The sequence below is a fragment of the Vulpes lagopus genome, chromosome 6 (genome assembly GCF_018345385.1).
Source record: "Vulpes lagopus strain Blue_001 chromosome 6, ASM1834538v1, whole genome shotgun sequence".
Classification (NCBI taxonomy): Eukaryota; Metazoa; Chordata; class Mammalia; order Carnivora; family Canidae; genus Vulpes; species Vulpes lagopus.
In genome coordinates, this window is record NC_054829.1 from 29014920 (window position 1) to 29159098 (window position 144179).

General features: G+C 40.8%; 4 protein-coding genes and 1 long non-coding RNA gene across 6 annotated transcripts in view; 4 read left to right on the forward strand and 1 right to left on the reverse strand.

The window, feature by feature from the left end:
- Positions 1–1131: 1131 nt before the first annotated feature.
- On the reverse strand, positions 1132–32193 carry TTC9 (tetratricopeptide repeat domain 9). The gene is made up of 3 exons (XM_041758448.1): positions 31615–32193; positions 5128–5310; positions 1132–2735 (listed from the first exon to the last, which is right to left on the reverse strand). The coding sequence occupies exons 1-3, from the start codon at positions 32000–32002 to the stop codon at positions 2656–2658; spliced, it is 651 nt and encodes a 216-aa protein (XP_041614382.1). The 5' UTR covers positions 32003–32193; the 3' UTR covers positions 1132–2655.
- On the forward strand, positions 30834–89336 carry MED6 (mediator complex subunit 6). 2 transcript variants are annotated; one of them, XM_041758447.1, is made up of 8 exons: positions 30834–31142; positions 70264–70423; positions 71681–71772; positions 73834–73916; positions 74447–74555; positions 75758–75873; positions 88296–88323; positions 88927–89336. In XM_041758447.1, exons 1-8 carry the CDS (start codon positions 31133–31135, stop codon positions 89055–89057), a joined length of 729 nt encoding a protein of 242 aa, XP_041614381.1. In that variant the 5' UTR covers positions 30834–31132; the 3' UTR covers positions 89058–89336. The 2 variants fall into 2 exon arrangements, with proteins under 2 accessions (XP_041614381.1, XP_041614380.1); XM_041758446.1 differs by lacking the exon at positions 30834–31142 and adding an exon at positions 67868–68041.
- On the forward strand, positions 31160–34011 carry LOC121493015. The gene is made up of 2 exons (XR_005988364.1): positions 31160–31341; positions 33193–34011. It is a non-coding gene; the product is annotated as an uncharacterized LOC121493015 (long non-coding RNA).
- A 31644-nt stretch (positions 89337–120980) lies between the features above and the next one.
- ADAM20 (ADAM metallopeptidase domain 20) lies at positions 120981–123296 on the forward strand. The gene has a single exon (XM_041757783.1). It carries the CDS (start codon positions 121014–121016, stop codon positions 123294–123296), a length of 2283 nt encoding a protein of 760 aa, XP_041613717.1. The 5' UTR covers positions 120981–121013.
- A 20859-nt stretch (positions 123297–144155) lies between these two features.
- ADAM21 (ADAM metallopeptidase domain 21) overlaps positions 144156–144179 on the forward strand; it is a 2326-nt gene continuing 2302 nt past the window's right edge. Inside the window, 1 exon segment of the mRNA XM_041757716.1 lies at positions 144156–144179. This exon segment is cut by the window's right edge and continues 2100 nt beyond it. Coding sequence (XP_041613650.1) covers positions 144171–144179 — 9 coding nt within the window. The 5' untranslated portion in view covers positions 144156–144170.

The following is a 144179-nucleotide window of genomic DNA, read 5'->3' on the forward strand; positions in this document are numbered from 1 at the left end:
CCACCTTTCTCTGTAGAGGGATGGTGACAAACTTATCCCCATCTGTCCAGCTCTGCCTCAATTTACTAGCTGAGGCAAGACCTCTCTCTTGCTCCATCTTGGGAATAGCCTGATCTTTCCTGATGGTATGAAGACCAAAGGAAACCCTACTACTCTGAACTGGTTCTGCAGTCCACCTCTGACCTCATCCTCATCCTTCAGATCCTGACAAGCAGTTTGCCAACTCACAAGCTTTCTGGGCTGGAGGCTTGGGAGTGGGGGGGGAGGGGAAGTTTGCACATCTGCCTATGCTATGTATGCTGCAGGAGTGTTCTGAGTGGGGGACGTGTGGAACCATTCTGGAAGAAGAGAGCAGAGGGAAGGATATGGTAGGGGTGGGGAGAATGTGGCAGCTATAACAGCATTTTCCTTTTCCTCTTCCCCAGAAGTGAGCTATAGGCAAGCAACTGTGGGCCCCTGGATATTTCTAGCACCTTCTTGAAGCCCCGTTGGAAGCCTTTCAGGAGCTATGTGAATATAACCTGGACTGCTGGCTTCTGGGCCCCTCAGCAGTGATTGACTCCTGCAGAGGTAGAGCCTCTGATTACACAAAGAACCCATAATTAACTTTGTGTTTCTTTTCAATCTCTACCTATAATTGTGAACCTTGCCCAATGCTGGGGGTGGTGGGGACCTCTAGATGGGTTTGGATAGGCGCTGACATCAGAAAGTAGAATGAATAATACACAGAAATAACTTCTAGGTCTCAGTTGTCTTTTTCCTGGCCTGTCACTGCCCTGACCACTAGCGAATCTGGTGTTAGGGACCTTTTTTAACCTTGGGCTAAATACAGAGGCAGCCCACGTATCATCATTCCCATAGTCAAGGCTCTTCAACTTAATATGCACTGTCCTGCTCTCCAGTGATTGTAACGGCTCAATATAATACTTTGTAGAGCAGCAGCTAACTTTAGCGTAGTTAGTAGCTAGAGCTCTGGAGTCAGACAGACCTGGTTCAAACCCTGGCTATGTCACTTAAGGCCATATAACCTTGGGAGAGTTAATGTTTCTGGTTTTCAGTTTCCTTATCCACCTGATGGGAATACCCTCACAGGGTAATAGCAGGAAAGAAATGAGATTATACATGTAAGGGTCTGAGGATAGTGCATTTAATAAATGCTAACTATTAACATTATTGCATCTGTATAGATTTTAATTTGTACAATATTGTCTCACTAATCACACAAAAAAATACACGAAAGTGCTTTGAAAAATTTAAAGCATCATATAAATTAAAGGTGTCATTGGTGATAATCTCATATGAGTATTTCTCAACTGTTCCATCTCCTTAAAGACCGGGACTACATCCTATGTCCCACGGCGTATTGCACAATGATAGGCAAACAATAAGCCCTCAGTAAATGTTTCGTATTTGACTGAAGCAACATGGCAGAGCGTAAAGAGCATAGATATCAGGAGACTAGGCTGGGATAAAATTAGTTTAAGGCAGGAGAGCCAGTCTGCAGTCATAACTTATTCATTCAACAAATATTTGTTGAACACATTCTATGTGCGAGATATTGAGTCCAGATAATTTCATCAAAGGGAGGCTGTACCAGTTCCCACAAAGCCAAGTGCCTGGGCAGTCTCCACAACGCCACCCACTCTAATGCACAAAGGCGGCAGCCAACATTGTTTACCACTGGACAAATGGCCCCTTGCTTTGGGGGAAGCCCCGTCCTGCCTGGCTGTAAGTAGCTCTGACTCAGAGTTGGGGGAGGGAGTGACAGTGAGGGAGTGGGCTGCTTCCCACAGAAATGACAGGAATTGCTGCCTGTTAATTTATTTTTATTTACACTCACTCAGTCCACAGTTCAAAGCCCCAGGCTATACAATGCTCCTTCCCCTAGACGTCCTCTCCCCTCCCCTCTGTCACCTATGTACGCGCTCAGGCCTTGGCCCGCTTCACCCTGCCCCTCTGCTGTCACAGCTGCCTGCTGGGCGGGAGCATGGGAGGATGGTATGTGTGGTCACCAGAGGGCACTGGGAGTGGGCTTCAATGGCATGTGAATCCTGGCAGTCTCAGATCCCCGAGGGGGGGAGAAGCCAGCGGGGGCGAGACAACAAGTGGAGGGAGGGAGGCAGGGGGCGAGGTTACCGGGGCTGGGCGTGGGGAATCCAGTGTACAAATTCACAAACACCAATGCTTCTGGTGTTTGTCTCATCCCTGGATTTGTCACGGCTGCCTTGAGATGCTCTGGTGCGTCCGGAAGGTGTGGAGGGATCCGGCCCGTGGGCTGCAGCCTTTGGGGTGGTTGCACCTGTCGGGCTCTGCCTCTGTCGGAAGCACTGGCCAAAGTCAAAGCTGCAACAGCATGCTCAGCCCGAGTAAGAGTCCTCTCCAGCTGTCCCTGAAGGAGTTAGGTCCCCCTCTGCAGCTGCCTCCCTACCAGAGAGGGGGAGCCTCCATGGCAGGCCACCCGCCAGACCCCAAATCTGCACGTCTCCTTTTCACACAGGGAGCGGACAGATTGTTGAGGGCAGCAGGAGGAAGGAGGAGGAGCCGGAAGAAATGGGGAGAAGGGAACAAACCCCAGGAGAGGCCCCTCACCGGGGCCTGGAGGTCCCCGGCCTGGCGCCCGGCTGCCGCTCCAGCTCCAGCTCCAGGGAGGTGCTGTTACATGGCTTCCTTCTCTCTCTGGGAGCATCTGCTGAGCTTCATCTCCGTCAGCTGGATGTACCGAATCACGTTGGTGTCTGCGAGGAGAGAGACACACCTTAGGGAACACCCGGTGGGGGCAACTGTTGGGTCTACACAGAATCGGGTCAGAGGTATGTCTGCAGATGGTGGCCCGCTGAGGTCCAGGGCACGGGAGGGGGCCGCCAGGACCCCAGCCCTCTCCTCCACGGCCCCCTACCAGCTGCAGTCGCTGGGTCCCAGGGGGCAGACAGGAAGGAGAGGAGGGCGGGACTCTCGGCTTCTGTCGCTGTAGCAGCCTATACCCCAGTGGTGCTCCATGTGCGCAGCCGGTGGGGACCCTGCTTGAGCGTTCGACCTCAGGCACGTCACCCACTTCTCCGAGCCTCCCGTCTCCTTGGCAGGAAACAACCTCCATTTCCGAACACCCACTTTGTGCCTGTTACCTTCATCACCTACTTAACCTCATCACAATCCTGCAAGTACGGAGCCTCATCCTGGCCGGGACAGAAGGGAGAACTAGGCCTTGGGGAGATTGAGATGCCAGGGAGACGCATGCTTAAGTGGTGCAGCTGACTCTGCAGCCTGCCTCTCCTGGGGAGCATAGCACCTTCTTCATAAAACTGCTGTGAGGATCAGACCAGAAAAGTCTAAAAGGGCTTCATGCCATGAGCAATAAATATTAATTGAATGTAAATTTTTTTTAGTTGAAGAGTTTAAAATGACTTTGCTTCCTTGTCTTAGTTTTGTCCTTATCAGTAAGGTCAGGCAACCACCTCACCAGAAACGGAGGTGTTTCCTCCAACTCTAGGCATTAAATTAGTGAGTAGGGCATGGCGTGGGTCACACACCCACCCACAGACACACCCGAATATGAGGGTTACGGGGCTGCCTGGCACGTTATACTTTGGGAAGCAGAAATGAATGCTGGCTAATACTCAAAAATGCCAGGTGTAGCATCCAGAACAGTGCTGGCATATATAGGAGGTGTTCAAGAAAATTCTGTTAAATGAGTCCAGTTCTCAGTCCTCAGGTTGCTTATAGTATAGAACATAGAACAAATCGATGACACATAAAAATAAAGATATGGGCATTCTTTAAGGATATAGAAATGAGTAGACATTCAGATATTTGCAAACTGATCCTGAAGTTCTTAAATTCTTCTTGGAAGGATAATTACATTTTTAAAAAAATCACCTCTGTGAACAACAATGGTAACACCAAGTCACACTCGTTTAAATATTACCTCCTCCGAGGGCAGCCCGAGTGGCTCAGCGGTTTAGTGCCACCTTCAGCCCAGGGCATGATCCTGGAGTCTCGGGATCGAGTCCCACATCGGGCTCCCTGCATGGAGCCTGCTTCTCCCTCTGCCTGTGTCTCTGCCTCTCTCTCTATGTGTGTCTCTCATGAATAAATAAATAAAAATCTTTATAATTAATTAATTAATTAATATTAAATAAATAAATAAATATTACCTCTTCCGAGAAGCTGTTCCTGACCACCTGGGCCTAAAACAGCAGCCCCTTTACTCCTGATTCTTTTACTCGGCTTTATTTTCTTCCTAGCACTTACCACAGCTAACTGTAACATTATCTATCTCTCTGTTTGTTTACTGCCCATCTGCCTCCGATATAACATAAACTTCTCGAAGGTGGGAGCTTCCTTTAGTTCACTGCTATCTACCCAGCCCCTAGAATAGTTCCTGACCCATGGTACCTGCTCATAAATGTCTGTGGAATGAATGAATGGCTGAGCTGGTGGATATGACTTTGAGTGAATGGTCCAGGTAATGCAGACTCTAAGAAACAGGACCTGACCAGAGAAGTCAGAGCATGCCTTCTAGGAGATGCTGAGCTTAGCACCAAGAGTAGCCATTCCTATTCTGTCCTGCCAACTGGAGTGTGAGATCCTTACAAGTTAGGGGCTTCATCTTCTCATCTATGTCCTTGGCGCCCAGCACAAATCACGGCACCTAACTAAGAATTCAATATGTAGGGGATCCCTGGGTGGCGCAGCGGTTTGGCGCCTGCCTTTGGCCCAGGGCGCGATCCTGGAGACCCGGGATCGAATCCCACGTCGGGCTCCCGGTGCATGGAGCCTGCTTCTCCCTCTGCCTATGTCTCTGCCTCTCTCTCTCTCTCTCTCTCACTGTGTGCCTATCATAAATAAAAAAAAAAAAAAAAAAAAGAATTCAATATGTAGTTATGAAGTGGAGAGAGCTGGATTCTGGATTGGAAAAAAACACAAAGAATTCCACATTCTCTCTGAAAAGGGGTACGCAAGCCCCCCGGGACCCAGACCCCAGACAGATGCATGGACTGTTGACTCTCCTCATTTCAGGTCCCGGCCCACGCCTGGCCCTGCCGGCCATGACAGCATGCACCACAACGGGAAGGCCTTTGGAGCTGCCAGAGGAGACTGGTGGTACAAAAACAGCAGTTGCCACCTTACCTGTTGGCTGTCGAGTCCTCGCTTCTTTCAGGTAGTAGAGTGCTTTGTCATAGTCTCCCAGGTGGTAGAAGGCCACACCGGACCGGTAAAGGGCCTTAAAGTTCTCTCCTTCCTTCTTCAGGACTTTGAGGCAATACTCCTTGACTCGCTCGTAATTCACCAGCTCAGCCTGGAGCAGGCAGGCTATGGACGCAGGGAGAGAGAAGGGAAAATGCTATCAGCACGCCAGACTCTCATTGTCTTTCTGTGGGTCTTTCTCCCTGCCCAGAAAAGATTTAGTAGTGTTGGGGCTTTATGCTGGGTGTACATGCCATGGGATCTGTCATCAAATAAACCAGGGTCTGGGACCCACCTTCAAGCTGTGTGACCTTGAGTGAATTATTTAGCCTTGTATTATAGGTTGAATTGTGTCCTCTCCAAAAAGATGTGTTGGATGCTAACTCCCAGTAAATCAGAATGTGACCTTATTTGGAAACGGGATCTTTATAAAAAGATAATCAAGTTAAAGTAAGGTTGTTGGAATGGGTCCGAATACAGTATGAGTGGCATCTTCACTATAGGGGCGCCTGGGTGGCTCAGTCGGTTAAGCGTCTGCCTTTGGCTCAGGTCATGGTCTCAGGGTCCTGGGATGGGGCCTGCAACCTGGAATGGGGCCTGTGACCTGGGATGGGGCCTGTGTCATTGGGCTCTGCACTCAGCAGGAAGTCTGCTTCTCCCCACCACTCTCACGGTGAGTAGGTCATGAGGGCTGAACTGTCATGATTGGGATTAGCGCTCTCTTAAGAAAGATCTTAGTGAGCTCCCTTTCCCTTGCGCCATGAGAGGACACAGTACGAAGTCGACTGTCTATGAACCAGGAAGCAGATTCCCCCCAGACTCCGAATCTACTACCTTGATCTTGGACTTTCCAGCCTTCAGAACTGTGAGAAATAAATTGTTTCGTTTGAGCCTCCTAAGTCTCTGCTACTGTCATAGCAGCCCAAACAGACTAAGATAAGGGAGAAGTTTGAACAGAAGACGGAAGTACACAGGGGTGACATGATGGGAAGAAACACAGGAAAAAGATGGCCAGCTGAGGCTGGCAGGGGCCCGTGGTGGGGACCCTTCCTATTTTCTATCAGCCGTCTTGGAGTAAACCATCTCTTGTTGAAGCTTTCTCTCACCAGCAATCAGCTACAGGGCCAGGAAGCTCGCGAGACCCTGGAGAGTGATGCCCTCTTCCCTGTGTGCCCAGTGGCCTCCCCTACTTCCCCCAGCTCCCCGCCCTGAGCTACGTACCCCTCCATGTGATCACACACATGGTTAGTAGGGATTGAGCAAAGATTGTGTTATACACATTGGAGGGATTACTAGAAAGGAGGAGGGGGAAAGGCAGGGAAAGGCACTTGTCTGCTTCTTTGAAGTGAATAAAAAGAGACATAGGTGGCAGGGGTGCCGGTGTGTCTCAGTTGGTTGAGGTTAAGTGTCTGTCTGCCTTAGGCTCAGGTCATGATTCTGGGGTCCTGGGATCGAACCCTGCGTCAGGCTCCCTGCTCAGTGGAGAGTGTGCTTCTCCCTCTGCTCCTTCACCTGCTCATGCTCACTCTCTCTCTCAAATAAATAAAATCCTTTTTAAAAGAGAGAGAGAGAGAGAGAGAGAGAGAGAGAGAGAGAGAGAGAGAGACACGTAGGAGGCAAAAGTGCTCTTCCCGCCAAGACCAGACTGGGTGGTGGGAGAGAAGGCTGATGCCCGCTCCCTGTGCTCAGATTCCTCCCACGTCGAAGGAGCCGTTCTCTCTTTGGGATAGAGGCAAGTCACTGATTTAAATCTTCAGAGGTCTAACTTCAGCTGTTTTGATCCTTTAAATAACTCCCAGAGATAAGAATTGCTGATTAGGAGATCAGACCTTTCATTGGACATTTTGGGCAAGAAAAAAATACCCACCCACATCCTTTATGCCGACTGAGGGGGAGGTGAACCACACAGTCTGAAGTTGAAGGTGTGAGAACCAGGAAGTGCAAGAGAATCAGCCCAGATCTAGAAACTGACCCATCAGGTTTCACAGGCCCCAAGGGAGAAAACCAAATAAATAGACAGAAGTGATAGGCTGCTACCTTCCTTGGGCGTGGGCATCTGTGGTCACAGAAAACCCAGATGGGCTGGCAGCCGAGAGTCCATCCCTCTGAGCCGATGCCACCAGTTCCCTTTCTTTCCTCTCTTCTCCTCCCTCCGCTGTGGGGACCCCTCCCACCCCCAAGCCCCTGGAGCCCGCCCTGGGGCTCCACACAGCTCTGCGGATGGGAAGGGGTTTCTGTCAAGGGGTTCTTGTGCAGGAATCTCACTGCTACCTGTGTGGGACTCAGCTCTAACACCTGATCCCAGAACTAAAGGATTTCCTGTCTGGGTTTCCATGTGCCGCATCTGGTGTCCTCTCTGCCCAGGCAGGGCAAACCTCTTCCTGCCCATCTTCAGACAGACACTTCTGTTTGCTGACCTGAGCAGTATAGGAAATGGGCCTTCGTTTCTTTTAAAAACAGCTTTCAATTGCCTAAAATGAGGGTGGGGTGGTGGGGGAAAGGAAGCAAAGAGGCCTGGAAATGGAAAAGATCTTCCTCTCCCAGGGGAAAAGAAAGGCTAGCCATCAAATTCTGGGAATCCTTCATTGAAAATGTTTTGAATTCCCCTGTAGATCCAGATCCCGTGGGAACTGTGATACCTGGAGGTGGACCAGGTTTCAGATCTCGTGGGAGGTGGGGCCAGGCAGGTTGCAGGATGTGGGGCCCCTGCTGACACCACAGGCAGAGCCCAGGAAGATGGACAAATCTAGAGTCAGCCTGGGTCCAAATGGGCTGCCGTCCTGAAAGCTGGGCCGGGGATGGAATCCAGGCAAGACACCTGTGGTGCCAGCCAGGGCTCTTAAGAGGGTCTGAGATGGAGAGGGTAAGAAACAATCTGGAAAGCTACCCTCAGCCCTACCTATAGGTGATTTTTAGATGCCCCTATAGTTTGGGTGGGGAACTATTTGGGGTTCATGTAACAAGCCCAAGGGAGAGGTAAGATGGGATGTGTATAGGCACATCCTTAGAGTGGAGAAAGTTCAGGAGAGGTTGACTGGCAGTCTCCTGATGTTCCTTCTGCATCCCTATGTCCACTCCCCAGGGCCCATGGGCTGTGATCACATAATCCCCTTGCCCTTGCTTCCCCTCACTGGTTAATCCCTTAGCCTATGTCAGAGGTGGTGCTCATTACCTTACTTGTACTATGTCTTTGCATCTTCACGGCAACTATGAAACAGGTTCTATTTTGATGCTTCTTTTGTAGATGATGAAACCCATTCCAGAGAATTTAAGTAACCTGCTCAAAGTCACTCAAGTAGGGTGGAAGAATTATGATATCTATCCCTTTCTGCCAGGATCTCCAGACTATGCTCTTGACCATGGGTATCTGTGGATCTGCGCCTGATGCCTTCCAAAAGCCATGTAACCCCTGGTGAAAGCCACATCACCTGCATAAACTACCTTTCTCTGTGTTCCAGGGTCAACAAGGTGAAAAAGCAATAGCTAATTTCACTGGGACCCTGTACAGGGTGCTGGAGTCAGTGTTGAACCAAAGGCTCCGTTCTGTCCTGGAGCTAACAGGCTGGTGGGGAAGGTAGATGTTCTATTAACTCGAATATTCCCATGTGCCAAGACTGAGAAGGAGAAGGGAAGAGAGGGAGTACACTGAGGGAGGGGCCCTCAACCAACATAAAGTATCATGGGAGGGCTTCATAGAAGAAGCAGTATTTAAGCAGGGCTCTGAAGACTGAATGTTTCTTAACCTTAGCACTCTAAACATTTTAGGCTGGGGAACTTTTTGTCATAGGGGGATGCCCCATGACATCCCTGGCTTCTATCTACTAGATGCCAGTTGTGACAACCAAAAATATGTGTCTAGATATTGCAAAATGTCCTGTGGGGGGACAGTGATCTAGTTGGAAAGGAGCAAAAGATTTCTAGGCAGAACCAACAGAGAAAGAGGTTGGAGCAGGGGGCAGGGGGTGGAATGACTTATTCAAGGAGTTTTGAGGAACCATGCCTGACTGGAGCAGAGAGACTGAAGGGAAGGGTAAAAGGGAGGGAAGTTGGAAAAACAAGAGGAGACCAGGACACCCAGACCCCTCTGGTCCATGGTGACGATCTAGGACTTTATTCTTAGTCACTCTGAGATGATGAAATGGTTTCTCTAGGTTGATTCAAGTGGAGGCAGAAAGACGGGAGAGAGGGATAGGTTTAAGAGGCATCTAGGAGACAGAACTGACTAGCATTAGGGAACCTCTGAAATATTTTCTCTCCACTGTTACATTCATGTGGTTAGAGCCCTTCATCCAAGAGGGCTTACTTAGACTGCCATTTTGGATTCACTGATGATTCAGAAATTTATTCCACGTTGTTGTAACCTAGTCTATATTTGAATTAAGGTTTATGTACGCAGTCTATGTGCTCTGCTATATAGAATGGATCAATATTTTATTTTTATTTTTTTAAATTTTTATTTATTTATGATAGTCATACAGAGAGAGAGAGAGAGGCAGAGACACAGGCAGAGGGAGAAGCAGGCTCCATGCACCGGGAGCCTGATGTGGGATTCGATCCCGGGTCTCTAGGATCGCGCCCTGGGCCAAAGGCAGGCGCTAAACTGCTGCGCCACCCAGGGATCCCCTAGAATGGATCAATATTTTAAAGAGTACTAGGCTGGGAATCAGATGAGCTAAATTCTAGCCCCACCTTTGCCACTAGCCAACAGTATGAAAATCACTTTCCCTTTCTGGGCCTCAGTTTCCTAGTTGTAAAAGGGGGGACCTTCACTTGGCTGAATAATCTCTACTCTCCATTTCAATCTAACAGCCTATAAATACAAATGCTGGCCACATAATAGAAGGACGACATTGTTTCACTGGTTCCCTTTCAAAAGGAATTCTGTTCTCCCTACTACTTATGGTGAGGCATCTTCTGTTGGGGATGACACTCAGAACTTGTAGGGCAGTGATCAAAAGGGTTTCTGTAAGACAATTTTCCCTCTACATGGAGCCTGTTTTTGGTATTGGTTTTGGTTTTGGTTTCGCATAGAGATTCCCAAGGCCAGGCTCTGGGGCAAGATCTTCCCAGAAGGAAGTAAGCTCTGCCTCTGTCAGTGTCTCAGCAGAGGAGGCTATGAATTTGGGAAGGCAGGTCTCATGCTGGATGGAGAGGGAGCCTGTTCTCACCTATGGCCTCAACTTTGGGTATATATATTTGGATTCAAAGATGTAGTCATTCGGTGGCAGAAGGGGTACAAAATGGGGAGACATGTCCACAGCGGACATGTGAAGATGGGCCTGGGCTCCCAGACAACCATATTTGGAAGCCCTTTTGAGAGAAATGTTATTAACCTTCTGGTCTCTGGGTCTTTCAATGTGTTTAAATAAATGCTACAGCTTGGAACCAGCCAAGCTATGAAGAATTTAGAGAAGCTTACAGTCATGGGTGAGAAAAGGTCCTAGAAGAGAAAAGCCTTCCCCAAGCTTGCAATGGGAACAGACGTGGTGGACGGTGAAAGTTAAATTTGGGGGCAAGAATTGGGCTGTAAATGTCTAACGATCCTTTGTACATGGAGAATCTTCTACTGTGAATCTTGGTTGGTTAGGGTATGGTTTTATGAAACCAGCTGGCGGTCTTCCTTAGCTCCACAAAGGGAATCCATGGCAGGAAAGGCTAGAGAATCAGCAACTGAGAACCCTGCTGCAGAGTCATGTACTCAGGACAGTGGAAATCATATGTTTGACGTTCCCCAAAGTAGCCACACTGAGACCTCAGGCTAAAACATGTCAGGTTCTACTGGCTCTGGCACCTGCTTTGTTTTTGTTTTTCCTGGTACACACAAGGCATAGTGACTGCCTGGGCAAAATGCCACTCACTGGCATGAGATGAAGGGAAGCTGGATGAGAGGAGGAAGAACAAGTTCATGCAGCCATTGGTTTTCTTCTTACAACTGATTCGCTATAGTTGCCCCGCTGCCCAGAAGGGAAAAATGAGCTGGATGGGTGGGAAGGAAAGACAAGACTGGGGCCAGGAGAAGGAGGTTGCCTCATTTTGCGGGTTGAATTGTGTCCTCCCCAAAAGAGATGTTGAAGTCCTCATTCTCAGTATCTTAGAATATGATCCTATTTGGAGTAAAGGTCTTTACAGAGATAACGAAGTCAACATGAGGTCACTAGAATGGGCCTTAATTCAATACAGTTGGCTTCTTTATACAAAGGAGAAATTTGGACAGAGACAGACACACATATAGGAAAGACGATGTGAAAAGACATAGGTAAAAGGTGGCCATCTATAAGCCAAGGAACACTAGGCTACCAGAAGCTAGGAGAAAGGCATGGAACAGACTCCCTCACAGCTCTCAGAAAGAACCAACCTACATACCTTGACCTTGAACTCCTAGCCTCCAAAACTGTTAACAACAGCCTTCTGTTATTTTAAGCCAGTTTGTGGTGCTTTATTATGGCAACCTTAGGAAACTAATACACTGTGCTGGTTATTCCTTCGAGAGGTGGGCTCAGGAAGTGGCTATCACATTACTTGGGGGAAAATTTCTCAAAAGTGGGCAAAATCTTTGGTTTTCAGTTTTATTTTAAGGAGCAATGGCATAGTAGTAAAGTGGATGGAATTTGAATCTGGATGTAGGTAACACTCAGAGTATTTAACAACTGGAACAGGTCATAGCCAAACCAAAGAGGCATATAATATTGTGCCAGTTCTGGGGTGTCCTGGCTGAACATCAATTGTGGATCTGGAGATACAGTCCTGGGCTGTGGTCCAAGCTCTGCCACCTACTAGCCCAGGCCGTTGGGCATGTTACTTAATCTCCCTTGGCCTCATTCTTCTCATGTATTAAATAGAGATAATAATACCTATTTTCTGGGAACTCTTGTGAGGATAAAATGAGATAATTCATGTATGTTATATGCTTCACACAGTGCTGGGCACAGAAACGGATTCTGATAAATGCTAGCTCTTTAGGAAACCATTTGTCAAACATGGTTTCCCCAGCAACAATGTACATTCGCAGGAGAGAATCTCCATTTTGAGTCCTACATGCAGTGTGTGATACATACACAGAGCTAAAGCATGATTTAAAAGCAAATTTTCAAGAATAGGTCAGAGACATTGTGGTGGGTGATTTAGAGGGTCTTCCTATGGCAGAGCAATGGGAATTTGGCCTGTGCGGTGAAATGACAGAAATTATACTTGTGAGGCTCCAAATCCAGGACTGCAATGACCCAGCCATGAAAGTGCTGGTTTTCCCCTCTACACACATAAATGCTTGCATTCAGGGTTCTGAAAATAACTCTCTTCTTTTGATTTCTCATTTTTGTTTCATGATGGGGGGTGTACATAAACTCACATTTGCTCCAAGTGTTACCCAAACCTAGGTTTGATGCTTGGCATTACCTATCAGTTTTCTTTTCAAAGGTGTATTTTCTCCATTGGGAGCATGTGGGTACATGCAGAGAATATGACAAAAGTAGCTTTGCAGCCAGAAAAGTGGACTTCAAGGAAGGCATAAAGTGGGGCTCGGGTCTATTCTCACACATGAAACAGCCCTGAGTTAACAGGTGGTTCTACCCTCAGCTCTCTACACCCCGCAACAGCAAAGAGTAGTGCTGCTGCCCACACCTGCACCTGCTCCCTCACTGCAAACAGATGAATGGGCTCCATGGTCAGTAACTGGCTGACAGCTTTATGGATGGGGAGGGGATGGACCCAAAGTAGCTGAGCTCCTCTGGGGTCCTAATAATTCAGGAGAGGTAGGAGCTCTAAACACCAGCAATGGCAGGACAATTAATAGGCCTAGATCTTGACTCTATAGGGCATTAGAGAGTCTGGGAGGGAAGAGGAAAGTATTTTTAGCAGAGAAATTGCTGGCCAGTTTCAGAGCCTCTGAGCTAGCTGATTCAAGACAATGTCCCTGGCACTGGCATTCATGCGAGTGTCCTTGGGTTAAGACACCTCACCTCTCAGGACTGAACTTGCAAGTGCATAAACATAAAGATCATTATGGTTGCTATCCACCTTTTCCTTGAAGGCTTGCTAGCAGGATGAAAAAAGTCTGACATCTGATGAGAACCCTCGAGACAAATGTTTCACATTAAATCATCTGTGGAAACTTGTTTAACACGGAGATCCTGGACCATATGCCCAGTCATGCAGGTTTCCAAAGGAATAGGGTGGAGCTCACTAATACACATTTTTCATTAAGTCCTCAGTGGGCACCTGCAGGGGCCCTTTACCTCCTGAGCTGGTAGTTTCCATTCTAGCATTTTGGATATTAGTTTCTTAAGGACCATGTAGTTGGTTAAACCTTGAGAACCCAGCACAGCCGTGAGGAGTTCGAGGATTACCCACGGGGCCAGACAGGTCCCCGATGGCCAAGTCCTAGAGCTAGAAAAAATCTGCACATGTGGGAAAACAATTGTTCTCAGACAGATGATCAGCTGGTGACATTTTGGTTTTTTCTCTTCCTAGTGATTAGAGATTTCTGACTGGAGGACAGAAGCCCAGGCCAAGGAAATGGGGAAACACAGCAGAAGGCTAAGATGCTCCATGATGAGCTCAAGAGAATCTAGCCTTGTACCAGTGGGCAGTGTTCCTCAATCCTTCTAGAAAGATAATAAGAGTAAGAGCAGAAAACTTTTATTAAGCATGAATGGGCCAGGCACCATTCTAAGCATTAACTCATTTCTTCTTGATAACAATCTAAGAGGTAGGTTCTAGTATCTTGTCCATTTTCTAGATTGGGAACCTGAAGTCCAAGGAAGTTCAGTCACTTGCTCAAGGTCACAAAGTGACTATGTGTCAGGGCCAAGGTTTGAACCTAAGCCATCTGGCACCTGAGACTGTGCTCCTGAGCATTACACACACTGCCCTCCTAGTATGCTCAGCTGCCTGTAATGAATTTTAACTCATCTCCTTCATTGGACAGATTTACGGCATGAGTTTTGCTTCTCATGAGACATAACTGTGAGGCCTTGACAGCGCCAAACTGTGCTCACTTGATATGTCTACTTCTCATCTGGAATCTTCCTATATAACTCTCTAGATCTAGAACCCTCTACACTACTTGTTTCTCTGTATCAAAAGGGAAAACAAACAAACAAAACCAAGTGCAGAGTTTCCACCAAGGCTTTTTTTTTTTTTTTTTTAAGTTCTAAAACCACCAGCATCTCCAATTCCATCGAGAGTCTACTGTTATCTTAATACGGTTGACATGACAGGTCTCTGGTTTCTTCCTGAAACAACCCCTACCTTAGCTGGTGTTTGTAAAACTAATCCCCACAGTATTATCTTTTAATTGAAATTTTTTGTGGAGAGAACTGTAGATTCACATACAGTTGAAAAAAATAATACAAAGAGCTCCCCTGTACACTTTACCCAGTCTTTCCCAAATGGTAACATCTTATAAAACTATAGTGTAATATATTAACATAACATTAACACTGATACAATCCACAGGTTGATTTTTACAGCTTTATTTGTATGATTTTTACAGCTTTCCTTGTATTCGTGTGTGTGTGTTTAGTTATATACCATTTTATCATAAATGTAGATTCCTCTATATACCTCCAAAGTTATGAAGCAGTTCCATTACCTCAAGCATCTCTCCTACTGCCCTTTTAGAACCACATCCATGTCCCTTCTGTATCCCCAACTCCTCTTTAACCCCTGACAACCACTAGTCTATTCTCCATCTCGAAAATTTTGTCATTTCAAAGTATTACATAAAGGGAATCATACAGTGTGAAGCCTTTGAGAACCAGCTTTTTTTTTTTTCACTCTACATAATCCCCTTGAGATACATCCAAGTTGTTGCAAGGATCAATAGTTCATTCCTTTTACTGCTGAGTAGTATTCCACACTGTGGGTGTAACCATCGTCTGACCATTCACCTGATGAAGGACATCTGGACTGTTCCTGGTTTTTTTTTGGCTAATGTGAATAATGCTGCTATGACAGCTTTCATTTCCCTGGGACAAATGCACAAGATAGCAGTTCCTGGGTCATGAGGGAAAGCATTCAATCTGTCATCATTTAGTATGGTGTTAGCTTTAGTTGTTTTGTAGATGCTCTTTATCAAGATCAGGTAATTTCCTTCTATTTCTAACTTGCTGGGAAATTACTGTTTTCCTAGTACCTGATGATAGTGGTTTAATGGTGGGTAGTCTTTTTCCAATGAGGTCAGATCTACAGGTACAATCATCAAATTAAGCCTTTAGTTTTCCAAAGAATATAATTATTTTTCATAGTCACAAACTCAGATCATGCCTATCATTGCAGTTATTCATGAAATTTGTCTTCTTTGCCCTTCCAGACAAGCATCTGTAGGGCATCTTTTTGGGTTTTTTTTGTTTGTTTGTTTTTTTAAGTAGACTCCATCATGGAGCCTAATATGGGGCTCGAACCCATGATCTTGAGATCAAGACTTGAGCCAAGATCAAGAGTCAGACATTTCACCAACTGAGCCACCCAGGCACTCCTCGTAGGGCATCTTTAAATCACCACATCTAGCCTTGGTACATCTAGCCTTGTACCAGTGGGCACACTGGTGTAAATAGCAACACCTAACATTTGTATATTGTTTTCCAACTCACTTGACCTTCATGATGACTATGGGAAATAGATATTATTAGCTCTGCTTCTAGAAGCTGAGGCTTAAGGAAGTTTAGTGACCTGCTAAGACCATCTAACTTGTAACGAAAGAGCCAGTGTTATCTAAACCCAAGTCCCATGTTGGTTCCACTCCAGCTGAGCTGGTGATAAAGAATGGAAACCTGGACTCCATGATTTCTAAGGGTCTTTTCTGAGTCCAGTGCCCTGAGAAGCTCTAAGAGCAGGAAGACGGCAGTATCCATTCATACCAGACTTGCCCAGCCTGGTGCCCAGGCAAGAGTTCTCCCCCTACTGATGCCTCAGCTCCCCCTTCCAGGAGTCATGTGGCTCTGTCTAGTGGGCTAAACCTCCTCCGATTCCATTCACATTCACTTCTGACCTTCTGTTTTTCCAGTCCATCACATGCTTATTTGATTCAAACAAACACTGCCAATGATTTCTTTTGTTTTCCTTGTTTTAGCAACACTGTTTTTGGAGATGTCTACTTTGCCCACCCTTTGAGTTCATCACATGGATGTCGCCAGCGTTCAAGAACCAGGGATGCTGCATCCTTCTGACCATCACCACACAATGTTGGGCAGAGGCTCTTAGTAAACTTATTTGATAAAGAGTCATTCATCATGGCCTATGCCTGGGGCTTCATAAGGAAAACAGAGAACGTTGAAAAGATACTGATATTTTTAAGGAACTAATATTCTTCCTTTTCACCCTCTTTTGGCCAGCACTGAGGTGGCAAAGTGGCAAGTGAGAGAGTTAAAGTGAAAAACCCACTGAAGATCCTATATGTTGAAGGCTCATGTTGACAGTCCTTTTGGAGATATCAGAGTCTGCTCAACAGAGTTGTAAAGCCAGAGCCTGAGGTCCCCTCCTGTTGTTGGTGCCCATCAGATGCCACTGTTCATGAAAGAAACACCTGGGTGCTATGGCAGTGTGCTTACAATTCTTCCCCCCTGGCCCCAAGCTCTCACTCTTGACCTCATTGTGATACACATAGAGACAAGGACGTAGAAGGAAGAAGGTAGGACAGGATTACTGCATATTGGAGTCTTCATTAATGCCCTTTTGTTGGGTTAGAATTGGAATGGGAGATGGCCAGCTGGGCCATTTGTAATGTGATGATGAATAAATACGCAGCAACAGAAGAAACCCATTGCCCAAAATTATCTTTATGTGGCTGGCTCTGGCCAAGATACATGTTATGCTTACTGGCAGGAATTCTCAGACAGGATGAGGGGAAATCTTAGAAGCCAAAATCCCATCCTGTTCTCCTCTGGACTTTACAGGACTCTTTTCCTGGTCTAATCACCTCTCCAGACACCCCTTTGTGACCCAGCAATATCTCTCCTATTCCTATTGCTTTTCCCAACATCCTCCATTGACACCAGTGTAAACATCACATCACTAGGTACTTTGGGGGTAAGTTAGTTAACAGGCACATATGTAATAGAAAGAGCACCTCTGTGGCCTCTCTGTGGCAGCACCACATGTAACAGCAAAGTGTGGGAAATAACCAAAATATCCACCAGTAGGAGATTGGTTAATCTCCTTGGCCAATGGACCATGACACAGACATTAAAATCATACTGAAGAAAAATACTTTATGACACCAAAAAAATGTTTTTAGTGGAAAATATTGGTGGAAAAATAAAGATCGTAAACATTTGTGAAGCACAAATAAATTTTGTGAAAAATAAATGTGTGTTTATATCAGGGTGAGGAATTTTAATAGCAGGCATCAGAGTTCCTCTTAGGGAATAAATTATTATTTTTTTAAGAATATTCTCATCAACTGCTGTAGTGGGTAAGGTGAAACTTCGAGATCAGGGAGAAGCAAATAAGGTAGCAAAAGATGCAAAAACTGCTCTGCTTTTGAAATGACTTGCATTTGAGAGTGGAAGATCCTAAGAAACAGAGAAGAGCTAGAGAGGGGGTAAAGAAAAGAGCCTGAGAAGCATGGTAGGTTGTTGCAACCTGCCAAAAATGTTCAGCAGTCACTAAGAAACTCCTGGTAGTCCAACAGCCAGGTGAGTTTTAAGAAAAAGAATTCTGAATATTCAGTTTTTGAGATGTAAACTCCTCTGTATCTTGTAACCGTCAGGAACTCTGCAGCCTGAAGTGGTGGTACCATGGCATGTGAAAGGGAAGAAGCAACAGAAGGAAGCAGATCTGCCCCTCAGCTGACACTCAGGGAGAGTGAATGGCATCCTGAGGGATGGGGAAAGGAGACTAGGGATTCCTGGCGGTGGCCCCAACACATGTCACAAACTCCTTGTTTCCTAAATAAACTGGAAAAATGTAGACCTCAAAGGGATCTAGCTGATACATGTTTATATGGACACAGAAGAAAGACTGGAAGGAAATAAACCCAAACAGGAAAGAGTTGGCTGGATGACAAGTGAGTTTTACTTTCTTCTTTGAATTTCTTTGCAATACTTCCTACAATTACAATGTCTTATTTTTGTAATAAGAAAACAATGTTAACCCTCCCCTCCCTGCTGCCCATTATGTCTTCAAAGAGAGCAAGGGTGGAACTCTGAAGAGATGCAGAAAAGGCTGAAGGGTTTCCTGAGCAGAAAGCACCGCCTGTTCCCTGGGGCCCTGCCTTGGGAAGACCTGGGGACATAAGAGGGCTCCGGACATCACGGACATCACGGCAGAGGTGCACCTCCAAGAGCAGGATCACAAGGAGGGGCCAAAGGACATACCTTCTAGTGCTTTCACTCTTGGATGCCTGAGCAAGCCAAGGGCTTTCCTCATCCAACACCAGGGCAGAAGCTCAGGAAGCCGGCCCCGGCATGTGACACAACAGGGCAGACAAAGCAAGCATGAGGCTGCCACAGATATCTCCCTCTCAGAGAGGTCTTGCTTTCCTCCATTTCCCCTCCCCACCAGTAAGCTTTCTTGCTCGTTAAGCTCCTGAAGGAACTCAACTGATCACCACACATATCTTCTCTTCCGGCAAATCCTGTACTCGGCTCTCAGATTCTGAACTGGTCTTGCTTGTGAGAGACCCCAGGTTCTTTAGCTACTCAATTGGTTCAAACAGAGGGCCAGAGGATCCTGAGGCAGAGGATGGAAAGTGGCAGAGAATAGACTCTAATTGAGGCTTATTCGCTTGCACAACCTCAGGCCAGAGACATGTCTGCCTAGAACCTAGCAGTTTCTAAACATCTCCTGGACCAACTTGTATTCTAAGAAGCTGGAAGTAGGCACAGACTCCATGGCCCAAGGGCCCATGGTTGTGCTGGAGTTCTGCTGTGCTTCAAAGGAAGCCCGATGGGTTACCGGTTCACTCAGCCTCCTGGGCCCAGGAACACACCAGGTAGGCAACACCCACACAGAAGGCTGTTAGTTTACACCTTCTCACCTCCCCTGCCTGGAGCCACTGACCTCTCTTTTGTCCTCTTCTGTTTGCTCCCTTGCTTCCCAGATTCCAGAATAACCTCCTTTGCGGAGTCCTTTTTTTCCTACCATCTCACATGCTTTCCTGTCTTAGTGCCCCCTGGAGTGGGAGTTAGATTCACATAAGCCATCACTTATTAAGTGTCTGTCGTGTACCAGTCCCTGTGCTAGGCATGTGTGCATGTATCGCTTCATGTCAATCACCGTCACAATCCTGTGTGGTGCATATTATTGCTCTTATCCTATAATGGGAACAAGCTCAGAGAGGTCGGGACCTGTCCAAGGTTAATGATGGGGTCAATAGGAAGTCAGAACTCAAACCTAGCTCTGTTTATGCTAAGTAAATTTCTCTCCCATTAGGCCACATTGCCCTGCTAGTTTTCTGCCTGTGTGTTCCTCCGTGTTCTCTTCCCTCCCTCCCATACTCAGTGGCAAACACAGACGGCAAGCCCTTCTCCCTACATAGGTGTCAGGGAAGAGTCCACACATGTTCCCAATGACCCGATGGCCTCCACAACCTGAGGGTGGAGGCCCATTCGAGCAATGAGCTCAGTTCTGACTCAGGGTGAGCAATAGGCCCAGAATCAAATTCCAAAATGCTTGGATCTGGCCCAGACTCCAGAGGGATCTTTAGCTTTGCGGCAAGAGTGGCAACTATCTGAGACACTATAACTTAGCCACCTGTTGCATCTTTCTCTCTTTCTCTCTTTTTTTTTTTAAAGATTTATTTATTTTTAGAGAGAGAGAGTGGGGGGGGGCAGAGGGAGAGAGAATCTTCAAGCAGACTCCACACTGAGCACAGAGCCCAACTCGGGGCTCAATCTCTCGACCCTGAGCCGAAACCAAGAGTGGGATGTTTAACCGACTGAGCTCCTCAGGTGCCCTGACAGTCTGTTTCTTAAAACTTTTTATTTTTCTTGCCACCAGGACTTCCTAACCTAGTATGACCAGCATTGCTAGGTTTCTGATGGTGAATGACTGCCTGCTCAGAATCCAAGTCTGAATTTTGGAATAATCTGGAAAGATCTAGCAGTAATAGGTAATATTTGGTGACATTGTTTTAGATTCCAGAGCCCAGATATTATTTGAAATAGGCTTCACCCCTTACCCTGGTTTTTTTTCAGAGACCCTCTTTTGGACTCTATCATCCTGGGAGGCTGTGAGGTGCCTTATTTTGGTTTACCCCATATTTGCAAGGGTTGCCTTGGAAATCTTAGTTGGGATGTTTTAATGATTATTTGTCAGCACATACCAGTAAACTAGAATAAAAGAGAGCTTGTTTCTTGTCTCTTTCCTAATCTGGCTGCTCCCAGAAAGAGAGGCTGGGGGAGGCGGGTAGCTAGACGGCCTTCAAAATCCTAGACGGTTCAGCACTCGTGAAAGGACACTTAGAATGCACTGACCCAACCCCGCTGTTTACATTTGGGGAAACTGAAGCTCAGAGTGATATGATTCGTCCAAACTCAACAGAACAAGTTAGCGGTAGACTCTGGACTAGAACCCCAGTTCCCACCACCCCCATGCCGTAACGAAGGCTTAGATTTGGGCTGTAAGGAGCCATGGCAAGTGTACAGTAAAAATTCAGTGAATAAGTGAGTTCCCTTCCAATGTTGGGGCTGCTGTGTCTGAGGTACTGACAGTCACGATTTCTGAAATTCAGGTGCCAATCAGAATCTTGGACACTGGGTACACATGCTGTTCCTCAACACCAGAGGCACATTACTAATGTTCAGGATCAACTTACATCACAAGCTCTAACTGAACTCTCTTTCCTGCCTCACTGGCAGATTCAAACAGTCACCAACATGCTGAGTCCAGAGGGACAGGCATCCTTCTACTGGGGGTTCCACACTGTCAGGATCTAGTTCTGTGTGTGGATAGGGGTGGTAGGCACTGCAGAAAGGGGGATGAATCCTACTGTGGAATATTAAGAGAAGTTTGGGGGCTTGGGATTATTTTGCTTGACATCTTTGGTGTTACTGTCTGACAAGGCTAGACAAGACATAGATAATATCCAGAATGGCACTAAAAATTATGTTTATAAGGTGGGTTTTCTTCAGGAAAATAAAAAGAAGAAAGCAAAACGACCCATGATTTCTCTAACAGATAACCCTGTCATCATTTTTCTTAAATAAAAGCAATCATGCCTATAGTTAGGAAAGTCCAATACTATAGAAAGATTTAAAATAAAAAGTTAAAAAAGACATGGAGGAACTTTAAGTGTGTATTGCTAAGTGAAAGAAGCCAATCTGAAAAGGCCACATACTGTATGATTCCAACTCTGTGACATTCTGGAAAAGGCAAAATTATGGAGGCAGTAAAAGACAAGGGGTTGCGAGGGTTGTGGGGTAGGGTGTAAGAGATGAACAGGCAAAGAATAGATGATGTTTAGGGCAGTGAAAACATTCTGCATGATACCCTAATGACAGATACCTGTCATTACATATTTGTCTAAAGCCATAGAATACACAACACCATCAGTGGACTCTAATATAAACTGCGGACTTTGGGTGATTACGATGTGTCAACATAGGTTCATCGTTTGTAACAAATGTCCCACTCTGGTAGGGGATGCTGATAATGGGCAAAACTGTGCAGGTGTGCAGGCAGGGCTGTATGAGAAATCTCTATACTTTCCCCTCCATTTTGCTGTGAAAACTGCCCTAAAAACAATGAACTCTTAATAATTAAAAAAAGAAAAAGTTAAAGTCTCTACAACTCCTCTGCCCAGTCCCCTTTTCTTTCTTTTTTTTTTTTTTAAGATTTTATTTATTTATTCATGAGAATACACAGAGAAGAGAGAGAGAGAGAGGCAGAGACACAGGCAGAGGGAGAAGCAGGCTCCATGCAGGGAGCCTGACGTGGGACTCGATCCCAGGTCTCTAGGATCACGCCCTGAGCTGTAGGAGATGCTAAACCGCTGAGCCACCGGGGCTGCCCCAGGTCCCCTTTTCAAGTGAGGTTAACAGCTTCACTCCAGGGGCACCTGGGTGGCTCAATCAGTCAGTTAAGCGTCTGCCTTCTGCTCAGGTCATGATGTTGGAGTCCTGGGATGGAGCCCCACATCACGCTCCCTGCTCAGTGGAGAGTCTGCTCCTCCCCCTGCTCATGCTCTCTCTCACTCACCCTCTCTCTGAAATAAATAAGTAAAATCTTAAAAACAAAACAAAACAACAGCTTCACTGGAATGATTTCAGATAATCTTCTTGACACCGATACATTTATGCCAGTTTATCTTTTATTACACAGGGAATCATATAAAACACTGTTCTGCACTCTACCTTTTTATGTAGTAACAGCTTCTGGAGACTGGTCTGTATTTGCTCCACAGAACTATCCCATTCTGTATAAAGGCCACACAGTTCAGAAGGAATGGCATGAAGACAATCTTTCTTAAGAGCTGGAAAAGACCTTGGAGACCTTGAAATCCAACCATGGTCTTTATAAGTAAGAAAACTGCAGAAGAGAAGACTCCTTGAGCCAAGGAACCAGCATGTAGAGAACTTGGAGTCCAACTCCTTGTTCACCAAGTCATGCTTTCATTGTGTTCTCAAAGGTAGGGATGTCAGAAGAGAAGCAGGGAAATGCTTTGAGAAAACACCCTTCCCATTCTCTATCATTAGATGATTTTTTTTAAAGCAAGTGTTTTTGTGTGTGTGAACTATGAAGCAACCAGCATTTGGGGGACTGTTTTAGTATATGTGTGCTTGAAACAATATGGGAGAGTCAGTGTGGATAGATATTTAATACAGAAACCAGGAATCAAGAGAGTTTTCCTCATGGATTCTATTCAAGTATCCCTGTTATCTTAAAATTGTTAAAGTTGGAGGTGAGCATTTTCCTTCATTGGGTAGGTCCCACTTCTTCTTTCTATTTTTTTCCCCTCCTACATATCCCTATCCATTTACAATGCTAATTTACACTTCTAATACTTTATAGTTTAGGAAATACATTCACATACATTATCTTCTTGTTCCTCGCCTTTATCCTGTGAGTCAAGCTAGCATGATTATACCCATTTAATAAGAGAAGAAAACCAAGGTCAGGGATCTTGTGAACAGATTAAGTTCACGTATGGTGAATGAGCCACCAGCTGTCATATAAGTCTACATCAGTTAGTGTTCCAATACACACAGGGCCAGCTGATCTCTTTAGCACTGGCTTTGGACATTCTTTGTTTTTGATTCTTGAGAGATGAAGTCTTTGCCCACAAAGCCAGAACCTAGTATCAGCCAGTCATAAAAACACAAACTAAAAAGTAAATATTACTTTCCAGGATGTTAGGAGAGCAAATGTTCCACACCACACGGAATAATATGTGTCCAACTTCACTTGGCACTAAAACTGAATAATATTTTTAAATGATGGTATATCACTCTTACGACATTAAAACAGACTAGGTCTAGGGTAATGTATTTGGGGTATTCTAGATTTTATCATCTAGTGGGTCATTTCTCTTCATTGAGTCTGCGATGATTGAGACAGTAGTGGCTGAAGTGAATTCTCACTCTCAACACTTCCACTCAAATTTCTCAGGACCTCTTAACTGGAATTTGCATGAGCTGAAGCAAGGGGGACAGAAAAGAGGAGGAAGTAGGGTGGAGCTACTGCAGCCTCTTAGGCTCACTGGAAATTGTGACTCACCAGCTACTCACACCTCTCTGTCCATACAAATTCAGGTCACCTTCCTAGTGACAAAAGGGAAATTCTGACCTGGTTACAGAATGCAGGACACTTTCCTCTTAACCACCCAGGATGGTCATGGAATGGGACTCCTAATCATACAAGGCACAATCACAGTGAAAGGACCTGCAGAACATAAGATGGGAGGAACTGCAAGCGAGTTGCCCTAGAAATGCCAAGGCTTGTCCTTGTTACAAGGCTGATGAGATGAGGTCTATGAGATGAGATGTAGTCTATGCTGCTGCAAAGGGTATAACTGAGTGGCCTTTGATTTCAGCTCAGGTCATGATCTCAGGGTTGTGAGATGGAATGGAGCCCTACATCAGGCTTCTGGCTCAGTGCAGAGTCTGCTTGTCTCTCTCCCTCCTTCTCTGCCCTGCACCTCCTCCCTGCCCCACCCCTGCACATGTGTGCTCTCTCTCTCTCAAATAAATAAACAAATAAATAAGTAAATAAATAAATAAGTAAATAAATAAAATCTTAAATAAAAAAGATTGATCCATATAGATGGATCAATAAAAATTTCAGGGCGGCAAATTTTAGTATTTTAAGGAAGAAACTCCTAAAAGTGGAGGTCGCGAGGTGACTGGTTAAGACGACAGGCTTTGGAATTATAGAGTGGCAGATGAGAAATCCCAGCTTGCCACATACTGCTTTGTGACCATGGGTGAGTGACTTAAGTGTTCCAAGCTTAAGTTTTCTGTCTCACAAGGTGAGATCAAATGAAGTTATATATATTAAGTATATATATTTATAATATATTATAAATTAAATATATATTATAATTTAAATTATAAATTATATATAATTTATATATAATTTTTATATGCTTATATACATATATGTAGTATATGTGTATGTATGTGTATATATATTCATTAAAGGCAGTGACCTTGTCCTTCATAGTCAGGCTTCATGCCCAGGGTCTACCACTTATTAAATGCGTAATTAATATTCATGGAATGATAGAATTTACTGGATTCTTAATATGAGACAGCTGTTGGAATAAACATTTTCATTCATTTCTAACACATTCATGAAACATTGGGTGCTAGGAACTGGGTTTGTCATGGTAGACTTTACTGCCATTATTGCTACTATGATCATTATTATTATAGTTGTTGTTTTGTGGTGGTGGCTGTTAAACGGGTCACTTTAGGTGGTGGTGAGTACCTCTATTGTTGGACATGCCTAAGCTTATGCTAGATGCCAAACTGGTAATGTTAACAAGGAAATTCACACACCTGTGTAAGGTTTGGGGTCACATCAAGTCTGAAATTGCAATTCTGATTTTACATAACTCTTGAGACAGCTAGTTAGCACCACTTCTCACTTTTGTTCTTTATACACAGAAACATGATGGGAGGGAAGCATTTGTCCCTTGAGCCTCCTCCATGTAAACCTTGTCTATAATTTCAATGCTCTTTTAAAGTCCTTTTGGCAGAATGGAAAGGGAAGATCTGCTTGGATACATTTCAATCTGAGATTCTTCTAGTTAAAGTCAACCTTCTTTGGCACTACATATCCTGCTTTCTTTTCAAAAATATCTAGGAACTGCTGGTTTCGGTCCTACTAGTTATGGCATCATTTTATTGCTGATATGAAAATATATATGTACAAAAGAAATATAATGAGTTTTACATTGCTAATGAATGATTTTGAGGCCACATGAATACCACCAGGATGGCTAAACTCCTTTAATCTTCAATAGCTTTATATTTGGTTCTTTTAGGTCTGATACCATGGTCAGTGCTAGAGGTTTTTGCTGTGTGGTTGGGGCAGGACTAATTATCTTGGTGAAAATGGAAAACTGTCTCCAACATGAATATCTGACTTCCTAAAGTCACTTGGGAATTAGGAACTTGATGACTGGTTGGTTGAAACATTTGGTTTTGATCTTAGCTATCTGGAGTGGGCATAATCTGGTGGTAAAAGAGAAGAGCTGTAAGAAGAGAATGTCCCATCTGGAGGTCACTCCCAACTTGCAAAGCTCTGGGACCAGCCTTTAGCTGCTCCAGATCTTGGCCTTCCTGTCCTCACTGCAGCTGAGTCCCCTGGCCTTTGACACTCCCATGTATTTTGGCTGTAGGGACTCTGACTGTAAAGCATCCCAAAGAGTTTCTGGCTAAGAGCCACCCAACTCATTTCCCTTGCAGGTAGACGAAGGACCTTCAGAATCTACTTTAGAAACTCAGCCCAAAGTCTACATTCAGAATGTTCTTTCCTTGAAAGCACCCTACAAGTTTCAATTCTCACATCATTTCTTGGAAAATTATCTTAGAAGCCACATTTACAGGCAGAGATTAATTGGCAAAGGTGCTGCCCAAGGAACAGCCTCAAAGCAACAACGGCTTGGCCAGTCAAGCTCTCTCACCCAGATGGCAAGCTCTTGGCTGAGCATCTCAGCATGAAGCCTCTCTTCTTTCCCTTTCCTTTGATCAAGTCTTACTCTCCAAACTTATCTTCTGGCTACTGGGCTACCAGTTGTCTCTAGGTATTCATGTCCTTTTTACCACTGAGCTCTTGCATTTGTAATTCATTGATCTTTATGCTTGGTTCTCTGGTTCCACATCCATTTCTGTTGAGTACCCTTTGTTTTAGAACCTGCCTCAGAGTCTATATCTAATTTTGTCCACCTTAGATGTATCTACACAGTCATCTTCTGGTACCCCATTGAGGGTGACTTCAAGAGTGGGTGGCTTATGTAGTCAGAAGGGTCCTGTATTTGGTTTAATGTTCTGTTGTTGCTCCCTTGAAATTCCTAACAATTTTATCTTTGGAATAGTGTTTTGTAAGTGAAGTTCGATGGAACAATGGAGCATGAACATGAGCAGAGGAGACAGGCACAACCTTTCTTTGCAGCCCCTCTTGCATACAGCATTCATGATGCTCCATGAGCACAAATTTTTGGTGGACTCACAATGCGTGAGAATTCAGCAAGACCCAGCTTGAGGATAAGATAAGATCGTCAGGTCTATAACTACGTAGGCAGACATGCTGATAGCCCCAAGAGGCAGTCTTCCCATTCAACCTAGAAATTGCTTCAAATACAGAAGAAAAGCAAAAAGAAGCATGAATGACCTAGAGCCCCATCATATCCTTTCTTACTTATGTTACCATGCTGTACTAGCCAACCACTTATGCTGAAAATGATGACATGGAAGGAAAGAATAGGGTAAAAGTAGGGAATAGTTTCTTTTCCTTCCCTTCCTCACTAAAAAGCCAAACTTGGTGGAAAGTGCACGCAGACAGAATGCAGATAAGGAAATGAAATAAAAATAGTTGAGTTTGTTTTGTCAGCATTTTCACTGTTTTAGTAAGAATAAACTACATATGCCTGTATAAGCTACAAAATGTGAATTGTGTAATTTACGTGATTTCACATACAAGGTAAGTACTTTCACATTTCCATTTAAAATTAGCATGGTGCAACATGAGGATGAACAGTAAAATTCTTGCCAATAATTTAAATTTTTAATTTTCTTGTAATGACATTAAATAGCAAATAAAAGCACCATGTCAAATCAAGAGAGAGAGAGAAATCATGAAAGAAAGGAAAAAAGCTTTATCTTCTAACACCTTTAATGATATTCCACCTCCACCCCCACTTTTTGAATAAGGAGCTCCACATTTTCATTTTCCACCAGGCCCCACAAATCATATAGCCAGCCCTGGTCCCATGGCTTTAACACATGTCCATTCCAGGCCTTTTCCCAGTGTGACCTCTCTAGGCCTTGTCATACCTCTGTCCTGGGGCTTCAAATAAGATCAGTGGATATTATCTGCCCCTTTGGTAACATAAACAACCACAACAAAAATCTCTTAAACACAGCTCTAAATGGATGGGAAAATGGGTAAGTGACGTGGTAGGGTCTTGACCAAAGTCACAGGGTATGCCAAGAATAGAGGCACAAGCTGACTCTCATCTAGCCTTCAGATCCAATGCCACGGCCTCTTGGCACTTATCTTCACTCCTGGCATTTGAGTCTTGACTGTCATTTGAAAATACCAACAAAGTCATTACATGTTGCAACCTTTTGATCACAACCAGCTGGGACTACCACAGCCCCATAGAAACCATGTGGAGCAAAAGGCTCTGCCTTTCAAGAGATTCTGCATGAAACATTCCAGGGCCCCCGGGGAGTCCTGTGTCTTGTTCAAGGTCAACAACAGTCTATCAACAGGGCAATACAAGCTTCCTTTGCAGCTTTGGTAGGGATTAGAGTCCTACATTGCCCCAGGCAGGTCAGAATATCTTTACAATAACTATAAAAGTCATATGAAATTCTGAAAGAATAGAATACCTCACATCTTTTGTTTGTTTGTTTGCTTGTCTTAATTCCTTAAAGAATGAGGCAGGTAAAATCAAGTCTAGGGGTCTTGCAGTACTGGCCAGATCCCTCCTAATCAGGAGGAACTCCAAGCCAGAACAGACCACAACCATGGGCACTTTGACAACTGCCTGCACACCCTTCATGTGAGCCTCTCAAGTCATCCAAATGGATTTTCAGACTAACATCTTTCGGCATGATGCACATTCTAGCTGCCCCCTTGTTATTCATTTGGAGCCTTCGTGAAGAGTACCAGACCTAGGTTTTCTCCAGAAGCCTCACAACAGCCTTTTGTTTGGTGCTGAGATGCCCTTAGTAGCATAGCCTAATCCTCTGGCTCCTTCTGAACTAGTCCAAGTTCCTTCCAAACCCCAAACATCTCTCTCTATGGACAGCTGTGCAGAAGGACAGATCTTTGGGAGCACAAACGTCTTCAGATTGCTTCCACCAGGAGCTGGCTGGGCTGCTCAGCTGGCACTGCAGCCGGGATGGAAGGGTCAGTTGCCTTTCTGCCAGAAAGAATGTGCAGCTGCTGTCTCCTTCCTATCAGCAGGCACCAGGGGAACAGGGTATCTCAGGGACTACACTGCACTGTTCTGGCTCTGACAACAATAATAGTTTTTCTTCCCTTTCTATCAAACGATAATCATAAAAACACACTTAAAAAATTTTGTGTCGCCATTTCAAATAATCTTCACTAAAATATTTTAATAGGATGTAAAAATGCTTCTGATATAATGGTAAGTGGGAATAAAAGTAGGATACAAGAGGTCCTTGCTTTGTGAACAGTTTACATTTATGCACAAAAAAATATACAAGGAGGAAATACATCTTTAGTGGGATTTAAAGTAATTTTGAAAAAAAAAAGTAATTTTGCATTTCTTCCTTAAACTTTTTGATATTTTCTAAAAGAAAATACATTTTAAAGGCATGTATTACTTTTGTAATCCAACAAGAAAGGATATTATTTCTATTAGCTAGGATTTCTGAGACAGTAGTAACAGATTTTCTGCATTATCCCAAAGGAAACCAACATCAAGCTTCTACTTCCTCTCCAGGTGACTTCCAGGATCCCTTCTCCCAATTGAATTTTGCATACAGGATACAGATTTTGGCTTTGACACGACAGCTCAGCTTGTAATTACTCTTCTTTTCTCTTTCATTGAAACTTGAAAATATTGAGAAAGAGCCCTATCAGAGTTTTGAACTAAGGTAATGTATTTCTTTCTCCTGGTTACCAGGGCTCAGAGCCCCAAACAGAATTTTCCAAGTGTAGAGCTTTGGAGCCTGCTTGAAACTGGATTCAGGGAGAGAGAGGCCTAGAGACAGTGACTTTGTGCTCAAAGTGTGATGCGCAAGAACCTTGATTTTGGAATCGAAAGGCTCTGGAACCTTGGGTTTTTTGTTTTGTTTTTTTTTCTTTGCCATCTTTTAGCCAGTTGTTTTAAAGATGAAAAAGTGCATTGTACGTAGAGTGCCTAGCACCATGCTCACAACAAATTATTAATACGAAGAAGGGGAGAGTGCTGGAGAAGATAGCAGAGGGGAAATGTACTACTACTCTCCATTCTCTCCCCACCGAAGTTTCCCAAAGTGCCTCTGGGGTGGGGGTGGAGGTGGAGGAGTTGGCTGGATCCTAGCCCCACCCTGACTGGGCTTGCCTGACCAAGGACACATCTTTGGTTTCACCATGGAAATGTAACCACTCCTCGGGTAGGAGATAGGCAGTGCTAGCCACAGGCCAGCAGCCAAAAGCCTAGGGTGAAGAGCAACCCTAGAATGCCCATGGACAGTACTAAATATAAGACTCCGTTACCACTCTGAAATCACCGCATTAGTGATCCAGAGTGCCTCTTCCTCCACCCATGGCCACTCTCCCTTTAACTATGCATCAGGCAGAAGCAAGTTGCCAGAGGCTTACAGGAAATAAGGAGAATCAAGCTGTACATTATGATGGATTGAGGTAGTCCCCCTTTGCTATACTACTGCTTTACCTACTGCCGTTATTACTAGCACTGCTCTCGGCACCACCATTTTTACAACAACTACTACTAGTCTATTAATCCCTTACATTTGTAAACTACAATTGATAAAGTGGATGGGTTTTGCCCAATTAAAGATGATACTGGGCATGGCATTATGGGAACGGAGAGGCAGGCTGGCACTAAAAACCTCGAAGGTAACAGAGCAGAATTACTGATATATATTTTTTCCATCCCCCAACTTCCTGTGCCCAAAACACACTCACCATCCCCGGCCACACCCAGTCACTCTCCTGAAGCTACTCCGCTCCAACTGTCCAGAGCTAGTTTAGGCAACTTCAAGGGTTAGGGACACTAGGGGTAATGGCCTTTTATTGGGCCAGAGGAGCTGGAGCATGCCCCCAAGCCCCCAAATCCCAGCAAACGAGGTGAGAGAAGAGTACAGAATGCCTTTCAAATCTAAGGCCACTGCACCTGCCAACATCTCCCACCTTCTCACAGGAAGGCCCTGGAAAGAACCAGGCTCTTCCTGCCTTTTTTTTTTTTTTTAAAGACACTTTACATTTCCTGTGCCAAAGTTAATTTTTAAAAAAATGCTTGACTTTAACCTCAATCCCCGAAGTGAACTGTGGAATGTACACCTCACTTTCTCGTCCCCACATTGGGTCCCCTGCCCTTCCCGCAGGCCCGGGAGCCAGCTGCGGGGAGAGGACCAGGGCTTCACCGGGCGGGCGAGGATGTTGCACGCAGCTCAAGCCCAACCAGCGAGGTTCCCTCTGAGGTCGCCCTTCACCTGGCAACCGGGGGCCCCAGCAAAGCTCGGGGACAGGAAAGTGGCGTTCTGGAATCCATCTTGCTCAAGATGCTGAGGGCATCGCAGCAAACTGCCCCTTGCCACCGAGGCCGAAGGAACGCGGGGAAGGGAGGACCGTACCCGCTGGGATGCGGTCAGGTGAGGGCAAGGTGAGGGCGAGCCCTGGTGCCAGTGATCCCGGAGGACAGCGGCCACTGGGCACGCGGCGGGTGGGGGTGCGCCCCGGGGGCTCCTTCCCGCCTGCGGACCCAGGTTCGCCGGTGAGCAGGGGCAGCGGGGGCAGCGGCAGGCGCCGCCAGCCAGCTGGGGCTCCGTCGGTCTGTCCAGTTATTTTTAGGTGAGATTTACGCCGGATGAGGGGGGGACAACGGCGTGACAACCGAGTTTGGGGAGCTATGGCCGTGAAAGTCACTTTTCCCGAAGCGCCCCCCGCCCGGGCCTCGCTCCCGGAGCGGCTCGGGGTCGGCGGGGTCGGCGGGGCGGGGGCGGGGGCCGGGGCCGGGGCGGGGGCCGGGGCGGGGGCCGGGGCCGGGGCGGGGGCCGGGGCGGGGGCCGGGGCGGGGGCCGGGGCCGGGGCCGGGGCCGGGGCGGGGGCCGGGGCGCCGCTCACCTGCCAGGCTGTTGTAGCAGTCGACCTCGATGGCTTCCACCGTCTTGCTCTGCTCCTCCGAGAGGCGGCCGGGCTGGGGGGCCGCGGGCGAGTCCCGCTCCTGCTCGCCGGGCGCCGGCAGCAGCCCCTTCAGCTCCAGCAACGCCCGGTGGTATTTGCCGATGGCTTCGCGGAATTTCTTGTCCTTGTAGCACTGCGCCCCTTGGCTCTTGAACTCGTGCGCCCGCCGGATGAACTCGGCCGGCTCGGCCGCCGCCCCAGCCTGGCCGCGCGCCGGGACCCCGCCGCCGCCGCCCGGGGCGCACATTGGCGGCGGCCGCTGCGCCTCGCCGGCCGCGGGCGGGCTCGGGTTCCCCTTGGCCGCGGCCGCCGAGCCCTTCCTCTCCATCCGGCCGCCGCCCGGCGCCCCGCGAGCGCCGCGATCCGCCCGCCGCAGCCGCCGCGCCCTCCCGGGTTTAAAAGCGGCGGGCGCCGGCCGTGACACCCCGCGGCGATCCGGCGCCCCGCACTCCCATTCTCCGCGCCGGCGGCGGGAGGCTGCTCCCTCCCCCTCCTCCCCCTCCTCCCCCTCCTCCCCCACCCCTCCTCCTCCCCCTCCTCCCCCTCCTCCTCCTCCTTCACCAAGCCTCCTCCTCCTCCTCTCCCCCTCCTCTCCCTCCTCCTCCCCCACCCCTCCTCTCCCTCCTCCTCCCCTTCCCCTCCTCCCCCTCCCCCTCCTCCCCCTCCTTCCCCACCACCCCTCCTCCTCCCCTTCTCCTCTTCCCCCTCCTCCCCTCCTCCTCCTTCACCAAGCCTCCTCCTCCTCCTCTCCCCCTCCTCTCCCTCTTCCCCCTCCTCCCCCTCCTCCCCCACCCCTCCTCTCCCTCCTCCTCCCCTTCTCCTCTTCCCCCTCCTCCCCTCCTCCTCCTTCACCAAGCCTCCTCCTCCTCCTCTCCCCCTCCTCTCCCTCCTCCCCCTCCTCCTCCTCCCCCACCCTCCCTCCTCCTCCTTCCCTCCTCCCTCTCCTCCTCCCCCCCCCCCCCTCGGATGGCCGTCCCCTCCCTCCCTCTCTCCCCGCCCCTGTCGCGCGCCGCCCGCCCTTCTCTCCCTCCTCCCCTCCGGCAACCTGCGGGCGGTGGCGACCTGGTCCGCGCGCGGGGCCGGCGGGATGGGGGACCGCGGGCCCGACTGGGGTGGCGGCGACTGTCGCTGACCCGGAAGGAGCTGGGCTCGCCCGAAGGAGGGGAGGATCAATGACAAAGACGGCCCGGTTCTTGCCCATTCAACCCAACCCTCGGAGACGCGCCTGGTGTGAAAGAGACGTAGGGGGGAGGGTGCGCGTGTGCGCGCGCGTGCTGGGGAGGGGGTCCAGCAGCGAGCAGACGCAGGCAGACTCACGCCCGATACTGCTTGAAAACTGGAAAGAAAGGTGCGGCTGGGAGCAGGGGCCGTAGGCACAAGCCCTGGCTGCTTGCTCGTGGCGGTCGGGCACTAACACGTGTAAGGGGGCAGAGGCTCTGCCAGGTCGTCGCCGCCCAGGTGTGTCTCCCAGGCGTCCGGGACACCGTGCGCAGGAGGGTGTGGGGCGTTGTCTTCTAGGAGCCGCGGACACCTCTGTATGCGGGCAGCTGGGCAGAATGAATCACAGATACTGGAGATGGAAAACACCTGTTACCGTGGGTCATCAGGCTGGGCTGCAGGCGATCCGGTTTCCACGTACAGGACCGTTCCGTGCCCTTCCTCCGGAGGGTCCATTCTTTCATTCACTCTTGCAGGCAGCCTGAGTGCCCGCTGTCACATGCTGGGAACTGGCTGAGGTCAAGGGGCAAAGATACCTGAGAGACACCTAACTCTGGGAAACGACCAAGGGGTGGTGGAAAGGGAGGTGGGCGGGGGGGGGGGGGGATGGGGTGACTGGGTGACCGGCACTGAGGGGGGCACTTGACGGGATGAGCACTGGGTGATATGCTATATGTTGGCAAGTTGAGCTCCAATAAAAAATAAAAATAAAATTTAAAAAGGGGCAAAGATGTTAGAGGGTTAGAAGCATTGCCCTAGGTTTGCAAAGTCCAGGAACCAAGGGGAGAAACCCCCAATCCTACCCCATCACCCAGATATATTCTTTGCCGCTATTTTGCTGTAATTCCCACCCCTTGTTTTCTCCACATCCTTATTTGTACAGTGTTTTTTTTTTTTTTAACAAACATGAGTGGTATGGGGTGATATATACAGTTTCCCGCTTTTTACTTTCTATGTGATTAAATAGTCTTTTAAAGCCTCGTTTTTAATGACTTTGTAATATTCATTTTATGTGTGTGTCATGGTATTCTTAGCTGTTTTTCTATGGTCAGATAGATTGATTCCAACTGTTTGTTATTATAAATAATGCAAAGATAATAAAAATAATAGACCCACTTATATATAGTGCTTTCTTTGTGCCGGGCACTGGGTTAAGTACTTTACATATAATAATTCATTTAATTCTCATAACAACCCAGTGAAATAGGCACTATTATTACCCCCATTTTGGACACCAGGAGACAGAGACTTTCCCAAGGTCACACTGCCAGTAAGTAGTGGAGGTGGGATTTAAATCCAAGCAATCTGGCTTCAGAATCTATGCTCTCAATTATTTTTATACTTAAAATTTTGTCCTAATTTATTTCTCCTTACAAGAAATTATGTTGATTTTTTTAAAATGTCTCAAGCCAGGGCGCCTGAGTGGCTCAGTGGTTTAGCGCCACTTTCAGCTCAGGTTGTGATCCTGGAGACCTGGGATCGAGTCCCATGTCGGGCTCCCTGCATGGAGCCTGCTTCTCCCTCTGCCTGTGCCTCAGCCTCTCTCTTTGTGTCTCTCATTAATAAATAAAATATTAAAAATAAAATAAAATGTCTCAAGCTCCCACCAGCAAGGTAGTAGTTTCACAACATCATTGCCAACACTGAGGGTTAAACTTTTTTTTTTTTTTTTTTTAGGGTTAAACTTTAAAAAGTATTTTCTAATTTGATGAATGAGAACTGTACATTGAACGACCTGGAGTAACTTTAGTTACAAGGGTGAACATTTTTTACATGTATAGTTGCCATTTGTATAGTACCAAGGGCTTTGATTTGGACATGATCTTAACATACTAAATTACACCTTTTATGTTACAGTATCTTACTTTTCTAGGTGCGTTAACATCTTTAATCCCATTTAATCCTTACATTAGCCCCAGAGAAGGAAAATGATTCTTTACCCACACAGGGAGTTCGCAGTGTTTTTTGACAACTGAAACATTTTATTATTGTAGTGGTTGAGAGGCTTTGCACTTAAGATGTACGCGGGGTTTTTATCTTTGCTGCTTCCTCGGTAAGTTATTCAATTTCTGAAAACTTCAAATTCCCTCACTTGTTATATGGGGATACTACTTACTTCATAAGGTTGTGGTCAAGTACATTGTAAGTGCTCAGCAGATGGTAATTTAATCATTATTCATTAAATCCTGTCATTATTGGATCCCCTAATAATATGATGACAGACTTGTTAATCCATAAATGTTTGTCAGCCTGTGGCGCTTTTTACTATAAGGTATTATATCAGGTAGAGCAAAGAGAGGAAATTGGGGGTTGAATGCTCTTCCTACTCAGGCAAATGTTGGACAAAGATCCAGGCCTGGGATTTTGGTACTGTTGGAACTAAGGTATGCGTTGGGTTTGTGACAGTCACAACTATTTAAAGGTGACAAATACTGCTGTGCCAAATTGCTTTTTGTTATCCTACCATATCCTGGCTGAGTGGTGCAGTATCTCATTCTTAGATTTTGGGTTTGAGGACTGGGCTGCAAGAGACATGTGATGCATGTGGTTCTATACTGTGTGTGAGACAGAGCCCAACACAAAAGCTTCTTAGTAGCTTGGATGAAGGAGAGCATGAGTGAGGAAGGGAGAAAATATTATGGGTGGAGGGATGGAGTGACAGGAAATTTACTATGCCCATCTGTCCTACTCTGCGGAGCTGTGTGTGTGTCTACAACTGTTTTGTTTGCTTGTCTTCAGTGTGCTTCTGTCTCTAAGCCACTCACTGGTGAACGTGTGCTGGTTTCGCAGAAATGATCTTCTCCCTTCACATGGAATTAAATGGGTGCCAAAGAGAATTTCTCAAACATCCTTTCATTAACTCTTGACCATATGCGGAGCAATACTTTTGGAAGCAAGCAAAGATCAAGATGACAATTTGGGCATGGATTTAGGATTCAGAAACTCAATACTTCTCAAGCTTTAATGTGCATGTGAATCCCTTGGAGATTTTATTAAAATGCGATTCCCAGATTCCGTTCATCTAGGGCGAGGCCCAAGACTGTGCATTTCTAACAAGCTAGATGATGCTGATACCGCTGGTCCAGGGCCCACACTTTGAGGAGCAAGTATTTAGAGAAAAGAGCACTTTCATCTCTCCCCTTCTCTCCTGACCTTTGTCTTCTCCCAGGGAGGACTTGTTCATTAGATTGGTCAGATTCCAGGAAATTAATTGGGCCATATTGAACAAGGGTAGGGCTGGGAACCTCCATGCAGCTTTTCCTTCAACTTCCTGCAGCAGGAATAGGTATGCTAAACCAAGGCCTGCTCTTGGGGATCTGGCCATCTTGTTTTCTCTTCTTCAGTTGCATAGCTGAGCATACTTTTTATTGCTTCCATTTCTGATCCAATATGGCAGGACAAAGTGTGAGAAGATTTTGGTGTGTAGTGGGGAAGGAGAGGCTTGGGCAGGCCTTTACTGTCAGCTGCTTGCTCTGACTTTGTTTTCACAAGAGAGCTCTGCACTAAGAAATTCAGCATCTATTCAGGTGAAAATAAAGTAGTATTTTGACTTCTCATCTGTCGATGGCTCTTGAACGTACTGTGTGCTGGTGAACCTCACAGGGGAGAAAGGTAACTGACCCCACAGTAGGTTTCTACTACTTGAGGTCCTTTGGCTCAATGTCATCAAAACCTCCCCTTTCATCCCTAACAGGTAAGCTCTGGGCGAGAGCCAGTGAATCCTATGGATGACCTTACCACTAATGGAATAGCTCATTACTGCTGAGATACGTAGGGAGGTTTCTTAGAGAAGATGTATGTGGAGCTATTTTGGTGGCAAGCACTTGGTATGGTACACAGCAGAAGGCATGGTGCTCCTGCTGGCTTTATGGGCCTCAGATTCTGTCCTGGGTTCTGACCTTGTTTCTGCTTCTCTGAGCCTATGCCTTTCTCACTGCCTACTGGTCTTCAGAGACTAAAGCCCCTTTCCTGCTTTCACCATTTCAGGCTCTGAAGCTTACATAGCTCCTAAACAGATGGCATGTGCTGCTTCCCTCTCCTTTCAGCTCAGTTTCCTAAGCATATGCGAAAGACATATATTTGAATCTCTTTTATACTAATCTAAGCTGTTCAGGGTTTGGTCACATGCCAACCAAACCAAAGCTATTTTGGGGATGTTTTTCTAATTGCATTCAACTTCACAATTTACCTGAGAAAATTACAGCATTTCCATCACCAGAATTTATCCATATTCAATCTTCAATCATCCCCCTATGGAAAAGTGGGAGATATTTAACCACTTCATGCCCAAATGTAGCATTAGCCATAGGAGGCTAATATGAGCTTCGTATTTTCATTCTTCCCACATCTGTCCACTCACCCCCAACCAAACAACAAATTTCTCCAGTCTAGCCTTTAATAATTAATAATTAATTTAATAATTCCAATCTAGCCTTATTTAGAAAAATAAGGCCTCTCTACCTATCCCTACCTTTTCCTACTGCTCAATCCACTCAGCATGCCACAACCTTCTCATACCCAATATCAATTTTGGCCCTCTGTGGGAGCCAATATGTCAGCTTTTTGGATCCACTAGCATCCCTTCCTTAGGGGACCCTTCCTTCCCCTATTCCATATGGTCCTGGTGGAGCTATCAATCATGGTGTCTGAGGTTTGCCCCCCCCCCCCCAACTTGCTACCACTTATTCCAGGCTTGGCCAATCATATTATTCCATCTCCCTATCCCACAGTGATTGGTTAAGGAAGGGGAATCAGATCCAAATAGAGACAATCAGTGATTTCCGGGGGATTTACATCCAGTCCTTAGAAGAGAAAAGTTCTTTAAGTTGGGAGGATTTGAGGTGGAAGCTATCAATGGCTATCTCTCCCACCACCTGGAGGAGTATCTGAAAAATGAACAGAGGCAAAAGGATATGAGGGTAGACAGAGCTCTGGTGGTATCAACAGAGTTCTTTGATCCAGTAGTTTTTAAGGCCAGGTACACCCTGTGCTCCCTAGTATGTGAACCAATGAATTCCTTTTTTTTTTTTTTTCGTGTGAATTCCTTTTCATATTTGAGCTAGTTTGAGTTGTCATTTAGTTAGAAGACTGTTGATCTATATATTCCTTCTCAGGTATTTACCTCTATCTCTCACCACCTATTGCCACCCCAGTTTGGCTGCTGCTACATGTGGCTGGTAAATATAGCCATGACCCCTGCTTACAGCACATACATTTTAAAAATTCTTTTATACTCATTAAAAAGAGTTTAGTTATTCATTGACTCTTAACTTCATGTTATGGAAAATTTTAACATAAAGGAAGAACAGTATAACATATCCTCAAGAACCCATCACCCAGCCAACATAAACAACTACCAGCAACCAATATTTATGGCCATATGTTTGATTTTGCATATGTACCATTCTCTCTTATATCTCTGTGCCTTGGGAGTTGACTTTCCTGTGTGTTTCTCTGTATTTATCTCTCTGTATTTCTTATTTGCTTGATCTTAAAATATTAGGTCTTTCAGTCAAAGGCACTAGACTTGCTTCAAGATTTGTCATCTCTCCTGTGAAGCCTTGCTGACCTCCATATACAAGTTCAGTGTTTTTTTTTTTTAAGATTTTATTTATTTATTCATGAGAGACACAGAGATATAAGGCAGAGACACAGGCAGAGAGAGAGAAGCAGGCTCCCTGTGGGGAACCCAATGAGAACTCAATCCCAGGACCCTGGGATCACAACCTGAGCCAGAAGCAGACACTCAACCACTGAGTCACCCAGTTGTCCCAAGTTCAGTGTTCCTTATGCTTTGCTCTGGTAGTTCCTTTTTCATGCTCTTATGTTACATAGCAATTATTCTTTCAACAAACATTTAATGAAAAATTTCACCATTTTAGGCATTGGAGATCTACCAATGAACAGAACAGGCAAAAATTCTCATCTTCGTGGAGTGGAGGGAGTCTGACAATAAACACCACAAATGAACAAGTTATGTAGGATGTTAGAGTGTGATAGATGCAACCAAAGAGGGGGTAGTTTAAGTGTGTGTGTGTGTGTGTGTGTGTCTTTAAATTTTAAATAAACACTTAACTACTCTGCATGATGATTATCTGCCTGCTTTTTTGTCCCTGTAACTGAACTGTGGCCACTTGAAAGCAGGGGTGGTATTTTAATTTTTTGGAACCCTACACCTACTATAGTAGTAAGCATTTTAGTAAGTAATAGTTGTGGAATAAATGGAATAAGCAGCAGAATACGAGACACAGACTAGGAAGATTGTTGGTGTCAAGGGAGGTTTTTGTTTTTTTTTTTAAGATAGTACATATATATGGAAAAAATTCCAACAGTACTTTCCATAAAAGAGCAGCGGTTTAGCGCCTGCCTTTGGCCCAGGGCGCGATCCTGGAGACCCGGGATCGAATCCCACGTCGGGCTCCCGGTGCATGGAGCCTGCTTCTCCCTCTGCCTATGTCTCTGCCCCTCTCTCTCTCTCTCTCTGTGTGTGTGTGACTATCATAAATAAATAAAAATTTAAAAAAAAAAAAAAAAAGAGCATATAATAAAAATTAAATTTTCCTTCTTTTTTTTTTAAAGATTTATTTATGATAGACACAGAGAGAGAGAGAGAGAGAGAGAGAGAGAGAGAGAGGCAGAGACATAGGAGGAGGGAGAAGCAGGCTCCATTCCGGGAGCCCGACACAGGACTGGATCCCAGGACTCAATCCCGGGACTCCAAGATCGCGCCCTGGGCCAAAGTCAGGCGTCAAACCGCTGAGCCACCAGGGACCCCCTTAAAATCTCCTTCTACCCTAGACTCATTCCTCCAAAATTCTTCCCAATGGGCATTCACTGTTACTTGTTTCTCATGCATCACTCCCCAGTTTGTCTACCTACCTATGTATATTAAATTATAAGTATTATAAATCTCCTCACCTCTCTGGATATTATTTAATTTTACCATAACCCTATTAGATTATCATGATGCTCATGTTACAAAAAGAGAAAACTGAGATTTTCAAAGGTGAGGTAATTTGCCCAAGATCACATGGTTTGGAAAGCTGGCTGGACTCCAAAAGCCATGCTTTTTGCCACCTTTGGAATTTTTGGACTTCTGCTCTAGGGACGAAGCTAAGAGAATTTACACAGGCTGGTGGACTGGCTTAGAAGATTTTTAAGATTCTTTAAGAGTCTGAAAATGCTCTGCTGCTGTGTTACCCCACCATCCATTCTCTGCTGTTTTTCTGTCTGGCTTTTTCCCTGGGAGACTGACCTCATGTACCAAGTGGGCTCCTTTGTCCTCTTGCTTCCAGTCAGCTTTGCCCAAAGGAAAGCACCCACATGATGAGACTGGAGGATGAGAGTAGAGAGAGATGAATACATTTCTTTCCCATTTCCTTCCTGCCTTGACACCATGGTTCTGGGGTGGCTATGTCCTCTTATTACAATAGTTATGAGTGGTCGCCCCCCTACTTCTGGGTCCACCTGTCAGTGGACTCTCCTAACACAATTTCTTGCCTTTTGCCCAAATACCTTCCATAGCTGGCTAATCTCTGGAAGCTTCAACATTCTTTCTTGGTTTCTATAACCATGCCCACACTTTTGTAAATAGTCTCCATGTTATAAATCTCTTCAGATGAATCATTAGTTAGCTTTTATTCCCTGTCATGACCTTATGGTGAATGCTATTTTAAGATGTTATGCTTTCCAGAAGACTCTCAAAGACCTGATACTATAAGACCCAGTGAAATTTATCTCTACTGGTAAAATTTCAGGTTAGTAGGGTAAGCTATTTGGAACTAATCTGGACCTTTTTACTCTAAAAAATCTACCTATTTGGCAGCAGCCTATTTGATCAAATGCTGAGAAGGGCTCTGCTTTTGGTATGTGAGATTATGAGTATGCATTTTTTGGTCATTGTTCCATTTCTCATAATTTTACATGTGTCAGCAAGCATTTAACATTTTAACAGCTTTTTCTGAAACACACACACACACACGCACGCACATTTCCCTTACAGAATTGCTGGAGAGATGTACTGGCTATGTACAGCTGCATAACAAATTATCCCAAAACTCAGCAGCTTAAAATACCATTTATTATTTTTAAACAATTCCACAGTTTCAGTGGGAGCATCTTAGTTGGGTATTTCTGACTCAAGGTGTTTCAGAAAGTTGCAGTCAAGCTGTTGGCTGGCACTGAAGTCATTATCTGAAGGCTCTACTGGAGAAGTTTTCAGTTCCAAGCTTACTCACATCCATGTTGGCAGGCCTACATTCTTTGCTATCTGTTGGCTGAACATCTTCATTCCTTACCAGGTAGGTCTCTCAATAGGATTCTTGAGTATCCTCATGGTATGACACCTGGCTTCCCCCAGAGTGAGAGATCTAAGAGAGCCATAGTCTTTTAAAATCTAATCTCAAAGGTGACATACCATCATGTCTGCCATATTCTGTTGGTCACACAGACTAACCCTGGTACAAGGTGGTAGGGACTACACATGGGTGTATATATTAAAGGAACATTTTGAGGGCTAGCTACCTCAAGAGAGAAGTAGGTATTATGTTTTTTTTTTTTATTGTAGCTACTTGCTAGAACTTCAGAGGGTGTTTATATTATGTTAAAAATGAGTTAAGCTAACTATTGATTATGATATGTATAAAAGCGTGCATTTTTATCATAAAGGTCAGGTGAAATTCAGGTAATTGAAAGGAATTTGAAACTCAAAGCTCTTTAGGTTTTTGGGTTTTTTTTTTCTGTAAATTTAACCTCCTCATTGTAAAAATGAAAAATATTATCAATGCATGTTTAAGGTGTTACAATATCATTAGTTCCTAGAACATTGCTTTGAAGCTAATATGCTAATAAAATTATTTTGTTGATTGCTACTTTATGGTTCATTTGGTTCCCAGTCTTATGGGGGGACAAGGTGTGGACTGCTTTTGACAAGTGTTGCCAATGACAGAATCTAGTGGTAGGGGTCAGGTGGCAGTATCCAGTGCCTTGTGCTGCCAATATTGTTCATTTATTTCATGGCATGAGTTGGGGACATTGTTCTTGCCTGTGTAGCCCTGAATCTAGCCCTGGTGATTCTGTAATCTACCCAATAGCAGTTTTTTGGGCAGTATTTCATTCATTTCTATTGGCAAATCTTTGGGAATATTATGTAATGGATTGTGAATGTGCTATCCCAGGGAAAGTGGAACACAATTTAGGTTGAAGTGTATTCATTGATATAATCACACTCATTGGTTATTTTGGACTTAGTGCATTTTTTAATATTGTGGTAAAATACACAAAACATAAAATTTGCCATCTTAACTATTTTTATGTATACATTTCAGTGGCATTAGATACATGCACATTATTATACAACCATCACCACCATCCATCTCCCAAATCTTTTCATCTTGCAAAACTGAAACTCTATTCCCAATAAACACTAACTCTCCCCTCACCTCCTATAGTCTTTTTTTTCTATTGTGGTAAAAAGCATAAAATATACCCTCTTAATCATTTTAAAGTCTATTTTCAATTGTGTTAAGTATATTCACATTGCTGTGAGACAGATCTCCAGAACTTGCTCATCGTGCAAATCTGAAACTCTATACCTATTAAAAAAAACTCACCTCCCCCTCCTCCCAGCCCCTGGTAATTACCTTTCCATTTTTAGTTTTATGAATTTGACTAGATATCTCACAGAATATTTTATTTGTGGCCTCAGCAATTACATAAAACATCTTAAAGTTATAGCATTCTATTTTAAACTCATAACAACTTAACTTCAATTGCATATAAAAATTCCACTCCTTTACAACACCACCCCTCCACTTTTACTTTGTCACAACTTCTATTTTTATTACTGTATATGAGTTCACATAAATTTATAGTTATTTTTAAATATTTTTGTCATTTAAATTCCATGTACAATATTATAATAGTACAGGTTTCTATATTTGTCCATGCATTTACCTTTACCAGAGAATCTTACATATTTCATTGCAGTCTACTCTCCTTTGATTTCAACTCAAACTCTTTTTAATAATTCTTGTAGAGCAGGTCTAGTGGTAAAAATCCTCTCAGTTTTTGTTTATCTGAGAAAGTTTTAATTTCTCCCTAATTTTTGAAGGACAGTTTTTTTTTAATACAGTATTTTTGGCTGACAATTTTGTGTTTGTTTGTTTTCCTTTCAGAATTCTGAGTATAATGCCACTCTGTTCTGACCTATAAACTGTCTGCAGAGAAATCCATTGATAATCTTTTTTTTAATTTTTTTAATTTTTATTTATTTATGATAGTCACAGAGGGAGAGAGAGAGAGAGAGGCAGAGACATAGGCAGAGGGAGAAGCAGGCTCCACGCACCGGGAGCCTGATGTGGGATTCGATCCCGGGTCTCCAGGATCGCGCCCTGGGCCAAAGGCAAGCGCCAAACCACTGCGCCACCCAGGGATCCCCATTGATAATCTTATAGAAGGTCCCTTGTAGGTTACAAATTACTTTTCTGTTGCTGCTTTCAAGATTCTGTCTTTGATTTTAAACAGCTTGATTGTAATGTGTCTTAGTGTGGTTCTCTTTGGATTTATCATAGTTCACTTAAAAAAAAAGATTTATTTATTGAGAGAGAGAGAGCATGAGCTGGGGGAGGAGCAGAGGGAGAGAGAATCTCAAGTAGGCTTCACGCCATCTGGAGCCTGATGTAGGGCTTGATCTCACAACCCTGAGATCATGACCTGAGCTGAAATCAAGAGTCGGACACTTAACTGACTGAACCACCCAGGTGCCTGTTCATAGCAGGATTCTTTAAGCTACTTGAATCTGTGTGTCCATTTCTTTCCTCATATTTGAGAAATTGGGGCCATTATCTCTTCAAGTAAGCTCTCAACTCCCTTCTCTCTTCTTCTGGATTCCCTAATATGTGTATTAGTTCTCTTGATAGTGTCCCATAAGCACCTTATGTTTTCTTTGCTTTTCCTCATTCTTTTTACCCCTCTGACTCAATGATTTCAAATGACTTGTCTTCAAATTCACTGATTCTTTCTTCTGCTTTATGGAGTCTGCTATTGAGCTCCCCTCAATGAATTTCTAAGCTCCATCTTTTCTGTTTGGTTATTTTTTAGAGTTTACATCTCTTTGTTGATATTCTCATTTTATCCATTTCCCTGATATTTAGTTGTCTGTGTTCTCCTTTGGCTGATTGAGCATCTTCATGACAGTTATTTTAAATTCATTGTCGGACAGCTCATAGATTTTTTTTTAAGGGGTCAGTTTCTGGGGTTTTATTTTTGTTTCTTGTTTGCCTTATAATCTTTCCTTGGGATTTGGGCATTTAAAGAAGCAGCCACTTCTCCCAGCAGTGCTGGTCTTTGTCTACTCATTTTGTGCAGGAGAAGACTTTCACCAATCAGCTCAGCTGCAGGTTCTAGGACACCTCGAACCTTTTCTAATCTATTGCTCTCTGTGGTGTCTACCCATGGTTCTGCAGCTCTGGCATGCTCTCATCTCTGTTTTCAGTGGCTTCTAAAGGAGTACCAGCTTCTTAAATGGTCCAAGTCAGGCAAGATAGAAACCAGTCACTCAGGCAAACCCTGGACAAATTAGAATGTTGGGCACATGGTCCACTCTTTTGTTTCTATCCTGATGGTCTGAGGGATTTCCTCCCAGTTGCTCAGCACTATTCTGCATGAGGGAAGGGCGAGTCAAATACTGCAAATTTCCATACCCTTTATGTTGGAACTCTTTCTTGGTTTTACAATGCTTTGAGTGCTGTAGCTTTTTATCTGGTCTCTAGAGTTGTCATAAAAGTATTGTCAGTATATTGTTAATACGGTATCTCTCTGGGGAAGGATGGCCTGTAGCCTCTTAGTTCATTATCCTGCTGTTGTCTTTCTCTCCATCCATAGCCTTTAATGAACTCTTTTTACTCAAACCAGTTGAATTTGAGTACCTGACTCATACGATATTATTCCCTTGGCATCATAATGTTAGAACCAAGGAACTATCAGTTTTTGATGAATGAGTTGGGAATTTCAGGCTAAGAACTTTTTTTGACCTTTTCATGCACTTCAGATCACACCTTTGACCACCACAAATGTTTGGAGTGGGACTGTGCTAGTTTCCTTATGATAACTGTGAAGTGTGGGTTTTATAATTATGGAGCTGCTGAAGACAGCCAGAGTTTCTTTCCCTTCTCTTGTACTGAAGAGCTCTTCAGATCTGCAGAATTGCATTTAAACTCCTGCAGATTCTGCTGCTGTTGCAACTATATGTCACCAGCCAAACTTATCATCCATTATTTATTTCCTTTCTTTACATTCTGCCCCAGCCCTCCCACTCACAGGCTGCAGAGGTTTTGTCAGTAAATTCAGGGCTTAAGTGAGAGCCTGGGAGGAAGGTATTTTAACACAGGGTGGGTAGTGTGGAGAAAAAGAATGAAGATGAACATACAGCTTCATATACACTTGTTTCCCAGATAATCTTGTAATGGGAGTATAATATATCTAGCTCATCAAGACCAAAGATTCAGGGCTCTGAACTTTCTCAGCAGAGCTCAGGCTAACTGGTGGGGACTAAGGCTTCTTAAGCCTAATATTAAGAGAGTAACAGATGAAAGCACGTATCACACCACATAGAGGAATTTACTTTCCTTTTTCTCTCTTTCCTCTTCCTTTATTTCTATTTTCCAGCCACTAAATTGCACTATAGTTGATACATTTGTTCCACAGCCAAGTACCTTTTTTGCTGAGAAGGTAAGGTATTACATTGTTTCAAGTTGGCTATTACTGGCAAAGTGCTAGCATTAACAGGGGTACCTTGGCAGAAGGCAGAAGACAGGGAAGGTCTGGAGAAGAGTACAGAATCAAAATAGATAGGCCTGAATTGGGGTGAGGGAGGGGATGGAAGGGCAGGACAAAAGTATTGTCGAAATGGAGGATGATCAGATAGCTAGAGTACAAGTACAAAAAAAGCATGCCAAATGTACATTTCCAAGTTTAGTGTATTAGCTTGGAGACTTGGGGGGCACCATACTCAGGATCTATCTTAAAAATTTTTTGGAATTATAGTTGCCTGTTACTAATCCTTTCTAAGTTAAAAAAAAAAAAAAAAAAAAGCCAGGGGCAGCCCTAGTGGCTCAGTGGTTTAGCTCCACCTTCAGCCCAGGGCCTGATCCTGGAGACCCAGAATCGAGTCCCACGTCAGGTTCCCAGCATGGAGCCTGCTTCTCCTTCTGCCTGTGTCTCTGCCTCTCTCTCTCTCTCTCTCTCTCTGTGTGTGTGTGTCTCTCATGAATAAATAAATAAAATCTTAAAAAAAAAAGCCAGAGAAAGGTAAAATATTGTCTCATTTTATTTGTTTGTGCTTTTTTTTTTTTTTGTCCTGGTGAATCTGGGTTCTCGAGTTCCTCCTGAGCACTGAGAATAAAATCCAGCCAGTCTCCTGTTTCTGGATCTAAAAGAAGAGCCAATAGGATATTGTTTTGTGAAGCAGAGACCCCTGCTGGCAAAGGTGGCTTCTACTATATGGTGAGGCACCAGGCTGTCTCCCAAGCTGTGGAGTGGGAAGCCCTATCTCTGCACCTTCAGGGTTGAAAAATCTCACTACCTCAACTTGGCCCTGGGCCAGCCTATTTCTGACTCTATCTTCTTCTTCCTTAACTACTTCCAATGCTTAAGCTAGACAAAAACTTGTTAAACCAGAAAACTCAACACAACCATTCAAAACCATACTTTTAATGGTGTAACTTATGTGAAATAAAATGTGATAAGGCTCCATGGCACAGAAACAAGTCACTGACTCTTTGAACAGGTGGCAGCAGGGGGTTGGGTGGTGGGAGAGGAACCTGAGAGGTTACCCCAACCAGAGTGGAGTGATCACAGCGAGGATTCTGAGGTCAGGCTTTTGTGTTCAAATCCTGGTTACCCGTGTGCATTCAGCAGGTGATAACTTCTCTGAGCTTCAGAATCCCCCTCTCAACAGTGGAGACAACAGTGCTTTGTAAAACTGTTGTGGAGATTAAATGCCAAATCTTTGCAAGATATTTTGAGTTTTAGGGGCATAATAAATGTTCAATACATGTTAGTTATTTTTTGTGGTAATTATTGTCACCATCAAGATTAAGATATTAGACAGAAAACGGGAGCCAATATAGCACTGTGGGCTAAAGAATGTGGGCTCTGTGACCTTGGGAAAGCTATTTAACTTCTCTCATCCCCAGTGTCCTCTCATAGGATTATTGTGAGGTTTACATACTAAAAAAAATAAAAAATAAAAAATAAAAAAAATAAAAAAGTCTCTCCTTAGCTCAATCTCTGACCAATTGAGTTAGATACAGAGACATTTGTTGCCAAACTAGAAAATCACTTCAGTAATCTAAAAAGGAGTGGGGGATGTAGAAGAGGTTGGGGTTTCAAGAAGCTCAGCAAGCTTTGAATTCAAAGGTCTAATATGTTTCAAAAGCCATACACGTCAACCTAACTTATGTTTCTGCAAGAGCTACCATCATTCTAGTCTAGGCTGGACCTTCCCGGGAGAACACCTAAGTTTGCAGGGATGAGTTAGGGTTCCAGGAGGCACTTATGGAACTGTTTGTGTGCCTGCAGCAGCTATACAGGACATTAGGCATCACCCTTTCCTAAATACTTAAACAGTTAGTTGTCATTGTTTGTATTGTTTTCAACAAGCATTGTGACTTCCATTACTACTGTCTTCCAGTTTCCTCTGAAATGTAGCCCAGGGAGATGCCTAGAAAGAAAAGGATCTGGATTTTAGCAGTTGTAATCTGCTTCATGACAAACACCAGGTTTTGATGTTCAGCAAGTATGGCCAGGAAGCCAGGACAGAAGATTAAATCAATGTAAGCCCATGATGGGACCATAAAAAATATCTACCAAATCCATTTCCTCTAATATTTTTAACACAGCCCCAATATTCTACTATAAACTCAGGGGCTGCGAGGGTACCTAACTTTACATATGAGTTAGGGTTCCAGGTTTTTCCTTAGTTTTATAGATTTTCCTTAGTTTTATCTGCCCTGTACACTTCTTCACTTGTATAATTCACCAGCACTTCAAACACAACTAAAACAAAACCCAACTAGTCTACCCCCTTCCCCAAACTGCTCTTCCATATGTTTTCTATCTCCGTAAATCATTCCACCCAACTGCCAAACTAGCTTTCTTAAATTCTCCTTCTTCTCACCCTGGGCTCTTCACCAATTCCTATCAATTGCACCTCCTAAATATAGTTCATTTCTTTCTATCATTTGCTTAGCATAGGTCATCATCTTTTCAGGCTTAGATTATGATAACATATCTAAATCCACATCTGACTTTGTCACTTGCCTCCTTAGAATCTTCCTCTAGTATCCCACAGCTCTCAACCCCTTGATGTAGTTTTTCAATAATCTTGCTCCTGATTTCCACTCTTGCCTTATCTCTCCCAACCAATCATTCTGAACATTTTTCAATTTCTTATTCTCTCTTGCCACTTGGCATTTGTTCATGCTCTTCCTTCTGCCTTGCATTTTCTTACCTCTCTTGTTCATATGGTAAACTCCTACTTCTCTTTCCTGTCTCTGCTTAAATATCTCTTCCTCCAGGAAGCCTTCCCCCATTTCCATCATGTGTTTTATATGCTCTTTTCATGCTCTTAGACCACTTTGTTTCCTCCATCATGGCTCTGACTCAATTACCACATTCTAATTATCAGGTTCACACTAGACCAAAATGTTGAGACTATCTTTATCTTATTCAGTGTTATTTCTCTGTCACCTCACACAGTGATTGGCACAGGATGTTACATTCTAAATATTTTTAATGAACTATGAATAATAAGACAAAAATGTCATTTTTGTATACTGTAGCTGTCTTAAGTTAAAATCACCTATATTTGGTGAAATCAACATGTAATCAAAAATTGAAAGATCCTGAAGTTCTCTCTTGATCTGCATCTTTGGCAAGTCCATCTTTGGGACTTTTCAACCCATCACACGCTCAGGCCAGTGCATGTAGTCTAGAGAAAAGAGTGAGCCAGGTGCTCGATTTAGGAGTGTTGAAATGCTGACTATAGTAACAGTCAAAAGCTTTCATGCCTTACAGATTCAAGAACCTATAAAGCCACTGGACTTCTCATTGAAATATTTAGGAATGACATTTGACACACAAAGCTTACACTGAACAATCAACAAATATTTACTGAACACTTACTATATGCTGGACTCTGTTCTGAACATCAGACAAAAATGCTTTCAGAATCTCTCATTCTTGAGGCTTACTTAATCCTCTAACAAACTAAACCTACTTAGCCCTCATTACTAATCCTAGAGTAGCATCTGTGAGAAACACTTGGTTAAACTTGTGTGTTTGGTTGGCATGTGGATTGGATTTCTTATAACCTGGAAAAAGGAAAATTATTCCTGTATCTGGGACATTTGTGCAGCACAGCTAAACTGACAGAGGATATCTTTCCAGGAAATTTCCATTATTATTCTTTTTTTTTTTTCCTGTTCCTTCTATGAGTTCCACTGAATTGGTTTCTGATAAAGAATTCAGTGGTGCTTTCTTTTCCAAGAGACAGAATATAAGTAGAAAAAGGAAATGTGGCTGAAAAATAGAAGTTCAATAACCAAAGCAGCTCCAGTATACCTGTGTAAGGTAGAATGGTAGGCAGCTGAAAAGACTTGAGATTCTTCCCCAAAGAAGACAAGGAACAAAACTGCACTCTATCTTTTAAACAAACCTTATTATGGGAAACAATGGAAATCTCATTCTGTGCAGGTGGGAGTGTAGAGTAATAAGTTACTTTGATAACAATTTGGTATTTTCTTCCAAAGTTGAATACATGTATACCCCATGACTCAGAAATCCCACTTGGAGGTTTATACACTACAGGACTGCGTACACATGTGCACCAGGACACAGGTTTAAGAGTAATGCATAGGAGCATTACTCAAAATAGCCTCAAAATGAAAACAATCCAAATGTTTACCAAGAACAGAAAGAATAAATTATGTAATATTAATACAACTGAACACTATTCAGGAATAAAAATGAACAAAATACAACTATAAGCATTTAGATCAACTTAAAACATAAGGTTAAGCAAATACTCAACATGTAAAAAGAGTTATTATATGATCTCATTTATATAACACCCCCAACTACCAAAAAAGGCAGATCTAATCAATTATGTTTAGGAATGCATTGTTAGGTGGCAAAAATAAAGACAACCAAGGAAGCCATTACCATAAATGTCAAGATTGTGGTTACCTTCAATGCAGAGAAGGAAGTTGGGATAAGAAGAAACACAAGGGTAGCCACATTCTATCCTTTCACCTAGGTGGTGGTTAAATGACATTCACTCTGTAATCATTAAGCTTTGTAACTTTTTTTATACACACATATGCAAATACACACACACACACACACACACATATATATTCCTCCTCTCCAATAAACAAGGTTAGGAAGGCAGTCTTCCGTGGTTTGGGGCAGTCAATAGTAGTGTATCCGTTTTATAAAGAATGTAAGCCTTCGGGGATCCCTGGGTGGCGCAGTGGTTTGGCGCCTGCCTTTGGCCCAGGGCACGATCCTGGAGACCCAGGACCAAATCCCACGTCGGGCTCCCGGTGCATGGAGCCTGCTTCTCCCTCTGCCTGTGTCTCTGCCTCTCTCTCTCTCTGTGTGACTATCATAAATAAATAAAGAAAAAAAATTTAAAGAAAAAGAATGTAAGCCTTCCTAACCTTGGATTATTGTGAACTTGACTATGAAAATCATCTCAAAAGTCCTTATTTACAAGACTATTTGATCCAGACATACGACGACAGCTGGTACTATTCTGATAAGTTGGGGATGGCTGTTTTTTTTTTTTTTTTTTTTTTTTTTTTAAATTTATTTATGATAGTCATACAGAGAGAGAGAGAGAGAGGGGCAGAGACACAGGCAGAGGGAGAAGCAGGCTCCATGCACCGGGAGCCTGACGTGGGATTCGATCCCGGGTCTCCAGGATCGCGCCCTGGGCCAAAGGCAGGCGCCAAACCGCTGCGCCACCCAGGGATCCCGGGATGGCTGTTTTTAAATGACTTTTCCAAGGACTGATAGTTAGGAAAGAAACCCTGGTCAGGGGGTTAGACTGATATTAATCAGGAGTTTTGAGTTCCATTTTCAAATGAATGAAAAAAGGTACATTCCTTTCTTCCTCTTAAACTGTGCTTCTCAATCCCGGTTATATGTTGGAATCACCTGGGGGAGCTTTAAAATGCTGATGCTCAGGATCCATCCTCAGAGATTCTAATTTAATTGGTTGGGGTTTTAGCCTGGGCATCAGGATTTTTAGCCTAATTACCTTAAAATCTCCAGGTGATTGTAGTGTGCAACTAGAGCTAATAATCAGTGCATAAAGCCTAATTTCATTTTGAGCACATAAGTCAAAGTACACAGTATTCCTCATTGATGAATCCTGGAGTGAGAAATCCTGGATATTATTTCTTTTTTTAAAGATTTTGTTTATTTATTCATAGAGACAGAGAGAGAGAGAGAGAGAGGCAGAGACACAGGCAGAGGGAGAAACGGGCCCCATACAGGAAGGTGGACTTGGGACTCAGTCCTGGGTCTCCAGGATCACACCCCAGGCTACAGGTGGCACTAAACCGCTGTGCCACCAGTGCTGCCCCCTGGATTTTATTTCCAGACTTGCTCCTAACTAGCTCTGCAAGTTCTTCCCTTTCCTGTGCCCTAATTTACTTATCTGCAGATCAGGGAAAATGGGCCTCATGACATCTAAGGCTTTTTTCTATCCTGACTTTCCTTAGTTAATACTAATGGTTTCTTCCTATTTTAAAGCTACAAATGACCCTTGAAACCTTTGTAGGATTTTGTATGTTAGATAAATAAAATGAAATAATAGTGCCACCATTCTTCTTTGGCCACTTAATTTTCACTGAACAACTTTAGAAAAAATATATTTATCAACTAAGTAATAGTGTCAGGCACTGAACAAAATTAATATTTTTTCCCTCTTAGAGTCTGTTGGAGATAACACAGGGGGAAGAAAATGGTGAACAAATGGAAATATTTGTAATCACTGATAGATGCCATGCAAACAAACAAACAAGCCCAGGAGGAAGCTCATCTAGAATTAAAGGGGGGAGGGAGGCTGCCCTCAGATAGTGTGATCATGGGGATCACAATGAAATGTTGACAGGATAGGAAGTGTTAATTCACTCACATTAACAAATACCTATTGACCTCTTCCTACAGGCCAAGCACTACTCTTGGTCTTAGAAATAGAGCAGTGGGAAAAACAAAAACAGAAACAAAAAAACAAAGTCTGGGCCTCAAGGAGCTTGCATTTTGGAGGTGACAAGGAGGCAGAGAAAATTTGAAGTCTGTATGTGTATACAGGAGTAGTGAGTGGGATGGGTACGCATTTCAGGTCAAGGAACTATCTACTGTAAAGGTCCTGCAGATGGCAGCTGGGTATTTCAGGAACCTAAAGCAGGCTAGTGTGCCTGGAGCACAGAAAGGGCAGTGAGACCTGTTTGGAGAGGCAGGAAGGCCTCATTTCCCAGGCCAGGAAATGAGTTAAGCAAATATGGTTTATGCAAAGCACCTAGACTGAATTTGAATGGAGTCTGCTGAATGTAGGTTTAAAATCACTGTTCTGGGTTAGTATCTTAGCTGATGATTGAGCCCCACATCCATTCCTTCATCAGCTATATTCTGGAATCTGAAAATGCAAGAACTACTGCAATGTCTGCATATTACCCATGGGGCTGTTATGTTACCAGTTACTTGGTAGGGTCATGGAGTGGTGAGTACATGTGCATCCCTGGGAGGGAGGATAGGGCTGTAGCCTGTCTGGATCCTTAAAAGTCAAAGATCTGTGACCCATAAAAGAAGAGGCTTCATGAAAAGATTTGGGCCAAAGAGATCTACAAAAACACCAAGAATATATTGGTCATATATTCATTTCTTAATTCCACAATGGACATTTATTGAAAGCTTATGACCACAGGAGTTACCCCAAAGAAGAGAGACAGACAATCTGATTATTATAATATAATGTGGAAAGTGTTGCAGAGATGGGAACATGGAAGAGAGCTACTGTTATAACTCACAGTGGTGATGGGAAGGGTCTGGGAAGAATTCCAACTCAACTAACTTGAGTTGCTTCAACTAAATTTTGAAGGGTTTTTAGGAGTTGGCTGGATAAAAAAAACAGAAGGGTATTCTAGGTAAAGAGAACTCCTAGGGCAGAGGGATCAAGATGAAAGAGATTAAAGTGCCTTGCTAGAGACAAAAGGTAGAGAGATGGGGTTGGAGAGGAAAACAGAGGCCAGGTCATAAAGGGCGTTGTAATCCATGTCAAAGAATCTAGAATTCATCCTGAGGTCATTGGAAAACCATTCCATAACTTTAAGGAAGGGAGTGACCCATGATAACTTTAAAAATGAATCATAATAATTAACAATGATTGATTCCTTATTGTGTGCCATGCAGTCTTTTGAGGCCTGTCATGTACAATGACTCACTTAATCTTCTCTAAATTCCTTTGAGTTGAGGACTATTATTAGCATCATTTTGTAAATGAGGAAGCTGAGGCACACTTAATGCAGGAACTTCTCTCAGGGCGGCTCAACTAATAAGCGGTTGTACCAGAATCCAGAACCAGGCTGTTGGCTCCAAAGAGAAGCACATATAAGTACTATGCTACCTACTTAATTCCTTGTCACCAAAGTAGGGTTCCTGGACCAGGGGTATTAGCATTACCTGAGAACAAATCCTGGGCCTCACTCCAGAACTACTGAATCAAAATCTGAATTTTAGTAACATTTACCAGGTGATTTGTATGCACATTAATGATTGAGAAGCATCAGCTTAACCCACATGAGGCACCTGGGCCAGAGATGATGAATTAGAAGCCAAATACCCCATCTAAAGAGAAATACTGTTCTAGATCCTGTTGATTGGTGAATGCTGAAATGTACTGAGCACCCCCACTCCTACTGCAAATTCATTTTTCACATTTTGATGGTAGGGAGGGGATATGGATTTTTTAGAAAAGCCATTTTGTGGGGGCATCACTGTATTGGCTGGCAAAAGATGTTTGCAAGTAGAATTTGGCCTAGCAGCTGACAGTGTAAAATCTCTGGCTCACAGTTTAGAGATTTAGGGGCAGGGAGAAGCTTCTGTCCCCTTGGGTCACTTTTAGTAATTTCTTTGTCTCTAAGCTGACAAATATTTGAGTGTAATTACTAGAGAATAAGTCTAGGAGTAAGGAACCAAAGAAGCCCCTTCATCTGTGTTTCGCCTAAAGTTTTGAGAGCTGCCTGTTCTAGGTGGTGTTTATGTTGGTTTGGGACCAAATCCATAGTTGGTAAGAAAAAGCAATTATTTTCTTGGTGTGTCTTATGGTGACAGAGGAAGACAACTTGTCAAGAATATAGGGTTGGGGATTTTGACTGTCTGTCATTGTCTTTCCAGAGACTAATCAAAATGTGTATGGGTTTGGGAACCCAGGTACCTTGGGAACTCGGATGAGCTTCTAAGTCAATGGGGTGGCCATGGGTGAGGGGGGTCCTCTGTGTCTGAAGCTGGGTACCAGAGGGGGACCTGTGGTCTGCTTGCCTGCCACAGGAAGCCCAAGCGGCAGGTTCTAACCTGCAGTTCTCCCCCAGGTTAGACCCTCCCTCTGCATCCAGCTGCCGCTCCCCAGAGGTGGGCCTGCACCCTCCTGGCCCCATGTCTGTGATGCAGGCACAGTGGCTTCAACTGGGGACAGGGGGCATGGAAAAACAAAAAGTACCTTTGGAATAATTGTACAATAGGTACAATAATGTACCTTTTATGATGTATGCTATAAAAAACAGGTGTTTTTTAGTGAGATTGCACTGTTCTCTGCCAAGAAACCTAAAGTAAGCAGCACAGATTTTCTTTTGCAGACTTGTAGGTAGCAACTAGAAGTTTTAAGTGATACGATATATATAAATTTTATTTTAGAAGTATCATGGGAATATGGAGAATAAGCTGGAAAGGATAAAGACTGATGACCAATAAGGAGGCTATTTGAATGGTCCAAGAGAGGAGTGAATGATATCCATGCATTCACTCAAGTCAAATAACTGGGAGTCACCTTGGACTTCCTCTTTCCCACAGCCATTCAGTCACTGAGTCCTTCAAATTCTACTTTCTTGATGCCCGTCACATTCATTCCTTCCTCTTACTTCCATTGTTATTTTCCCTATTCAGGTCCATGTTCTTTTTTTACTTAGACTATAGGCAGAAGTGTCTCCAGTCACTCTACTTTACAACCTGTCTTTCATGTAACTACCAGAATGGGCTTTCTAAGACAAAAATCTGACTTTTTCATTACTCTAAGTAAAAAAATTCTCCAGGGGCACCCAGATGGCTCAATCAGTTAAGCATCCAACTCTTGATTTCTGCTCAGGTCATGATCTCAGTCGGGGTGGTGAGACTGAGCCCCACATTGCAGCAGCCTTGGCACTCAGCTGGGAGTCTGCTTCTTTCTCTTTCTCCCTCTCTCTCTCTCCCTCCTTCTGCCCCTCCCCCACGCATACACACTCACCCTCTCTCTCTTTCTCTCTAAAATAAAAAAATAAAAAAAATTTTAAAAAAAGTTCTCAGGTCGTCTGGGTGGCTCAGTCGGTTAAGCATCTGTCTTTGGCTCAGGTCATGATCTGGGGGGGAGGGGTTCCTGGGATTAGCAGGTCTAAGGCTCCCTGCTGAGCTCCCTGCTTCTCTTTCTCCCTCTGCCCTTTGTCAAGAATATAGGGTTGACATATTCACTCATGCTCTCTCTGTCTCTCTCTCAAATAAATGAGTAAATATTTTAAAAAATAAATAAAAATTAAAATTAAAACATCACAAATTAAAAATAAATTTCTCCAGTGGAATATAAACGCTTCAGGGACTGGGCTACAATTTGCTTCTTTGCTGTATCTTCTACTCATTCATCTTACTCATTATCCACTTAACCCCCAACATCCAGATATTAGAGAAATGTCTGCAAAACTTTGAATATGCCAGGATGCTTCATGTTTACATTTTTCCATTTCCTTTCTTTTTCCTACCTTCTCCCATTTTTTCTCCCCTTTCTGCCCCATTTGGAAAAACATGTTCATCTTGCCAATCAGCCTTTGCTGAAAACTCCATCCCAATGCCTTCATTATTTCCTGGGAAGAATTTCCTAACCCCTAGTGTGTAGCAACAGCATAATAATAAATATTCTTAATAATTATTTATTGAACAAATGAAAAGATGGGTGTGTGCTCTTTTCCTAATTCATTAGTGGAAGAGTTTGGTGGTTTTTTCCTAATCCCACATCACTGTTTAGGAGAGCTTGTTCATTCCCATGGGCTTCAATTATCACCTCTACAGAAGTAACTTCCAAAGAGGCTTAAATTCTGTGTCCCTTATTGCTTCCTAGATATTCTAGTGGGAAAAATAAGCCCCAAGCAGGTAAGTGACCAGAAGTCTATTACAATAGTCTAAGTGAGAGGCAGTGAGAATGGAAATTAGGCAACAAATTGAAGAGACATCTGAGATGTAAGTTGCATCCAGGCCAGATGGGGAGACTCTTGCTAGTGTTCTGTAATGACACAATATGTGCTGTTGTCTGCTTTTCCTGTGATGAAGGCTGACACAGGGAGTGCTTGCAGGACTGAGGAAGGACAGACATCATCAGAGCACCCCTCCTTTTTCCTTCTCTTTTCTTCTCAAAGTCGGATTTACAGATGAGTGAGAAACCAATGGAGTTGGTTACCAAGAAGGGAAAATTCTAGTTTCTCCTCTAAGCTCTAGGTCTAATCTTTGGTCTCATGATTCCCAGGTCTATAAAGTCAAGACTGCCAAGTACTTTTAGTAATTGCATGACATTAGACCAAAAAATGTCCTTTATGCCCTTTATTCACAATTTATGGCTTTGGCAGATTGGTGTGGTAGACAGCTGAATCTACCTCAATTGACTACCAGATCTGCTGTCTCCTGGATTCACCTAGAGGACTGTAGCTCCAGGACAAAAATCCAGGCAATTACAAGGCTTAGCCTGGCAGGCCTCCTGGGGGAAGCTGCTCTTCCCACACCAGACTTGGTATGCCGCCAGTGCATCTGGAAGAAGTTGCAGTCAAGGACTCAAGCCATTTTTGAGCCAACCATACTCATGTGCCTATCTGCATTCCCAGTCTAGGAACCTCTGTTTGGAGGCCCCTTTATGGTGAGGCTTTTGTTTGTACACTGTTCAAGCACCTCCACCAAGACCTTGGCCAAGGCAGTTTTCTCCACTTGGACTCAGTACCTTTTCACACCATGCTCTTTCCCCTCTTCTTTCCTGTGGTCCCATAAGTCCACAAAAAAGCAGGAGCTTTTTTTTTGTTGTTGTTGTTCAGAATTCCTTGGCAGTGAGATGATATCCCCATTCGTGCTTTCGTTTGATATATGCCTCATGCCATTCCATGGGGAGAAATAGAACACTAGTGAGTTAGTGTCTTCCTCCTTTCCCTCTTGCCTGCACTGTTGTAGAAAGCAAATAAAAAGGTTTGCTTGTTATTTTCATTTTTGGCCTGTTTTCCTAATGAACCACCTTAACACCTGGCAGCTTGGCCCACATCTGTTTGGGAGCCCTGTTGTTTAAATAGGTGTAAGAATATTCCATCCCAACTCCCTTCTGATAGGGCTCTGGGCTCTTGAAACAAGAGCTTCTTATTATACATGCTATAGATTCTGTTTTTCCTTGCACTATAGCAAGATTCAAACATGTTGAGAAAAGGAGAATGGATAATCCAGATGCACATTAGATTGCATTAGAAAAAATATTGAAACTTCTGAAACAAAACCAGCATTTTTGCTTGGCCTACAGAATAATGTGACTAATTTTGGCCAGATGGAGCATGATTATGAATTAGCTACATGTAGACTGGATTTGAGACACTAAACAATGACCCACTACATTGCTTTAAATTACACAGATGAGGCTCTTTGCCCATGGTAGTTTAATTATTTTCTTGGAAGACATTACAATTCTTTATCCAGGAAGCCTAATGAATTTTATAATTACCTTTTCCTCTGAAGTCCACAAATGATGATTCCCCATTTGGATTGGTAAAGAAGAACCCACAGTGGGAAGCATTACTGATGTGTAAAAAACTCAGGACAGCATTCCTTTGCTGACCATTCCCATTTTTTGCACATATCCAAGAGTCAATTGAAGTGTGTGCACCTCTGGGCCTGGGGGAGGAGCAGAGCAAATTTCTTTTACCCTGCCAAGGCTCATATCTTTATTACTTTCATAGCTCCTGCCTTGGATTAGTCCAGCACTTTTGTCTGGATTGTTAGGAGCTATTGCTTAGTAGGCATCCAATTCGCCCTCCACATTGACATCTGAGTTCCCATTATCAAATACAAGCCTTTATTGACTAGCCAATGCCTTTAGGATCAAGTCAAAACTCCTAAGCAGAAAACAAACAAAAAACACCTAAGCAAATAAGATCTGGAACACCAGTCTCATTTTCCAGCATCATCACATTGTATGCTCAAGGCATCATATCCCTGCTCTCTTTGAACAAAATCCTTCTACTTCTGTGTCTTTGTACCAATTATTCCCCTGGCTAGAGCAAAGTGCCCATTCTCATTCCTCTTCTAGGAGCCATCATACTCACCTTTTGATACCAGTTTGAATTTTAGTTGTTATGTTCAATACGTTAAAGATGGAAGAGCAAAATGGGAGAGAGTAAGGGTACCTGAAGCTTGGACTGCACCACCCATTGCTGTGAATTTGAGTGACTTGTTTATCTTCCCCAAGCTTCTGTTCTCTCAAAAGTAAGTTGGCAACTTTTTCCTCCCAGCTTCACTGAAGTAAAATAGACAAATAACTATATATATTTATATTGTAAAATGTAATGGTTTGATATATGTATAGATAGTGAGGTATTTACACAATCAAGTTAACACATCCATTACCTCAGTTACCTTTGTGTGTGTGTGTATAGTGAAGACATGTAAGATCTACTCTCTTAGCAAATTCCAAGTATATAATACAAACTATTAGCTATAAACCATCATGCTGTACGTTAGATCCCCAGAACTTATTCATCTTACAATTGAAAGTTTATACCCTTTGACCAACATCTCCCTATTTCCTTCAGCTCCTGGAGACTACCATTCTACCCTCTGGTTCTGTGAGTTGGAGATTTAATAGTCACTATGTATGAGACTGTTGGGAGAGCTAATTGCAACAACCTTTTAAAACTGCCAAAAAAAAAAAAAACAAAAACCCAACTGCTTAACACTGTGCCTGACATATTGTAAGTACTTCATATGTAAACGCTATTATGTCTATTTGCTGACATTTTCTCCAATTCATTTGTATTTTGCGTATTTGCTTCAGTTATGCTTTAGCTTAACTAGCTTTTATGCTTAGACTTGTATTAGTTTGCATGAATTAAATGACCAAGGTAATAGTCATTATCACTTCCAGTTTATTTAGGCCTTAACATTTACCACAGCTGTATCTTATGGAGTATGGTTGAAGAAATTGTATGGAACTACCATGTGATAGTGATATTGTAAATTTAATTCTATCAAGAACTATTAAGCCAGGATCAAGTTTTTGTATATTGGGGATTCTTAGAGTCCAGTCAGGTATATTTAGTACTTTGCATTAATAACAAGCAACGTTTACATAATCAAATAACTTAAAGACTCTACCTTTGTAAATTCTTTCTATTTATGTTCGCTATGCTTATATAAAGAAAAGTATTTTTACTGAGTTTATACACACGAGTGTTATTTTGAATACCATTTTGGACTTATTCATTCTAATTTCAAATTTGACTTATTTCAATTGTACAGCAAGGTCGAATTTATTTCCATTCTATATCAAATGCCCCAGATTTAATAGTGGTTTCTTTAAAAAAAAAAAAGATTTTTTTTATTTATTTGATAGAGCCAGAGAGCACAAGCAGGGAGAGCAGCAGGAGAGGGAGAAGCAGACTTGCTGCTGAGTGGGAGCCCTTTGAGGGGCTCGATCCCAGGACTCTGGAATCATGACCTGAGCCAAAGGCAGATGCTTAACTGACTGAGCCACTCAGGTGCCCCTTATTGTGATTTCTAAACTAGCTTTTGAGATCTGATCAACTTTTATATATAAATAACAGTTTTCTGCCAAGAGGGGTAATATAATTTGCAGTAAAAATTATTTTTGAATGACTAGCTTCATTTTTGAGTGTATACATGTGTACAACTATGTTTCACTCATCTAAAATTACAAATTTAAATGTGTTAAGAATAGAAACTCTCCCCCATTATTCCACAGCTCCACAGGAGCTTTACAGTTACTGACTTTTCTTCTACAAACCTATAATAACTTGTAGTGCCTCACTTTTCACTTTGTATCACAATATTGGTTCACAAGGCCATTCTCTGCCCATCCACAACTGACAACTGAATGAATAAATAAAAATGAATAGATGAATGAATACTTAAAAGCCAAATTGTTTCTTTGAGTGATCTATCCATGAATCAGACAGATGTTCTCAGGTTAGGCTATGGCATATTAAAATACAAAGTCCTGTTTGACCATTGTACCTGATCCCCTGCCCGATATCCTTCACCCAGCTGAATATGAGAAATTTTGGGAAACTATGGAAGGGCACAAAGCCAAAGTTGGCCTAAGATCCCCAACTTAAACAGTAGTACCTGCTCTGGCACAACGACCCCAGCCACCAAGGGCTCAGTGAAGATCCTGTCTTGATCAATACCTACACTAATTTCAGACCCACTTCCGAGACCTCATTCTTAGGAGTTCAGTTTGGAATCTGGTCCCTCTTCTCCTGGTATGTTTTCAAAACTGACAGAGATAGAAAAGAAAAACTTACACAGGAAAGAAAATTGGATCAAATATTTAACACTGCACATTAAGCCTGGTAATAATGACTAGATGTATCACTGTCCAAATAAATTTTATATTAATCATTAAAAAATAGCAAAATAAAAAAAAATAGCAAAATAAAATAAAATAAAATACAAAGCAAAATAAAATTAAAAAATACAAAATACAATAAAATAGCAAAATAAAATACAAATGTGAGCACATGTATAATATGGTTTCACATTTTACATGGATATACTGTATATCCACATGGTATATGCATTGGTACTCTTCAAGTGCGTGTAATTTGGGAATGACTCATATCAGGAACTGGTGACAAGAACAGGCACTGTATTATAAAGTCTGGCATTTCAAACATTTTTGCTGTTTTGATTTTTTAAAAATTTAAAAATATTTTATTTATGTATTTGAGAGAGAGAGAATGAGAGGGAGTGTGAGAGGCACTCTCCCTGCTGAGCAGGAAGCCCAATGTGGCAACTCAATTGCAAGACCCTGGGACTATGACCTGAGAGCCAAGGCATCTGCCTGAGCCACCCAGGTGCCCCATTTTTTCTATTTTTCAAGTCAATTTTTAATCTTTTAAAAATCTGGATCTGTGAAATGACATTGAATCTTACGTTTGAGCACGGGAAAGTAAAGGATTAACTCACATTATATGTCAGGTTCACATAAATCCATACTCACAAGGACAGAGCTCTGTTAAGGAATGGGTCATTTTATCTGGCAGGAGATGGAAAATGAACCCAGAAATTTTCTTTCTGCCAATAAGTGTTTGGTAACGGTAACATAAATATATTCCATATGTAGTGCTAAGAAAATAAAATTACTTTTTTTTGTCCATGTATTTTAGATTTAGAAATAAAATGCAAACCGCAGGAAAACTCGGCAGGAGATAGTTACTGGAGAATACAAAGAGCATGATTATTAGGAAGGCAAGCCTGGTATCAAAGTTACCAGGCAGCCAATCCCAAGAGAAAGTAACATGAAAGTGGATTGGGAGGGTCATCCAATCATCTAATCCGACCTCGCTGTGTAATTAAAATTGCCTGGGCAATTAGGTGTTTGGGGAGAAGTGGAAATGAAACTCTTATCATTTCATGGGGACTTAAGAAAATTTCCTAACAAGTCAGCAGAGAGCAAATGAAGAGAAGGGGACTATTTGCCAATATAGGTACTATTAACCATAGCCTGCCTTCTCCCAACTCACCTGCTGTCCTCCAACTAAAGTCACATTAGTCCTAAATTGGCAACATCTGCAGAACAATAAACTTAAAAATACTTTCTCCTTCATCCTGATATTGCTTACAAAGGGGTAGGCCTTTCCAGAGGGTGTGTGTGTGTGTGTGTGTGTGTGTGTGCGTGTGCATGTGCATGAGCATGCATATACATTTGCTCTCCTAGATATGGAGCTTAGGGTGTGAGTGGGGGAGGAAGAAAATAGCATGCAAAGTTTTCATGTGGAACCACTTCCAAGGGCTCAAAGACATAACATCCTGTGCAGTTCCAGAATCCATGAGAAGCTCAGTGTTGTAGGGGTTCAGTGTGTGGGGTTCTGGTTCGGGGTTGAGACATAAAGCTGAAAAGAAAGCTGGGTCCCACTTATGCCCTGTGGGCAAAAAATAAGGAGTCAGTAGAAATTTCAGAACAACAAAACATTTCTTTTAAGATTTTATTTATTTATCAATGAGAGATACAGAGAGAGAGAGAGGCAGAGGGAGAAGCAAGCAGGTTTCATGCAGGGAGCCTGACATGGGACTCAATCCCAGGTCTCCAGGATAACATCCTGAGCTGAAAGCAGCACTAAACCGCTGAGCCACCCGGGCTTCCCAGAAGGCACCTTTAAAAGCAAAGCTCCCCTAGCAGCAATGTTGAGGCGAGACAGAATGGATGTTGGGATTAGAAGAGCAGCAGTGGCAATGCCAAGGAGGAGCCTCATAGGAGCTTGGGGAGAATGGACAGGACTTGATGCTACACTGGATGCAGGCAGTAAGGAAGAGGGATGGCAAGTCTTAGCTAAGAGCAAGAAAACAGGCAAGAGTGAAAGTCTTGCAATCCAGGGCATAGAACAGCCAGTTGGAGCTGTCTAGTTGGCCATTGTAAATATGTTTCTGGAACTCAGAAGAGAGGTCTGGATGAGGCTACTTTGTAAACCATGATAACACAGATGGAAACTGAAGACCCAGGATGAATTAGATCATCTAAAGAGGAGAGTAAAAACCAGAAAGATAGAAAAGATGAGGCATGGAACTAAGGATTAGAGAATCTGTGGGTAAAACAAAGGAAGAGAAGCTGCTGTAAGAGATAGAAAAGGAATGGTCTGTGCGGCTGCTGCTTCTAGCACAATAGAGAACAGGAAACACAATTTTGAGAAGCTGGGGTGTCTCATGCTTCCAGATTCTGTATTCAACACTTAATGGATACATATCCTTCTTAAGCACAGGTGATCATATAAGAGATAAAATAAATCTAAACAGGGCAGCCCCGGTGGCCCAGCGGTTTAGCACTGCCTTCAGCCCAGGGTGTGATCCTGGAGACCTGGGATCGAGTCCCATGTCAGGCTCCCTGCATGAAACCTGCTTGCTTCTCCCTCTGCCTGTGTCTCTGCCTCTCTTTCTCTCTGTGTCTCTCATGAATAAATAAATAAAATCTAGAAAAAAAATAAATCTAAACAAATATTAAAGAATAGGCATTATGTAGAATACGTTCTCTGAGAACAATGTAATTAAATTAGAAGTTAATCACAAGAAGATAGGTTTAAAATTCTACATGTTTGGAAGTTAAAAACACACTTATAAGTAATTTTTCAAAGAAGAAACTGAATTAGAACTTAATGAACACTTAGAGCAAATGATAATGAAAACACTGTACATCAAATCTTGAGGTTTACAATGGAAATGTTCCTCCAAGGAAAATTTATAGCCTTGCATGCTTATTTAAGAAATGGACAGAGGCTGAAAATTAATGAGCTAAATATTTATCTCAATAAATTAGGAGAAGATTTACAGAATAAAATCAAAGAAAATAGAAGGAAAAATAAAAATACAAGCAGAAATAAGTGAAATACAAAAAGATACCATAGAGTGAGTTGATAAAACAAAGTTTTTCTTAAAAAAAAAAAACAAATTAAAAAAATAAAAAATACAAATTAGACAAACCTTTGGTGACATTAATCATGAAAAAAGAGAAGAAAAAATTATTGGCTAGAAATGAGGATATATGGACAGAAATAGACTAGATTAAAAAGACTATATGAGAATACTATGAACAATTTTGTTACTAATAAGATCTAGGAATTACTATTTTCTTCTTCCCTGTTATCTTATTTAGGAAGCCATCTAATCCTCCATTTGAAGAGCCTTAAGAATAAAGCAAGGTCTGCCAGCAGATGTCCAAGCTATTGCCACAACCACCCCCCTCCCAAAATTTGCTGGGGTTGCCACTTGAGATTTAGCAATTTGACTTTCAGCATCACCGTTGGGGCCCTACTTGCCGTATCAGTAGTCAGTCAAGGATCTTCCTTGGGACACTTCCTTTGCTTCACTCTGGAATTAGCCAAGCATCCAGGGGCATACACAACCCAAAGGGTGTGAGGATTGTTAACTGTCTTTGAATGCCATATGGGAATCTGATCAATCTAGCCCACCTTTGCTATTGCTTTTTGATGCATCATGGAGTCTTACGAGGTTTAGTGCTACACAATCTCATGAATACATGGTTACTGTCCTGCAATGAGAATAAAAATCCAATGAGAGGTTCTTGGAAGGATTCTGTGTCCCTCTGTGTTAAGTTTATCTATGTTTGGGATTCTAGGATTGAATTCTTAGTAATTAGATTTTTTGAACTGCTGGCTTCAGAGGTACTAACCCAGGTCAGCTTTTGGTATTTGCCATGAAGGGTGGTATAGATTTTCTCACAATCCTTAAACTATAAAATATTTGGTACCATGTCTCTCCCTGGACCATCAAGGCCATTCTCAGGGGTTCCTGGGTAACTTTTCAAAGATACCCCCTAAGTAATTCTGAGGTAATTTTCTGCCCTGGTCTACATTATAAAGTAGCTGGCTTTTTCCTCATTAAATAAGAGAGAGAGAGAGAGAGAGAGAGAATTCACATATTTAATACTTGCTAAAACATGTTTCTGGTAGGATACCACACAAAACATAGTCATGTGTTTATCTTTTTAGTCTATGGATTTCCAGCACATTAGCATACAAAAAGAAGCAGTTGGTCTACATTGTTCTAAGATCAAGAGAGATTTTAAGGAGTTTTCTTGTCGTTTCTCATAAATCCATTTCCATTTCACAATCATGCCCAGGAGCTTGTGAGACACAATGTCAGGATGTCAGCTCCGATGCCCAGTCCCAAGAGATAAACCAAATCATATCATCCCACCCTCTCTCTGCCCAAAGGCTGTCCTTTTACATAAATAGAACAGCCCCAACATTGTTACAGAGATACATGTGTGGAAAAATATTACAGCCCAGATCTTCTTCCAACCCCTTTGTTTTAAGCTTCTAAGAGATCCTGAAGAACCAGGAAAAAAACTAGAAGATAAAGATGCTGCTAAATATCCTACATGGCAAAGGACAGCTCTCCATATTGCCAGTAAAGAATTGTCTGGCCCAAAATGTCAACAGTACAAAAGCTGGGAAACCCTAGTGTACAGAATATCTTGCAGAGACTTCATGTACAACATTGTTATGGACATGCTCAAAAATGAATCGTTATTCCTTTTTTTCACCTACTCACTTTTGTCACTTGTCATTCCTAATCTGATTAATGGTATCTAGTCTTATGAATGCGTATCTTGAAAATAATTTTTATTTTCTCTCTCTCCCTCATCTTGCTTATGTTAGTTCCCTTTCCATTTTATCTCCTAAATATCTGCAATCCTTCCTCCTCCCTCCGCTACCAATCCTTTGTGTGAGTGTAGACATCCTTTAGTTTGCAACTGTCTCCTAAATGGACTCCCTGCTCTGAGTCTTATAAATGCCTCCAACTCATACTCCTTGAGTATTCTAAAATGGAAGCTTAACTGCATTTCTCTCACTGTCTACAAGATAAAGACTGAGCTCTAAGGTCTGGCTTACCATGATTACCATGTGTTTTATTCTCTGCAGATCCATGTTCTAGTGCTCTTTATCCCAATCTCCTTCTTTTCTAGTAAAACCCAAGAAAACAAAACCAACAAAACAAAAACCTTCACACTTCTGTTTATTGGACATGATGTTCCCCTTTTTTTTGGAATGCCCTCTCCACTAGCCCCTCCCCCCCAGCCCCTCCTGAAAGTTTCCTCCTGGAAAAATGTGTCTTTTTTAAAACTCTGCTCTGTGCATGTGCATACTTCTATTGGGACACATGCCACCTCAGGTATAAAATCCTGGTTCAAAAGTTGAAATGTGACAAAGCAACATGGTCTATTTTTATTCCACTCAGATTTTAAAATTTTGAATTTCCATGATATAAGGTGAAACAGTCACAGTAAATTCATGGTCCTCTCCCTTTGCTCCTCAGTTGTGGTTAAATTCTGGGGGAGCCCTCATAGTATCTAAGTTTTGGAGGTGTAGGCACTCACACCTCATCCCTGTACATAGAGCCCCTTCAGATTTGGAGGTTCTTTTCTTAAGTCAGTGTCTTGCTTGTAGGTAACCTCATCATTTTGCTTTGAGAATTTTTCTGAGGCTTTCTATGGCTTCCTTATACCACACAACTATTCCCTTCACAGGACTGCTTCCTACCCCAGATTACCTGGACATTAAATCCTTAATCAGAGACCTAGAGGTATTCCTTTTCTTATAATCTTGTTAAAAATCTTACTTCAAAAATATTTCCTGTCTTGTGAATTTTTTGTCTTAGAGGCATCAAATACTTTCTTTCATGGGTTTAGACTTTTAATAGGTTTAGTCCCTTAAACGCTAATGACTCTCAAGTTGTTTCTGCTTAGTTCTGTAGCATCCCATATTTGAGGCAGGACGAAAAACAGAACAGAGTAGCTCCTAAATCTAACAGCCCTTTGGATACACCCAGGGGACCTTTTAAAATTGAAGATGCGGGCAGCCCGGGTGGCTCAGTGGTTTAGCGCCGCCTTCAGCCCAGGCCTGATCCTGAAGTCCCGTGATCGAGTCCCGCATCGGGCTCCCTGCATGGAGCCTGCTTCTCCCTCTGCCTATGTCTCTGCTTCTCTCTCTCTCTTTCTCAAGAATAAATAAATAAAATCTTTATTTAAAAAAATAAAATTGAAGATGCTCCCCTGCAACCCTGCATCAGAATGGTTTTTTGTTTTTTTTTTTTTTTTTTTTTTTTTTCTTAAAGATCACAAAATCTCTCATTGGTGGGAGTGGGGCAGGACTCCGCTCAATTCCTTTTTCCTTAAAGTCTCCAATTATTTATTTTATTATTATTATTTTTTACCTACAATGCTTACTCCCTGCGGGTTCCCCAACCTCCAAGTCGCGGCTCCACTCCCTCCTCCTCGCCCCGCCCCTCACCTCTGCGCTTCCAGTTCACCTTCCAGCCCCGCCCCGCCCCTTCCCAACCCCGCCTCCCCTCCCGGCTCCGCCCCTCCCACTACCAGCCCCTCCCCTCCCTTTCCACAGCTCCGCCTCCCTCCCGGCCCCGCCCCCAGTCCCGCCCCCAGCCCCTCCACTCCCATTCCCTGCCCCTCCCCTCCCTCTCCCGGCCCCGCCCCCTTTCCTAGCCCCGCCCCTCCCGGCTCCGCCCCTCCCCCGGCCCCGCCTCTCCCCTCCATCTCTCGGCCCCGCCCCTCCCCTCCCTCTCCCGGCCCCGCCCCTACCTGTCCTAGCCCCGCCTCCCTCCCGGCCCCGCCCCTCCCTCTCCCGGCCCCGCCTCTCCCTCTCCAGGCCCCGCCTCTCCCTCTCCAGGCCCCGCCCCTCCCTCTCCCGGCCCCGCCTCCCCTCCCGGCTCCGCCCCTCCCTCTCCCAGCCCCGCCCCTCCCTCTTCCAGCCCCGCCTCCCGGCCGGGCCCCGCCCCTCCCGCTCCCAGCCCCGCCTCCTCTCCCGGCCCCGCCCCTCCATCTCCCGGCCCCGCCCCTCCCACTCCCAGCCCCGCCTCCCCGGCCGGCCCCGCCCCCTTCTCCTTCTCAGGCCTCTCTCCAGGCGGCGCAGTCTCCGCCCCTCCTTACGTTCCTGCCGGTCCCTGCGGTCCGCAGCGCGACGCTTCCGTCGTCTGAGCTGTTACGTTCACGGGGCGCCGGAAGGAGGAGCCGTGAGCGCTTTTGGAATTATGGCGGCGGTGGATATCCGAGGTAACCTGCGCGGTTACCCGTTGTTTCCTGATTGGCTGGGGGCCTGGGCTGGGGGTTTATAGCTCTCGGGGGCAGGATCCAGGTTCCTTTGTGGTGACTCCCAAGCGCGCATGAGTGGTTTCTGCAGACGACCCAAGGCTCCAATCTGGCGAAAAATCGTTTTCCCCGGCTCCTCAGGGGTCTCTTACAAGCTTCAAAACCGAGGAGTTGGAAGCAGCTCTGGGTCCCGAGCCGTCAGGCCTGCAGTATTGTTGCAGACATCTCTCTACGACGATACTGGGGTGGTTCTGCCTGGGTGGAGGGACGGCCTTTGGGTAGAGTGGGCTGTGATGACGTGATTGGTTCATCTCCGGGGACTGGGCGTGGGGGCCGCCTTACTCCTGACCCTGCGCCCCCCGCGTCCTTGGGCAGGAATCCCTAAGATTTTCTTCTGTAAGCTTTATTTTTGAGTCTGTAATACCTTCCATCGAACCCCCACTATTGAGGGCAGGGATCCTTTTTCGCAGCTGAATTGGAAAGGTACTCAGTTATTTGTTTAATCAGTAAAAAAAAGAAAAAAAAAAATACAGAGAGGGCAGCCCCGGTGGCTCAGCGGTTTGGCGCCGCCTTCAGCCCAGGGCCTAATCCTGGAGACGGAGGATCGAGTCCTGCATCGGGCTCCCTGCATGGGGCCTGCTTCTCCCTCTGCCTGTGTCTCTGCCTCTCTGTGTGTGTGTCATGAATAAATAAATACAATCGTAAAAAAAAAAAAAAATGCCTCTACAGAGAGGCACAACCCGTTAATTGCTACTCGGTTTCCGTATCAGGCCATACGTGCACACGCATCTTTTTCAGTGAATTCGTAAAAACAACAACAAACCATAGGAATTGTGCTCTGTGATTTCAAAGAGTGAACGAAAGGGTATTTAAAATATAGCTTGAAGCGTGAGAACTTAGTTTCAAATAGTCCAGGTTCCTCCAGGTTGGGAGGAGGTATCGTGAAAGTGACCTGTTACCGAGAGTGAGAAAAATTATGAGACTGAGAGAGCGCCTGTGAATATCTTTATTTTTTTACTGTTGTGGTGGCTCCCACAAAGCTTATTAAACTTGTATCAAGACTCTTAACCTGTATTTGTTTCTATTTTAATTCTTATTATTTCTAAAAAGTCGGAACACATTTGTATTTCTGGGTTATAATATGATGAGTATTAATAAAAGCATAAAAATTGCTGTGAGAACTTAGAGAAAGAAGCCATTATTTTTGTCTTGCAAAGTAGAGAAAGGCTTTGTAGATGTATTGACATTTGAAATAAGTTCAACCTAGCATGACTAAATTTTCTGCTAAACTTACACCTTTTTGAGAATGAAAGGGTTCTCTACTTTTTTTTTTTTTTAAAAAAAGGCATAAACTGTACTAGTGGGATTTAGTACTGTCAGTAATATGAAACATTATTGCAGTCAGTAGCCAATAAAAGCTCATGAATTAAAGCTCTCTAGTTCTATTTACCATGTCTTTTTTTCCTTTTTGCATTTTGAAAAATTGGAAGAGTTAATTCTATTCTGAAGTATGAAATTGTATGGCTGAAATTAAGGGCATTCTACTTCTCATTTGCTTTATAACTTTTACACCATTATCTCCTCTGTATAAGCTTCCTAACTGATTTCTGTCCCTAATTGGGAGGTCTCAAACTGGTGGCTCTGACTGTGTTTCCTTTGGGATACATGTTTGAAAATTTTTGAACATATGAAAACTCAGGATTTTCTTTTCTTTTCTTTTTTTTTTTTTTTTTTTGAGATCTTTCTAGGTTTCAAGTCCTCTCACTTCACCTAATCAAACTATTCTCTAACCAGATACATCTGTGTTTCTCTACCTTTGTATGTGCATTCTCTCTGCTTGGAATGACTTTGCCCCCTTTTGGTACATGATGAGCTTCTATTTATTTTTTAGTATGTAGTGCCAAAACCTGCCTCCTCCTTACCCTGTGAAAAATCACTCCTATTCCCTCAGGTAAGGTGTTCTCCCTCCATTATGTCCTGATAACACATTTATTCATGCCTTTGTTATAGCACTTGTCGCGTCATCTTGTCATTGCTTTCTTGCACACTTAGGTCTTCTGTGAGAGTATGTAGGTTAAGATCTATGTCATTTTTATATTCATAGTGCCTCCTGCATTAGATGCATAAGTAATGTTGGATTGGCTTTCTTTTTTCTCATCCCTTATCATTTTGTTTCTTTCCTATAGATAATCTGCTGGGAATCTCTTGGGTTGACAGTTCCTGGATCCCCATTTTGAACAGTGGAAGTGTCCTGGATTACTTTTCAGAAAGAAGTAATCCTTTTTATGACAGGACGTGTAATAATGAGGTGGTCAAAATGCAGAGGCTGACATTAGAACACTTAAAGTAAGTTATTGTAAGAAGGTAGCAAGCATCTTTGCCAATTAGAGGTTTGGAAATGAATGGTTCTTTCAAGCTACGGATAGTGAAGTACAGAGCAGAAGTTTTGGAAGAAATGGAGTTTTGGGGGAGGTTTGTACAAATTTGACATTCAAAGAAGTTAATCGTAAGCACTGATAACCTGGGAAGGTTTTTCTGATAATTTCATATATTACTGTCCAGTTAAAATATACCTATGAGGTTTAGATGTGGATCCAGTTAGTGATCTTAGCAATGCAACTGGTCTCTACCAGATGACCATACTTATTGTCTCTCTCTTTTTTTTCCCCAAAGATTTTAGTCATTCATTAGAGAGTGCGCACAAGCAGGGGGAGCGGCAGGCAGAGGGAGAGGGAGAAGCATGCTCCCTGTGGAGTAGGTGTCTGGTGTGAGGCTCAATCCCAGGACGCTGAGATCACTACCTGAACCGAAGGCAGACCCCCAACCTAAACCACCCAGGCACTCCCTTATTGTCTCTTACATCAAATTTAATGTCTTAAACCATAGTCTGACTTACAGTAGATTTGTCTTTGTATGACAAAGTTTTAGCTTGACGATTGCAAAGTAAGAGTCTTCAGACTTCAGATGCTAAATAATTAAGAATTTATTGCTATCACAAAAGTTTCTGAAGCAATTGTACAATAGTTTTTCATTTGTCACCTAATATCAGGGAGGGGTTCTTGATAAATTTCTGAGGTATTTTAAATAGCTTTTCTTAGGAGGCAGATATTTATGACTATTAGGACAACTTGCTTTTAAATAATACATCAGGTCAAAAAATTTGTCGGAGGCAAGGGTAAGGTTTTTGATGTTTTCTAGTTGAGTATGTATAGTTGAAATATATGGTCAAAGCATGTATAGTCTTCATGTACTATGTATTTTTAAATTTTACATATATTTATATGTCTCAGGAAACATTGCAGTATTTTGGTTGTCTTTTTTGAAAGGTACACTCTTCAACGTACTTTCATGAGTGAATACTCAGATTTAAGTTTATTGTGAATTTTTGTAGAGAAATTTTGTTGTTTAAAAATCAAATCTTACTTTATCTATATTCCACCTACCTGGGAAAATAGCCAGTTTTATTGGACAGCTAGTTCTTAATATCAAACATAGTTTTAATCTGGTTTACAGTGTTGCTGTACTTTTATATAATAATCTGAATGTTCTACACAGTTGTTTGTAGGGCATTCATAGATCTCTGGATGTCTGTTCTGTTTTCAGTCAAATGGTTGGAGTGGAATACATCCTTTTACACGCTCAGGAGCCCATTCTTTTTATCATTCGGAAACAACAACGGCAGTCCCCTACCCAAGGTAAAAATGTGTAAACTTGAGGCATAATTTTCTTCTTAAAATACCATGATTTATTTAACCTTCTGAGCTACATGTTCTTACTTTTTTGGATTGGGTTCTGTTTTGGGGATTCCTAAGACCACATACATGTTCAGTGCTTTGCTAAGAGGACTCCGCAGATTCAGCATATGGTTCTGTTAGTTATACCTAAGATTTGTTATGATAGCACAGTAAAGATCCACTGACGAATCAGTAAGGGAAAAAGCTACATCAAGTGGGACTGTAGGAATCCATGTGTAAGCTTCCTTTGCTTTCCTTTTTGCAAGGGGACACACCAAGTGCATTCTCCTTCCAGCAGCCCCCACACACATATTAGGTGTGTAACCTATCTGTTTAGGGAAATCCTTTTTCCTCGGAGTCCAGAATTTTTATGAGAGCTAATCTTTTTTTTTTTTTTTTTTAACAAGTTAAGGAATTTATTATCTCATGTAACAAAAAGTCCAAAGGAAAAGCAGTCCCAGGATTGGTTAATTTGGAATCACAATTAAGGTGCTTTCTATCTGTGCACCCTGCTATCCTCAGTATGATGGCTTTCATCTTTATGCTTGTTCTCTCTCAGTTATCATCAGATGGAAGAGGAGGTGACAAATGTACTATATGAGCACTGACCCCAACCCACTGAGAAGATATGGTCTAATGAGAGTTGGTGTGCCTAATCCAATTGTCCACCCCTCTGCTCTTGGGAAATAGTAATTAGGGAATAAAGATAAGGAACCTTCTACACATGGGGAGAGAAGCTGAAAGTCCTCTGCCTGCCAAAATTCCAGACTCTCAGAAGGAAATGAAGTTTCTACTATAATATCGTTTGTACAAATTGTTGAGGCACACTAGTAGAACAGGCATAAGTTTACCACTTAGGAAATGTTTCAGAAGCCAAGTTCCACTAGTTCTGTGCTTGTACACTAGAGTCTAGGGACAACTCTCCAAGCACTAACAAAGTAACTCAATACATTGAAGCCATCTCTTCTGTGAGAATATTTTTTGGGAACCTCGAACATCCCAAGTAACTTCTCATCTCAGTCCACTATGTCTAATTCTATTAAAAAATACATGATAGATGCAGTTGTACCAAATTCCTGGAGGATCCATTGAAAATCCTCATTGACACATTCAGCCAAAATTCTTACCTGACTTATGTTATCAAACATAAACTTGCTTTAGAAATCACACTGAAGAGTATAGAATTCAGATTTGACTTTGAATCAAAGAGCTAGTTACTATTCCAGAAATGACCAACTGCATTTCCTCATTAGATAACCTCATTAAGACATTTAGGAAAAACCTTCAGCCTGGTACTGATTCCAGAGAATGACTTGATAGAGAAGCTGTGCTTCCATAGTTAAGAATCCACATTTAATTTCAAACACAAAGGATCTAGAATCCTTGCCCAGAGGGAAAAAATAACCTTAGAACAAAGGCAAGGCCAGGGACAAGATTTCCATGATGAGAGGGTTCAGGTTATGGGAAGTGATACAAGGTGGTACCAGCTTCACTAGCAGCTGTTTTATTCCTTAGGACCGAGGAACGGGGCACAGAGGCAGGTTCAGTGCATCTGATATCTTCATCGTAGGTGCTAAATCTCTCACTCTGAGATCCTATTCCCCAAGCTGTAACTGACTAATAACAACATTGGATGATTTGGGAACTTGTTAGAAATGCACTATCCCTACTGAGTAAGAATCTGACTAACAAGATACCCGGGTGATTCAGATGTACATTCCAATTTGAGAAGCATTGCTCTAGTTGGCAAACTGTTTCTGTGATGGTCCAGAGAATAAATATTTTAGGCTTTGTGGGCTTCAGAGTGTCTGTAATAGCTATTCAACTAGTGTCATAACAGTCTTAGATAATATAAATGAATGATTATGGCTGTTTTCCAATATAAATTTATTTACAAAAATAGGAATTGCCAAACCTTGCCTTAATATGGGAAAATACCAAATTTTAGTTGTTCTTTTTATGAAAATATTTTTATTTGTGGCATAGCTATATTCATGAATATTTTTATTTTCACTGCTTCAGTTATCCCACTGGCTGATTACTATATCATTGCTGGAGTGATCTATCAAGCACCAGACTTGGGGTCAGTTATAAACTCTAGGGTGGTAAGTGTCTTCACATTCTTGAAACACTAAAGAAAACTTTTAATCGAGCTACTTTGTTTCCAAGAATCCAACAGAAGCTTCTCTCCCTTGTTTTTTTTTTTTTTTTTTTTAATTTATTTATGATAGTCACAGAGAGAGAGAGAGAGAGAGAGGCAGAGACACAGGCAGAGGGAGAAGCAGGCTCCATGCACCGGGAGCCCGATGTGGGATTCGATCCCGGGTCTCCAGGATCGCGCCCTGGGCCAAAGGCAGGCGCCAAACCACTGCGCCACCCAGGGATCCCGCTTCTCTCCCTTGTATATGTTGGCATGAAGTGTTGATTATTAAAATGTCTTGAACACTGGTCACTATGGGGCAAGTCCATGCTGAAAGTACGTATTTTAACCCCAGCTATATAGTGATTCAAGTTCTGGGGGGAAAAAAAAAACTGGAAAATTGCTGCCCTCGCATATGTAGTATTTCGTGGGTATTTACTTTGGAGATTTTAGTTGATCTAATGAGAAATTCAGAATTTGTGTTCTTTTTAAAAGCTTACTGCAGTACATGGCATTCAATCAGCTTTTGATGAAGCTATGTCGTACTGTCGATATCATCCTTCCAAAGGGTATTGGTGGCACTTCAAAGATCATGAAGAGCAAGGTGGGTAGAACCTTCTAAGAACCCTTTTTGGTAATTCTGAGACTGAAGCTGTTTTCTTTAGGAAAACAGCTATTGATTTCTAGGTGTGTTTTATTTATTTATATATTTTATTTGATTTTATTTCTTTAAAGACTTTATTTATTTCTTCATGAGAAACACACGGGGAAAGACAGGCAGAGGCAGAGGGAGAAGCAGGCTCCTTGTGGGGAGCCTGATACAGAACTTGATCCCAGGACCCTGGGATCACAACCTGAGCCAAAGGCAGACGCTCAACCACTGAGCTACCCAGGTGCCCCTCTAGGTGTGTTTTAGATAAGAAAACTTCATAGGATGGTGACACTGTCATAGCTACAGTTCCTGTAACTAGATGTGGTAACACTAGTTTTCCCATAGGAACAGACAAATTTTAATGTGTAGGTAACTTAATCTTTGGTAAGTTGATTCAAGGTTATAAAATATTTGGAACATAGGATATTAGTGATTAATGTATCCTGCTTACCTAACTGTTGAGTGTCTTAAAATCTGGAACCTCAATTTCCCTAGTATTTCAAAGTAGGGGAGATGCTTTTATAGCCTTATCTCCAGATGACCAGTTTATTTTCTGATCTTTCCATGTTATTACCTGTTGTGATGCCAGGACCTCTAGTTTCCATAGCTGCTAGTCTGCTATTGGTTCTGCACCATATTTTACAATAAAAGTATTCTGTATTCTGGAAATGTGTCTGTAGCAGTATACCCATATTCTGAATTTCCTTCTTTGAGAAATAACAACTCAGAATAAATTACTGAGGGAAAAGTAGCCTTTAAATGGAATTCAGACCTGTGAGATGAATGATCTTCCAAATATATTTATTCTTAATAGTAGGTAGAGGGGTAACATCATTTGACATAGGATTTAGGTAATTATGGAAAACTTTAGCCTTGAAAATTTTAATGTCTATCTATGCTTACATATTAAAACTGAAGTATCCTTAAAAAACTTAATCAGTTTTTTAAATGTTAAAATGTTAACTTCGTTTAAGAGCGAAGAGTTAAGAACACTTGTTTCTGTATGTTGTATTTAATTTATTTGGAGGGATAAGCTTTGGAATAGCAGCCATTAAAAATAATGACATTTGAGTATATTCATGGTGGATAAAGATTTGTAAAATGTAAGACACCAAACTAGGCAGTGTTTTGATTTGGACTTCATATTTTAATAGATAAAGTCAAACCTAAAGCCAAAAGGAAAGAAGAACCAAGCTCTATTTTTCAGAGACAACGTGTGGATGCTTTACTCCTAGACCTTAGACAGAAATTTCCACCCAAATTTGTGCAGGTAATGAAAATGCATGTGGTTAACTTTGATTTGACACTTTTTCCTGGAATATTTATTTTTAGTTGAGAACTGTTTCAGATGTGGCCTAAAAATAGTTATTTTCTTCATTAGTTAAAAATGGTCTCTGGGGAAGAGAAAAGGGTCTCTGAATCAAAGGAAAGGTTTTCAAAGACTTAATGGAAGAAGTGGGCAAAGGGAATGGAATTAACACTGTTTTATGCTCTTTAAGGTTATTTTCTCTTTAAATCTTCATAAAGACTGCATTCTCATTCCAAAGTTGCTAAAAGTGTCACAGATGGTAACTAAACTAGAATGTGAAAAAAACAAAACAAAACAAAAAAACTAGAATATGAAACTCATGCTGTTTTTATTCTGTATGCTGCCTTTCAGCCTGATGTAGTAGATATCTAAGTCCTTAAATGATAGACTAGTTAAAACTTTTTTAACAAGTGGTGCTTGGCTGGCTCTGTCAGTAGAGCATGTGACTCTTGTTCTCAGTGTTGTGAGTTTGAGCCTCACACTGGTTGTAGAGATTATAAGTAAACTTAAAAAACAAAAAACTTCTGTAACAAAAAGAACAGAACATTTGAGGTGAAGGGTTTGGCATAATAAATGGAGGAGTAAAAAACAGACTTCCATCATATTGGTGATTAAGTTATATGAATTCTAGTATGTTATTTAGTGTAATAGTAATAGCAAATCCACCTGCCATTCTACTCAATGAGCTCCTGAAGTGAAGTAAGTATGAGATGGAATATGTGCACGTTATTCTCCTAGTCTCAGTTCATATATACAGGGCTGTACACACAAGATCATGTATACTATTATTCTTGTGGGAGGAGGGGACTAAGATTTTCGGGTTGGTTTTAGATTAAATGAGATTTTTCACACTTTGGGATGACTTTAGAACAGGCCTCACCTTCTCCTTTTCCTGACTCCACTGTGTGAGTTATGTGCTATTGGAATGGTGATGTGGTGAAGGGAATGGAGGTCAGAATGGAATGTGTGACGGGGAAGTCAATTTAGAGAACTCTCATGAATTGCATTTGAAGATAAAATAGTGTCTGTCAAATAAGTAAATAAATTATAGTGTGTGTAGGGATATGAGCAACCATGATAGTGTGGGAGGTTAGTTGTGGTTGACCATTCAGCGAGTACGTAGTATATATGAGGGAGGCTGAGGGAAGAACACCTTGACCTATACAGTACAGTATCCATTCGGCACATGTGACTATAGAACATTTGAAACACAGCCAGTCTAAATTGAGCTGTGATAATAGTGTAAATATTGTAAATAGTGCATACTGGGTTCAAAGAGGGGGGGGTGCAGAGTAAAAAAATGTAACTACCATTTTGCATTTGTGGCTCACATATTTCTTTTGGATAGTGCTGATGTAGAAAATGAGAACAACACACAAAACCAGAAATATGAAAGAGTATTAATGGAGATATTAGTATTCATATTAATTAGTCGACATACTAATAATAATAATGGGTAGATTTTTCAGAAACCAGGAATCCTTAGTTTGTTGTTCTTTTTCTAGTTCCTTGATCTGTAAATTTAAGATTACTTATTTGAGAATTTTCTTTCTCTTTAATGTAGGCATTTATTACTATAAATTTTACTCTTAGTACTGCTTTTGTTGCATCCCGTAAGTTTTGGTATATTTTGTTTTCATTTTTATTTCTTTCCAGATAATTTCTGATTTCCTTTTTGATTTCTTCTTTGACCCATTGGTCGTTTAGGAGTGTGTTGTTTAATTTTCACATACAAGTTAGCAAAAGGAAGGAAATGAAAAAGATAAGTTGAAAAACAAATGAAATAGACTAGAAAAACTCTAGAAAAAAATGAAACTGTTGGTGTTTTGTAAAGATAAAATTGACACTTTTCTTTTTTAAAGGTTTTATTTATTTATTAATGAGAGACAGAGAGAGAGAGCGGCAGAGACACAGGCAGAGGGAGAAGCAGGCTCCATGCAAGGAGCTTGACATGGGACTCGATCCTCGGTCTCCAGGATCATGCCCTGGGCTGAAAGTGGCGCTAAACCACTGAGCCACCGGGGCTGCCCAAAATTGACACATTTTTAACTAGATTAACAAAGAGAGGAAACTCAAATTAGAAATGAAAGAGGAGATGGAAACAAAAGAATCACAAGAGACATATCTAATTATGTGTTAAAAAATTGGAAAACCTTAAGAAATTCCTAGAAATGTACAACTTAACCCAGACTGAATCATGAAGAAACAAAATCTGAACATACCAAAAATGAGTAGGGAGATTAAATTAGTAATCACAATCCTCTCCATGAAGAAAGGTCTAGGACCAGATGACTTCGTAGGTAAATTCTACCAACATTTAAATAAATGAGAATTAACACCAATCCTTCTCAAACTCTTTTTCAAAAATTGAAGAGGAAGGGAACATTGCCAGATTCATTGTATGAGGGCATTAATCTAATACCAAAGACAAAGACACTACAAGAAAAGAAAGCTACTATATTTAGTATCTATGATGAATACAGATCCAAAAATCCTTGATGAAATACTAGCAAACCAAATTTACCAGCACATTGAGAGAATCATGCACCATGATCAAGTGGGATTTATCCCTGAAATGCAAGGATAGTGCAACGTAACTGAAATCAATCTTGATGGTATACTGCATTATCAGAACAAAGATTAAAAATCACACGATCATCTCAATAGATGCAGATGAGCATGTGATAAAATTCAACACTCTTATGATAAAAACATTCAACATACTCAATAAGAAAGGAATGTGCCTCAACATAATAAAAGCCATATGTGATAAACCCACAGCTAACAAACTCAGTGATGAAAAACAGTTTTTCCTCTAAAATCAGAAAGAGGACAGCAGTATCCACTTTGCACAGTTCTACTCAATATAGTACTGGAAGTTCTACTAGAGAAATTAGGCAAGAAAAAGAAATACAAGGCATTCAAATAGGAAAAAAAGTAAAAGTGTCTCTTTACATGACCCCTGATATGATTTTTTACATACCAAACCTTAAAGATTCCACTAAAAAGCTGTTAGAACTAATCAGCAAATTCAGTAAAGTTGCAAGATGCACAGTCACTCAAAAATGGGTTGCCTTTCTGTATACTGACAACAAATTATCTGAGAAAGTTACCTGAGAAAGATATTTAAGATGGTAAATTCCATTTACAGTATCATTAAAAAATACTTAGTAATACAGTTTTTGTGGTAAATTTCATTTACAGTATCATCAAAAAATACTTAGTAATAAAGTTTTTGTTTTCAGCTTTATTGAGGTATAACTAGTATATAGCATTATGTACATTTAAGATACAGTGTGTTGATTTGATACACATATATTGCAAAATGTCAGCTGACCCCATAGCATTAGCTAGCCTCTATCACATCACGTCACATAATTACCATTTCTTTTTTGTGTCAAGATCATTTATGATTCACTCTTTTAGCAACTTTTGAGTATATAATATGTTATTAACTATAGCCACCATGCTGTAATTGGATCCCCAGAACTTATTTATGTTATCAGTGGAAGTTTGCACCTTTTGACCAACATTTTCCCATTTCTCCTGCCAACCTCCACTCAAGCCACTGATAGCCATCACTTTACTCTCTTTATGAATGTGGCCTTTTTAGATTCCACATATAAGTGATACATAGAGTATTTCATGTTCTCTTTCTGGTATATTTCACATAGCCCTCAAGTTTCATCTTTATTGCAAATGGCAGCATTTCCTGCTTTCTAATAGCTGAATAATATTCAATTTCATACCACATTTTCTTTATACATTCATCTTTTAATAGATGGTAGGTTGTTTCTATATCTTATTGTTGTGAATAATGCTGCAGTAAACATGGGAATGCAGTTATCTCCAATATCTTGTTTTCATTTCCTTTGGATACTTGTAAGTGGGCTTGCTGGATCATGTATTTCTATTTTTAATTTTTTTGGGAACCTCTGTACTGTTTGCCATACTGGCTGTACCAGTTTACATTCCTACCAGCAGTGTGTCAGGGTTCCCTCTTGACATCCTCACCAATACTTATAATCTCTTGTCTTTTTGATGATAGTCATTCTAATACTTGTGAAGGGATATCTCATTGTGGTTTTGATTTGCATTTCCCTGATGATTAGAATCTTGAGCACCTTTTAATGTACTTGTTTAATGTAATGTAGGTCTTCTTTGGAAAAACATTTATTCATTTCCTCTGCTCATTTTTTAATTGGGTTGTTTGAGGTTTTTGTTTTGTTGTTCTGCATTGAGTTGTAGGAGTTCTTTATATGTTTTGGATATTAACTCCTTATCAGATATTTGTAAATATTTTTTCCCATTCCGTAGGTTGCCTTTTCATTTTGTTGATGGTTTTCTTTGCTGTGCAGAAGCTTTTTAGTTTGATGTAGTCCCACTTGTTTATTTTTGATTTTGATAGGTTTGCTTTTGGTATCAAACCCAAAAAATTATCTCCAAGACTGATGTCAAGGAGCTAATAGCCTGTTTTCTTCTAGGGTTTTATGGTTTCAGGTCCCATGTTCATGTTTTTAATCCATTTTGAGTTAATCTTTATGTATGGTGTAAGATAGTGGTCTAGTTTTATTCTTTTGCATGTGGTTGCCAGTCTTCCCAACACCATTAATTGAAGAGACCATCTTTTCCCCATTTTCTCCATTGTATATTCTTGGCCCTTTGTTGTAAATTAATTGACCGTATATGTGTGGTTGATCTTTGAACTGTTATGTTCCACTGATGTATGTGTCTGTTTTTATGCCAAAATCATACTGCTTTGATTACCACAGCTTTGTAGTATAGCTTGAAATTTGGGATACAAGCATTTTTACATTTATTGCAGCAGTATTCACAATAGCCAAGATGTGGAAACAACCCAGATGTCCCACCACAGATAAATGAATAAAGAAACTGTGGTGTATACATATAGTGGAATATTATTCAGCCTTTACAAAGAAGGAAATTGTACCATTTGCAACATCATGGAAGGACCTGGAAGATGCTGTTAATAGAAGTAAGTCAGTTGCAGAATGATGAGTATCATATGATTCCACTTATGTGAGGTATATGAAGTAGTCAAACTTTAGTAGTCAAACAGATGCAGAAAATGTGGTGGTTGCCAGAGGATGGAGGGGGGGGGGGGGCATAGGGAATTGTTAAATGGATATAACGTTTCAGTTATACAAGATGAGTAAGAAGTTCTAGTGATCTGCTGTACAGCATAGTGCCTATAGATGGCGTTAAACACTTAAAAACTCTGTAAGAAAGTGGATTTTTTTGTGACATGTTCTTAGCACACAATAAAACCTAAAATCATAGGAATATAAAGAATCTTTTGGAAGTAATGGATGTGTTTATTACCTTGATTGTGATGATGATATCACAGGTATATGTGTATGTCCAGACTCATCAAATTGTACACATTAAATAAGTGCGGTTTCTATATATCAGCTATACCTCAATATACCTGAGTGGGGGGTGAGGTAGAAACAAGAAAATACTCTGAAATTTTACTCTATGTGATTGTGGTAGGGAAGAGTAATGAAAAAATACAAGACATGAAAGATGGTTAGGGTTAGATTGAGGATTTTGTATGCTAGACAAAAGAATTTGTGGTTAATTCTGTAGCTTAGTACTTAAATATTTGTTATTTTAAATCCATAACCACTTGGATAAATATAACAGGTTTCTAGCTGCATTAAGTAATTTGAAGTATTTGAACTATCATCACTACAGACAAAGCAGTAGCAATTTTTGTATATTCATTTTAAAATACATGCTCTCTAAGGGTGCCTGAGTGACTTAAGTGCTCTAGGAGTGCCTGAGTCAATTAAGCATCTGACTCTTGGTTTTGGCTCAGATCCTAATCTCGTGGTCATGAGGTGATGGAGCCTTGTCTTAGGCTTTGCGCTCAGTGTAGAGTCTGTTTCACATTCTCTGTCCCTCTCCCTCCTGCTCTTGCTCTCTCACACTCTCTTTCTCTCAAATGAATAAAACATTAAAAAAAAAATAGATACTCTCTTAAGTATAGAAATGTCTTCTGGGCAGCCCAGGTGGCTCAGTGGTTTAGCGCCCCCTTCAGCCCAGGGTGTGATCCTGGAGTCCCGGGATCGAGTCCCACGTCGGGCTCCCTGCATGGAGCCTGCTTCTCCCTCTGCCTGTGTCTCTGCCTCTCTCTCTGTGTCTCTGTGAATAAGTAAATAAATAAAATCTTTAAAAAAAAAAAAAAAGAAATACCTTCTACCTCATCTTCTAGACCCTTATCACTGACTAGGTGAGAACTATTGATGGTAACAGTAGGGACCCATGACTTGTTTCCAAACAGTTGCAAGGAAGTAATATAGTTTTATGTCTTAGGAAGACAACCAGTAACAATGTAGAGGATGCTTAGGAAAATGTGGTGTTTGGAATCAGAGAAGTTAGGTTGTAGAGAGCTCTAATTAATTATGTGGCTATAGAAAATAGATTAAAGAGGGATCCCTGGGTGGCGCAGCGGTTTGGCGCCTGCCTTTGGCCCAGGGCGCGATCCTGGAGACCCGGGATCGAATCCCACGTCAGGCTCCCGGTGCATGGAGCCTGCTTCTCCCTCTGCCTGTGTCTCTGCCTCTCTCTCTTTCTCTCTGTATGACTATCATAAATAAATAAAAAAAAAAAAATTAAAAAAAAAAAAAAAAAGAAAATAGATTAAAGATATATTTAGATTTAGGATTGCCTAAATTTGGTGATTGGATTTGGAGAGGTTGGCATTAAGGATGATTCTGAGGCTTCAGGCTTAGATTTATTATTATTATTACTATTAAAATTTAATTTAACATATAGTGTATTATTAGTTTCAAAAGTGGAATTTAGTGATTCATCAGTTGCATACGACACCCAGTGCTCATTACATCAAATGCCCTCCTTAATGACCATCAACCAATTATCCCATCACCCCACCCACTTCCCCTCCAGCAGCCCTCAGTTTGTTTTCTGTAATTAAGAGTCTGTTATGATTTGTTTCCCTGTTTTCATCTTATTTTTCCTACCCTTCTCCTATATCCATCTGTTTTATTTCTTAAATTCCACATGTGAATGAAAACATCTGGTATTTGTCTTTCTGTAGCTGACTTATTTTGCTTAGCATAATATGCTCTAGTTCCATCCACATCATTGTAAATGGCAAGATTTCATTCTTTTTGATGGTTGAATAATGTTCCATAGTATGTGTGTGTGTACATATATATATATATATGTGTGTGTGTACATATATATGTACACACACACATACTCTGTATACAGACACATATACATACTCTGTATACACACACTACATTTTCTTAATCTATTAATCATCAGTCAGTGGACATCTGGGCTCTTTATTTTGGCTGTTGTGGACATTGCTTCTATAAACATTGGGGTGCATGTGTCCCTTTGAATCACTATTTTTATATCCTTTGGATAAATACTTAGCAGTGCAATTACTGGGTGGTAGGGTAGCTCTATTTTTAACTTTTCTAAAATAAGTATAATTTATTTATGTGTCTGTTGGCTATTTGCATGTCTTTTCTTTTTTTAAGATTTTATTTATTTATTCATGAGAGATACAGAGAGAGAGGCAGATACACAGGCAGAGGTAGAAGCAGGACTTGATCCCAGGACTCCAGGATCATGCCGTGAGCCAAAAGCAGATGCTCAACCACTGAGTCACCCAGGTGTCCCTGTGTGTCTTCTTTAGAGAAATGTCTGTTCATGCCTTCTGCCCATTTCTTGACTGGATTTTTTGGGGGGTATTGAGATTGATAAGTTCTTTATAGATTTTGGATGCTAGCCTTTGATCTGATTAGACATTTGCAAATATCTTCTCCCATTCAGGAGGTTGTTTTAGTTTGGTTGACTATTTCCTTTGCTGTGCAAAAGCTTTATATATCTTGATAAAGTTCTAATAGTTCATTTTTACTTTTGTTTCTCTTGCCTTTGGAGACCTGTCTAGCAAGAAGTTGTTGTGGCCTAGGTCAGAGAGGTTGCTGCCTTTGTTCTCCTCTAGGATTTTTTTTTTTTTTAAAGAAAGAAGCTCTTTTTTCTTTTTTTTAAAGATTTTTCTTTTTTTTTTTTTTTTTTTTTTAATTTATTCATGATAGAGAGAAAGAGAGAGAGAGAGAGAGGCAGAGACACAGGCAGAGGGAGAAGCAGGCTCCATGCTGGGAGCCCGATGCGGGACTTGATCCCGGGACTCCAGGATCGCGCCCTGGGCCAAAGGCACGTGCTAAACCGCTGAGCCACCCAGGGATCCCCGTCTCCTCTAGGATTTTGATGGATTCCTGTCTCATATTAGGTCTTCCATCCATTTTGAATTTATTTTTGTGTATCTTGTGGGAAAGTGGTCCAATTTCATTCTTCTGCATGTGGCTGTCCAACTTTCCCACCATTTGTTAAAGAAACTGTCCTTTATCCATTGGATATTCTTTCCTGCTTTGCCACAGATTAGTTGACCATAGAATTGAGGGTCCATTTTTGGGTTCTCTATTTTGTTCCACTGATCTATGTTTCTGTTTCTGTGCCAGTACTACCATTCTGTCTTGATGATGCAACTTTGTAATACAGCTTGCAGTTCGGAATTGTGATTCCTCCAATTTTGTTTTTTTTTTTCTGACACTGCTTTGGCTATTTGAGGTCTTTTCTGGTTCCACACAAATTTTAGGATTGTTTGTTCCAGCTCTATGAAAAATGTTGACGGTATTTGGTAGGAATTGCACTGAATGTGTAGATTGCTCTGGGTGGCATAGAAATTTTAGATCCTTTACCTCTTTTGTTAGGTTTATTTCCAGGTATCTTAAAGTTTTTGGTGCAGTTGTAAATGGTATCGATTCCTTGATTTCTCTTTCTTCTGCCTCATTGTTAGTGTATAGAAATGCAGCTGACTTCTGTGCATTGATTTCATATCCTGCGACTTTGCTGAGTTGCTTGAGGAGTTCTAGCAATTTTGGAGTGGAGTCTTTTGGGTTTTCTACATAGAGAGTATCATGTCTGCAAAGGGTGAAAGTTTGACGACTTTGCCGATTTGGATCAAGCTTAGATTTAGACTTGGTTTTGATTGATAACTAAAATTTAGAATATAGGAAAAGAAACAGGTTGTGCTTTAAATATTAACTGTTAAGGGTTCTATTTTCATCAGTCAGTCTCCATAGCATTTAGTAGCTTATTGCTGTGCCTGGGTTCTTAGGTATTTCCAGCCAAATGGCCTTTTTTTTCTGACCTTAAATCCCATATGTTTTCGTATCCTGATGAGCTAGGCTGGACCGTGTAGAAAACTCAAAGACTCTCTTGAATCTTAAAGCAAAACATTTTAGAAATTTAAAATAATATATGAAAGAATAATTAAGAACAAAACCCCCATATGCCTGTTACCTGGCTCCAACAATTGTCAAACGTGGCCAGTCTTGTTTTGTGTCTTCTTTCTCTACTTCCAATTATTTTGAAGCAGGTTGTAGACTGCATTATCATTTTAGTGAGGTTTTTATGTTTTATCTTTCATTTATCTTTCAAGATTTATTTATTTTAGAGAGCGAAAAAGAGCATGCATTCATGTACAGGGGCGCGTGGGGTAGGGGGTTGAGGGAGAGGGTGAGAATCTCAAGGAGACTCCCCACTGAGTGTGGAGGCTGACACAGGGCTTGATCTCACAACCCATGAGATCACTACCTGAGCCAAAGCCAGGAGTTAGATGCTCAGCCCACTGATTCACCCGGGTGCCCCCATTTTTCTTTTAAAGTTTTAGCCGGAGTCCTACGTCAACTGTCATTTTCTAGAGCCCCCACCTTCTTTTAACCGTCCAAGGGCCAAAGCCAACTCCCAAAGAGAATGTCTAACTCTGTATAACAGAACTAGGAGAAAGATAGCTCTCTCTAGAATTGTTAATCCCTTTGCTCCTTCTACCCAAAACGTTTCTCAGATCTAGAGAAGAAAATAGATTCTTGGTTTACTTGAAGTCTCCTACAAACTCTCTTTACCCATTGTATCTCCCAGAACTATTTGTAGCTCAGGACTTCTTACTCATCTATTGTATTTGACAGTTGAGCTTCTGGGTTACCCCTATGAGAAGTGCTTAAAAGAATATTAGAAAAGTCTTGCCTGCTTCCTTGGAATTCCTTTTTCCATATTTTAATTCTCATTACTACTGAAAGTTACACTGATACTGATGTGATGGGAGTTCAGGTCCTTTTACAGTGAATGTCTTTTCAGTGCTACTTTCAGAAACTGCTAGAAAACCGTAGTATTTAGCTAGGTTTATCACAAGGTTACTAATTAAATTTTGTCAGAAAGGTGCCCCCATTCTACTCTTCTATCTGAAATCATATCCTATTAGTTTGTCTGACAGTATTCACTAGAAAAGATGAGAGAGTGCATTAGGTACATAACGACATTATTCAAATGTTCAGATAAAGTCCAGTGTCCAGTATAGTTCAAATGATTCAGTAGCAGATAATAAAACTCCCTCTCAATTTCTCACTTCCTCAGTGTTATGCCAGGTATTTCTCTCCTGTTATAAAGTAAGAAAAAATTCTTTGTTCCTTCAGATTACTTTAGACATGCTTAAATCCTAATATGTTCATAGGATATGTGATAAGGTAGGTGTGTTGGAGGTTACCATGAGCACCTTCATGTTTGGAGATTTGCTTAAAGGACTCACTGGATTTATTACAGTGACATAGTAAGGATGTACAGCCAGATTTAAGGAAAAAGACAAGTAGAGTCTGGAGGAGCCATGTGCAGGCTTATATCCTCAGTTTCCCATTAGGAATTACACAAAATGCATTCTTCTTTTAACAGTGAAAATGAGGCAATATGTGTGTGGTATTTTTGCCCAAGGAAATCCAGGAGAGACTTGGTGCTCATGTTTTTTTTTTTGGTAGAGGGAAGAGGGTTCATCATGTAGGTACTCTATCTAGCTCATACCAAAATTCACATTCCTGGAAGGGAGGTAAATATTCAGCATTAACAGTGTTGTACAGTCTAAACACAGTGAGCCACCACTATCAGGGAATGATGGGAACCTTCTGAAATCCAAGTTCCTAGTCATTAGCAAGAGCCAGCCTTGCAAGCTGGCCTAAGGATAGCAGCCTTGGGCTTTCTATGTTAATCTTTTCTGTATAGTGGATAATATGGAGCTGAATTTTGTTCTTATTAAGTGTAATGTTCCCAATAAGAGACTCCTAACTCTGGGAAATGAACAAGGGGTAGTGGAAGGGGAGGCGGGTGGGGGCGATGGGGTGACTGGGTGACAGGCACTGAGAGGAGCACTTGACGGGATGAGCACTGGATGTTATGCTGTATGTTGGCAAATCGAACTTCCATAAAATATATATATATATTTTTTAAAAAGTGTAATCCCAGAACTTGCAGTTGGAATGGGCTGGTACACAGTTGATAGCATGAATCTGGAACATGTGATATCAGGAGATTTTGTAGTCTTTAGTCCTAGGAATTGAGAAAGCTTAGGGAGGGCATGTAAATTCAGAAAGAAATTCAGAAAATACCTGGAAACATTAACCTTAAAAGTAAAACATTTTTCTTTTGGGATGTTGGAGAAGTCTATAAAGCTACTGTGTGTGTGTATTTATGTATGTGTGTATGGGTAAAGGAATAATAAGTTTGAAGGAGTTAGATGGGAGGGAACTTGGGGTGTTGACATTCTTATTTAAAAAACGGGATATAGAGTCATTGGCTGCAAGTGAAGAGTAAGTTGTGATCCTTGAGGATGGAGAAGGAGGACAGTGTTTTAAAGCATTTAAGTTAATAGGAAAAGGGAGATGACAATAATTGGATAAAAGAACTGCTCTACAGAAGGGGAGGATCTGATCTTTTTCCTGACTCATGATCCCCTCATCATTTCTTTCCTATACTTCGATTTTTAATAGTACTTTCATCAGAAGCCTTACGTTCATAGAAAAATACTTTTTTTTTTCCCTCTTTGCTTCCCATACATGCCAACTTTAAAAGTTGGAGTGTTCTTCTGTATTTCATTCTGCTTTCTTCAAGTTCATTATCTCCTAAACAAATAAGCCTCTGGAATTTTGAAAGACTCCATTATTCTCTCCCATTGGATTTTACTTACTTTTTGTAAAGCATTACAGCCTGGATGCAGAGGCACAGGGCTATGTAGATAGATGTTCAAGGGAGGATTGTTTATGTTTGACTCTTTTTGTTCTAGTTATGGTTTTGTGTCTTTTCTGGAACAAAGAAATAAGTAGAAAATGATAAATTTACTCTTTATGGTATGGGAATAGTAGTTTCTCTTTATGGAGTCATTTTTAATATAATTTGAATGAATGTATAATTTTAATAAGAATTATGAAGTCAAGAAGAAGAAAACTTTGCTAACCTGCCCTATTTTTTCCTCCCCCCTCCTTTTTTTAAAATTATAGCAAAAGTCTGGAGAAAAGCCTGTCCCAGGTATGGTTCCCGATATTCTTATTAAACTTGAAATAAAACCAGTTTGTTTAACTCAGTAACAACTGTAGCATGTAAGATGAACTGTGGTCCTTTTGTCCTTCTAGACCTTTATGGTAATTCATTAGTCCTAATTTTTGAGATCTGCTGAACTACCAAAAGATGATGCTTCTGTGATAGTGGTATTAGTATTTAGAAGATTAATTCAAGTGGAAGAGTAAGTATTGAGCAGGTGTGGAGAGGCCGAGGTGATTTGAGTTTGTTTTTAGTTCAAATCTCAGTATGAAAAAAGGTGTTCTATTTCATCATTGAAAACAGGTATTGAAATATCTGTTCAGCCTGGGAAAGACTATGTATCTTGTTTATGCATATTGTCTTATTTAAATATCATGTGTTTCTGTCTACAATCACAAATTTTCCTGGGTTATAGGTTTTTAGGTTTGTAAATAGGTTCTTATATATTTGCCTGATGGAACAGCTAAATTTAGAACTTGAGATAGGCAATTCTAAATGAACTTGAGCCTGAACCGTTCACATTGTTGTCTAAATTGATCTCATCCCTTCACTTTCCTCTCCCTTCCAAAAATACCTGCTTTTGATGTCTAGTGGATCAGACAAAAAAAGAGGCAGAACCTATACCAGAAACGGTAAAATCTGAGGAGAAGGAGACCACAAAGAACGTCCAACAGATAGTGAGCACCAAAGGCCCCCCTGAAAAACGAATGAGACTTCAGTGAGCAATGGATAGGAGAGAAGCTTGCAAGACTCCTCTTGCCCATTATTGATACCTCATTACTGTGACAGGCTCTTGAACTTTAAAATTCTTTACCACAATCCTTCCATTTGTATGAATGTGTTTGTTCTTTAAGAAAGGATGTAAGGATCCTCATGCTTTTGATATGAATATTTTTTATGTATGTTTTGTAACCTTTCCCCTACTGGACTTGAGCAGCCTCCTTACTCAAATGTATACTGCTATATACATCCAAAAATAAAATAAAGATCTTTGTATAAATCACTTTATCATGACTTTTCCCCCTTATTTCTCTTGCTGAAATGTTTCCGGATGCACTTTGTAAAACACAAAGGATTAAGGTGAAAGGAGGAACTAATCTCATTTTTTCTTTTGTTAGTTGTGTACTTCTCAGTATTAAAATAATAGTTACTGACAATTTGAAAGATAAAAGGGAAAAACGTCCCCCTACTACTATAACAGTGTTGTGAAGTTTCTTTGTGCACATTTTAAAAACTGTAGTTTGTAATTATTCTGTTCATGGAATTTTACTTTTATCGTATAACTATGTCTTTTGTAAGTACTTCTCCATGTTTACTTAGTTTTCATAGACTTTTTAGTGACTGAATAGTTTCCGTGAGTGACTGTTTTCTTTAAGCTCTCCCTGTATCCTACTTAGGACTATAGTGATCACATTTGTGTATAATGACTTTTCAGTATTTTGTGTTTTTCCTTTAGGATAGAGTCCCACTAGTAGAATCATTGGAATTTGAAATCTCTTCTGTCTCTCTCCCTTTTTTTTTAACTCTTCAGTTCATATTGTCAACTGGTTTTTCAAATTTTTTTTTTTTTTAATTTTTATTTATTTATTTATGATAGTCACAGAGAGAGGGGGCAGGGCAGAGACATAGGCAGAGGGAGAAGCAGGCTCCATGCAGGGAGCCCGATGTGGGATTCGATCCTGGGTCTCCAGGATCGTGCCCTGGGCCAAAGGCAGGCGCCAAACCGCTGCGCCACCCAGGGATCCCTCAACTGGTTTTTCTGGCTACTACTGAATAATTGTCATTTTTGTTTTTAGTGTCAATTAAGTAGCAAAAAATATTTTAAGTGATTGAATAATTTCTCATCTTTGATTTTGCTTTCATGAACTATCTGATTTTTTTGTATGGTAAGAGTTTTAGCTTCTTATTTTGACATAATTTCAAGCTATAGAAAATTTGCAGGAATAGTATAAAAAATCCTACATATATATCTTTTGCCCAAATTCCCCATATATTAACATTTTTCTTTTTTTTTTTTTTTTTTATTAACATTTTTCTATTTGTGTTTTTTCTTTCTTTCCTCTCTTACTGTCGATTGCTTTATCACTGCCTTTCTATTTATTGCTCTCTATATATTCCTCTCTCTCTCTCTCTCTATATATATATATATATAGTTCACCCATATATATGTATATATATACACATACATATATATATATATTACACATATCATAAGGCCCATATTCCCTAAGTGCTATAGTGTGTATATCCTAAAATCAAGGACAGACTCTTACATAACCACAGTACAATTATCAAAATTAAGCTGGCATGATATTACTACCTAATCTGTAGATTATTTAGATCTTGCCAGTAGTGCCAAGAAATTACAGCAAAATAATAAATTCACAGCAAAAGAATATCTTGAATTATGCATTGGATTTAGTTGTCTAATGTATTTAGTCTCCTTTGATATGGACCAGTTCTTTAATCTTCCTTGTTTTTCATGACTTGATATTTAAAGGATTTAGGCCAGTTATTTTGTTCACTGTCTTTCAATTTGGGCTTCTTTGAAATATTTTCAATAAATATATACAAATTTATTTAGCAGTTCTTTAATCTTCCTTGTTTTTCATGACTTGATATTTAAAGGATTTAGGCCAGTTATTTTGTTCACTGTCTTTCAATTTGAGTTTCTTTGATATATTTTCATGATTAAATTCACTTCACTCACTTTTGTCAGGAATACCATGAAAAGGTACGTACGGAGGCACATGCTGTCAATTTGCCCCATTGGGCACCGTTAACTTTGATCTCTTGGATAAGGTAGTGTTTGTTAAGTTACTCCATTGTAAAGTTACTATTTTTCCTTTTGTAATTCATAGGTATCATGTGAGGGAAATAGTGTAAGGCTCATAAATTCCCTATTATTCCTCAACCTTTTACCCAGTAAAAGCATCCATTGGTCATTTTTCCCTGAGTCATTTATTACTGTAATGGTTGCCAAATGTCCATTTTCTAATTCCATCATTTCTTCTATATTGTTTTGTTTGTTTTTTTAGTTTGTTTTTTGCTATAAAGAATAGCTTTCCTTTCTTCCCAGCTTATTTACATGATTGTGGGCTTGTGGACTCTTGTATTCTTAACATATTCAACAAGTTATATTTCTTTACTATGATTATTTGCATTGATGCTCACATTGTCTCAGATTGGACCAGTAGGTGCCCTTTCAGGCTGATTCCTCTGTCCTTTTGAAATGACCCTGTCATTTATTGAGCATTTTCTTTATGTTTTGGCACAGTAAGATATTTCAGGCTTACCCCAACCCTGTAGTCAGCCATTTCTCTAAAGATGTCTCAGACCTTTTGGTGGAAAATGCATTTGGAAACCCAAGATCTGTGTGCTCTCTGTGCTCATTTGCTACTGGCATGTCGTTCATACTAGGTCTTCTCAGTTGACAATAAGGAAATAGATATAGACATACATATGTGAGTGAATATGTAGTACATCCACATACATCAGTATCTGTCTATTGTCTGTATATAAAAAGCCATCAATTCACATTGATACCATCAATTGCAGTCCATGACCACTGAGTTCACTGTTCTCTTCCATATTTATAATTCTCTTCCACATTGATAACAATTCTGGTTTCTTTTCTTTGTAATGTTCTTAATTTGCTTAATCCTAGAATAACAAAGTTTTAGAATTGCTAACCTATACTACTGCAAAAAAGAAACCTAATGTAAGAGCTCGGTATTTGCTTAGCGTTCTTTTTGTCTTTAGCTCAAAGATGATATATATAGTTCAGACATTGTGTTTAAAAATTATTTGGGTTAATTTTTTTCCCCTCTTCATTGTGATTACATTAGTCACTCATTAAATGGTTCATTTCATTTGGTTCTGTTTTGAATTCCATTTTAGTTTTCCCCTTCATCTTACTGATTCTTTCTGCTTTGTTGTTGTTCTAGTATTGTTTTGAGGTGTCTGAGATAATAACGTGGCTCTAAATGTCAGAGCTGTCCAAAAGAGATTCTCAGTACCACACCCCTTCTTTCTCACCCCCATTCATTTCTTCTGTCTTTTCCACCTCATTCCTACTGCCCTAGAATAACCAGTTAGCCTGTAGTTTACCTTTACCAGATTTCTTTTCTACAAAGGAATAGATATTTTCTCATTTCCCCTCTTCTACAAAAGGCAACATATTTTATAAAATTTTGCACTTTGCGTATTTTCCATGTATTTAAAAGTGCATGAACTTGTAACATAAAGGTATTCTTTGTCATGTTTGCTTCAGGTATTTTGCCAGCAAAGCTCCTTTTCTTTCAACTACATTATGAAATATCACTTACAGAAAAGTAGTCCAAATAATAGAGTACAGCTTATTATACCTGTGTGAATCATCATGCAAGTAAAAAAATTTGAACTTTGCCAGGACCCCAGCATCTCCATTATGTCCTCTCTTAATCACAACACTTGTCCTTCTGATCAGAGTTCACCCTTATTCTAGTTTTATGGTTAATCACTTATTTTCTTTAAATTTTTACCATGTAACTGTCTCTAAATAAGTGTATTTTTTGATTGCCTTTTATTTTTGATGTAAATGGATTCAGTGTTTCGTGTATGTCTTCTTTTGTTTAATGTTTGTGAGGTTCATCAAAGTTGTTTCATGTTATTTTCATTTCTGTGTAGTAGTCCTTTACATAAATATATTACAGCTTTTAAAGTGTATTTTGATGGTAGTAGACATTTGTTACAGTTTTGGGCTATTATGAAAAATTGCCTTTAAAAATTTCTTGTACTTTTGTATATCGTCGGCTGAATTGTGTGTCTGTCCCCCAGTACCTCAGAATGTGACCTTATTTGGAAATAGGGCCATTGCATATATAATTAGTCAAGATGAGGTCATGCTAATCTTAATTAGGCTCAGCCCCTAATCCAATATGACTGATGTCCTTACAAAAAAAAACAAGAAGGCCATGTGAAGAGACAAAGGGAGAACGACACCATGTGAAGATGGAGCGATTCATTCATCTACACGTCTAGGAATGCCAGAGCTTGCCAGCAATTCACCAGAAGCTAGGAAGAAGCAAGGAAAAATTATAGGTTTCAGGAGGAGCATGGCCCCATTGACACCTTGATTTTGGACATGTAGCCTTCAGAACTTTGAGACAAATTTATTTTGCTTTAAAGTTTGTGGTACTTTGTTTTAGCAACCCTAGGAAACTAGTAACAGTGTACATATGCTGTTCATGTTATTGTTTTACTCGAATTGCTGCGTATGCCATTATACTACTTACATTGATAATGCTAAAATATTTTCCAAAGTTGCTGTGTCAGTTTATACTCTCATCAGCAGTTTATGAGAGTTTCTGTTGTTCTCCACCTTGGTTGACCCTTGATACTGTCAATTAAAGAAAAATTTGGTCATTCTGATGTGTGTTGTTGAGGCTGAAAATTGTATTTCCTGGTATTGATGACATTAAGCGTCCTTTCGTTATTATTGGTGATTTGAATGTCTGTTTTTGTGAAGTTTGTCTTTTGTACGTTTTTCTTGGGTTGTTTTCGTCGTTTTTGGGTTTTTTGTTGTTTTGTCTTTGTCTTATAGAGTCATAATCATTCTTGGTATGCATTGGATAAGAGTCTTACTTTTACCCCTTATGTATATTGTGTTTAAGTGTATTTTTTTCCATTCTGGCTTGCCTTTTTACTCTCTTGATGGTAGCCTAAAAATGAACAGAAGTTCTTAATTTTAATGTAGCTCAGTTTATCAGTCTTTTCCTTTATTGTTAATACTTTTTTGTGTCTTATTTGAGGTTTTTCTTCTCATTGAGTTTATGGAGATGTGATCCTATGTCTATTTAGAAGCTCCATTATTTTACATTTCACATTCAGGAGTGGTCTATTTGGTAGGGAATAACCAACAGATCAATTTGGGGAGGACTGACATTTTACCAGTATTACATCTTCAGAACCACAGACATGCTATATTTCTTCATTTAGATTTTCTTTAATTTCTCTCAGAGTTTTGAGAGTACAGGTCTTGTACATGTTTTGTTAAATTTACTCTGAGACATACATTTTTTATGCTATTTAAAAAATTTTTAAATAACTTTTAAAATTTACTTGAAAGTTTTAATTTACATTTGTTTACCTTACTGTATAGATGTATAGGTGGGTTGTTTGTGTGTGTATTTGACCCTGTAGCCTGTTACTTTACTAAGTTCAGTTATTAGTTGTGGTGGGGTTTTTTTTGTACATTGCTTAGGATTTTCTACATCCATGATAATGTCATCTGGGAATAAGCAGTTTTGTTTCTTTTCAGTCTTATACCTTCTTTAAAAATTATGCTAAAATATAAATAACATGAAATTTACCATTTTAACAGTTTTTAAGTATATAGTTGAGTGGCATTAAGTACATTCATGTTATCATGCTATGGTTGCCATCCATCTCCAGAACTTTTTCATCATCCCAAACTGAAACTCCATACTTGTTAAACAATAACTCCTCTTTTCCCTTTCCCCCAGATGCTGGCAACCACTGTATTACTTTATGTCACTGAATTTGGCTACTCTAGGTACCTCATATAAGTGGAATCATACAATATTTGCCTTTTCGTGTCTGGTTTATTTTAGCATAAGATGTTTAATCTTCATCTATGTATAAGTAAGTATCAATTTTCTTTTTAAGGCTAAATAATACTCCATTGTATGTCTGTCTGTCTGTATATACATACATTCTGTTTATCCAGTTGGTGGACATTGAGTTTCCACTTTTTTTTTTTTTTAAGATTTTATTGATTTATTTGAGAGAGAGTAGAAGCATGAGCAGTGGGAGCGGCAGAGGGAGAAGCAGGCTCCCTGCTAAGCAGGGAGCCTGATGTGAGGCTCCATCCAGAACCCCAGGATCATGACGTGGGCTGAAGGCAGGTGCTTGACCAATGCAGCCCCCTACCCACTCCATTTCCATGTTTTGACTCTTGTGAAAAATGCTGCTACAAATGTTTATGTACATATATCTGAGTCCCGGCTGTCAGTTCTTTTAAGTGTGCACCTGAAAATGATAATGGGGTTTTTTTGAGGAACTGCTACTATTTTCCATGGCAGCTGCATCAGCTTTATATTCCAGCCAACTATGTGAAAGGGCTGTTTTCTCCACATCCTCACTAACACTTGTTATTGGGTTTTGTTGTTGTTTTTTTAATTAGCTCTCCTAATTGATGTGAAGTGGTTATCTCATTGTGGGTTTGGTTTTTATTTACCTCATACAGTTCTGCCATCAATTCCAATGTGTATATTTTTTCTACACCACCAAGCAATTCTGAGACACCAGCTGGGTGTCCTACAATTCACCTCAGTTCTGACATCATCTACCTGGACACAGTGTCAGATCCCACAGGTTAAGGCTTCAGTCTACAAAACTACCCACTTCGGGTGCCACTTACAAGTCCAGGTTGTCTCTTGGGCCTCTGACTGGCTGTAAGAGGTACCCGTGACCACCTCTTCTAGTTAGGTTAATTTGCTAGAGTGGCTCATAGAACTCAGGAAAAACTACTTACTAAATTACCAGTTTGTTTTTGAAAGGTGACCATATAATTCAGCAACCACCAGTTGGAGGAGATGTGTAGGCCAAGGTATGTGGGAAGGGGTACAGAGCTCGTATGACTTTCCTGGGTGTGCTGCTCTTCTTCCCAGATCTCCACATGTATACTGCCAACTTGGAAGTTCCCTGAACCCTGTCCCCCTCTTCTTTTGGGTTTTTATGGAGGCTTCATTACATGGAGATGATGGGTTAAATCATTGACCATATAATTTCCATCCCCTTTACTCTTAAGGGTAGGGGTGGGGCTGAAAATTCCAGCCCTTTAGTCACATGGTTGAATATTCAGGTAACCAGCCCCCATCCTTAGATGACCTCAGAGCCTTCCAGAAGTCACCTCATAACATCACAAAATGCACTGTTATGGCTCTCCTCACTTAGGAAATCCCAGCGTTTTTAGGAACTCTGTGCCAAAAAGAGGATGAAAATCAAATAAATATTTCTTAATAAGAATCACAATATCCCACCCATCTAATGATCAGTGATGTTGAACATCTTTTCATGTATCATTTGTGTATCTTTTTTTTAATTGAAGTATTTTACTAAAAATCTTACAAAATGATAGGGAAGTTGTTTGCACATTTTTAAATTGTTTTTTTGTTGAGTTGTAGGAGTTCTTTATATATTCTAGATATCAATCCTTTGACAGATACATGATTTGTAAGTATTTTTTCCTATTCTGTGGGTACAACGTATGCCCACCTCAACATGGAATAACAAAGCTCCCCTTCCTATTCATCCTAACCCTAAATAAAAGAAATCCACTCACCCCCATGGGAAGTTATTCCCTGTGATCTCCTTATTTGTTGCAAATAAAGTTTCCTTTGTGTGACAACTCCACCTGGCGTAATCTTTATCTGTAACTCACCAAGTAGCAAATTCATGTTAGTTGGTCACAAAATCACATCCCTATACATGTAATCCTGTGTTCTGTTAATGAAGTTTCTGCTCTTTGTTGGGTGGAGACTTTAATGGTATAATGAACTAGAAGTAACTGTCAAGACACTTCATGGTCCATCTGTTCTGGTGTGAGTCAGTGGTCAATCTCAAACTGGTCTAGGCCTGTGGAGCTCTTCCTGTTGTTTGCCTCTAAAAGATAAGATTAAAGGGGTATCCGTAGGGGTCTCCCTGGTGATAGTTTTAACCTCATTAACCCTTTGGGGCACAGTTCTTAATTTCAGTGTCATTTCAAAGAAATCATTACCAAATCCAGTGTCAAGTGTTTCCCCTGCGTTTTCCTTGAAGTATTGCATAGTTTTAAGTTCTTACTTAGGTCTGTGCTCCATTTTGAGTTAATTTTTATATTTGACATTAGATAAGGGCCTACAACTTCATTCATTTGCATGTGGGTATACAATTTTCTGAACACCATTTGTTGAGAAGACTCATTTCCCCACTGAATAGTCATAGCACTCTTGTTGAAAATCATTTAACTCTATCTGTGAAGGCTTATGTGAAGGTCTGGGCTCCCTATTGCATTGATCTATTGAGACTTCACTCCTTGGTGAGTTACAGATAGATATTATACCAGATAGAGCTGTCACATAAAGTAATCTTTATTTGCAGCAGATGAGATCATGGGGAATAGTTTCCAAAGTTCTGACTCCCCCAGCAGGGGGTAAGCAGAGTTGTTTTTTTTTTTTTTTTTTTTAATTTAGGGTTTAGGATGAATATTCAGGAAGGGGAACTTTGTCATCACATATAAAGACAGGTAAGGCTGTGCAGGCTTACTTAGAAAACATGCCTATACACACATCATATGTTAATGAAGCTTGTGTTTCTCTTAGGTGGAGACTTTTTAACATAATGAAGCAGAGGCAGCTTGGAACACTTGGCTCATCTATGGTAGCAGTGATTTGATGGCTGAGCTTAGGCTGGTTTTTTTTTTTTTTTTAATTTTTATTCACTTATGATAGTCACAGAGAGAGAGAGAGAGAGGCAGAGACACAGGCGGAGGGAGAAGCAGGCTCCATGCACCGGGAGCCTGACGTGGGATTCGATCCCGGGTCTCCAGGATCGCGCCCTGGGCCAAAGGCAGGCGCCAAACCGCTGCGCCACCCAGGGATCCCCCCTTAGGCTGGTTTTTGATGGCTTAGGGAGCATAGCTCTTCATCTGCTAGTAGGCAGTCTGTTCTGTGGTCTAAGACCATTTAGGCTAAGGGATTTAGACCTTGCTTGTTCATAAGCTAGAACCATATTAGTTGACCTCGAGTCCAGGCTACTGCAGAGAAATCTAGTATAATTGTTAGTGGGATCTGAAAAGAAACAATAGCTAGCTGATTAGGGAGAGACGTTTCTCTGGAAAACAAGCTTTAAGTTTTTTGCTAACTTTTGCCTCATTACATTAACCCTATAAGGTGCAATTTCAAACTCAGAAGTATCAAGCCTCCAAACTGTTCTTCCCTTTCAAGATTGAGGCTATTTGGGATCTCTTGAGATGAATTTTAGAGTTTATAGTTTTATATTACCCATATTCTGTGGTCTTTTAATATCTGCAGGATCTGTAGTTAGGTCCCCATTCTTGATAGTTATCATATTAATCTTTCAAAGAACCATTGTTACCAAAACCCAAATTCCACTGCTTGTTGCTGTAGAGTCCAATACTCAAGAGACAAGTTTTGATTGGAAAGGAATTATGAGCTTTGTTCAGGAGGCTGGCCACCTGGGGAGAAGGTGGACTTTTGTCCAAAGGCCAAAATTATTAGTTCCGGGATTATTAAAGGGGTTTAGGGCAGTTAATCAGTAAGGGGAACGCAGGGATTTTTAACACTTTATGATTATATGCATATTCAGTGGTGCCAGCTACCGACGTTATCTCACTGTTGGGAGATCGTGCAAAGGGGTCTGGTTCCTTTGGTAGCTAGAGGTTATCCAAGGGCGTCTGGTTTTGTCTTTTTTAAAAAAATATTTCCTTATTTGACACAGAGAGCACAAGCAGGAGGAGTGACACGCAGAGGGAGAGGGAAAAGCAGGCTCCCCACAGAGCAAGGAGCTCCTTGTGGGGCTCGATCCCAGGACCGTGGGATCATGACCTGAGATGAAGGTAGATGCTCAACCAAATGAGTCACCCAGGTGCTCCTGTGCACACTGTCTTTATAGCATTTATCCTACCAGTGTAATTTTGTATTCTCATGTCTACTTACCCAGCTAAGGGGAGGAGAGTCCCCACAATTCTCTACAGTGTACTTGGCACTACACACACACACACACAAATATGTTTGAAAGGTAATTCATCAGTACTATTGCCCACAGACATCCAATTGGATGCTAAAGGCAGCCAGGGTCACCAGGATTCCTTTCTAGCAGCCAGGATAGTAACTATAATGTTTGGCCTATATATTATTTTTATTTTAGATTACATTTTTCCTTACCGGATTCCTTTGTAAAATAATTCACTGGAGACTTTTTCAGACCATTACCTGCTTCCATAAAAACCATAAAAACAGAAAGCAGATTTTCCTTTGCTTTCCTTTGACTCATGACTTTTGCTTTTTTATATCTCTTTATGAAGGATTTTTTTTCTTTAATCTCTTTTCTGGCTATTTTATGTATTAGTCCCATTCTTTCCTCTGGTTTCCTGTACTCTTTCTCCCTCAGATATTGCAAAGGGAGCCTGGACCATTTAATGTTTTGTCCCCATGATTAAGCCACACAGTTATTCCCTATGCCTGGTTAGAGGGGGGTAGCTACAGTGTTAATATGAAGGCATTGGGACACATTTTCAGGGTTTCCTACTGAATGTCACCTTAAATGAAAAGAACTGAGTACTTACAAAGGAAAGGCAAAAGGCATTTAATTTCAGAAGTTAACTGCCTGTTAATCTTCCAGTTAAACATAAGGAACCAAGAAAATTTGCTTTTGATCAGACTTTCTAAATTAGAGAACTGTGCGTCATTGGATGATGATTGGACAGTGACCATTCAGTTGGCTTCCCTTTCAAATACGTTTTTCTTTGTTTTGTTTAAGATTTTATTTATTTATTCATGAGAGACACAGAGAGAGGCAGAGACATAGGCAGAGGGAGAAGCAAGCTCCCTGTGAGGAGCCCAATGTGGGACTTGAACCCAGGACCCCAGGATTGCAACCTGAGCTAGAGGCAGATGGTCAACCACTGAGCCACCCAAGTGTCCCAAGATGTTTTTCTTTGAACCAGTGAATATTCTCTAATCCTATTTCAAGTTCTAAGAATATTTTCTTGAGTAGGGACTCCATTAAAAACAGTGTTCTGATAAAAGCATAAGTTATAAGAAAAAAGAGTTTGAGTAGAATTAATGTGTCAAGAATTGTTAAGAGCAGAGGAGGGATCTGCCTCTTGGAGGTGGGCCACTGTCTGAGCTTCATCCGTAGCTTGTAAATTCATGCCACCTATAAGTGTTATGATAGTTCTTCATTGTTACATACTTCTCTCTTAGAACATTTTTCTAATTTGCAGTTATAGTTTAGGACCCAATAATTGACACAGCTCCTTCTTAAACATATCCCTTGCCTAGACTATAAAAGATGCCATCTTTTACTTGTCTAGTATCAGCTATATCCCTCCCAAAGTTGTAGTTGGTTCCTCAACACTTGGTACCATGAACTGATACCTGAATTATGGCATTCTGTTTTTTTTATATAAATTTATTTTTTATTGGTGTTCAATTTGCCAGCATATAGAATAACACCCAGTGCTCATCCCATCAAGTGCCCACCTCAGTGCCCGTCACCCAGTCACCCCCACCCCCCGCCTACCTCCCCTTCCACCACCCCTAGTTCCTTTCCCAGAGGTAGGAGTCTTTCATGTTCTGTCTTCCTTTCTGATAATTCCTACTCATTTTTTCTCCTTTCCCCTTTATTCCCTTTCACTATTTTTTATATTCGCCAAATGAATGAGACCATATAATGTTTGTCCTTCTCCGATTGACTTACTTCACTCAGCATAATACCCTCCAGTTCCAGCCACGTTGAAGCAAATGGTGGGTATTTGTCATTTCTAATGGCTGAGTAATATTCCATTGTATACATAGACCACATCTTCTTTATCCATTCATCTGTTGATGGACACCGAGGCTCCTTCCACAGTTTGGCTATTGTGGACATTGCTGCTATAAACATTGGGGTGCAGGTGCCCTGGCGTTTCATTGTGTTTAAGTTTGGGAATTGTTTCTATATTCTCACACTGCACTCTCCCACACAAAATATTTGAAGGGTGGTGTGTTTTTTGTGTTAAACCATACCACAGTGGCCAAAATGATCTTGCATGTTAATTGTCTTACAGCAGCTCAGGGAGGCATTCCTTGCTGTTTGGCCAAAATATATTGACATTGTTTATTGTGACTGTTGCCCATTTTGTGTTAACAGTAGGTACTGTTACCACAAGGCATCCTCAGGGCAGCATCTTGAATTTCCCATTGCACCACTTGAGAAGGCCACACTCACTGATAGATGTTCTACAGAGCTTTCTGGAAGAAGCAAACTTACATTTTATACGTCAAGGTCCAAAAGCACATACCACTTAAGGTTTCAGTTTATAATTAGAGGTACAGCAAGGATCCTTTCTGCAGTGACATTCTGACTGGCCATTATACCCTTCCTCACCTTTCACTACCTTGTTACCTCATTGTTCCAATGGGATAACATTTCCAGAAGCAGGTGTATTTATCACATAGACTCCCCTGTGGTTAATGAGGTTAAAATAACTTCCATAGCTGTAGTTGCTAAAAGCTCTGGTATTTGTACTATAAGCATCCATGGTGCAGAGTTTTTCCTGCATAAACAGAATTCCTTTATGTGAGACATACCAAGATTATGGTCCAGTTGGTGAGCAATGACTACTGTAAAATGGAAGAAATTCTCTTTGAGGAATTTGCAAACTGCTGCCCCCAAATGAGGGTAGCATATTCCTGAGATCCAACCCAATCCAAATATATTAGAAAAATCCTAGCCCACAAACAGATGCCCAGAATCATGTGGCAAACGAGGATCAAGATGAACACTTTACCAGTTACTGAAACTGTCAAGAAGTTGACTTGTTCAACATTGATAAATTTGACTGGTTCCAGATCTCAAAGTGAATTAAAGAAACACGAAGGCTGGCCTACATGTGGACAGATGGAAACTACTAAATTGATCACATTTAATATATCTTTTGTCACCCTTGAGACATTTCTGTTCAACTAGTTGTAACTAGAGTTGTCCACCACTATAGCTGACTCCATGAAGGACCAATGGGTCCCCCAGCCATGGGAACTTTGGGGCAGTTGTGAATTCTCTGCCTTGACATCAGCTTATGATGTTATCTCCTCTTTTCATTAAGCTGCATTTCACGGCTGCAAATTGAGTCTCATTGCTACCTGTCATATACAATTATTCAAACGTGGTAGAGTGCCTTGTGGCCATTTATCTGTAGCATCCCTCAAAAGGTCCCTAAACAGGTCCTGAGGACGATCAGGGACCTCCAGCAGGCTCTTCAACATAACCACGATGGTAGCAGTCATCCTGGATGAAGGACTGATCCGTGTAGAGGGCACGCATCTCCGTGTGGAAGACCACTGGTAGGTCCTGGAAACCAAGAGCTTCTTAGGCTATAGACAAAGGACAAGGGTGTGGGCTTCCAAGCATAGGCTGTAGGTGATCCCCCAAGAGATAGGTGGAAGGCTCGGCCAGTGCTGCAGGCTGGGTGGTGGCCTTCTGAGGAATCACCACTTGGGTGGGGCTCAAGTGCCAACTGGATTCCCTCTAGAAAGACTAAGAGGGTGTTGTTGCTTTTTGTTAAATTCCTAGGGTAAATATTAAATTGTGTGTGTGTGTGTGTGTGTGTGTGTGTGTGTGTGTTTGAGAGAGAGAGAGAGAGAGAGAGAGAGTAAATTCTCTAATACGGTATACTTTTTTTAACCTAATTACTTTAAAATTTTATTTTAATAAGTTTTATTGCTGTTTATTTGACCTACCAACAGACTGCACATATTTAACTTGTGTGTTTTGCTAAGTGTTGACATATGTGTATATGGTTGTGAAATCCTCACCATGATCAAAATAGTGAACATATGTGCCACCCCTAGAAGTTTCCTCCTGTCCCTCAGTAATCCTTTCTTTCAGGATACTATTGATCTGCTTTGACCAATACACGTTAGTATTTTCTGGAGTTTTATATTAATGGAGTTAGGCAATATATACTCTTTTCTTGGCTTTTGATTCAGCCTAATGATTTTGGGAATTATCTATGTATTTGTGAATATTAATAGTTCACTCCTTTTTATTGCCGTGTAGTATTCCATTGTATGTATATACCACAATTTGCTTATTCACTCTCCTGTTGATGAACATCTGGTTTGTTCCCAGTTTGGAAGCTACTGTGAACCTTCATGCAGAAATCTTTGTGTACGCCTGAGCTTTCTTTCTCGTAATAAAAACTTAATGAGTAGAATGACTGGATCATATAACAGGTGTATGTTTAATATTTTAAGAATCTGCAGAGCTGTTTTTTCAAAGTGGTTGTACCATGTTACTTTTACTTTTCTGTCAGTAGTGTTTAAGATTTCTAGTCCCTCTATCCTTGCCATAAGTTGGTATCGCCAATATTTTTTATTTTAACCACTCAATAAATATATAATAATATCATAATATGGCTTTAATTTGCATTTTTCTTACGACTAGTGATATTGAGTGTCTTTTGCTGTGCTTATTATCATCTTTGTATCTTCTTAAGTGTATTTTCAGATCTTCTGTCCATTTCTTCAGCGGTTCTTATTGAGTGTTGTGGTTGTTATAATATTCTGAGTAGCCTTTTAGCACATATATACTTTGCAAATATTTTATTCCAATCTGTGTCTTGACTCTTCATTCTCAAAGTTTTGTGAAGATAATTTTGTAATTTTGATAAAAGTCAACTTATTTTGTTCTTTTTATGGATATTGTATATCCTCCATCATATCTAATAAATCTTTGCTTAACCTTTATATTTAAAAGATTTCTTGTAACCTTTCTTCTAGAAGCTTTACAGTTTTTGGCTTTACATGATAATCTATGATCCATTTTGGATTACTTTTTTAATGTGGTACAAGGTATTGAATGAAGTTCTTCTTTTGTTTTCCATTCAGTTGTTCCAGCACCATTTGTTAAAAAGACTGTCCTTTCTTCAGGGATTTATTTGCCTTTGCACTTTTGTCAAAAATCCATATTTGTGGGGGTCCATATTTGTGGGGGTCTATTTCTGTTCTTTCTCTCCTATTCTCTTGATCTTTTTCTCTATTATTACACAAATACCCCACTATCTTGAGTGTTGTTCCTTTATAATAAGTTTTGAAATCAGACTGGTAGTTCTCTAGTTTTTTTCTTTTTTAAAGTTCATTTGGCTATTTTAGATCCTTTGCATTTCTATGTAAATTTTAGAATAAGTATGTCAAGTTCTGTAAGAAAAATACTGGATTTTGGTAATTTTGGATAAAATGGTTATCTTAATGATGTTAATTATTCAGATTAGTGAATAAGGTTTCTCCACATGTTTAGGTTATTGTTAATTTCTCTCAGTGATATTTTGTAGTTTTCAGTTAGATCTTTCACAACATTTGTCAGGATTATTGCTAATTATTTATAAAAATAAAACATTTTGTTGGGGGGGGGTGGAGCAAGATGGCAAGAAGAGTAGGGTCCCCAAGTCACCTGTCCCCACCAACTTACCTAAATCACTTTCAACTCATACTGAAAACCTACGAATTCGGCCTGAGATTTTTAAAAAGAACAGCTGGAACGCTACAGAGAGTTGCGTTTCTAACAAGGTAGGAAGACGGGGAGAAAAAAGAAATAAATAAAAAAAGAATCAACTGGGGGAGGGGCCCCGCCAGGAGCTGGGCTAAGGGGGGGCGGCGAGAGCCTCCAGGACAGGAAAGCCCATCCCCGGAGAAGCAGGAGCTTTAAAAATCTGCACCGGATCCTTCCCGGAGGGAAAGGTGCTCGCAGGGAACTCGGGCAGGATCCCAGGAGGGGCAGTGGAGCCCCGAGGCTAACGGGGTCACTAACAGAGGAGGGGTGCCCGGGGAGCACCCACACCCTGCTGGCCGAGCTCCCTACAGGGCTGGAGCTGGATTTCAACGGCGCAGGCCCCAGAGCCCAGGGCACGGGGACACAGCCAGGATCCTGTGCTCCCCCCCACAGGCGGAGGCGGGGAGGGCACAGGACAGCGAGGACACACCTGCTGCTGAGCGCCCCGAGCTGTGCAGGTCAGCCGCCCCCCCACACCTGAGCATCCAGGCCCCTGCAGACTGGGAGCTGCTGGAGTTACTGCGGGAGCTGACTCCAGGGCTGGAGAGCTGGCCGCCGACAGTGGGGTTGTTCCTCCTGGTGCCACCTTGTGCCAGGGACGGAGTGGGGCTGCCAGGGAACAGGGGCCTCAGGGGTCAACAGCTTCCACTGAGCTGTGTGCCTGGCAGGGGGCTAGGCAGCTCCCCCAGGTGCACACACCTGAGAGTCAGCACAGCAGGCCCCTCCCCCAGAAGACCAGCTGGAAGGACAAGGGAAGAGCAAGTTCTTGACCAAGCAGTGCTGGAAAGCTCTAGGGGAAGTAGAGGGATTTACAGTATATAGAACCAGAGGATACCCGTCTTGTTTTTTGTTTGTTTGTTTTTATTTGTTTTTTCTTTCTTTTTTTTCCTTCCTTTTTCCAGTACAACTCGTTTTTAGCCACTCTGCACTGAGCAAAATGACTAGAAAGAAGAACTCACCACAAAAGAAAGAATCAGAAACAGTTCTCTCTCCCACAGAGTTACAGAATTTGGATTACAATTCAATGTCAGAAAGCCAGTTCAGAAGCATGATTATAAAGCTACTGGTGGCTCTGGAAAAAAGCATAAAGGATTCAAGAGACTTCATGACTACAGAATTTAGATCTAATCAGGCCAAAATTAAAAATCAATTAAATGAGATGCAATCCAAACTGGAGGTCCTAACTACCAGGGTTAATGGAAGAACGAGTGAGTGACATAGAAAACTGGTTGATGGCAAGGAAGGAAACTGAGGAAAAAAAGAGAAAAACGATTAAAAGACCATGAGGAAAGGTTAAGGGAAATAAATGACAGCCTCAGAAAGAAAAGTCTATGTTTAATTGGGGTTCAAGAGGGCGCCAAAAGGGACAGAGGACCAGAAAGTGTATTTGGAAAATCATAGCTGAGAACTTCCCTAATTTGGGGAGGGAAATAGGCATTCAGATCCAGGAGATGGAGAGGTCACCCCCCTAAAATCAATAAAAACCGTTCAACACCTCGACATTTAATAGTGAAACTTGAAAATTCCAAAGATAAGAGAAAATCCTTAAAGCAGCAAGAGACAAGAGATCCCTAACTTATATGTGAAGAAATATTAGATTAACAGCAGAACTCTTCACAGAGACCTGGCAGGCCAGAAGGGGCTGGCAGGATATATTCAGGGTCCTAAATGAGAAGAACATGCAGCCAAGAATACTTTATCCAGCAAGGCTCTCATTCAGAATGGAGGGAGAGATAAAGAGCTTCCAAGATAGGCATAAGCTGAAAGAATATGTGACCTCCAAACCAGCTCTGCAAGAAATGTTAAGGGGGACTCTGTAAAAGAAAGAGGACACCCAAAGAAATAATCCACAAAAACAGGGACTGAATAGGTATTATGATGACACTAAATTAATATATTTCAATAGTAACTCTGAACGTGAATGGGCTTAATGATCCCATCAAAAGACATGGGTTTTCAGACTGGATAAAACAGCAAGACCCATCTATTTGCTGTCTACAAGAGATTCATTTTAGACCTAAGGACACTTATAGCCTAAAAATAAGAGGCTGGAGAACAATTTACCATTCAAATGGTCCTCAAAAGAAAGCAGGGGTAGCAGTCCTCATATCAGATAAATGAAAGTTTATCCCAAAGACTGTAGTAAGAGATGAAGAGGGACACTATATCATACTTAAAGGATCTATCCAAACAAGAGGACCTAACAATCATGAATATTAATGCCTCTAATGTGGGAGTGGCCAAGGATATCAATCAATAACCAAAGTAAAGACATACTCAGATAATAATACACTAATACTGGGAGGCTTCAACATGGCGCTTTCTGCAAATGACAGATCTTCTAAGCACAAAAACTCCAAAGAAACAAGAGCTTTAAATGATACACTGGACCAGATGGATTTCACAGATACTTACAGAACTTTACATCCAAACTCAACTGAATACACATTCTTCTCTAGTGCACATGGAACTTTCTCCAGAATAGACCACATACTGGGTCACAAATCACATCTTAACTGATACCAAAAGATTGGGATGTCCCCTGCATATTTTCAGACCATAATGCTTTGAACCTGGAACCCAGTCACAAGAAGAAATTTGGAAGAAATTCAAACATGTGGAGGTTAAAGACCATCCTGCTAAAAGATGAAAGGGTCAACCAGGAAATTAGGGAAGAATCAAAAAGATTCATGGAAACTAATGAGAATAAAGATACAACCATTCAAAATCTGTGGGATACAGCAAAAGCAGTCCTGAGGGGAAAATACATTGCAATACAAGCATCCCTCAAAAAATTGAAAAAAATTCAAATACACAAGCTAACCTTGCACCTAAAGGAACTGGAGAGAGAACAGCAAATAAAACCTACACCAAGCAGAAGAAGTTAATAAAGATTCAAGCGGAACTCAATGAAATAGAGACCAGAGGAACTGTAGGACAGATCAACAAAACTAGGAGTTGGTTCTTTGAAAGAATTAATAAGATAGACAAATCATTAGCCAGCCTTATTAAAAACAAAAGAGAAAATACTCAAATTAATCAGAAATGAAAAAGGAGAGATCACAACCAATACCAAGGAAATACAAACGATTTTAAAAACACATTATGAGCAGTTATACGCCAATAAATTAGGCAATCTAGAAGAAATGGACGCATATCTGGAGAACCACAAACTACCAAAACTGGAACAGGAAGAAATAGAAAGCCTGAACAGCCCAATAACCAGGGAGGAAATTGAAGCAGTCATCAAAAACCTTCCAAGACACAAAAGTCCAGGGCCAGATGGGTTCCCAGGGGAATTCTATCAAACATTTAAAGAAGAAACAATACCCATTCTACTAAAGCTGTTCCAAAAGATAGAAAAGGATGGAATACTTCCAAACTCGTTCTATGAGGCCAGCATCACCTTAATTCCAAAACCAGATAAAGACCCCCACCAAAAAGGAGAATTATAGACCAATATCCCTGATGAACACAGATGCAAAAATTCTCAACAAGATACTAGCCAATAGGATCCAACACTACATTAAAAAGATTATTCACCATGACCAAGTGGGATTTATCCCCGGGATGCAAGGCTGGTTCAACACTCGTAAAGCAATCAATGTGATTGATCATATCAATAAGAGAAAAACCAAGAACCATATGATCCTCCCATTAGATGCAGAGAAAGCATTTGACAAAATACAGCATCCATTCCTGATCAAAACTCTTCAGAGTGTAGGGATAGAGGGAATATTCCTCAGCATCTTAAAAGCCATCTACGAAAAGCCCACAGCAAATATCATTCTCAATGGGTAAACACTGGGAGCCTTTCCCCTAAGATCAGGGACACGACAGGGATGTCCACTCTCACCACTGCTATTCAACATAGTACTAGGAGTCCTAGCCTCAGCAATCATGCAACAAAAAGACATTAAAGGCATTAAAATTGGCAAAGAAGAAGTCAAACTCTCCCTCTTCGCAGATGACATGATACTGTACATAGAAAACCCAAAAGACTCCACCCCAAGATTGCTAGAACTCATACAGCAATTCGGGAGGGTGGCAGGATACAAAATCAATGCCCAGAAATCAGTGGCATTTCTATACACTAACAATGAGACTGAAGCAAAAGAAATTAAGGAATCAATCCCATTTACAATTGCACTCAAAAGCATAATACCTAGGAATACCTAGGAATAAATCTAATAATCTAACCAAAGAGGTAAAGGATCTATACCCTAAAAAATACAGAACACTTCTGAAAGACATTGAGGAAGCCACAAAGAGATGGAAAAATATTCCATGCTCATGGATTGGAAGAATTAATACTGTGAATATGTCAATGCTACCCAGGGCAATTTACACATTTAATGCAATCCCTATCAAAATACCATGGACTTTCTTCAGAGAGCTGGAACAAATCATCTATAATTTGTGTGGAATCAGAGAAGACCCCCCAGTAGCCAGGGGAATATTGAAAAAGAAAACCAGAGCTGGGGGCATCAGAATGCCAGATTTTAAGTTATACTACAAAGCTGTGAGCATCAAGACAGTGTGGTACTGGCACAAAACCAGACACATAGATTAATGGAATGGAACAGAGAACCCAGAAATGGCCCCTCAACTCTGTGGTCAACTAATAATCGACAAAGCAGGAAAGAGGATCCACTGGAAAAGGACAGTCTCTTCAATAAATGGTGCTGAGAAAATTGGACATCCACATGCAGAAGAATGAAACTAGACCATTCTCTTACACCATACACAAAGAGAAACTCAAAATGGATGAGAGATCTAAATGTGAGACAAGAATCCATCAAAATCCTAGAGGAGAACACAGGGAACACCCTTTTTGAACTTGGCCACAGCAACTTCTTGCAAGATCCATCTATGAAGGCAAGGGAAACAAAAGCAAAAATGAATTATTGGGACTTCATCAAGATAATAAGCTTCTGCACAGCAAAAGAAACAGTCAATAAAACCAAAGACAACCTACAGAATGGGAGAAGAGGATTTGGAGAAAGGGGAACCCTCTTACTCTGTTGGTGGGAACGTGAACTGGTCCAGCCACTCTGGAAAACAGTGTGGAGGTTCCTCAAAAATTAAAAGATAGAGCTACCCTATGATCCAGCAATTGCACTACTAGGTATTTATCTAAAGGATACAGTGATTCAACAGGGCATATACACCCCAATGTTTATAGCAGCAAGTCCACAATACCCAAAACATGGAAAGAGTCCAGATGTCCATTGACAGGTGAAGGGACAAAGAGCACACACACACACACACACACACACACACACACACACACACACACACACAGGAATATTACTCAGCCATCAAAAAGAACAAAATTTTGCCATTTGCAATGATGTGAATAGAACTAAAAGGTATTATGCTATGAGAAATATGTTAGTCACAGAAATACAGATACCATATGATTTCACTTATGTGGAATTTAAGAAACTAAATTAAGAAAATAAAACAGATGAACATAGGAAAAGTGAAGGGAAATTAAAATGATATAAAGACAGAAAAGGAGGCAAAACCATAAGAGACTCTTAATTATAGGAAACAAACTGAGGGTTGCTGGAGGGGACATGGAGGGATGGGGTAACTGGATGATGGAATTAAGGAGAGCACTTGATGTAATGACCACTGGGTGTTATAAGCAACTGATGAATCACGAAATTCTATCTCTGAAACTATAATACAGTATATGTTAACCAAGTTGAATTTAAATTAAAAATTTTTTTAAAATCAAGCTTCGGGGTTTGAATAAATTCAGATCATCTTCTACTAAAATAAAATAAAATAAAATAAAATAAAATAAAATAAAATAAAATAACCATGATTAATATGCTAAGGGGTATAACAAAAAAAAAGTGGATAATATACAAGAAGAAATAAGCGGTGTGCCTGGATGGCTCAGTCAGTTACGCATCTACCTTCAGTTCAGGTCATGATCCCAGGGTCCTGGGATCGAGCCCTGCATTGGGCTTCCTGCTCAGTGGGGAGCCTGCTTCTCCCTCTCCTCTGCCTGCCACTCTGCCTGCTTGTGTTCTCTCTCTCTCTCTCTCTGTCAAATAAATAAATAAAATCTTTAAAAAAAGGTAAGTAATATAAGCAGAAAAATGGAAACTCTAAGAAACAATCAAAAAGTGTATTAATTTCAGACAGAGAAGACTTCAGGGCAGGGAAAATAATCAGGGATAAAGAGAGACATCACCTAATGATGAAGGAGTCAATTCTCCAAGAAGACATAATAAATCTTAGTGTGTATGCATCTAACAACAGAGCATTAAAATATAAGAGGCAAAGCTGATAAAATGCAATGAGAAATAGATGAATCCACTGTTACAGTTGGAGACATCAATATCCCTCTATCAGTAATGGACAGATTCAGCAGGTAGAAAATAAGTAAGGACATATTTGAATTTTAACAATACCATCAATCCACAGGATATAATTGCCATTCATAAAACATTTCAAACAACACCAACAGAACACATATTCTTTTCAGGCTCACATGAACATTCACCAAGATAAACCAAATCTCATGGTCATAAAACTCATCTTAACAAATTTGAAAGAATAGAAATGATATCATGCATACTCTCAGAAAACAATAGAATTTAACTAGAATTAATAACAAAGTAACTGGAAATCCCAAATTTGTAGAGATTTCACACAATACTATTTACATTAGCCCCCCTCCAAGATGAAATGCTGAAGTATAAATCAACTAAATATATATATAATCTACATGAGGAAAAGTATGAAATTGATGAAATCAAAGAACCAAAAAAATGCAGAGATATTCCATGTTTATAAATAGGACTGAAATATTGTCAGGATGTGAGTTCTTTCCAAATGATCTGTAGATTCAACACAACCCCAATAAAATCCCCTAAAATTTTTTGTGGATATCAACAAGTGATTCAACAGTTTACATGGACATGCAAAAGACCCAGAATACCCAGCACAGTGTTGGAGAAGAGAATAAAACTGGAAAACTGACACTACATGACTTCAAGAACTTATGTAAAATCATAGTAATCAAGACAGTGTGGTATTGGTAAAATAACAGAAAAGTAGATCAAACAAGCAGAATATAATGTCCAGAAAAAGGGCCATACAGATACAGCTGACCCTTGAATAACATGGTGGTTAGTGACCAACCAGTTGAACATCTATATGCAATTTTTGACACCCTCAAACCTTTACTAAATAGTCTACTGTTGATCAGAAGCCTTACTGATGACACACACAGTTGATTAACATATACTTTGTATGTTATACATAATATGCACTTTATTCTCAGAGTAAAGTAAGCTAGAGAAAAGAAAGTGTTTTAAGAAAATAAAAAGGAAGATAATATACACTTACAGTACTATATTGCATTTGTTTTTTAAAAATCTGTATAGAAGTGGAGCTGTGCAGTTCAAACCTGTGTTGTCCAAGGGTCAACTATAGAGTCAACTAATATTTGGCAAAGGTGCAAAGGCAATCAATGCAGAAAAGATAGTCTTTTGAAGAAATGGTGCTGGAGCAACTAGACATCCCCATGCAAAACAATGAATCTGTCTATCTATCTATCTATCTATCTATCTATCTATCTATCTATACATATATATATATATATTTATAACAGTTAACTCTAAGTGAATTATAGACCTAAATATAAAACGCAAAACTGTAACACTCCTAAAAGATAACATAGAAGAAAACCTAGATAACCTTGAGTTTGGTGATCTTGAAACTTTTTAGATACAACATCAAAGGCATAATTCATGAAAGAAAGAATTGATAAGTTAAACTTCATTAAAATTTAAATATTTTGCTCTGCAAGAGCTTGTCAAGGAAATGAGAAGAAAAGCCACAGACTGGGAGAAAATATTTACAAAATACATATCTAATAAATTAATATTATTCAAAATACACAACTGTTAAAATTAAAATATAAAAAAACAAGCAATTTAAAAATAGGCAAGATATTTAAACACACATCTCACCAAAGAAGATATACAGATGACAAATAAACATATGAAAAGATGCTCAATATCATATGTCATCAGGGAATCACAAATTAAAACAACTAAATATCACTCACTGTACCTCTATTAGAATGGCCAAGATCCAAAACACTGACACCACCAAATGCTGGCAAAGATGTGGAGCACAAAGTACTCCCATTTATTGCTAGTGGGAAAGCAAAATGGTATAATCACTTTGGAAGACAGTTTGGCAATTTCTTACAAAATGAACATATTCTTATGAAAATTGAATATTTTCATTCAAAATCCAGGAATCATGCTCCTTGATATTTCCCCAAAAAGTTGAAAACATATCCACACAAAAACCTATACACAGATGTTTATAGTAATTTAATCATGACTGTCAAAATATGGAGGTAACTAAGATATTCTACAGTAAGTGAATGGATAAATAAACTGTGTTATATCCAAACAACATATCAGTCAGCGCCTTAAAAAAAAAAAAAGTATAGAGACATGAAAAGACATGGAGGAACTTAAATGCATATTACTGAGTGGAAAAGTCCATCTGAAAAAGCTGTATATTGTATAACTGCAACAATTACCTTTACCAACAGAAAAGGTAAAACTTCATACAGTAGAAAAGATCAGTGGTTGCCAAGGTCAGAGAGGAGAGTGAACAGTTAGAGCACAGTGGATTATTAGAATAGAGACACTAATCTATATGATACTACATGGTAAATATATGTCATTATACATATGTCCAAATCCAAAGAATTTATGACATCAAGAATGAATCCTAATGTAAACTATTGACTTTGGATGAGAACAACAGCAATGTAAGTTCATCAACTGTAAAAAATGTACCATTCATGTGCAGGATACCAATGATGGGTGAAGCCGTGCTTGTGTAGAGGCAGTGGGTATACAGGAACAATGTACTTTTCCACTCAATTTTGCTGTGAAAAAAACAGTTTATTAAAAATTTAAACAACAATAAAGCCCAAATTAGTATTTTGAATGAAAATAAAAACATAAATCACAATATGTGAGATGCCACTAAAGCAGTATTTAGGAGAAAATTCATAGTGCTAAATGTCTATATTAAGAAATAAAGGGAGAAACAGAGAGCAATACAGTAGAGTAGGGGACTTCAATACCCCATTTCCATCAATGGATAGATAATTGAGACAGAAAATCAATAAAGAAACACTGGGCTGAAACTACTCATTAGACCAGATAGGTTTAACAGACAGTAACAGAACATTCCTCCAAAAGCAAAAGAATACACATTCTTCTTAAAGGCACATGTAACATTCTCTAAGGATAAATCATACAGTAGGCATAAAACCAGTCTTAATAAATTTAAGAAGACTGAAATCATATCAAGCATCTTTTCCAATCACAGCTGTATGAAAGGAGAAATCAATTACAGGAAGAAAAGTGGAAAACCCACAAATATGTGGAGATTAAACAATAGCTACTGAACAACTAATGGTCAAAAAGAAATCAAAGGAGAAATTAAAAAAATATCTTGAAACAAATGAAAATGGAAATAAGGGCAGCCCTGGTGGCACAGCAATTTAGCGCTGTGGTGTGATCCTGGAGACCCTGGATCGAGTCCCATGTCTGGCTCTCTGCATGGAGCCTGCTTCTTCTCCCTCTGCCTGTGTCTCTGCCTCTCTCTCTCTCTGCATCTCTATGAATAAATAAATAAAATCTTAAAAAAAAGAAAATGGAAATAAAACATACCAAAACATATCGGATGAAACAAAAGCAGTTCTAAGAGGAAGAGTCATAGCAATAAATGCCTGCATTAAGAAACAAGAAAAATATTGGGGTGCTGGGGTAGCTCAGTCAGTTAAGCATACAACTCTTGATCTCAGCTCAGGTCTTGATCTCAGGGTCATGAATTCAAATCCTGTGCCTACTTAAAAAAAGGAAAAAAAGAAACAAGAAAAAATCTTAAACAACCACACTTTACACCTCAAGGAACTAGAAAAAAAAAGCAAACAAACTAAGCCCAAAGTTAGCAGAAGAAAGGAGATAACAAAGATCAGAGCAGAAATAAGTGAAATGCAAGCTAAAATGACAACAGATGATAAATGGAATGAAGAGCTGAGTTTTTGAAAACAAACAAAACATACAGACTTTTACCTCGACTCATGGAGAAGAAAAATGACTCAAATAAGTAAAACTAGAAAGAGATGTTACAATTAATACCACAGAAATGCAAATGATCATGAGACTACTATGAACAATTATATGCCAACAATCTAGACAATCTAGAAGAAATGGATAAATTCCTAGAAACATACAACGACAAAGACTGAATCATGAAGAAATAGAAAACTGAACAGACCAATTGCTAGTAAGAAGTTTGAATCAGTAATCAAAAACCTCCCAACAAAGAAAAGTCCAGGACCAGATGTCTTAACTGGTGAATTCTACCAAACATCTGAAGAATACCAATCCTTCTCAAGGTGTACCAAAAACAGAAGAGGAAGGAACATTTCCAAACCCATTATACAAGACCAGCATTACCCGGTACCAAAACCAAACAAGGACACTACAAGAAAAGAAAATTACAGGCCAATATCTCTGATGCACATAGGGGGAAAAGTCCTCGACAAAATACTAGCAAACTGAATTCAACAATATATTAAAAGGTTAATACACCATTATCAGCTAAGATTTATTCCAGGCCAAGTCAGACAGAAAGATAAATACAGTATGATCTCCCTTATATGTGGATCTAAAAGAAATTCACTGATACAGAGAATGGATTAGCCTTTGCCAGAGGCAAGAGAGGGGGTGGCTGAAATCGGTGATGAGGATCAAGAGGTACAAACTTCCAATTATAAGATAAAATAGTCCTGGGGATGTAATATATAGCATAGTGTCTGTAGTTAACAATAGTGTGTTGCACATTTGAAAATTGCTAAAAGGGTGTATATTAAAAGTTCTCGTCATAAGAAAAAACATTTTTTAACTATGTGTGGTGAAGGATATTAACTAAACTTATTATAGCAGTCATTTCACAATATATGTATATGTCAATTCATTATATTGTACACTTACAACTAATGCAATATGTCAATTATATCTCAATAAAAAAGAAAAATAATAAAGATCTTAAATTGATTATCTCAACTTCCACCTCAAAAAATGAGAGAAAAAAGGCAAATCCAAAGTAAATAGATGACAAAAAATAATAAAGATCAGAATCTAAATCAATGAAACAGATAACAAACAAAAAAAATGAGAAGAAAACCAACGCTGACTTTTTGAGAAAAGCAATAGTATTCATCTACCTCTCATCATCCTGATTGGGGAAAACAAAACAAAAGAGACAAAATTTACCAATATGAAGATTGACTGAAGGAAAATACCACAGATTCTATGGTGCTATTCTATTGAAAAGATAAGTGATAATTATAAACAATTTTATGCTTTAAAAATATTTATTTATTATTTGAGAGAGAAAGAGGATAGGAAAGGGGCAGAGGGAGAGGGAGAGAGAGAATCTCAAGGAGACTCCCCACCAGAGCGTGATGGGGGGCTTGATCCCATGACACTGAGATCATGACCTGAGCCAAAATCAAGAGTCAGATGCTCAACCAACTAAGTCACCCAGAACAAAGAACAACTTTGTTTATAAATTAGACAACTTAAGGATGAAATGGATGCATTCCTTGAAAGACAAAAACTATCAAAGATTATGCAAAGAGAAATGAATAGCCTAAATAGCCCTGTATCTTTTAAAGAAGTTGACTTTAAAATTTAAAACTTTCCCACAGAGAACTCCAGGGCCACACTGATTTCACTACTGAATACTACCAAAAATATGAGGAAGAAAGGATAATTCTCTACAAACTCTCCAAGAAAATTGAAAAGGAAGGAGTATGTCCCAAGTCGTTCTTCATAGCTAGCATTACCCTGATGTGACAATTAGATAAAACCATCACTAGAAAACAAAAATTCAGACCAATGTCCCTCATGAACATAGATGGCAAAATCCTAACAAAAGTTTAGCAATTGACTTTAAGTATAATATATCAAGATCAAATGAATTTTTTCTATGAATACAGTATTTGAAATTCAATGTAAGTTATTAATATTAACAAACCAAAAATGAATCATCATATGATCAAATCAAAAGATCAGAAAATCATCTGACAAAATCCAATATCCATTCCTAATAACTTTCAGAAAACTGGCAACAGAGGGAACTTTTCAATATAATAAGGGAATCTATGGAAAAAATCTTTTACCATTAAAAGCTACCACTTTTACCCCCACCCAAGATCAAGAACAAGAAAAGAATGTCTATTGCCACTACTTCTATTGAACACTATACTGCTAAACATTTTGGCCAGTGCAATCAGGTAAAAAAGAGAAATACAAGGCATCCAGATTAGAAGGGAGATCTAAAATTACCTTTATTTATAGGTAATACTCCTAGATCGCTATGTAGAAATCTGATAGAATTTACAAAAAATTACTAAATAAATTAGTTTAGAAAGCTCAAAGGATATAAGATGAATATATAACAATTTTGTTTTTATATATTATCTCTGTAACTATCTTTATCTCTGTAACTATCTTTTCTGCTATTGATATCGTTTGTTCCCCCCCCCCCTTTTTTTTTTTACTAACATTAGTTAGTAAGATACCATTATTTTGGAGTAGAGGTTCCTTCCTCTTAGTTCAGATGCTGAATTTGTTCCTCTGGAGCAGGTTGAATTAGATTCTGATTTGTATCTAGAGCCAACAGAGGAGGTAGGAATATGTCTTGAGGAGACTAAGTATCTCCTTGCAGGGTAACTTCCCCAGAAGAGAGAATTACAGGGTATCAAGCTCTAGCTGGCTAGGCTTTTCAGACGGGAGAAGTCTGGCTTCTCCCCCTGGTAAAGGAGACTCAGGGATACTTGGGAGGATGGAGATAATCAGATACTCAGATCTACCTGAAATTCTTTTTTGCAAGTGTCAAGGTTTTTTCCCTTCTCTGTCAATGTCCTACTAACTTTCCCACTAGAGTCTTGACAAATCTATGTTTTCAGCTTACGTTGTGATTCTGTAACTCCACAATTAAAGTCTGATATTTTTGTAAAACTGACTCTGTGGCTAAAATAAATGAGAAATTCTTTTAAGTCTAACATTATCAGCCCTCTGAACTGAGAGCTTAGTCTTGAGCTTTACTGTCTCCAGTAGACCAGTCCTTGAGGTACTTAATGGTCATTATCACACTTGGTCCTCCACACATTTGCTTCAGTAGTGCACTTCATCATAATAAACATTGAGTGGTAATTTAATTCATTGTGATGCCACTGTATGCCCATTCCCTATTGGACAGGAGTTCAACAGTGTGTAAAGCCATGGACATGCCCGTACAATCTGAGTCCTATTTTGTCTGTCTCTCTTGGCAGTACTCTTGGTACGAAGTCCTGTATCTGTCAAGATCCAGTCCAGAAAAGAAAAACCCACCAAGAGTAATTAATATAAAGAAATTATTGAAAAGGTTTTTAGAGGACCAAAAAGATGAAAAGAGTACACCAAGGTACTTAGAGGTATGAGTTGCAAGAAAAAGCTCTACCCCTAAGATTGGGGGGAAAGGGAAGAGGTTGGGGTTATCATAACTAGATACTTTGATAATGGGCCTCATATAAGTCTGGACTGTAGAAGAACAGGGCATTGTTTAGGTCATGTGGGTTACAGGAAATCAGAAAAGGGTTTCTGTAGAGCTAATAGCTGTACTTACAAGGTCATGCTGAACTGGTACTGGTTCCTTAGGAATTTGGAAGAAGGTCCTCCAGAATTGTGACTCACATTTCAGAGAGACACATGCTACACGCATGGGGCTTATATTGAGGTTCTTTGTGGTGTGCCCAGAATACCTGAATAAAGGACGCTGGCTAGCTGGTATGGGTTGCCCAGGGTACTGGAAAATGGCTCTGAACATCTGGTACTCAGACTTCTGAGTACGGCACACTGTTCATCAAGTACTCATACTTTTGTTAAGGGCTGATGGAGCTGGTTCTGGGAATGTGGTAACCAACTCTCACCATCAGAGCAAGACACCAGAGTTGGGGATTCATAGAAAGTAACAGCAGGCAAATAGATAATCACAAGTCCCTTATCCTCTTTTTTATTTTATTTATTTTATTTTTTTCATTTTATTCTCTCTCCTGTGTCCTTTTTGATAAAATTTCAGGAAGCCAAATAACAATGGAAATATAATGTGCAGATTCCCATTTCTAGCTTCATAGACAAAGTATAAATTTTAGTTTTGTAGTTCAGGAAATAGCTGATAATCAGTATAAGAAATGTCAGTAGAATGCTACTAGAGCTTCTATGGTAATGGGTAATAGCAGGTGACAGTGATCTGTGTGAAGCTCTCTGATATGTAGTAACATTTTAGTATTGTTTCAATTAGTTGTGGCTCACTAAATTGATTTTATGACCCTGTGTGGTTTGTGACCTAAGTTTGAGAAACAGTGAAATTAGGTTGTGATTGAGCATGAGAGGAGACTTGGCAAGATACAGATTTGAGAAATTTGAAACAGCTGCTGGAAATAGAAGAACTAAGGATTCATACAGAGGAAAATCTCACACTGCTTGAAGTGCTGGCAGAAAGGAAAGGCTTTGGAGAGACAGCAGTTCACATAGTTCATGGTCATGCAGTGTTCCTTCAGGGCTTCTCTTTGGAGCCATGCAATGGTGACAGACTAGTATGTCTCAAAAATTCTCAGCTATGAACTTTTCTGTTATTACCACATCATATTTCTGAGAAAACTTAATATAGGTTATTTTCCTCTCTGTAATGCTTTAATAGTCCTCTTCCAAACCACACATTCTCGTTTTAATAGTCCCAGATCTGTAGCATATACCAAGGATATCATGAAGAGAGAAATGGAGAGGAAATCCAGTAATTAGGATTTCACCTCAAGCAGAGCTACTTCCCCTAAGAAGATTCATCTAATATTATTGGCTTCTAGTAGCTATCTATTAGTTCTAAAAAAGTATCCAGATGTATACAAGTGTTCTCAACATTATAATGCTGAAGATATTTCTCATACTCTATACTACTGATCCTATTTGTGTCGCGTTCTGAACCAGTATGTGTTCAAATGCGTCTCCAAATTTGTTTTAACTTTTGCTTTCAAATATTAAACAAATTGATACTTAAAAAAGATTTTATATATTTATTTGAGAGAGAGTGAGTGGGAGAGAGAGCACAAGCCAGGGGGAGAGGCAGAGGGAGAAGCAGACTCCCTGCTGAGCAGAGACCCTGATGCAGGGATCATGACCTGAGCTGAAGTCAGACACTTCACCGACTGAGCTACCCAGGCACCCCTAAATTATTGATACTTTTAATTTAAAGTCAGTGAGTAAGCAAAATTAACTTTTACTTGAACTAAAACTTATGTTTTCAACAGAAATGACGTAAGTCCATTTGAACTGTGGGCTTTTGAACATTTTAATGAACTGACTTTAGGTATGAGCTCCTCAATCCACCCTTCTCTGGAGAACTCAGCTAATTTGCCAGACATGAAAAAATATAGACTAGAATCTATATTTACACATCTAAAATGAGTCTCTTTTGATTGAAAACATGATGATGCAACTGGGCTGGGTAGAGAGAAGGCTGCTGCCTGCACGCTGTGATTTGGGGCAATTGGGCTATTTGCCTTGCCCTCAAATAGCAGCCCATTCCCTGTTTCTCCTTCCTATGGCTGCCTTTTGTGGATGTCCAGAGTTTTTCTACAGATAAGAATGAATTATAAAATAAAAATTTGGCTTGTTTGAAAGAGGCATCCCAGAATTAATATGTCCCTTAAGTGAGGCTTACTTTGAGTGCGAACCTTAGGCAGAATGGAGCTCGATAAGATGTCCCACACAGGACAGGGGAGGTACAATAAAGAGTAAAGAGACTAGTAAACAGTGCTTTTTGGATAGGTTGTCTACATGCTTTTTGAAGATGGTAGGGTACTGGTCAATTTTTGAGAGGAGAAGCAATGTGGGAGTCAGATACCAGTCTTTTTTAATATGGAAAATTTTATGTCAGTTTACATGTTTAGAAAACAGTATATAACCATTACCCATCCATAACCAACCTCCTTCATCTCCTCCTCTGGAGACCTGTGCTTCTCTAACCCTTTGTCCACATATATATGTATATGTACATGTACATGTACATGTATACGACAGTCTCAGGCATTTTATTAATTCTAGCCTCATTCCAATTGAAGAATCACCTTTGCCTTACTTTCTTCTCCCACTTTCTCTACCCCACCAACGCCATCCTAGCTCTTTTTTTGTATTTTCACTTGCAGCACTACAACTTTGATGGTCCATCTCTTCCAGGACATAGATCCATAAATGTCAGCCCTGCACCCTAAGCAGCTCACAGGGAGGAGCCAGACCAGCAGAACCCCACACCCTGCCCTCTCTTCTGCCCTGGACAGATGGCTCCATGATGACAGCTCCATAATGGCACTGGGTGAGGCCCTGGTGCACATCACGGTCACTCTTCTGCTACTCTGGGTAGGAATGTCTCTGTTCATTTCTGGCCACTCTCAGGCAAGGCCCTCCCAGCACTTCTCCCCAGAATTGGTGATCCCCTTGAAGGTGACTGGAAGGGGCAGAAGTGCAAAATCTCCAGGCTGGCTCTCCTACAGCCTGAAATTTGGGGGCCAGAGACACATTGTCCACATGAGGGTCAAGAAGCTCTTGCTTTCCAAACACTTCCCGGTGTTCACCTACACGGACCAGCACGCCCTCCTCCAGGATCAGCCTTTTGTTCCTGATGACTGCTACTATCATGGTTATGTGGAAGGAATCTCTGAGTCCCTGGTTGCCCTCAGTACCTGTTCTGGAGGTTTTCGAGGAATGCTACAGATTAATGACCTTGCTTATGAAATTGAGCCAATTAGTTTTTCTGCCACATTTGAACACCTGGTGTATAAGATAGACAGTGGTGATACACAGTTCCCACCTATGAGATGTGGGTTAACAGAAGAGGAAATAGCACGCCATTTGCAGTTGAGGGCATCATATAATTCTACTCTGATGCAAAATTCTTACATGGGCTGGTGGACCCACTTGCGGTTTGTTGAGCTGGTAGTAGTTGTGGACCATTTTCAATACCTTTACTGTAAAAGTAATGTGTCATTAGTACAGCGTGAAGTATTTGATACTGTCAATATAATAGATATCTTATATAGCCCTTTGGAGGTTGAAATAGTTTTGAATGGGATTGAAATCTGGAGTGAAAGAAACCTGATTTCCACTGATACTATAGAACAGATTTTGGAGGATTTTTCTGCTTGGAAGTTTTCCAATCTTGATGACCGACTGCCCCATGATACTGCCCATCTTTTCATTAAAAAAAATTTTGGTATAAAGCTTGGAGTTGCCTACGTTGGAGGAATATGCCATCGTCTTTTTAATAGTGGAGTTGATGTCTTTGGAGAAGACCGTCTGTATCTTTTTGCACTTACTGTGGCCCATGAACTTGGTCATAATATGGGTATGACTCATGATACTAAAGAATGTAAGTGTGGGCTTCCGTGGTGCATAATGTATGAGTCCCAGAGCGTGACAGCTCGGTTCAGCAATTGCAGTTATGCCGAGTATTGGAACAATATTCTCACTAAGGGATTATGTATTCACTCACCTCCATATCCAGGGAATGTCTTTAAGATACAGTACTGTGGGAACCTAGTGATTGAAGAAGGAGAGGAGTGTGATTGTGGGACCACAAACCAGTGTGTAAATGATCCCTGTTGTCTGTTGAACTGCACTCTGAAGCCTGGAGCTGCTTGTCAGTTTGGAATTTGTTGCAAAGACTGCAAGTTAATGCCATCAGGGACTTTGTGCAGACATCAGATCAGTGAATGTGACCTTCCAGAATGGTGCAATGGGACATTTCATCAATGCCCAGAAGATGTATATGTGCAGGACGGGATTCCCTGTGCTGACAATGCCTACTGCTATGAAGGGAGATGTAATAACCATGACAAACAGTGCAGGGAGATTTTTGGCAAAGATGCAAGGAGTGCGTCTCAGAGTTGCTACCAAGAAATCAACACCCAAGGAAATCGATTTGGTCACTGTGGTATCACCAACCTAGTATACGTGAAATGTGAGGGCCCTGATATTCTGTGTGGGAGAGTGCAGTGTGAAAATGTAGGAATGATTCCTAATCTGATCCAACATTCTACAGTGCATCAGCTTCACTTCAATGATACCACTTGCTGGGGCACTGATTTTCATTTAGGGATGTCCATACCTGATGTTGGTCAAGTGAAAGATGGCACAATATGTGGTCCAGAAAAGATCTGCCTCCATAAGAAGTGTGTCAATATGACCTATCCGCCACGAAACTGTCATTCTAATGAGACCTGCCACATGCATGGAGTCTGTAATAATAAACAGCATTGCCACTGCAAGCGTGGATGGGCACCTCCCTACTGCAAGGATGCAGGCCTTGGAGGCAGTATAGACAGCGGGCCACCTCCTAAGGAATATGTGGCAACGCTCGAAGCAAAGGCATTGTTGGGTTACCTGTCATTATTGTGGCTTATTCTTTTTACTGCTTTCGTTTTATTTTGCCTTCTCGTAGTTTGTATGGAAAAAAAAAGAGAAGAAGAGGAAAGCTAAATCTCTTGCCTTGGTAAACAAATCCTTAGTTCTTCTTTTAATAGTAGAAAAACATTAGGGCATGTCTGTATAAAGAAAAATTCAAGGACCCCTCATACCAGGATCATAAGCATTAATATCACACCAAAGGATTTCTAGCATTTACTTTCTTACTCTTCAGTGTTAATAAGCAATATTAAAACTTTACTCCCCACCCCCCACCCCCGGATGTTGTCTATTTTCTGGGCAAAGGCACACCAGAGAGACATTTTTAAGCTGATGTCTAGCAGTTCTAAACCTCCTCCCATTTTTGTTCTTTAGTTTTTTTTTTTTTTAATTTTTTATTTATTTATGATAGTCACACAGAGAGAGAGAGAGAGAGAGAGGGGCAGAGATACAGGCAGAGGGAGAAGCAGGCTCCATGCACCGGGAGCCTGACGTGGGATTCGATCCCGGGTCTCCAGGATCGCGCCCTGGGCCAAAGGCAGGCGCCAAACCGCTGCGCCACCCAGGGATCCCTCATTTTTGTTCTTTAGGATGTAAAGTACAAAATCTGCTGCTGCAGATCCCATTTCTGTTTTGCCTATTCTCTTCAGGGTAACTGTGCTTAAAGGGGGCAGTAGAAGTAACCTAGGGTGATGGGTGAGGGGAGAAGGCAGTTTACTTTCTTGTGTGCTAAAAATTACTCTCTGTCATTTTGGCTGGGGCCATTCACTCTGGCAGCTGTGTTTGGTTTTGGACTCCAGTTTTGTTGGCTCTTTAGAACCACCTTCATTCTTGCTGAGAAGTACCGGCACCCTCAAGAGATCTGACTTGTAGCTCTGAGGTTAGCAGTTCCTCATTTGAGTTCTGCCCAGCAGCTGGTCACTTGTGCTCCTTGTAAGTCTTGTTCCCTGCTCTGCAGAGGGTCTCCTTGAATCACCAGCACTCTGATAAACTCACTTTCTTTCCTGTGTTCCTCTTGCCCTAGGGCTATTAAGTGCTTTCAGTAGTTATTTCATTGTGATAGTCTGAGTTCTCTAGAAGCAGACACTGAGAGTTTAGAGTACAGGATTTTGATAGGGAGGAACCACTGTGAAAAGGTGAGGAAGTCGGCTGTGTGATGAGAAATGGTACTACATTGCAGCCTTGGCCAACCTAGCAGCCAGCTCCTCTGGAATAAATATTGCCTGAAAGATTTGTCTTGAATTGGGCCAAAATGGCCTGATCTTCACACCTTCCCTTGCTCATTCACTGTATCTGGAGTCCATGGGAATGGCAAGAGGTTGGCCACACTTCTTTGCAACTGAGGCTATTCCAAGGAGCTGACATCTGGAGGCTCTCTGTTGATTGTAATCCCTGCGGCTGTTCTCAGCAAACTTTCCTTGAAGGAGAATCAAAGTGGCCCATTTGGATATTCCATGGTCTAGGCTTGTACTGCCCTGATCCACTTTTCCATTTATGTTCAGGGAACAGCTCATCCAGGATTCTAATAGGCATCTCTGCCTATGAGGAACCTTACAAGAGGGAGGTTAATGAGATGAAACACAGTTCCTACTGCTGTGTTTGGTATTGGGGCTGAAATTGATACTTATTATTTCTCTTCTCCACTATCCTTTCTAGTTTTCCTCACCTTTACATTGCATTCTTCTGGCTTTGGATGATAACCGTGTGTCATTACTCAGGTCCTTGTTTCCAAAGCCCCTGAGTGTCTAGTCACCATTCTCAGACTGGGATTGCTGAATCTATCTATTTACAGTCAAAATGGGACTGGAGAATACCAAGAAGCATTGAGGGAGATCACCTGGGTTCTACACATATTCTTTGTATCTCATGATATAAAGGCAGCCCTACTTCTTCTTAGTGATTAGGCACGGTTGCACCTGCCAAGACCATTGACACTGCTTCTTGCTATTGATGAAGGGACACAGGAGCCCAAAATGCCCAGGTAGCAGCTTTAGCTTATAATTCCATTGGGGCTCTTTGTTCCCTGGTGAAAATGTGACTCTTTTGGGGACCAGAACCTCTAACCCTGGAGAGTTGAAGGGGACAGGAAGCACAGACCACCCTAATGGGTCATAGAGAATAGTGGTATGTAGTGCCATTCTGCTTCTAGTCCTTGGTTTCCAGACCCAAGAAAAGATCTTTGGTTCAGTGCATACAACCCACCCTGGAATGGTGTCTGTATTAGGGTTCCCCAGAGAAACAAAACCAGTAAGATATGGCATTTACATATTTACCCCTTCCCCAGAAGAAAACGTAAGGCCCTTCAGTGATTTTTACTCTTCTTGATATCCCATAACTTAAATACTATGATGTGAAATTAACAATATCCAAATGCTATGATATAAATTCAATTATCCCATGCTACATGATAAGGGGATAAGGAAAGAAAGAGGAAAATGGAAAGAAGACAATAAGATATATGAATACAAATGTATTCATAACAAAATAAAGAGGAAATAGTCATGATACTTACAGCCCTTGTTTCTATAACTGGTCACCTGGTTGCACCTGGTATTTGTAACCATCTTTTACTATCCACTCTATTCCCTTTGCCTTTGGCAAGCACTTCATCTGATCATAACTCTTTATCTGATGGTGTGACCCAAACATTCCCTCTTAAAGAGTCTGGGCCATTAGTAGTCCTGCCTGGATTGGGTTGTTAGAGTTTTCCACTGACCTTAGAAGCAGGGCATAGTAGTACAGAGAGACACACTAAGGGAGCTATATTCCAGATTCTCTTCTTTACTTTTTACTCTGCCTTACTTGCTATGAAATAGTAGTCTAATTTCCCTTTCATTATCAAGGTCAATCACCCCAGCCATCACCATAACTCCCTTCACTGCCTGTTGATTCAGAGACATGAGGAGCCCAAAGTGGTCAGGTGGCAATCTTAGCTTCCAGTCGGTGGAATCATTGTTTGTCTCCTGGCAGAAGTATTCTTCCCTCCAGGACTAAGACCTCTAAGGCAGCAAAGCATGGAGTCATAGGGGTGGGAAGCAAAAATTTTGCTAGTGAGTCATTGGTTTTAATAGTAAGTGGTGCCACTCCTATTTCCAACTCTTGATTCCTGGACCCATCCATGAATCTTATCTATGGGAGAAACAGCATCATATATTGGACACTAATTCAGGGCATATACAGCTTTCTGGAGAGCCTTGCCCTAGCCTTGCAAGATATTGCCACCTAGCTGGCACTGTCACTTAGTCTTGAAAAGGCTTTTCCACCGTTCCAGTAAGACAGCTGCTTCAAGGTGGTGGGGAACGTGGTAAGACCAATGAATCCCATGACCATGGGCCCAGTGCCATACTTCTTTTGCTGTGAAGTGAGTTCCTTGATCAGAAGCAATGCTGTGTAGACTACAATGATGGTGAATAAGGCATTCTGTAAGTCCATGGATAGTAGTAGTTTTGGCAGAAGTTATTGTGTACAAGGAAGGAAAATCTGTATCCAGAGTGTCTAATACAGTAAGGATAAAACGTTGCCCCTTCCATAATGGAAGCAGTCCAATATAATGAATCATCTTCTGACATGCAGGTAGCTGGCTGATAACCCCAGAGAATGGTGACATACTGGTGACTCAGTGTTGGTCTCTGCCCCTGCAGATTGGTCAGTTAATGGTGGCTGTAGTCTGGTCATCCTTGGTGAGTGAAAATCTGTGTTGCTGCTTCAAGTGTAATTGCCACCCTGTAACCATAGCTACTTTGTTCATGACCCATTGGGTCATGGTGGGTGATTAAGGAAAGAGGTTGGTACCCACAGAATGGGTCGTTGTGCTTATTTTTTTAAAATTTAAATTCAATTTATTTAACATATACTGTATTATTAATTTCAGAGGTAGAATTTAGTGATTCATCAGTTGCATATAACACGCATTGTTCATTACATCATGTGCCCTCCTTAACGCCCATCCCACATTTATCCCATCCCCCTCCTGCCTCTCCTCCAGCAACCCTCAGTTTGTTTCCTATAGTTAAGAGTCTCTTATGGTTTGCCTCCCTCTCTGTTTTCATCTTATTTTATTTTTCCTTGCCTTCCCCTATGTTCATCTGTTTTGTTTCTTAAATTCCACATATGAGTGAAACCATATGATATTTTATTTTCTATGACTGATTTTGCTTAGCATAATACCTTCTAGTTCCATCCACATCATTGCAAATGGCAAGATTTCATTCCTTCTGTTGGCTGAGTAATACTCCATTGTACATATTCTATCTGTGTATTAAAATCCTCTTCTGGGGTAACCCTTTGGTGACTACATGGGACACAAATATGTTTGTGGGTTTTTTTTTTGAGATCTTATTTATTTATTCATAAGAGACACAGAGAGAGATAGAGAGAGAAGCAGAGGGAGAAGAGCTCTCTGCAGGGAGCTGGATTCAGGACTCGATCCCAGGATCCTGGGATCACACCTGAGCCAAAGGCAGACTCTCAACCACTGAGCCACCCATGCATCCCTGTTCGTGTTTTTTGGCCATTCAGAGAGGTCTATCTATATACCCCCTTTCCAAATTTCTTTGTTACTAATTTTCAAATCATGTCCCTTCTATGTTCCTGATTATGCCCATGAACTGTTACGTAATTCCACATCTGGCCATTTCTCCTTCCAAGGAGAAATGCACTGCCCCAAGTTCTAACCACTGGTAGGATTTCCCTTCACCACTCCCTTCAGGGATGTCCTAGAGAGGGGCTGCAGTGCTGCCGCTGACCACATCCAGGTGTGCTTGTATATATCATACAGAACCATCTGTAAAGCAGGCCTGAGTCTTCTCTTCCCCTGTCAGCTGATCACAAGGAATTCCCCATGAGGCTATATGTGTAGGCTGGCAGAGAGAAGACAGTGGAGCAAGAATGGGGACTTTGGACATTTGGGCCACTTCTTCATGTAAGTGACTTCAGGGCCTGCTCAGGCCTGATTTTGAATATATACCTTCTATTTGGTGGAGTGTTGGTGTGCAAGCCCACTTTTGGGTTGGTGAACACCCAGTTCATGATGTTAGTTCAGGTCACATGGTAACTTGGTAGCGCATGAGCTAGCATTCAGCTTCTACTGAGGCCCAGTAATAGACCAAAAGTTGTTTCTCAAAAGGAAAGTAGTTTTATGAAGGTGTTGGCAGAGTCTTGCCCCTAAATCTTAAGAGCCTGCATTGCGGTTCATCTCTAGAACCTTCCCAAAGCTCCAAACAGCATCTTTATCTGAAACTGACACTTCAAGCACCATTGAGTCTGCTGGATCATAAGGCCCAAGTGGAAGAGCAGCTTGCATAGTGGCCTGGACCTATGGCAGAGCCTTTTCTTTTTCTGGGCCCCACTTAAAACTAGCAGCTTCTCAGGTCACTTGGTAAATGGACTAGAGTAACACTCAAATGAGGAATATGTTGCCTCCAAAATCCAAAGAGGTATTGTGCTTCTTTCTTGGCTGTAGGAGAGCCAGCTACAACTTATTCTTCACCTTAGAAGGGATATCTCAACATGCCCTACATAACAGGACCCCTAAATATTTTGGGGTAGAAGTGAATTTTAGATTTATTTCCCACCCTGATGTGCAAGTGTCTTACTAATAAGCCTAGAGTAGTTGCTACTTCTCACTCACTAGGTCTAATCAGCATAATGTCATTAATGTAATGGACCAGTATGATATCTTGTGGGAGGGAAAGACAATCAAGATCCCTGCAAACTAAATTATGACCTAGGGATGGAGGGTTGATATAACCCTAAAGAGGTATTTGTATATGTATTTCTGGCCATACCAGCAGAAATCACACTGCTTCTGGTGGGCCTTATGGACAGGTATGGAAGAAAAATGCATTTGCCAGATCAAAAACTGCATACCTAGGACCAGGGGATGTGTTAATTTGCTCAAACAGTGAAACAACATCAGGTACAGCAGCTGCAACTGGAGTCACCACCTGGTTAAGCTTACAATAAAATAATGCATTGGCATTCTCTAAGATTCATCTGTTTTCTGCACAGCCCAAATAGGAGAGTTGAATAGGAATGTGATGGGAATCACTACCCCTGTATCTTTCAAGTGGTGGCACTAATCTGCAATCTTTCTTGGGATGTGGTACTTAAATGGCTTCCAGTTGGCCTTTTCCACTGTAATAGCCCATATTCTACAGCTCAGGGAACCAATGTGAAGATTTTGCCAGCTGCTAAGTATGTCTATTCCAATTATACAGTCTACACCTGGGCAAATAACCATAGGATGGGTTCAGGGAGCCACTGAACCTACTGTGAAACAGACCTGTACCAATAACCCATTAATCACTGGACTTCCACAAGCTCTCCTACTGTGACTGGAGGGGCACAGTGACATTATGGGTCTTTTGGAATCAGTGTCAGTTCAGAGCTAATGTTTAGTAGTCTCTGAAAGGTATGATTATTTCCTTTTCCCCAATGTACAGCCCTGTTAAAAGGCCATAGTTCCCTCTGGGAGGCTAGGAGAAAGATTAGCCATATAAATTTTCATTGCTGTATCAGGGCCTTCCTAAAGGGTACCTGGCCTCCCATTCATTCAAGAGGTTCTTGGCTTCTAAACTGATTCAACTTGGGAATTGATTGAAGGACTGTCATTCACTGCTTTTATGACTTGAGTTAGACTCTGTTGACTTGACTTAGAACTTTTTGCTTATATATATCAAATAAGAATTTCTGTTTCACTTCTAGGAATATCATGATTAACTAGACAGCACCATAACTGTGCATGAGTCGGATTATTGTGATTGCTGCTTTGGCTCTTTTGTTTATTATGGTAACCATGCCTACCTTGTCTTGGTGGTTGAGTGCTGCCACTTGGCCCCTGTTGCCCTGTTGCCCTGGGATCCATATGTTCCCAATCTTTAAGGTTTTCTAATTGAGTGTCTGTGGTTCCCACTCTAAAGCCTAGCCTACAGAGAAGAGCCTGAAGAGGCTCTTCAAGGGGATCTTCAAGGATGCTGGACTCCCTTCACAAATTTATTCCTCAAAGCATTAGTCCTGTGGACCCTCAGTGTGGGTGAGTAGGTCTTAAATGAGTACACTGTAACATTACAGTCTCCCTACACCTCTGAACTCCTTCCTCTATATTAAAACAAAGCAGGTCAGCCATTTACAATTGGCCTTCTTTTGGTCCGTGTTTCAGCCAATTAATCAACAAACTGTTAGAGCCCTTTCTAACTCCCCTGCAGCATTAAATGCAAAATCTCTGGTTAGTGATCCCATATCAATAAATTTGGCCTGACCCAAGTGTGCTTCTTTCATGTTATCCCACATCCTCAATATCCATCCATGTTCCCTGGACGTCTGTTGGTATAAATTAGGAAACTTAAATAGTTCTTTTGGAGCATATTGTACCTCCTCATGGGTCATGTTTTGTGTCTCACCATTAGGGGTCCTCTGGGATTTGACTCTAGTTATAGGTCTAGAAGCAAAGTGGGGTGATGGGGATGGATCCTGAAGAGAATCAGCACTGTCTTGCATGTTGGTTATATCAGGGGAAATCATTACTGTTTCCTCAGGTAATACCAGGTTAGCCCCTCGAATGTAGATGGAGAAGCTGCTACCACCTACAGTGGAGGTAGAAAAAGCTCTTCCCCTGCAAAAAAGACTCATCAGAGTACAGAGGTTCAATGTTCCCAGCTTCATCAGAGTCTTCCCATATGTCCCTAGTCCCACTTACAGGAAATCATTCTTCCCCAATCAATGCCTTCGCTATAACAGTAAACACCTTGTGAAGCTGGGAGTTCAGCTTACATTGTAATACAGCTAATAACAAAATGAGGTTCTATGTTTGATTTTCACCAGTTTCAGCCCTGTGGCTGGAGGAGATAAGATTCTCCTTCAGGGCACACATAGGATTAGGTCATTTATGGGATACTTGAGCTGAGAAATGGGATCCCTGAATTCATCCTTTTCTTTCACTACTTGTCCAAAAATGTTAGAGGCAATCAACCAATGGCATTATCCCTTAGTTTCCAAAAAATGTTCAGAAGTATCATATACAGCATCACTTATCTCTTTGCTTCATATAGTAGTTGATCAGAAGTACCTAGTGCAGATATTTTATGTATCTCTATACATAGTTCGCCATGGACTATTAGTCTTTATATAAGATTAGAGAGCCAGTTTCAGAAACCCCAGAACCAATTAAGAAAACTCATTCTTAAAATTCTGTTCCTCTAGAATCACTCCTGGTATCAAATCTGTATTAGAATCTTTCAGAGAAATAGAACCAGCAGGCTATGTGCTTACATGATTATGGAGCCTAAGAAGTCTCATGATCTGCCATCTGCAAGCTGAAAACAAGGAAAGCCGGTGGTATAATTTATTCTAAGTATAAAGGCCTAAGAATCAGTGGAGCATATGATTTAGGAGTCCATCTAAATCTGAAGGAGCAGTGATATCCAAGGGCAGGAGAAAATGGGGATGTCTCAGCTCAGAGAGAGAGCAAATTCACCCTTTCTCTGCCTTTTTGTTCTATTTAGGTCCTCAGTGATTGCATAATGCACACTTGCATTAGTGAGGGTGACCTTCTTGACTCAGTTTATTGATTCAAATGCTGATCTCTTCCAGAATCAAATGCTAATCTCACCAGCACAGACACATCCAGAAATAATATTTTACCAGACGTCTGGGCATCTCTTAGCCCTGTCAAGATGACACATAAAATTAACCATCACAGGGATGTTATATAGACTCCACGTCTCGAGGGGAGGAATCCCAAAGAATTTTCAGCCTTCTTTAATCTGCCAAATGTAGCATACTTTCTTGGTGAGATTACAGAGAACATAGATTCACATATAGTGCAGGGGGTAATGGCAACTGGTGAAACCGATATGGAGTCAAATTGGTTAATAGCCAGTGAAAACACATGCATTTAGCTTTGGACCCAGCAGTTCTTCTTCTGGAACTCTATCCCAAAGATATATTTCAAAACTATGAAATTACTTTGGTGTAAGGCTATTTATGGCATTATAATAGCAAAAGATTCAGGAGCCACACCAATGCCTACCCATAGAGGACTGATTGAATAAAATACGGTATTTCCACACCATGGATACATACAACTCTAAAAACAAATAAGCAAGATTTCCTTACAGTGATAACACATGATCTCCAAGATCTGTTCTTAGGGATAAAAAGCCAGATTTATGATATTATATATAATATGCTGCTACTCTTTTTTGTAAGATTGATTCAGGAGTGTTGATAATGCTGCTGCAAATATTGCATGAATCTCTTTGAATTAGTATTTTTGTATCCTTTGAGTAAAAACTTAGTAGTTGTAGATGCTGAGTAGTTCTTTTTAACTTTTTGAGGAATGTCTATACTGTTTTCCAGAGTCGCTGCACCAGTTCGCATTTGTACCAACAGTGTTAAAAGGATTCCCCTTTGTCCACATCCTCACCATCACCAGTTGTGTCCTGTGTTGTTAATTTTCACCATTCTGACAGGTGTGAGGTGATATCTCAGCCACAAAAAAAAAAAAAAGAAAGAAATCTTGTCATTTGCCACAACATAGAAGGAGCTAGAGAGTATTATGCTAAGCGAAATAAGTTAATCAGAGAAAGACAAATACCATATGATTTCACTCATATGTGGAACTTAAGAAACCAAACAAACATGGAGGTAGAAAGGAAAACCATGAAACAGACTTTAAACTATAGAAACAAACTGATGATTACCAGAAGGATGTTGGGGGAGGGGGGGATTGGTGAGAACAATCAAGTAAACAATCAAAGAAGCCAAATAAAATTTCATAATCTTTCATTTTTAAAGAAAATGTAAATATGAACTCATGATTTTTAAAATTTAAATTCAATTAATTAACATATAGTGCATTATTAATTTCAGAGGTGGAGCTTAATGATTGATCAGTTGCATATAACACCCAGTGCTCATCCCTATATGTGCCCTCCTTAATGCCCATCACCCAGTTACCCCATCACCCACCCACCTCCCTTCCAGCGACCCTCAGTTTGTTTCCTATGGTTAACAGTCTCTAATGGTTTGTCTCCTTCTCTGATTACATCTTGTTTTATTTTTCCTTCCCTTCCCCTATGATCCTCTGTTTTGTTTTTTATTTATTTTTATTTTGTTTTAATAATGAGGTGTCTTTTTTTTTAAGATTTTATTTATTTATTCAGAGAGAGAGAGGCAGAGACACAGAGGGAGAAGCAGGCTCCATGCAGGGAGCCCGACGTGGGACTCGATCCCGGGTCTCCAGGATCACACCCCGGGCTGCAGGCGGTGCTAAACCGCTGCACCACCGGGGCTGCCCCTGTTTTGTTTTTTAAATTCCACTTATGGAACTCATGATTTTTAATCAACTTGATTCACGTATAATTTACAGACAGTGTTGTATGGGAAGTGTTGAATCACTAATTTCTACACCTGAAACTAATATTACACCGATTTTAACTAATTGGAATTTAAATAAAAACTTGAAACAAAATGTGCTGAGTGAAAAAAGCAGCTAAAAAGAATACATATTATTTGAATTTATATGAAATCCTAAAATGGGTAATATTCTAGAATGACAGACATATCAGTAGCTGCTTAAGGTAAGGTGTAAGGAAGGGGGTTAGCTGCTGGTGGGCATAAAAATTTTTGAGGATAATTGTCTAGTTCCTTTCAAAATTGTTTTGGCTAAGGTAGGTCATTTACATTTCCATATGTTTTTTTAAAATTTATTTTTAAATATTTTATTTATTTATTAGAGAAAGTGCAGAAGTAGGGGGAGCAGTAGGCAGAGGGAGAGAGAGAAGCAGGCCTCCTGCTGAGCAAGGAGCCTGATGCGGGGGCCCCATCCCAGGACCCTAGGATCATGACCTGAGCTGAAGGCAGACACATAACCGACTGAGCCACCCAGGCATCCTTCCTTGTGCTACTTATAGTTATATCCTCCTCCAATCCAGAACTCCCGCTAACCACGGATCTATTTTGTTATTGTAGTTTTGTCTCTTCCAGAATGTCATATCAATGGAATCATAGTGTGTAAGCTTCTGCAGCTGACTTCTTTCACACAGCATAACATCTTTGAGGTTGCTCCACACTGTTGACTGTATCAAGGGTTCACACCTCTTGTTGCTGAGTAGTATTCTGTTGTATAGATGTGCCACTATTTGTTTATCGATTCACTCTTTGAGTGGAATCTGGGTTGTTTCCAGTTTTTGACTATCACAAATAAAGTTGCCAAGAACATTAGTTAGTATACAGAATTTGTGTAAACATAGACTTTCATCTTTCCAATCCCACCCAGGAGTGAGATTTCTGGGTTACATGGTGAGCAAATGTTTAAATTTACAAGATATGGTCCAACTGTCTTCCTGAGTGTACAACTACATTTTCACCAACAATGAGAGTTCCAATTGCTTGGTATCTTCAACTAGCACTTAGTATTGTCAGTTATTTTTTAACCATCCAAAAGGGTGTGTAGTAGTATCTCATGATAGTTTTAATGCACATTTATAGCAAGAAGTTGCTGGGGCTGAGGCCAAAAAGGTGTTCTCTAGGATTTTGATGGATTCCTGTCTCACATTTAGGTCTTCCATACATTTTTAGTTTATTTTTGTGTATGATATAAGAAAATGGTCCAGTTTCATTCTTCTGCATGTGGGTGTACAATTTTCCCAGCACCATTTGTTGAAGACTGTCCTTTTTCCATTGGATAGTCTTTCCTGCTTTGTCAAATATTAGTTGACCATAGAGTTGAGGGTCCATTTCTGGGTTTTCTATTCTGTTCCATTGATCTTATGTATCTGTTTTTGCATCAATATCATGCTGTCCTGGTGGTCACAGCTTTGTAATATAGCTTGAGGTCTGGAATTGTGATGCCTCCAGCTTTGGGTGGTTTTTTTTTTTCTTTCTTTCCAACATTGCTTTGGCTATTCGGGGTCTTTTCTGGTTCCATACAAATTTTAGGATTGTTTCTTCCAGCTCTGTGAAAAATGTCAATGGTATTTTGATAGAGATTGTACTGAATGTATAGATTGCTCTGGGTGGCATAGACGTTTTAACAATATCCTTCCAATCCATGAGTATGGAACGATTTTCCATTTCTTTGTGTCCTCATCAATTTCTTTCATAAGTGTTCTATGATTTTCAGAGCCCAGATCCTTTACTTCTTTGGTTAGGTTTATTCCTTGGTATCTTAGGGGGTTTGGTGCAACTGTAAATGGGATCGATTCCTTAATTTCTCTTTTTTCTGTCTCATTGTTAGTGTATAGATATGCAGCTGATTTCTGTGCATTTTATATCCTGTGACTTTGCTGAATTGCTTGCTGTAGGAGTTTTAGCAATTTTGGGGTGGAGTCCTTTGGGTTTTCCACACACAGTATCATGTCATCTGCGAAGAGGGAGAATTTGACTTCTTTGCTGATTTGGATGACTTTTATTTCTTTTTGTTGTCTGATTGCTGAGGCCAGGACTTGTACTATGTTGAACAACAGTGGTGAGAGTGAACACCCTTGCCATGTTCCTGACCTTAGGGGAAAAGCTCTCAGTTTTTCCCCCATTGAGAATGATATTCCCTGTGAGCTTTTTGTGTATGGCTTTTATGATATCAAGGTATGTTTCCTCTATCCCTACACTGTGGAGAGTTTTAATCAAGATAGGATGCTGTATTTTGTCAAATGCTTTTTCTGCATCAATTGAGAGGAGCACATGGTTCCTGTTCTTTGTTTTATTAATGTAGTGTATCACATTGATTGATTTGTGGATGTTGAGCCACCCTTGTATTCCAGGAATAAATTCCACTTGGTTGTGGTGACAAATCCTTTCGATGTACTGTTGGATCCTATTGGCTGGTATCTTGGGGAGTATTTTGACATCCATGTTCATCAGGGATATTGGTCTATAATTCTTGTTTTTGGTGGGGTCTTTGTCTGATTTTGGGATCAAGGTAATGCTGGCCTTATTCTATTTGGAAGTTTTCCTTCCATGTCTATTTTTTTGAAACAGCTTCAGAAAAATAGGTATTAATTCTTCTTTAAGTGCTTGGCGGGCAGCCAGGGTGGCTCAGCGGTTTAGTGCTGCCTTCAGCCCAGGGCGTGATCCTGGAGACCTGGGATCGAGTCCCACGTTGGGCTCCCTGCATGGAGCCTGCTTCTCCCTCTGCCTCTCTCTCTCTCTCTCTCTCTCTCTCTCTCATGAATAAATAAATAAAATCTTAAAGAAAAATAAATTCCCCTGTGAAGCCATCGGCCCTAGACTCTTGTTTTTGGGAGATTTGTTTATTACTGTTTCAATTTCTTTGCTGATTATGGGTCTGTTCAGGTTTTCTATTTCTTCCTGTTTCAGTTTTGGTGGTTTACAAGTTTCCGGGAATGCATCTATTTCTTCTAGATTGCATAATTTATTGGCATATAGTTTCTCATAATGTGTTCTTGTAATTGTATTTCTTTGGTGTTGGTTTTGATCTTTACTTTTCATTCATGATTTTATTAATCTGGGTCCTTTCTCTTTTCTTTTTGCTAAGTGTGGCTAGGGGTTAATTGATCTTATTAATTTTTTCAAAGAACTAGCTCCTGATTTTATTGACCTGTTCTTTTGTTTTCTGTTTCGTTGATTTCTACTCTAATCTTTATTTCTCTCCTCCTGCTTGAGTTAGGCTTCATTTGCTCTTCTTTCTCTGGCTCCTTTAGGTATAAGGTTAGCTTGTGTATTTGAGCTTTTTCTAATTTTCTTGAGAGGCTTGTATTAAAATGTACTTCCCTTTTAGGACCACTTTGTTATATCCCAACGGTTTTGAACAGTACGCTTTCACTTTTGTTAGTTTGCATGAAACTTTTTAATTTCCTGGTTGACCCATTCATTCTTTTTTTTTTAAAAAAAAGATTTTATTTAGCTATGAGAGAGAAAAAAGAGAGAGAGAGAGAGAGAGAAAGAGAGAGAGAGAGAGGCAAGCTCCACATAGGGAGCCCAACGCGGGACTCGATCCCCAGTCTCCAGGATCAGGCCCTGGGATGGAGGCGGCGCTAAACGGCTGAGCCACCCAGGCTGCCATGACCCATTCATTCTTTAGTAGGACGCTGTTTAGCCTCCAACTGTTTGAGTTCCTTCCAAATTTCCTCTTGCAATTGAGTTCAAGTTTCAAAGCATTGTCGTCTGAAAATATGCAGGGAATAATACCAATCTTTTGGAATTAGTCGAGACCTGATTCATGATCTATTATGGGGAAAGTTCCACCCGCACTCTAGAAGAATGTGTATTCTGTTGCTTTAAGAATGGAATGTTCTGTATGTATCTGTGAAGTCCATCTGGTCCAGTGTGTCATTTAAAGCCCTTGTTTCTTTCTTGATCTTATGCTTTGATAATCTGTCCATTGTTTTTGGCAGGTCTGTGACAACTTCTCTTAGTTTTCCTTCATCTGAAAATGTCTTGATTTCTTCTTCATTTCTGATGGATATTTTTACTGTACATAAAATTCTGGATTAATATTTTGTTTTAGCTCTTGTGGAATATTTTGATATTTTCTTCTCACCTCTGTGGTTTTTAATGAGAAATTACTATTTTTCAAAACATTTTCCTCTGTAGGTAAGCATTAGGCAAGATGTTTTTCTCTTAAAATCTTAAAGTTTTTTTCTTTGTCATTAGTTTTCAAATGTTTTATTATGATGTGTTGCTCTCTGGATTTCTTTGAGTATATTCTGTTGGTTCCCTCAGTTTCTTGAATATGTTATTACTTTTGCTAAATTTGAGCAATCTTCAGCCATGATTTCTTTGGGAACTTTTCAACCCTGCCCTATTTTTCTCTTTTTCTGCAACTGTGATGACATGAGGGTTAGATCTTTTTGTTATAGCCTTCAGGTACCACAGGCTCTTTACATTTTTTCCAATCTATTTTCTCTCTGCTTTTCAGAGTTATTACCAAGTCTATGGCATGACAGACTATGATCATAGTTCTCTATGATCAAGTTCACCATTTATTTTCTCTGTTCTATTTTGTTGTTAGGCCATCCAGTAACTTTTTGGCTTTAGGTTTTATATTTTTCAGTTATAAAGTTTTCATTATTTTTTCTTTCTTATACTTCTGTGATGAGACTTTAAATTTCTGCAAATTTCTTTCAACTGTTTTGACCATATTTGTTATTGCCCATTGAAGCATTTTTATGATTGCTGTTTCAAAACCCTAATCAGATCATTCTAACTTCTGCATCATCTCAGAGTTGGCATCTACAGATTGTCTTTTCTCATTTAAGTTGAAACTTGCTTAGTTCTTTGTATGACAGGTAAATTTTAATTTGATTCTGAACATTTTTTTGGGTGCTGTATTTTGGGATACTGCACCATCAGAGGAAGTATTGCATTGTTATTGCTAGATGATGGTAGATGTCCAGGTTTCAGCTGACCTGCCAAGAGGAAGGAGAAGCTCATACTGTTAAGCTGTGGAAGGCCCTCTTGGCCTCTTCTGATGTCACTCTTGCTGGGAAGTTGACGGATGCCACATTATTGCTGCCCAAGTGGCCTCCACTAATTGTTGAATGGGGGCCTCATTACTATATGGTGAGAAGGAAAGTCTTGGAACTCTATTTGACCTCCTCTGACACTACCTCAATCAGAGGCTTGAGGCTCCTCATTAAAAGTGTGATTGATATTTTTTTAAATGAATTTTTTTCTTTAAGATTTTATTTATTTATTCATGAGAAACACACACAGCGAGAGAGAGAGAGAGAGAGAGAGAGAGGCAGAGAGAGAAGTGGGCTCCTCGCAGGGAGCCCAATGTGGGACTTGATCCCAGATTCCAGGATCACGCCCTGAGCTGAGGGCAGATGCTCAACCGCTGAGCCACTCAGGTGTCCCTGTGATGGATATTTAAGCCTCATGTGGCCTATGTTAATGAGAATGCATGTGGGGTTACAATTTTTCTCATGACATTTGGCTGGAGTAGGACAGTTATTCTCTAAAAGATTCCCGTCTAGGCTAATCATTTCTTGGTCCTCTGGTTAGAGACAACAAACTTGTCTTGAGGCCTTTTGGGGCCTTTTTTTCCTTTTTTTTTTTTTTTTTTGTCTGTGTCTATTTCATTTTAAGGTTATAGGTTTCTCCACACGCAATGGGGGTAAAAGAAAATGCAGGGAAATCACTGCTGTATTGTTCCTTAGGTCCCAATATCCTTAGCTGATTTGTGTTCTTTGTTCCACCTTTCTGAACTATCTTAGTTTTGTATATAAAATTGGTGTTTTAACTTGAAGTGAGCAAGAGCAATAGGGCTAAGATGTTTATCTTTTCTAGAAACAGAAGTCCTTTATGATATTTTAATTTTTTAAAAAGATTTTATTTATTTGACAGAAAAACACACGTGGGGGGAATGGCAGGCAGTGAGAAAAGGAGAAGCAGGCTCTCTGCTGAGCAGGCAGGCTGAAGTGGGGCTCAATCCCAGGACCCCGAGATCATGACCTGGGCTGGTGGCCCAGACACTTAAGACTGAGCCATCCAAGAGCCCCCTTAATGCTTTTTTTTTTTTTTTTTTTTTTTTTTAAAGAAATGAACATTACGGCTTCTTTCAGCAAGAGAGATCAAGTCAAAACTACTTTCGGAAGCTTTCACTCCTTCCCCACCTTTATTTTTCCCAGGATATTTTTCTATCAGAAGCAGGCACTCTGGTCTTTGCTACTAAAACTTTTCCAGGATTGAGCTCCTGTAGTTTCCTTGTCTCTCATTTCTTGGGATAGGTTTTCCTCATTGTTAATCATCTCTGGTATAGGAGCAAAATTTACCACTGAGTTCAGTTGTAGACAAGACTTTTTAAATGTACTTTTCTTTCTTTTTTTAAAGATTTTTTTAATAATAAATTTAAATATTTAAGAATATTTATTTATTTATGAGAGACACACAGAGAGAGGCAGAGACATAGGCAGAGGGAGAAGCAGACTCCCTGTGAGGAGGCTAATGTGAGACTTCATCCCAGGACACCAGGATCACAACCTGAGCCAAAGGCAGACGCTCAGCCTCTGAGTCATCCAGGTGCCCTTTAATGTATCTTTCTTAAGATGGAGGTGTCTCCCAGTCAGAATGGCTAAAATTAACAACACATGAAACAACAGGTCTTTGTGAGGATGCAGAGAAAAAGGATCCCTCTTGCACTATTGGTGGGAATCAAACTGGTGTAACCACTCTGGAAAACAATATAGAGATTCCTCAAAAAGTTGAAAATAGGGGCACCTGGGTTCCAGCAAATTCTTGGTTTCAGCTCAGGTCATGGTCTCAGGGCCCTGGGATGGAGCCCCACATTAGGCTCTATGCTCAGTGGGTAGTCAGCTTGAGGATTCTCTCTCTGCCCCTCTTCCCACTCACACTCTTTCTAAAATAAAATAAATCTTAAAAAAAAATAGAACTACCATGACCCAGCATTGCACTACTAGGTATTTATCCAAAGGATAAATATGTTAACTAAATTGCCTTTTTAAAAAAAATATTTTATTTATATATTCATTAGCCTAGACGGGAATCTTTTAGAGAATAAAGAGACACACAGAAGGAGAGGAGGCAGAGATATAGGCAGAGGGCAAGCGGGCTCCTCACAGGGATCACGCCCTGAGCCGAAGGGAGACGCTCAGCTGCTGAGCCACCCAGGCGTCCCAACTAAATTAAATTTAAACAAAGAATTAAAAAAAAAAGAATCCTCAATACTGAGAAAGTGTTTTGAAACAGAAATGAAGGAAGACATTCCATACCATTTACACAGGGGGTTTTATTCAGGGTAGCTTGCTGACAGGTGGATTGAATAGGCAACGATCCTGGCACTAAGCAGCTAATCTCCACAAAGTCAAGACCATAACCCACAGATTAATAGAGTAAAGGGCGATTATCTAAAGTGGTGCCATCTGAGCACCAGAGGAACGATCAGAAGGCTTCCCATATTCTGGTCAGGGCATACATTAATCTATACAAGACCTGGAACACAGAGCCCAGGGGGAGGTCATTGCAGAGACATAAACAAGATGTGGGCCAAAGATAGAGTCAGTATTGTCAGCACTCCCACAGGAGATTTCTGAGAAAACCAGCATGAATCGAAGAAACTTTCTGAGAGGAAACAGAAAAGGATTGTCATTAAAAATAGTTCCACTTGCTAGTTATAGAGCTCTGAAGCTACTAGTTAAATTGGCAGGTAGCAAGATTCATTGCCAAGAATCCTTTTAAAATAGAATCTACTCAGAGTTAGCTGTAATCTTTTATTGAATTTTTATTCTATGTAATATTTATATAATTAAAGTCATCTAATAGATGATATACTTTGTCAAATATTGTGTCATAAATTCTCTAGCAATTTTGAGAATATTTTTCTCAAAACCAATTTAATAGGAGGTAAAATTTTTAACTCTTGTGTAATAAAACAATGTAAAGTAACAAAGTTATAAACTATATAATAAAAATTATTGAATATGATAAATATAAAGGGAATTACAGTATATTAATGTTGTCTAGATTATTCCAAAAATACTTGATACTGAATGTAGAATCTGATCTTGACCTACGAAATTATATATAACTTAGTTCCATAGTGAAAAGTGATTACACAGTCTAGATCAACACAGTAGCATGAGCAAAATCATGAAGCAGAAATGAAGCTATCTTGTATGAGGACAGAGAATGGAGCTGAGGAGGCTATCCAATTCCAATGATACTGAAGTTGTATAGAAAATAGTGGAGCCAGAGCAAGTTATCCTTGACAGCCAATTGTTTCTGAAGTGAAAAATTCTCGTTGCTAAGCAACTAAATCTAGAACTTAGCTGGGAAATAAAAGGAAGAGAGTTTCTGTTTCCCTTTGTTATGTGAGGTCAACTACCAATCTTTGTTCATTGAAAAGTATGGTACAAACCATCACAAAAGAAAAGGCCATGGAAGCAATAGCTTCTTCTGTTGGTAAGTCATCTGTTAAGTTTGGCTCTCTGCATGAGTTGGTGGCCAGAGCAGTACCTTGGATAATGTGAATTTTCTTAATTTTTGTTTTGTTTTCCTTTTTGAGCATGGCCAAGGGGGTGTTGGTAAGGTGCTTCAGGTAAAGTGACCAATTATTCCAGTTTGCCTCAGAGTGAGGGAATTGCTGGGATGTGGGGCTTTGAGTTTTAAGACTGGGACAATCCTGGGTAAATTAGAATGAGTTGGTTACTCTTACTGCCAGTAAGGAACAGATGAAATAGAGCCGAAAGAAGGGACATTAAAAGAATCAGTCTGCATGTAGGTAAGAGATGTGATATGAACAGAAGATGAGAGGCTACTACCTGAATCTATAGAGAAGGATCACTTTTTTTTTTTCTGAGACTGGAATATGGAGTGGAAAAGAAGAGATGTAGAAATGGCGTTGGGTTCAGATAAGTTTGTAATGTTGAAAATCCTACAAAGCATTTGTCTTTAGATTTGACATCACTATAGATATATATTTTTTATTGGATTGAAGAGTAAGATATCCATTTTATACTGTGATCCAGTGGCCACACATACGCAAACACCCCCAAAACTTTACATATGAATTGCTATGGAACTTCTAGGAATGTCCTCTGATATTTTTATTCCATTTCTTTATTTTTTTATTTTTTTTTATTCCATTTCTTTAAAGAAAAAACTGCAGTCAGGATCCATTAAATTGATTTCGTGACTCTCTAATGAGTCAGACACTGGTGACAGATGGGAAAACTGCATATTGCACGATGGGGTAAGAGGAGAGAGGCACAGGTAGAGGTCTTTAGGAATTTGAAATAGCTGTAGGGAAAGAAAGAATTGATAAAACATATAGAGGAGAGCTGTTGTTTATTTTGATATTCCAATAGTGTTAAATAATTTGGACTTTTTAAAGATTTTATTTATTTATTTATGAGAGACACACAGAGAGAGAGAGAGAGGCAGGAACATAGGCAGAGAGAGAAGCAGATTCCATGCAGGGAGCAAATGTGGGACTCGATCTCCGGACCCCGGTATCATGCCCTGGGCCAAAGACAGGTGCCCAATCGCTGAGCCACCCAGGTGTCCCAAAGAATAGGGATTTTTAATGACACTACCACACAATATTAATGCAGGGTGATGTTCTTGTAGGAGTTTGGGTCTCTGAAGTCCTCGGAATAATAAAATGAAGACAATGAGTATGGCTCAAAGATTCTAGCAGAATTTTCCTATTGTTGTCTGCTCTCAAGATGAAACATGGTTTATAGAGCTTAGCAGCAACACTCTATTTCTATTGGCTCTTCTCACTTTCCATCCTCCCATTCACAACAATTCCCACTCCATAATAAATAGCAAACACACAAGAAAGCTATAGAGAGCAAATCTGGAAATTAGGATCTCACCCAATTCAGAAATCTTTGTCCTTGGAAGTTTTCATATGATTGAATTTGTCTATGAAATTTGCTGTTCCCTTGTGGGATACTTGCATCTTGGAATAAAGTGCCTATTACTCAGGTGGATCTAAGTTCTCTAGGCAGCTCTGATAGTCAAAGAGGCAAGTATCAATAGTTATGCAGGGGCAACAGGCATAAACCAACATGGTCTTGGACAAATTAAGATATAGAGTCCCCCTACTCTGAAGTCTCTTTAACTTTTTATAGTGGAGATTTTTCATACCACCTATATGGACTGAGATAATTGTATAATGAAAACCCCCATACCTATCGTCCAACTTTCACAATTATAAACATATGGCCAATATTTTATCTATACCCTTCTAAATTCCCACCTCCACTTATTGAAAGTCCAAAGCATTTTCTTAATTCACTAATCACTTTTTTGCTGTTTGATTTTTTCCCATTTTCCTTACCCAATCCCATCACACCCCCATCCTTTTATTTTCACTTTCAGCTCTGCAGCTTTGATGCCCAACTCTGCCCAAACACAGATCCTTAAAGGTCAACTCTACACAATGACCAATGCGGAAGAAGCAGACCAGCAGTGCCTCAAGGTTTTTCCCTGGACCAATGGCTCTGTAATGGCAGCTCCATAATGGTGGCT

Coding starts and splice junctions, on each gene's coding strand:
- TTC9 (XM_041758448.1), bottom strand. CDS start 32,002: ATGGAGAGGAAGGGCTCGGCGGCCGCGGCCAAGGGGAACCCGAGCCCG. Junction 5,311..31,614: donor CTGCTACAACAGCCTGGCAG/GTGAGCGGCGCC, acceptor CTGCGTCCATAG/CCTGCCTGCTCCAGGCTGAG. Junction 2,736..5,127: donor GAGGACTCGACAGCCAACAG/GTAAGGTGGCAA, acceptor CTCTCCTCGCAG/ACACCAACGTGATTCGGTAC.
- MED6 (XM_041758446.1), top strand. CDS start 68,020: ATGGCGGCGGTGGATATCCGAG. Junction 73,917..74,446: donor CAGTTATAAACTCTAGGGTG/GTAAGTGTCTTC, acceptor TCTTTTTAAAAG/CTTACTGCAGTACATGGCAT. Junction 88,324..88,926: donor TGGAGAAAAGCCTGTCCCAG/GTATGGTTCCCG, acceptor TTTGATGTCTAG/TGGATCAGACAAAAAAAGAG.
- ADAM20 (XM_041757783.1), top strand. CDS start 121,014: ATGTCAGCCCTGCACCCTAAGCAGCTCACAGGGAGGAGCCAGACCAGC.